The sequence below is a fragment of the Natator depressus genome, chromosome 1, assembly GCF_965152275.1.
Source record: "Natator depressus isolate rNatDep1 chromosome 1, rNatDep2.hap1, whole genome shotgun sequence".
In the NCBI taxonomy this organism is placed as follows: Eukaryota; Metazoa; Chordata; order Testudines; family Cheloniidae; genus Natator; species Natator depressus.
The window spans coordinates 107,537,113-107,681,291 of record NC_134234.1 but is presented as its reverse complement, the minus strand read 5'-3'; the positions used below and the strand labels follow the sequence as shown (position 1 = coordinate 107,681,291).

The 144,179-nt window shown below is 43.3% G+C and overlaps 2 protein-coding genes and 1 long non-coding RNA gene across 4 annotated transcripts in view; 1 reads left to right on the top strand and 2 right to left on the bottom strand.

The window, feature by feature from the left end:
• Nucleotides 1-2,241, bottom strand: part of ARHGEF7 (Rho guanine nucleotide exchange factor 7) — a 189,298-nt gene extending 187,057 nt beyond the window's left edge. Inside the window, exon 1 of one of the 2 annotated variants that reach the window (XM_074963778.1) lies at nt 1,580-2,241. In XM_074963778.1, coding sequence (XP_074819879.1) covers nt 1,580-1,744 — 165 coding nt within the window. In that variant the 5' untranslated portion in view covers nt 1,745-2,241. The remainder of the gene's footprint in view (nt 1-1,579) is intronic. The other variant, XM_074963783.1, reaches the window with a different exon arrangement.
• A 71,128-nt stretch (nt 2,242-73,369) lies between these two features.
• LOC141993912 (uncharacterized) lies at nt 73,370-82,140 on the bottom strand. Its single transcript, XR_012640964.1, has 3 exons — nt 81,748-82,140; nt 75,797-75,888; nt 73,370-74,024 (listed from the first exon to the last, which is right to left on the bottom strand). It is a non-coding gene; the product is annotated as an uncharacterized LOC141993912 (long non-coding RNA).
• Nucleotides 81,745-135,227, top strand: ANKRD10 (ankyrin repeat domain 10). The gene is made up of 6 exons (XM_074963746.1): nt 81,745-82,017; nt 89,857-90,009; nt 96,982-97,073; nt 114,670-114,890; nt 129,073-129,168; nt 132,058-135,227. The coding sequence occupies exons 1-6, from the start codon at nt 81,817-81,819 to the stop codon at nt 132,522-132,524; spliced, it is 1,230 nt and encodes a 409-aa protein (XP_074819847.1). The 5' UTR covers nt 81,745-81,816; the 3' UTR covers nt 132,525-135,227.
• The last annotated feature ends 8,952 nt before the right edge of the window (nt 135,228-144,179 follow it).

Below are 144,179 nucleotides of genomic sequence, written 5' to 3'. Positions count from 1 at the left end.
TTTGTATTTTCCACACAACACAAACCAAAACTGTAATGCCATTTTCATGTCACTCTGAAAAAAGTACGATCTTCTGAGTGATAGGTAAACAATAAAAGGCCCAACCAATACAAAAACAAACAGTCCTCATGAAAACTATTTCTAGTATTTAAAACCATTCCTCTACTGTTTACTGAGACTGGGTCACGTTGCATCCTGTGCTGTTTGAAACATTTTTAGTATTCCAGATGTTATATGGACTGGTTTTGGAATGTCCTGAAGGAAGACTGAAACGGACACATTGGATTCTGTATACATTTCTCCTTCACATACAGCTAGGATTTTAATATGAAGAGGCATTTTCTCCCCTATAAAATAATCTCACAAAAATTGTGAAACGCAAAAAACCCAAAAACCTATGTACCCAGCTCACCATTTGAACACACTGCTTGTTGTCTCATCCACTCTCCCTGCTTATATTCACCTCTACTTAGGCCCCAATCCTGCCGTTGGGTGGATCCCTGTGCCTGCACAGAACCACTGGGGCTCCATTCAGGTGCACCCACAGAAATGAAATCAGGGCTTCTAACCGTAAATTACGCAGGACAAGGACTCTCTTCACAGCACCTCGCACACTGATGGTACTCCAGAACCAATAATGATGACCACGGTGTATATTTAATACACTCTGCTTTATTATTTTCCTAAATAACCTCATGTCACGTGGTTCCTGCAGGAGGATGCCTGATTGGGAAATTGTTTTTATCTGGCCATTTTAATAAACCAGTACTGAGACTAACACATTACAGCCACATACAAATAACCTCATTCCTATCCACTGGGCAGAATCTCCTCTTCTCCCGCCCACGGGGGTGTGGGTGTGATTCCACAGCGCTGGACTAGCCCAGGCTCCTGTCCCTTTAAAAGTGACCTACGAGAGTCCAGCCTTCCTGCAAACTCTGTGCCTGCCTGCGGCCCCGCCTCTGCCCCAGCCCCGGGCAATGGCGCCTTCGCAGCGCTCCTGGCGGGAGGAGGTTGCCCTGCGGCTGGCTGGGGGAGGCGGCCGCATGCAGGGGGAAAGGCCGCCCGTTCCCTCCGGCGCTGCCCGTGCTCTCAAGGGTGGGGTGAGGGGGGATCACTGCAACAAAGGAAAGCGCCTACATCTAGTCCCGGCTCGGTTCGCTCCCCGGCCGGGGAGAGGGGAACCAGGGCGGGGACGTGTCTTCTCGGGTTCCTCAGCCCATGTGGCCGCGTGCAGGAAGCACCGCGCGCTCTCGGCTGCGGCGCTTAAGCTTTGCCCCCACCCCACCCCACCCCAGCCGGGCGCCCCCTTCCTCCCCACGGAGCGGGCGGCGGTAGCGTCAGAGGCCGGGTCCGCACCTTCGGCTTGTGCAGGCAGCGGCTCAGCTGCCGGGGGAGCCGGGCTGCATCGGACACCCTGCAGGGTGGATGCATTATTCAGCACACGGTGCATTCCGAGCTGCGGGAGCCGAGCTCCTGTGGGACTGTGCATGGGGTGGGTGTGGGTGTGTTCTCGGGTCCAAACACACGCCAAGGCTGGGTGGGGGTGGGATTCAGGGGCACAGGAGCATGCACTTACTTTATCTATGGTGCCCGGGAGCAGGCGGTCCAGCAGCCGGCACAGCACCACCCCGTCTTTCAGAGACGACTGCAAAAACCCCTCGGGGTCCGAGATGGTCTTTTTGGGCGACTCCAGCACGCCCAGGGTGATCAGCCATGTAACGGTCTGCTCCGCCGAGTTCATGGCTGCTGCCGCCGCCGCCGCCGCCGGCGCGCGGAGGGTAAATCCCAGGGAGCGGAGGGGGGGAGCAATCGCGCGCCGGAGGAGGCTGTATTTGGCCTGCGGGCCCCCCCGCTAGGATCCCCCACCCCGGGCTTGGGGGTTTCACATTGGAGCAGCAGAGGCCGGGGCCGCCGCTCCCTCCTCCCTCGCCATGGAGCTGCTGCAGATGACGACTCGCTTTGCCAGATCCAGTGGGTCCAGTTTCGCTCGCTCTCTCCCGTGCGCGTTGGCAGCTTGTCCACTGCCTTTTCATTACACACACATGAACCTGCAGCGCCTCCTCCCCCCGCCGCGGCGGCTGCCTCCGCATGACATCACTGACAGCCGGCGGAGAAGAAAAGACGCCAGGCCCCTTCTCGGCACGCAGACTTGCGGCGGAGCCCGCGCCCCTCCAGCGGGCACGGCTCGCGCGGGGCCCGGCGGCTGCAGCAGGCGGCTCTCCCCTTCGCAGCGCGCGCCGCTTGCTGGCCCCTAGGCGGGGAGCTGCTGTCTCCCAGAGCGTGGCATCTGCCGCACACGGGATGCAAATGCCAACGTTGGAGCTATTGTATAAATGCATAAACGTGGGGATGTGTGTTCCCATACATATACATATTTATACACATCCCCAGTAACCACGGTCAGATTTAGGAGACCATTTAAATCCCCCCCTCCTCCCCTATATACATGGTGGCTAATATTAGTAATCTTTATCCTTTTTCACCTAGAGGTAAAGTGGATATTTGATCTTCAAATCGTGGCATCCTTCAGGATTTTTTTTTTTGGGCGGGGGGAGGGTTGGCGTTCAAATAAGTATGTGTGCCATGTACTCTTTTACTACCCAGCAAGCCAACAGTTGCTGAGTGAACATTTTAATTCAGTGTGTCACCAGATGGATCCTAAACAGTGCAGAATGGACTCATAAATCTATCAGGAATAGGTTTACTCATTATTCTGCTTGACCTTGGTAACGTTAACAACGATCTAACGTTGAACAAACAGTTTACGTTGCATGTGCCCTCTAGTGGAGGGTTGGTTGATGCCACTTGATTGCAATCAGTGACTTCGCCATGTAAAAGAGAACAGATGTATAAATAATGGTTTTGCATCATTCGATATTTCCAAGTGAAAGTGTTTTACTACTATTACATTTGAAGCAGTCACCGCCAGTGTTGCTTCTGGAGCCATACAGGCACTAAAAGAAAAAGAAACCTCCTGAAACAGCTTAACAAAGACTTCCACAAGAAAACTGCAGTTTTTTGAAGGAGAAGAATTGGTTAGACCAAGTCAGGCCTGGTCTACACTAAAATGTTAGGTAGAAGGAAGACACCTTAAGTATGTTAATGTATGTGTCTACACTACTGGGTCCTTTACAGCAACCTAAGTCGCCTCTAATGTCGACTTCTGTAATCCAGTTCTGTGAGAGGCGTAGCATTTAATTCACTTTTCATGGGTCTACTGCAAGGTAGTGCAGACGCAGTTTCAGTGATGTGCTGGGAAGGGCTCTATGTGCACCCTTATTAACATTCGACCACCAAACAGAAAAGCGGATTGGGATGCTGTCTCTACTTTTGATAAAGCTGACCCATTCTGAACAATTGTCAAGTCCCTTTACAGAGCTGACATCCCTGGATTTCATAAAAATATTCCTGAGGAGTAGACTTTTTGTCTTTGGAATGTACCAAATTGTAACTGGTTGCAAAAATTACCAGGGGAGAATACCCCTAAACTCCCCTGCAAAGCTACACACATCTCTGTATTTCAAATTACACAAGTTTAACGTAGTGTACAGCATAAGCATTTTATTTTATATACAATTTTAATTTGGCATCTTTTGCAAGAACAAAGGAAAACACTTATAAAAATACAGTTGGCTGTGGTCAAATTGTTTTTGTTTAAACAGGAAAAAAGTCAATAGATTCGTCAGTCCCTCATTGTCCTCTCTGCAAGTACGCTCATGTGTGTTTTATCAAATGTATGTTTTATCAAAGGCTAAAGGGGAACATTTTTATGGGAATCCCTGGCCAACTGATCCCATTTGGACATTTTACTCATTTGCTTACAGTTTATATGAGCAATGAAGCCAATTATTAAAACAATGTATGGTGACTGAAGTGCTAGCTTCCCTGGCTATGTTCATTTCCAGGCATCATGTCTACAGTCTGCCATATGTTTCACTGGTTTACTTTCTGTGACTTTCCACAATTATAATTTATGGTAGTAGTTGCTAAGCCAGTGTAAAGTATTTACAAATATTTTGAAAATGAACCTGTACAAAATGATTTATAATGTATTTGTGCCTTTTTCCCCATTTACTTCAGTTAAACTACTTCTATCAGTGAAATTATTCAAATTATTCTAGACAAGACCCTATCGAGGAACTTAAGGTTAACATTTTTCAGTGTCCACACTAGGTGCAAAGTTATGTTCAGAGTTTGATAGCTAACATATTTTCAAACACAGTCTGTTTTCCTAGCCTAGACAAGGCCCCTGTGGTTGCAGGATTGGCTCCATCATTAGTGGCCCATCACACTTTGCTATATGTTGCTGCTAAGATCATTTTATATGCACACGGGAAACATAGCAACTGCTGAAGGGCCATCTAGTCCAATATCCTGTCGCTGATAGTGGGCAGCACCAGGTGCTTCAGAGGAAGGTGCAAGCAATCTTGCATGAGGCAGACCTAGGATAGTCTGCCCCCCTCAAAATCCTTTATAGTTAGAGATTGTCAAACTCAAAAACATGAGGTTTAATAACTTTTCCAAAATGTACGCTAGCATTACACTTTTGCTTTTCTACTTACTCCTTCAACATACCATTTAACAGCAGCTAAATAACAAATATCTGTACAAAAAAACCCAGAAGAATATTGGAACATTTGCTATTTTTTGCTATTTTTTTGGAATAACCTAACCTTTGTAAACATATGCAGAGCCTGAAAAAATGATTGGGGCATTCACTCTCTTAGGGAAAGTGTAGGAAGCATTCTAAGGAGAGAGTTATAGCACATGTGCTAGCTTAGGAAATCTTAAAACTTCTGTGCTCTACACGAGAAAACTATTTGGATACCTACAGGAAATCCCAGTCTTAAAAACATCCTGGTCTCTTCCTGACTAAGGGAGAGAGAAATACGTAATCCAGATTTGTTGGATATCTGGCCGTTTTTACAGCATTGCATTTGGAGTGAAATATTAGCTAAAGAAGCATCAGTTGACATAATTTATTTGGACTTTCAAAAAGCTTTTGACAAAATCCCTTACAAGAGGTTATTAAGGAAACCAGCTGGTTTGGGGATGATAGGTAAAGTACTGTCGTGGATTAGAAACTTGCTGAGAGACAGAAAACAGAGAGCAGGAAATAAATGGTCAATTCTCAACATGACAGCAGGTTAGCAGTGGGGGTTCCCAATATGCCGCACTAGGACCGTTGTTGTTTCATAGATCAGTTATCCAAAAAAAGAGTCATTGAATCATATGGTTGGAAGGGACCTCAGGAGATCATCTAATCCAACCCCCTGCTTGAAGCAGGACCAATCCCCAGTTTTTGCCCCAGATCCCTAAATGACCCCCTCAAGGATTGAGCTCACAACCCTGGGTTTAGCAGGCCAATGCTCAAACCACTGAGCTGTTCCTCCCCCCATACAGTCAGGTGGCAAACTGTGTCTCTTCTAAAAAGAAAAGGAGTACTTGTGGCACCTTAGAGACTAACCAATTTATTTGAGCATAAGTTTTCGTGAGCTACAGCACTTTGTTTTATGTTCTAGCCCACCCCCATTCATTTTTCTTTTCTTCTTTGTTTTCTCTTGTGACAATTTTTTTGATTTTCAGTTCTGACCCCCATCCTGTTTATCACTGAAGAAGACAGTGAGATGTTTTGACCAGTTATACTTCTCTCTGTTCTTCTGTGCCTAACAGACGTGGGAACTTGGAAGGGAGCAGACTAAAGGTCAATCCAGAATCATGGTGACAGTCAGTAGTTTGCAGTCTTGGAATCATATTGGATCAATGGCTGTTTTAGGAAACCCGTGGGCAATGTGTTTTTTCCTTCTGTAGGTTTAACCTAGAGACTGACTGTTTCTTTCTGACCCTCCCCGCAATGATCAACACTTATGTATTGCAACGCAGAGCTAATTATTGCCATGTGTCCTACCTAAAGCTACCTTCAAAAAGAGCCTTGACGCTTTAATTTGTGCAGGATCCGGCCTGTCCCCTTAAGTGGAGTAAGCCACCATTGGCACTAATACCCGTGCTCCTTGTTGCTCACTGACCACCTGCTAGCTTCTGAGTGCAGTTGAAGCTGTTGGTTATAATCTATAACTCTTAAAACCAGTGTCTTCCTACCTGGGGAGCAAATCCCCACTATCAGGGAGGTGCCAGGTGAGGTTAGGAGGGGAGAAAGTGGGACAGAGGAACAGTGGAATGGGGGAAAACCATCTGGCCATAGATCCACCCTGCTCCCACTGGAAATGTGCTTCTGCTGCTTCCTTCTCAGCTCCCACAATAGTCCTTTTCACAGTTGGAGGAGCAGCTAAGGTACAGGGCTGCAGTCACAGGCAGCAGCCAGGCAGCTGAAGCTTCTCTTCTGAACCACTCAGCTCAACAGGGGTGGTGTCAATAGGTGATCCCTAGCCCATCCTGAGCAGCACATAATTTTCTAGTGAGTTAGTGAACTAGGGAGGGGGGGAAAGAAAGAAGCAAATAATAAGAAAGAGCAATAAAATAAAAAATAGAATGGAAAAATAAGAGACAAGCTGAACAAGAAAACAGAATTATTTATCCAGGAAGTGCCAAGCTGCTGGACACACTAATAAAGAAGGGAATGACTGCAAAGAGCTTGCATTCTAAAACAAAAGGATAAAATTAAAGAGATGGCAGCCACTGTGCTGGTGCAACGGGCCACTTGAAGGGGAGCTTTTTAGCTGCCAATTCACCCGAAGAGAGTCTCAAAAGGGAAAAACTGGTGTTTAGGAACCACTGCCCTAAATTCTAGGGTTTTGTACCTCAAGTTTTGATTGTGGTACACATCATATAGGTTAGGGTTCGTGTGGACACTCCGCACATAATTGTTCCAGGCTACAGACATTTGTTCTTTACCATTGACGGACCACTTTTCTGAACATTTTCCAGTACAGTGTGGACCCCACAACTGAACGCAGTCTTACAATAACAGCCTCATTAATGCCATGTACAGTGGTTATAACGCCTCCCTACTTCAACTTAATGTTTGCTTATAAATTCAAGGATTACATTTGCTGCCTTTGGCCCTCATGTTGCACTGGGAGCTTATGCTCAGTTGGTTATTGGCCAGGATCTCTAGTCCTTTTCTGAGTCTGTGTCAGAGCAGGTGCCTACCTCAGCTACTGAAGGGGTTTGCCCACACTATGTCTAAGAGGTTTAGGGAGCTTCTGTATCCCCGATTGTTCCTGGCATTCCAGATAGCTTAACAGTCAAAACGTGTTGTTAAATTGTTTTTTATTTCATAACGTTATTGTGATCACTTCTTTCAGATACAGACCTTGCCACAGTCGTCCATTTTTTTCTAACTTCTGTCCTGGATTACTGCTATGTTCTTTAGGACCTACCCTTCAAGAGCACTCAGAAGTTTCTGAGGGTCCAGGATATGGCTGCCTACATGCTTGGCAATGTTGATCACAGGATGTTTTTTTACATCAGTTCAACAACTGAACTGACTTTATCTTTTCGTCCAGGTTCAATTCAAGGTAATGATGTTGATCCATTATGTTCTTTATTAAAATTGATTTCTAATAACCAGTGTTCATTCAAGACATATTTCTATACTGAGCAGAATTTGATCTGTGTTTACCAGGAACAAAAAGTCGAGTAGAACAAGTGTTCTGTGTGATGAAAAGTTTGAAAAGTGAACTGAGTGCAGACACAATCAAGGCTGTTGTTTCACTCAAAGTGAATATTAATTACACTTGTTCAGTGCTTCATGATAAAGTCATTCAGAGAATTACATTAATGGGAAAAAATCCTGCACTCTGAAAAATATGCATATGTTGTGTCAGAACTTAGCCATAATGACACCAGCACGTTTTAAAAAATGAGTACTTTTGTATGAGTATTTTGTGGACACTCGTGAATCACAATTATCCTCGTTTGGGTTTTGAAAATAAGGTCATTGGCTGCGTGAAGCAAGGTCCTGCACTCAATTTGATGGTATTCCTTGTCTGTCCACTTGGTGTTTGTCTGTCTGCTATGATGATAACTTTTGAATGCTGCATCTGATCAGTTCCAAAATTTCAGGGACTGGTCTGGGCATCAGTGGGCAGTACCTAACTGATGCTGGTGAAAATTGGAAAACAAAAAAAGGGGGAATGGGGCACACACACAGAGTCCCTTCCATCTGGTTAGCAGTTAGTAATTATCTATAGATCAAAGAACCGGTTGATGGTAGCCATTCACACCTTCCATCTTAACCATACCCCCCACCTCAGTTCTGCCCATCCACACAATACAATTTAAAAGGTAGACACCCTGAATAAATTATCTCCCAGACAGAAAGAAAAGAAATAAAAATGTGATGGAATGGGGACACACAGAGCCCCTGGCATGGAGGGAAGAATAGAGGACGGTGGTGGGACATATTACCACCCCAGTCATGAAGGAGTTAAAGCAGGGGTCGGCAGCCTTCAGCACATGGCCCATCAGGGTAATCCGCTGGCGGGCCGCGAGACATTATGTTTATGTTGACCGTTCACAGGCACAGACCCCCGCAGCTCCCGGTGGCTGTGGTTCACTGTTCCCGGCCAATGGAAGCTGCGGGAAGCAGCGGCCAGCACATCCCTGCAGCCCACGTCACTTTCTGCCGCTCCCTTTGGTTGGGAACAGCAAACTGCAGCCACTGGGAGCTGCGGAGGGTCGTTGCTGCAAATGATCAATGTAAACAAAATGTCTCGTGGCCCACCAGTGGATTACCCTGATGGGCTGCATGCCGAAGGTTGCTGACCCCTGGTCAAAAGTATACATGGGTTAAAAAAAGAATTAGATAAGCTCATGAAAGATAGGTACATCAGTGACTATTAGCCAAGATCATTGGGTGTCCCTAAACATCTGACTGCTGGAAGCTGGGACTGGACAACAGGGGATGGATCATGTGATAAATGCCGTCTTCTGTTCATTCCCTCTGAAATGTCTGACACTGGCCACAGCTGGGAGACAGGATGCTGGGCTAGATGGACCATTGGTCTGACCCCAGTATAACTATTCTTACGTTAAAGAGCTCCTCTGGGCACAAACAGACCCAGCCCGGTGCAACCTGTGAGGCCTCTCAAACCTGGAGAAGGACAGCTCCTTAAAGGGGAGTGTCCAACCCCCTACAAGGGAGCAGGAGGCAGGAGGCAGAGCTAGACCTCCCTGGCCTCACAGAACAGGGCTGCCTACCAGGAAAATGGCTGAAGAGCCTCTGCCACCTGACCTGCTGGAGAAATAACAGCAGAGGTGAAAGTAAGCCGGTACTGTCCAGTACAGCATACCGGCAAGAGCCAATACAGAGCCGACCATACCAGCAGGGGGCAGCTTCTCCAGGCCAGCAATTTAAAAGGGCCCAGGGCCCTGGGAGTGGCCGGAGCCCCTGGCCCTTTAAATCGCTGCCAGAGCCCTGCGGCTATAGCCCTGGGGTCGCAACGGTGGCCAGGAGCCCCGGGCCCTTTAAATCACCCCCAGAACCCCGGGGCTCCTGGCCGCCACGAACACTACTATGGGGCTCCGGTGGTGATTTAAAGGTCCCAGGGCTCCTGACCACAGCTAACCCAGCCAGAGCCCCAGGCCCCTTAAATCGCTGCCGGAGCCCCTGGGTAGCAGTGGTGATTTGAAGGGCCCAGGGCTCTGGCAGCGATTTAAAGGGCCCAGGGATTTAAAGACCCCATCCCTTCTGCCCCTTCCACCTGAGCCCCCCTCACACCTTGCTCAGGACCCCAGCCCTGTGTACCGGTAAGTCCCTTAAATTACTTTCACACCTTAATAACAGGATTGTCTTCACTTTGTTTTCCCTTTTGTGTTTAGAACACAGGGTGCTCAGCCTGGATCCTTTGGGCCTAGACCTTTTTACAGAGACTACGGACCTCTTACCTTACCTTGTGGGGAACTGCTGGGTGAGTCTAGACAGTTTTGTGGGCTGCAGTGTTGTTTGGTCAACACTTACCATTTTTGATTGTTTTGTGCCTCTTTTATGTTTGCCACCCGCCAAAGGCTTACAACAAGAGGACTATACTCTGCACTCTAAGCTGGCTCTACAGCAATGCCTACAGCCAGCGAAGGATGTCTGTGAGGAGACAGATATCCACCCTCACCCCCTGGGGTTGAACTAGACAAGGCAACCTATGACAGGGACCCTGGTATAGGAGAAGGGGGAATTGGGGTCACACAGCGCCTCTAGTATGGGGGGATGATAATGAAATGGGGGAAGAGGACAGGGGCACACACAGAGTGCTTAGCATGTGGCAGAAGGGGGAATAGGGAGCACACAGAACCTCTGCCAGGGAGGGGAAAATGAGGAACCCATCTATGGGGGGAGTACACAGAACCGCTGGCATGAGAGAGGAGATGGGGGTTGCAGAAATAAAGGGGGATGGGAGGGTGGCACACAGGGAGTTTATGTTGGGAATGGAGGAATGCAGGGAGCCTGTGGTGTGCAATGAGCTTCTTCAAATGTAACAAAGTGTGCAACACCCTAGTCAATGTGTTTATGGTGCAGTCTCTGTTCTCAGGCTTTTGCCTGTGATTGTGGATGGGTGGGAGGAGGGTTAATAGTATATTTGACAGGAATGTGGGGGTGTTTTGAATTGTCAGTGAGATTTCGAAAGGGTTTTTTATTTAAAAAAATGTATCTGTGCTCAATGACTGTGATATTTGGCATGTTTTACAAATTACAAAGGTGGAATGGGCCCCATCCTCACTCTCCCCATATCCCATAGCAACAGTTGTAATCTGCTGGGTCATTCTTGCTGTCAGCTCTTGGGCTTGCATTCTCCAGGCCTGACAGCAGGACATTCTCAGGGGAGAGCCTGTGCAGTTGGAACCTGCTCCCTTTGGCAGTCGGCCAGGCACCATACTTGGCAAGCATTAGGGCCCACTGTAATATATCTTTGTTTAGTCAAGCTTTCATCTGATCTCTGGACTATTTTTGAAGCAGACCACGTGAGCGTATGGAGTCTCTATTTTTAGTGCTACAGAATAATTTGACAACTTTGTATTTATTTTTAATACACACAAGGTACTCAAGTGTTAAGGTGATAGAAACAGTTTACAGATTAGTCAATAAATATCACCATTTACCTTGGGATGAGTGTTTCGTGGATCACCACAAGTGCCTATGTTTAGACTATAGTCCTGTGTATCATCACTTAAGACCCACTTTTGCCACCTTTCCTCACATTCAGTAGCACCTTACTCCACAAGTACTGCTATTGAAATGAACTGAAAGCAGAGTAAGCGACACCTGTGCAAATCATGATTCATATCAGCCTTGCCTATCTACAGCACAGGTTTGCATTGCTCCTGCTATGCTAGCAGCTGGCCAGCAATGGCTGCTGTCAGGACAAATCCCCAGTGTAGATAAGGCCTGAGAAAGGATCACATCCATGGTTCCCAAGAAGACTAAAAAAAACAGTTAAAGGTGGTCTGAAGTCAGTAAGAGTTTGTGTGACCAATGATGATTGGTCAGATCAGCCCTGCATCTTTATTTCCTTCATCTTTTCCTCCCTCTGTTTTCACAGCCTTGCTAGCAACAACTGTCCATTTTGCTTCTCTTTAAATTCACTCAGTTAAAATGAAGAAACATGCACTGCTAAAGTAAGCAAACACATTGGGTACCTTGTACATTGGGTACCTTAAAAAAAGTCCTTACAAAGGCCTTGAGCCAATAACCCTACATGTTGTAGAAAGGCCAAAGAGAGCTTACTTCACAATCGTTAACAAAGGAGAAGCATGAGGGTTATTAAACATGTTGAATTTCCACACAGGACCCACACACAGTGACCCACCATCGGTGCTTCTGTCATTGTCATGCAACAGAGATGATTCATAGGGCCTGATTCTCATCTTACGCTGGCATAAGTCAAGAGTAACTCCGCTGAAGTAAATGTAATTACACCAGTGGAAAATAATGCATGTGAGCAGGGAATTAACTCTTCAGCGTTCAGTGACCCTTAAGCCTCACACTTCCATCAAAGCACTGGGGTAGTATAGTTCATTTTTAAACACACTAGGCAGTATTATAAAGTCTTACAAGAACTGTGGTTGGCTCAAAAATGTTCATCTCCTTTTTCTATGTTTATCTAGGATTGTTTCTTTGGACAATTGTGTGTGGGTTTTTGTTTTGCTTTTATGTAAAGTGCACTTTAAAAGACAACCCTGCAGCCACAGCTTCCAAGTCTTTTGGTAGGTTTCCAGAAGTCATACTCCAGCTCCTTATGTGTAACACCTATGAAATGGAAATGCATTCTGCAGTTATAATGAGAAAGTCTACTTTAAAATGAGGCAAAATAGGTTTTATCGGGCTAGCTTTGAATTCAGGAGTTCCCAAACACTGCAGCCCTATGAATCTTCAACACGCTACAGGTGCATACACAACCAGGATTAACTGGTGTGATGACAAAGTGAATTCATGAATCCTTTTATATTTAGGTATCTTTCAATTTGGTCTCTGGCCATCCCCCCCAGTAATCTCTGTCTGATCAGTGCAACATACCATTATAATGGCTTCATAAGAAGGTTACCTATAGGCACTGTAAGATTCCTACTTTACTGGTAGAAATAGATTTGGAAACCAGAGGCTTTCCCAGTCATACTGTCTAGCTTTCTCTTAATTATTTGCATAGTCAATTCAATAGCATCAAGACAACAGATACTGTAACTGTTCGGTTTAGCAGTGACAAACCATTTAAATTACGTACCAAGTACTTTGGTCAGAAATCATCAAGTGATCCATCCCCAACAGGTCCACATGAACTGGTGCTTAACTTGAGTTGACCGAACGTTTAGATGGAATCAAAAAAATGTTCAACATAACTTCAAATATCATGCTTTCTTCTCGAAACAAGAAGCTACACTGAATAGGACTCTTCAGAATGCTGCTTCCAATACCCCAGCTACAGAGTGGAAAGCAGGAACACAAAGCTCATTTTTTCCAGGGTCATTTTGTTTTGTTTATACAGAACCTTTAAATCAAAGTATCTACATTTTGGGTTGCTGGAAGTGGTTGTAAATGACTTAGGGGGCTGAGGGACCCTAAACCAGCTAGAATTTCAGTTTGGACAAATTCTCCAAGTCTTCTGAATTTTCAAAGTTTACACCTCACCATCCTTCCCCTAACAACCCTCACCAATCCCCTTCACAGCCATCTGAGACATTGCTGGGCTCACTGCAATGCTGTGACACAAGTTCTACTTGCCTAACCAGAGAGTAAAGATAACATAACCCCCCTGTTGGCATTCAGTACCCCAGCCCTATGGTCATGAAAATAACCCAAATTGCTCCCCACACATCCACCCATGTAGAGAACATGGATCGAAACAGCATCTAGATACCTGCCCTCAGCTCCCCCACCCAACACCTCTGATGGCTGCAACTCCCCCAACCACACAGCCATCCCTCCTTCCCACAACTCCTGTCTTTCCCTTATGCCATCCCATTTCCTGTGCCACTCCCTGCCTCCAGCTACCTTCCCCTCATTACTTTCCTGACTCTCCTGCTTAACCCCTGGTCCCATGGCTCCGGCCTCTCCCCTGCAATCATCTTCTGGCTCCCCAGCTCTCGCCTCTTACCTCAGCCCCTACCTCCAGCCCCTTGGCTCCCCAAGGTCATCTCCTGTCCAGGGCTCCTGGCTCCACCCCATCCCCCATCAGCTCCTGGCTCCTCAGCCCTCTTTCCACTGACTCCCTGAAGCCAACTCCCACCTTTCAGCCCCCCAGAACCACCTCTTATGCTTCTGCCACTCAAACAGCTCATGTCCCCCTCACTCCAGCCCTTCCCAGTCCCACTCCCTGGTTCTAGCCTCCCCCATCAGCCCCTGGCTCCCCAGAGCCTCCCATGCCCCTTCCCCAGCTCCCCATCTCATCCCCCCCAGGCTCCCAAACCCACCCACCTCCAGAGAGCCCCCATGTGCCCCTCCCCAACCACCCCTGGATCCCCAGAACCTCCCCTCACATCCCCCCATCCCCCTCCCTATCGCCCCCTGGGCTCCCCAACCCCCTGCCTCCAGAGAACTGCCTATGTCCCCCACCCCCAGCTCCCCACAAAATGGGTATAAATGGTAAAGCAGAATAACCTGTACCAATTTGATAATCACCAGGTGTGCAAGACATGTTCAGAGGCAAAAAGGGTGTTGTAGGAAAAGAAACCTGACCCCTCTCTTACTTTATCTTGCATTCTCATATTAGTTGCTTTTCCAGCTGTACAGCCTTTCCACTATTCAACATGTAAGTTACATTTGTTTTCTATACCCACTGCTTGTCCAATTTGGGTAAGCTATGCTGTTTTATCATTTATAACTGTCTTCTAACAAACTTGCATTTGGCATGCAAGTTCCAACAACGTTTACATCAACACTAAATTGGGTCACGAGAGAAAGACAGAGGCAAGGCCTAAGTGTGGGCCTCGTACTTTGCTGCCTGACATAACTACACAGAAGTCCCTAACTGCTGCCTTGCTGAACTGCTTTGGCTTGAGTGTTACTGTTTAATGCCACTGTGAAGAAACAGCACCACCAAAGCAACTTGATTTACTTATTTAACCTTGAGAAAGTGTCTGAGGATACACAGGGATAAGAGACCCGCAGCATAGCCACGGCTGGCCCTGGTCGGCTGATGGGGGCTCAGGCTGTGGGGCTAAAAATTACTGTGTAGACATTTGGGCTTGGGCTTGGGCTTGCAGGGTACCAGAGCTCACGCTCCAGCCCCAGCCTGAAAGTCTGGACAGCGATTTTTCAGCCCCAGAGTCCAAGCCCCCTGAGCCTGAGTCAGCTGACCCAGGGCAGTCATGCATTTTTTATCCTTATATTGTCATAAGGTGACCATATTTCCCAAAGGGAAAACGGGACACGGCTCAGGACTGGCCCAAGCCCTTTTCCCCTCTCCACAGGGCTGGCCTGAGCCGTTCACCCGAGCTCTCCAGGCGGGGCTGGCCCAAGCCGCTTGCCTGCCCCCTGTATGAGGCTGGCGCTGGCACCGCTGCTCGCTCAAACCCTGCCTTCCCCATGACCGAGCCTTTCTTCCTCCCCTGTCGGGGCTGACATTGCTGCTTGCCACCCCCACCCAGCACATTCCTCCCCACCCCACTTTTTTGACAAAAGTGGGCATTTGTCTCACTTGCTCTTGCCAACTGATCAAGTTGGCAAGACCAAACAGGACAAATGCCCACTTTTGCCAAAAAAGTCAGGACAGCAGGGACAGGGCTTAAAAAAGGGACTGTCCTGGCCAAAACGGGACGTCTGGTCACCCTCTGTATTGACGTACCCTTAGGGTATATCTACGTTGCAGCTGGGAGTGAGCCTCCCAGCCTAGACAGACAGATGCCTGCTAGCACACTAAAAATAGCTGTGTGGATGTTGTGGCACCAGCAGAAGCTTGGTCTAGCCTAGTGGTTCTCAAACTTTTGTACTGGTGACCCCTTTCAACACAGCAAGACTCTGAATGCGACCCCCCCCCTTATAAATTAAAAACACTTTTATATATTTAACACCATTATAAATGCTGGAGGCAAAGCAGGGTTTGGGGTGGAGGCTGAGAGCTCGTGACCCCCCCTCCCTCTAATAACCTCGCGAACCCCTGAGGGGTCCCGACCCCCAGTTTGAGAACCCCTGGTCTAGCCGCCTGAGCTCAGATCTGGGATTAGGGTAGGCGTGAGCTCGGGCAGCTAGACCAAGCCTCCGCTGGTGCTGCAACATCCACACCACTATTTTTAGCACACTACCTTGAGCCCCACGAGAACAAATCTGTCTACCCAGGCTGGGAAGCTTGCTCCCAGCTGCAGTGTAGACATAGTGATCAGGACAATGCACTGCAAATGGTACCAAAAAATCCCTGTACAAATTGAGAACAATTCCTGCAAAATCAAACACCCCTTGTACAATTTCCTCATGATTTTCATAGAATATCAGGGTTGGAAGGAACCTCAGGAGGTCATCTAGTCCAAGCAGGGCCAAATGCCCCATTTTTGGCCCAGATTCCTAAATGGTCCCCTTGAGGGTTGAACTCACAATCCTGGATTTAGCAGGCCAATGCACAAACCACTGAGCTATCCCTCCCCCCATTTTTTCCTCTTCTAGATCATACTATTAGCCAGACCAACTTCTACCCCAGTGATCAATATATACTTCTTTCTTAGCATCATTACAGTCAGTATGTAAATCTGTGTCTACGGTTCAGGCACTTCTGGAAAACTGCATTATTAAATGAAAGTAGCTGACATGCGAAATAAATCTTGAGGTCATCTCTCAGGCAAAACTCCCATTTAAATCAGTAGGAGTTTTGCATGAGAGAATAGTGACTAAACATTCAGACACAACTTCAGGGTCTGCCCTTTTATTTCAACAAGAAACTAACAGCTTTTTTATTTCCTTATCAGATTTCTAGTTTTTACTCTTAGCCATATATTGACACTCATAGGTGCTAGAGCTAGAGGTGTGGCTTGAAGTGGTTTCCATTCTGTACAGGGTTTACTGTTTGGTTCAATGGCTCTCAGCATTGTCACCATAAATATGGTTCCAGCCCCCCTGTTGGCATGACAGCTGTTCAAGAGAGGTTGCTAGTGGTAGTGGTAGTGTCTTGGGTTAGCGTGGAGAAAAGTGTATTCATCCCCTCAATGGCTGAACTACTTTAGCTCAGAGTTAAAAAGTAAGTCTCTTTGGCAGAGACCATATATCGTATACTTCATCAGAAAAGGTGAGAGTTCCAGAAAGTTATGAGCAACTGGAAAAAGTGGATTATAAAGGAAACTCACAGGCACCTTTAACAACATCTGTTGCCACATCTGTTTCTCACTCCAGTTAGATACAGGGCCTATTTTTTTTATTTTTTGGAATATACACAGACAAATTCAGTTTCCTCTTTGCTTGAACATACTGTGTTCTTCTTATCATATCCCTTTAGAGCCTGTGCGGAAGTAATAAAGTATATCTCTGCTTCCAAAGATATGTCTCGTGTAATCAGGAGTAATTCACTGAGTGGAATTACATCAGTTTTACATCAGTAAAGTGAGAAAACAGTCATGCTCATGGAGTGTTGGCCAACTTTTTCAGGGATCATCTCTCAAAATCTGCACATTCATAGCATTCTTCAAGTAAGAATGTCTCTCCTCCTCCACCACAGCAGTGTCCCGCCTCCTTCTGTTGGCCCCTGTAGCGGGCTGTTCCAACAATTGAATTGGGGGTGGGGATCCACTGCTGTGGAGGCATAGATCCTCCATACAGATGGCCTGGCTTCCTACGGGACTCACATCCCATTCTACAGGACACTAGCCCTCCTTTCACCCCATGGAGCAAAATGAAGGGAACCTTGTTGAGGTTTTTCCCCTAGACCCCTCCTGTGGGTGTAATCGCAGGAGAGGATGATCTGGTCCCTGCGAGTGATGCTCTGCGCCTTTCCGGATTTTGCCTATTGAGGTCAATAAGGGTTTATCTTCAAAGAGACACTGCACAAATTTAAAATAGGGTTGGGCATCTGACCAGTCCAAAATAATTGGCCAATTGACCAGTCAAATATTGGTCAAATAATTTAAAGCACTAACTTATTAGAATAGTAACAACAGTAACACTACAGAGCAAGACTTTATGGTCTCCAATTGACTTAGCCATGGGCCTGGTCTACACTACAAAGTTGGGTTGATGTAAGTTGTCTTGCGTCAACCTAGTTGTGCACGTGTTTACACTGAAATTGTCTCCAGACAACACAAGCACACTGTTACAGCAAGGCAGTAACCCCACCTGCCCAAGCAGCTTTGAGCCAGGGTTGATCTACTGAGATTGACACCATGGGCGGCAGGTAGTATAGGCAGGGAAAGGCTGTGCCTCCCCAAACAGCCTTGCATGACCCTGCCCATGCTCAGCCCCAAAACCCCCTCCTGACTGCTTCCAGTTCCCGTCCTGCTCTTCTGTGGCCGAGAGGCTGGGGCAGGTAGGTTGGGGCCAGTGCGAACAAGGCCTGGGGCTGGGGGCACTGGGGCTGGGGGTACTGGGGCTGGGACCATGCCATGCCACCTGTCCATCCGCCCAGTGCTGGGGGCACTGGGACCACGCTACCCGTCCAGCACTCCAGGGCTGGGAGCACTCCGGGGCTAGGGCTGGTCTAGCCACACCACCCGCCTGGCGCTCTGGGGCTAGGGCCACTTCGGCCGTGCCGCCTGCCCAGTGCTCCGGGACCAGCGGCTGCATGGGGGGTGGGTGTGCTCCAGTGTGGGGGCGGGAGGGGAGGAGAAAGAAGGAGAGGGGCAAGGCCTCTGGCTGAGGGGGAGGAGCTGGGAGCTAACGACACTTTCACCTACTGCCCATGGTTGACGCAGCGCAAGTGTCAAAACTCTGTGACCTGTGTTCACACTAACAGTCCTCCAGCAGCTGTCCAACAATGTCTGCTCAGGTCACAAATATGAACTCCATTGCCCAGAGGTCACAGAGATTCGAAGCCACCCCTCTCTTTAGAATCCCCACATATTTTTGAAATACCTTTTCTGGATTGTCCAGCTTAGTGAGCACACCTAGCATTTCTCCACTGTTTTGAGCAACTGCCAAACCAATCATGCCCGCTCCGCACACTAGATGCCCTCCAGCCTGTGGGAAGCTCCTGGGCCTGTGGAAAGAAGAGGCTGTGTGAGGCTTGTTCTGTGAACCAGCTGTAGAAATGTGGACATCTGTGAAAAAATTGTACGGGGATGCAGGTGAAGCAGTAAGACAGGGATCAGCAGCTGTGCCATGTGAAAGTGAAGGAACTGTGGCAGGCATACCACAAGGCCAGGGAGGCCTACAAGAGATCTCATGCTGAGCCCCAGACCTGCTGTTTTTACCAAGAGATGCATGCCATACCTGGTGGAGATCCCACCACCACCCTGCAGCTCCAGTACCTTTGAGGAGCCTGAGACACAGACCCCTGCAAGCCAGTGATGCATCAGACCATGAACAGAGAGCCTCGAGAGCGAATGTGGCAAACAGTATGGAGAAAGGCCCAGGAATCCCAGCAGGAAAAGGAGGGGGATATGCACCAGGACATAATGGGGTTTCTCAGCCAGTAAACATAAATGCTTCAGATTCTTGTTGACCTACAGGTCCAACTATCATGGGCTTGTCTCCCTTTTCAGTCAATGGAGAACTCCATTTTAGCACTTCCTTACGCCCCCAATATTCCATTTGGCATTATGGCTGCATCCCTACTCATAACACTCTATACGGGGGATAGTAAGGACAACCACAGCTTCATATTCATTGACCTGTGAGAGCTACGGTTGGTGTATATGTAGCCAAAATGGACAGGAATGTTTTCTACTGTTCTAATTTTAAAGTTCTGTTAATTTATTTGAGAAGTTTGTATTGTATTTGCTCTTTAATTGCACATTAATGTTTTGCACTGCTTTCAGTACACAATACATTGCTAGTTTTGAAAATAAATTCATCTGTATCGCCATCATAACATACACTTCAGAGTGCCCAGCACTACTCGAAGTACCCACTACTTGTACTTCTACACGACCACAGAACTCAGAGGTTCAGTGAAAAACTTATAAATATACTGCAAGCACTGCATAATTCATAGGTGCATTAAAAGACAAAGACAGTGTGATATTCATAAATGTACACCAAGCACTACACACTTCCTAAGAGTCCCAAAAACTGCAGGGCCAGGTAGCACTCCACACCACACTGCTGTGCTCTTTCAAGGCCTCCCTCAGCCACACAGCTCCCTGCTGAGCGCTTCTAACGCCCCTTGAATCTCTGGCTGTTCAAACTCAGCAGACTGCCGCTCCACTTCCATCCCAGTGGAACTTCCCCCACCTGTTCATCTCACATATCTTATACATGACGCAACAGACAGCTATAACTAGGGCTGTCAATTAATCACAGTTAACTCATGCGATTAACTCAAAAAAATTAATTGCAATTAAAAAAATTAATTGTGTTTAATCACACTGTTAAACAATAGAATACCAATTGAAATTTATTAAATATTTTGGATATTTTTCTACATTTTCAAATATATCAATTTCAATTACAACACAGAATACAACGTGCACACTGCTCATTTTATATTACTTTTGATTACAAATATTTGCACTGTAAAATGATAAACAAAAGTAATAGTATTTTTCAATTCACCTCATACTAGTACTGTAGTGCAATCTCTTTATTGTGAAAGTGCAAATTACAAATGTAGGTTTTTTTGGTTACATAACTGCACTCAAAAACAAAACAATGTAAAACTGTAGAACCTACAAGTCCACTCAGTCCTACTTCTTGTTCAGCCAATCGCTAAGAGAAACAAGTTGTTTACATTTACGGGAGATAATGCTGCCCATTTCTTATTTACAATGTCACCTGAAAGTGAGAACAGCCGGTTTCGTGGCACTGTTGTAGCTGGCATCACAAGATATTTATGTGCCAGATGCGTTAAAGATTCATATGCCTCTTCATGCTTTGGCCATAGTTCCAGAGGACATGCTTCCATGCTGATGACACTTGTTAAAAAAAATAATGCGTTAATTAAATTTGTGACTGAACTCCTTGAGGAAGAATTGTATGTCTCCTGCTCTGTTTTACCCGCATTCTGCTATATATTTCATGTTATAGCAGTCTCGGATGATTATCCAGCACATGTTGTTTGTTTTAAGAATACTTTCACTGCAAATTTGACAAAATGCAAAGAAGATACCAATGAGAAACTTCTAAAGATAGCTACAGCACTCAACCCAAAGTTTAAGAATCTGAAGTGCCTTCCAAAATCTGAGAGGGACGAGGTGTGGAGCATGTTTTCAGAAGTCTTAAAAGAGCAACACTCCGATGCAGAAACTGCAGAAGCTGAACCACCAAAAAAGAAAATCAACCTTCTGCTGGTGGCATCTGACTCAGCCAATGAAAATGAGCATGCGTCAGTCTGCACTGCTTTGGATCATTATCAAGCAGAATCCGTCATCAGCATGGACGCATGTCCTCTGGAATGGTGGTTGAAGCATGAAGGGACATATGAATCTTTAGCGCATCTGGCATGTAAATATCTTGTGATGCTGGCTACCACAATGCCATACAAATGCTTGTTCTCACTTTCAGGTGACATTGTAATCAAGAAGTGGGCAGCATTATCTCCTGCAAATGTAAAAAAACTTGTTTGTCTGAGCGATTGGCTGAACAAGAAGTAGGACTGAGTGCACTTGTAGGCTCTAAAGTTTTACATTGTTTTATTTTTGAATGCAGTTATTTTGTACATAATTCTACTTTTGTAAGTTCAACTTTCATGATTAAGAGATTGCACTACAGTACTTGTATTAGGTGAATTGAAAAATACTATTTCTTTTGTTTTTTATAGTGCAAATATTTGTAATAAAAAATAATAATATGAAGTGAGCACTATACACTTTGCATTCTGTGTTGTAATTGAAATCAATATATTTGAAAATGTAGAAAACATCCAAAAATATTTAAATAAATGGTATTCAGTTAGTGTTTAACAGCATAATTAATCGTGATTAATTTTTTTAATCGGGCAATTAATTGTGATTAATTTTTTTAATCGCTTGACAGCCCTAGCTATAACCATTGGAATATTGTTCTTATTGAGATCCAGTCTTGTGAGTAAACAGCGCCAGCATCTCTTCAACCTACCAAATGCACATTCAACTGTCATTCTGCACCTGCTGAGTTGGTAGTTGAAATCTTTTCTTGGTGCTGTCATGGTGGACAGCATATGGCTTCATGAGCCAGAGGAGCAAGGGGTAGGCTGGGTCCCCCAGGATCAATATTGGCATTTCAATTTCGCCAATGGTAATTGGCCAGCCGATGCAGCTTTCTGAACAGCCCTGTGTTCTTAAAGATGCTCCTTCCCTTACTAGCCATCACTAATACTATTGAACCATCCCCAGTGATCCACCAATCCTTGCATAACCATAGAAAAGTAGTTTTTTTCTATTGATGTACTCTGTGGCAAGGTGGGCTGGTGACAAAATAGGGATATGTTTTCCATCTGTCACTCCATTGCAGTTTGGGAACCCCATTGCTGAAAATCCATCCACTATTTCCTGCACTTTGCTGAGAGTCATAGTCCTGTGTAGCAGGATATGATTAATGGCCCTACACATTTGCATGACAATAGCCCCCACTGTGGATTTTTCAACTCCAAAAGGATTGCCCACTGACCAGAAGCAACCCAGTGCTGCAAGTTTAAACAGTGACGTCGCCATTGTCTTCTCCTTTGTCATTGTAGCACTTGTTCTGGTGTCCATGCACTAGATGATTCAGGTGAGCTTGGCACACAGCTCCAGGAAGGTGGCCTTTTTCATCCGAAAGTTCTGCAGCCACTACTCATTGTCCCAAACCCGTTATTGCTCGTTTCTCAGGCCCAGGATCAGCACTCCACGGTCTGCAACTGCTCCATTAATGCCAACAGCAACTTGGAATTGCTTTTCACTATGTCTCTCAACAACCTGTCCTCAAAAAATCATCATGCCTCCCCTGGCTGCAGTTTTTCCTGCAGCTCTGCAAATACTGGAGGATCATTCATGCTGTGTTTGCAACTTTCATTAAAATAGTGCCAGGCTTTGCAGGCTCCATGCTTCTGTCAGAGATGGTGAACAGCGAAAAGTGCTAAGCAGGTTTGTGGGATTTTTTTTTAAAAGTGAAAAAATTATGGGATATAGGTGGCATTATGGGATGAAGAAAGTTGCATGATGGGAATTGGAGCCCTTGCACCCAGTCACTCCTTTGTGGCTCTTTTCCACCAAAATTTCCCAAAAGACAATGAGTGCACCATATGGTGGCGAATGGCACACTGGGATACCTCCCCATGGTGAAATGCACTGCGCATCAACACAGGCAGTCCCAGTGAGTACGCACAGTGCCAACACAAGCAGCCAAGTATGCACACAAATGAGCAATACAATAACTGTGGTGGCTTTACGTAACTTGTGCAACTTTCGCACCCTCGAGGCCAAGATGGAGTCTGCTCTGTAGGCAGCTCTGGCCAAGAGAAGGCACGTGCAGGAATGCAGCAGGGAAAGTCCCTTCCACCCCAAAAGCACCTGTTCCAAACCCCCCAGAGTGAACACACACACACACTGGAAGAGTACAATGAATATAGGAAAGGGAAATATTTATTTACAGAGGGATGAAAGGAGAAAAACAACAGGGGGAAATATAGGTGGAGTGGTAAAACAGGGTTGCATTCAACACAAGGCCCCACAGGCCCAGTGGTACCACAGTCTGGAAGGGCAGACACCGAGCAATGTGTCTGCACACAGAGTTCAGGAGTCCTGGGCAAAGTTCCAATCTGGCAGTGAGTCTTGGGTGCTCCTGGTCATCTTCGGCGCCAGTAAACTTTCCCCAACAAACCCCTCCGGTGCCCTCTTCTGCCCTTCTCTGCAAAGCCACACAGAGTGACCACGTCCCCACTTAACTAGCTAACGGTGTCCTTCCTTATTCCCAATGCAAAGTCACAAGCCCCGGTACTCATGGCCCCATGCAGCTCTGGGCAGCAGTGAAACTGGGTCCAGCTCCGGCCTGTCCTTCTCGAGGGATTCCTCCCTGGCACAGTGCTCCTCCTGGCTCCTGTCCTGGGGTGCCCCTATTGGCCACTCTGTCCCTCCCAGGCTTCAGGCAGGTTCTTGGCTCCTTCACTCTCTGAGAACCTGCTGGCTGCCGCCCTTCTGTCTGGAGCTTCAGACACACACATCCTCTCGCTCTCTGCTCCCCCCACCAGCATTTCCTCCTTCCAGAACTATCAGCCCTTCCCCGCTCAGGAAAAAGATTTAAAGGGGCCATGCTCTTTAAACCAAAGGGGTTACACTTGCATCACCCCACGTTTATGGCGTGGACATAGCCTCACATTTTTCTGAGTTAAAATAATTCAGTTAAGTACCCTTGTTTTTTTGTAATTAGGCACAAATATCTCAACTGAAATGAAGTTCTAAAGCAGTGAAAGGATCATTATTCTGATTACCTACTTAGCAATGTTGGGTAGCATTTAAACGTGAACATTATTCAAGACTGAACAGCTGCAAAACAAAAATGAAGTTAAACAGAAATAAAACAAACACATAATAACTATAAAAGCAAAAGGTCGTTTTAAAATGCATTTATGCTAGGTAGCCAACAGGCCAACTCTTGAAGCAGCTTAATGGCTGTGCATCAGTTTGTGTTGGGGAAATAAGTTGAATGACTGTGAACCCTCCTCTCCCTCCCCACTCCATTCTGACTTCATTTCTGTATGTTTGTCTAATCGGTTTAGACCGTAAACTCTGTGGCAGGGACTGTGTCTTCTAACCATATACATTGATGGCCTGGTATACAAATCAAGATATACATACGTACAATGTTTGTTCAAGAATATTTCAGCCAGGCAAGATAGTCAGCTTCCAATTAGTTCATCATTTTGTCAACCGGTGGCATCAGCATGTAGAAAAATGAGTGATCAAGACATTTAAATAGGCTTGCTAACAAATGGCACTGTGACGCAATGAAAAAGGTAGGTGACCACCTACATCAGGGCATTCTTGCTGGAAAAATTGCCTGGTTATATAATAGATGGCCAATTTATAGTATTTGACCAGTGAACTGACTGGCTTTGCAAGCCCAGTTTAAAGTCACAAGTTTAAACTGGTACCGCTTTGTGTTTGGACCAGACCTAAGACTTCTATCAGACTAAAAACTAAGACCCAGACCCACAAAGGTATTTGGGCCTAAGAGATCACATCAGGATCTAGGCCTGGTCTACACTATGCAGTTTTGTTGGCAAAAGCCAGCTTTTGGTGACAAAACAGTGGAGGTGTACACTCTACAAAGCTACTTTTGTCAGCAAAACTCTCCTGTTTTGCTGACAAAATAAAACCACAAGAGGCATAAAGCTTTTTGCGGCAAAGTTAAAGCAACAAAGTGTCAGTGTAGAAACTGCGGTTCCTTCGTTATGTTGCCATAACTGGTCTTCCCCAGTATCTCATAATGCCCACCATGACCACTCTGCTCACTGTTGTGAACTCAACTATCCAGCTACCCAGGCACGAGCTCCTTCCCTTTCAAAGCTCCATGAAGTTCTGACAGCTGAGCATGTCACTCCACTCTGACGGCAAAGAGCAAATAATTAACGTGGAAATCCTGCTCTCTCTTGCAATGAGAAACCCACATCATGTGATGCTGTACCTGCCCCATGAGGAACTGCAAACCCTTCCCAAAGCAGCCTGCAGCCAATTGCACAGTGGGATAGCTACCCACAGTGCACTGCTCTCTGTGTTGATGCAAGAGCTGCTAGTGTGGATGTACTCTGCAGCCACAAGGAGCATAGTGTGGACATGCAACAGTGGTTTAATTAAAGCATCATAAACTCTGCCTACCAAACTCTGTAGTGGAGACATGGCTTTAGCCTATGGTCTTTAAGCTAACACCCCAGTTTCTTTAAAGGTGTAGCAGGAATCATATCAGTGTGGCTCTGTCACAATATGACTTCAGATATGCTTATTTAAGCATGCAGTGAAAGTTGTGCAGTGTATCTGACTTGTAAATAATGTGACAGGGTCGGACCAGATGGCTACAGCAGAGTAATAGAAGGCAGATATATTAGCCCCATGCTAAGTAGGTCCCTTTTCCCTGGGTAAGGTAACAGGGAAGGTTACAGAACAATCAGGAACCTTCTGGAGACAATTAAGACAGACTGATTAGAACACCTGCAGCCAATCAAGAAGCTGCTAGAATCAATTAAGGCAGGCTAATCAGGGCACCTGGGTTTTAAAAAGGAGCTCACTTCAGTTTGTGGTGTGCGTGTGAGGAGCTGGGAGCAAGAGGCACTAGGAGCTGAGAGTGAGAACGCGGACTGTTGGAGGACTGAGGTGTACAAGCATTATTGGACACCAGGAGGAAGGTCCTATGGCGAGGATAAAGAAGGTGTTGGGAGGAGGCCATGGGGAAGTAGCCCAGGGAGTTGTAGCTGTCATGCAGCTATTACAGGAGCCACTGTAGACAGCTGCAATCCACAGGGCCCTGGGCTGGAGTAGAGGGCGGGCCCAGGTTCCCCCCAAATCCTCCCAACTCCTGGTCAGACACAGGAGGAGTCGACCTGGACTGTGGGTTCAGAAAAACGGCCAAGCTGAGGGCTGCCGTGAAGCTCCAAGGTGAGCAAATCCGCCAATAAGCGCAAGACCCACCAAGGTAGAGGAGGAACTTTGTCACAATAACTATTGCTCAATCCTTCAGTTCTTTCTCAGGCAAAGTCCCTATTAAACTCAATGGAATTTTTGCCAGCATAACAACTGTCAGAGTAGACCTTAATTAGTAATGTATTCAGTATTATTAAATATTAAGGACCAGATTTCCATATTCTTACCGACATGGAGGAGTGCCTTACTCATCAAGAAGACCCTCGGAAGTCAGTGGGATTACTCAAGGAGTAGGTACTACTCTATGCAAGTAATAGTATCAGAATCTGATCTCAAGAGATTAATATTTTCCATTTTTTATGTATCCTTGTAACTTAAAAAACACAAGGCTGTTTTGAAAGTGTACTCCAGGGCTGTTATGCAGAGCTGTACTTCAGAACAAATGTTTAAAGCAAAATAACCACAGGGAGACGCTCTTCCGCCAACATAACTCTGTCCACACTGGCGCTTAGGCCCGTGTAACTTACGTTGCTCAGGGGGGTTGGGGGGGCTTATTCACACCTCTGAGCGACATAAATTATACCAACATAAGTGCTAGTGTAGACATAGCCTAAGGAACTTTTGAAGAGTTCAATATTTTTGTGTTCAAATACACTTCTCCCATTATGTTCGAGAGCATTGGTATGTAGTCCCAGGAAGAGCACAGGCGTTTTACAGAGGTCATTCTTCCACTGATTTAAATAGAAATAGCTTCTTTTTTTGAAAAAAAAAAAAATTATAGAGTCAGCCCCCTTAAGCCTCAAACCTTAAACATTTTGTAAGCTGAAAATTAGTTAAAACAAACAAACAACCCCCCCCCATGCATCTCACAGCCCATTTCACCTTAGTTAAAATGGTACATATCGCTGTGGCACAGATACTTAACTGTGCATGTCATAGCGGCCTGTATGTACAGTACGAGAAATGTTTTTTTCTGAAAGTTCAGACCTGAAAATAAGATGACTGTCAAGAAATGTTAATTTTCAGACTCACCAACACTGACTGTGCCCTTTAGTCATAAGTCTAAGGAAAAAAGGAGACTGTGTGCTACACCATATTTCCTGTAACATATGTTTATGATTAAGGCGTTTAACTAACACAGGATGTGCTCAGATGAAGAGGAAGCTGCTCCTCCGAAGCAGCCAGTTGTGCTCCCAAAATCAAGCATAAATGAGTTTGCCAACGAGGAGCTTGTCATTAAGTCTGAATTCTTAACCCAGGCAGAGAGATATTAATATGTTGCCAGTAGGAGTGCAGCACTCCTTCACCTAGCCAAATAATCTGAATATACCACAAATTTTAAAAAAGCCCTGCATATATAAAGAGGAAAATATCTCTGCAGCATGTTATTCCTTTGAAGTTTTGAATACTAAGCAGTTGTGCTGATGGATTGATTTCCTGGTAATTAAAGACTAGCCCTCTGATTGTTTTAAAAACATAGGAAGTGTGCAGCATTGGCAGGAAAAGGAGTGAAGGAGAAGCCGATACTGAGAAGGGTCTATCTGAAAGTATTCAACAAGTTCTGAACTGTAAACAAGAATACAGATGCCTTGTTGTGGGGAGGGAATATGTGACATATTCTGCTGAAAATCCATAAGGGCGGCCTACAGCAAGAGACAGAATAAAGCACCAGACTTTTAGAAGTTGGGCAGCAATTTTAGGTCAGCTTCATTACTCCATTTCTGCCCAGTGCACTTGGTACATGAAGCAAAACACAGGCCAGAACTAAGGTTGCCAGATGTTCAGTTTTCGACCAGAACACCCGGTCAAAAAGGGACCCAGGCGTCTCCGGTCAGCGGTGCTGACTGGGCTCTTAAAAGTCCAGTTGGTGCAGGGCTGGCAGGCTCCCTACCTGGTTCCGCGCATCTCCCAGGAAGTGGCCGGCATGTCTTTCCGGCTCCTGGGTGTAGAAGCGGCCACAGAGGCTCCATGAGCTCCCCCCACCCCAAGCACCGGCTCTGCAGCTCCCATTGGCCCTAGGAACCAGAGGGACATGTCACTGCTTCTCGGAGCAGTCTGAGGTAAGCACCACCCAGGGCCTACACCCCTCACCCCCTCCTGCACCCCAACTCCCTGCCCCAGCCCATAGCCCCCTTCTGCACCCAAACTCCCTCCTGGAGTCTACACCCCACACCCGCTCCAGCACCCCAATCCACTGCCCCAGCCCTGAGCCCCCTCCCACACTCTGAACCCCTCAGCCCCAGCCTGGAGCCCCCACCTACACCCCAAACCTCTCATCCCTGGCCTCACCCCAGAGCCTGCACTTCCCTCCGGAGCCCTCACCCCCAACACCTCAACCCCCTGCCCTAGCCCAGGGCCCCCTCCCTCACTCTGAACCCCTCATTTCTGGCCCCACCCCACAGCCCTCACCCCCAGCAGTGATTTATGCATCATGGTGATTCTAAATAGAGGCATGAAGTTTTTAAAGTTCAAAATGAAAGACGATTAAGAAGAGTAAAATATATTAGAACCTCAGAATTACAAATACCAGAGGTACGAACTGACTGGTCAACAACACACCTCATTTGAAACCGGAACTACACATTCATGCAGCAGCAGAGGGGGGGGGAAAGGAAATACAGCACAGTACTGAGTTAAACGTAAACTACTAAAAAAAAAAAGGAAAGTTTAAATTTTTTTTTACAAGATAAGAAAACTGTTTCTGTGCTTGTCATTTAAATTAAGATGGTTAAAAGCAGCATTTTTCTTCTGCATGGTAAAGTGTCAAAGCGGTTCTAAGTCAATGGTCCGTTGTAAACTTTTGAAGGAACAACCATAATGTTTTGTTCAGAGTTACGAACATTTCAGAGTTACCAACAACCTCCAATCCTGAGGTGTTTGTAACTCTGAGGTTCTACTGTATGTGGGTTACAGAACCTATTTGATAAAACGAGGGGAAAGTGATACAATACAAAGAGGGAACAAGAGAGGATCACATAGATGAAGAAAATTTTTTCAATGTCATCTGTGGGGGGAGGAGGGAGCTGCAGCTGAATCTAAAATACAGACAAAAAGGAATTACAGATATCAAATGTCAGAGGCCAATGGTTTTAGAAAGAAAAGCTAATCTTTTCTGTTATTTAAGTCAATTCACAGTAGTCACTTTGACACACGCTCAAACAAAGTGCGGAAAAGAGGCCTCAGATTTTATTTGTGTCAATGCTGGATCAGCAGATGAGACAGCAGACAATTACCAGAGGTTGCTATAACCAAAGACATGGTGTGTGTTTTGCAGAACATCAGACTAGGTAATCATAACTCTCACTTCTGGCCTTAAAAATCTATGAATTGCACACAACCTCTGGTTAAAAGAAAAGGAGTACTTGTGGCACCTTAGAGACTAACCAATTTATTTGAGCATAAGCTTTCATGAGCTACAGCTCACTTCATCTTTTTTTTCCACTCCATACGGCTAAATGCAGTGCCTTGCATAATGACAGGTTTCAGAGTAATAGCCGTGTTAGTCTGTATTCGCAAAAAGAAAAGGAGTACTTGTGGCACCTTAGAGACTAACCAATTTATTTGAGCATAAACTTTCGTGAGCTACAGCTGCTGTGATTATGTGATTATGTAACCTTCGGGTGGGCTAGAGTTTACTTCACTGCCCTTCCTCTAAGTGCCATAAAACAACTCCCATAGAAAAGCACAGGAGACCCAGAATTCAGTCACTGAGGATTTTCAGCAAGGATTGCACAGGGTCAACCTCTCCACCATCAAGTCCAAAAGCAATTAACTTAATTCTTAAGTACCAACTTTATGAAATCTTATAATTGTCAAGAAACATAATTAATAACAACAACAACTTAATTTTTGCAACATAACATGGCTACTTTATAACATACATTATTTTCACAGGTTTAGTCTGTATCAGCAAAAACATCAGGAGTCACAAAGTTCAGGCACCAGGTTTGCCGTGATGGTATGGGGGATGCTATTCCTGATGGCTTGTAGTCCATCTTTGTGTGGAATGTTGGTGTAGAGGGCTTCTACATCCATAGTGGCTAGGATGGTGTTTTCTGGAAGATCACCAAAGGATTGTAGTTTCTTCAGGAAGTCAGTGGTGTCTCGAAGATAGCTGGGAGTGCTGGTAGCATAGGGCCTGAGGAGAGAGTCTACATAGCCAGACAATCCTGCTGTCAGGGTGCCAATGCCTGAGATGATGGGGCGTCCAGGATTCCCAGGTTTATGGATTTTGGGTAGCAGGTAGAATACCCCTGGTTGGAGGTCTAGGGGTGTGTCAGTGTAGATTTGTTCCTGTGCTTCTTTAGGGAGTTTCTTGAGCAGATGGTGTAGTTTCTTTTGGTAATCCTCAGTGGGATCAGAGGGTAATGGCCTGTAGAATGTGGTGTCAGAGAGTTGTCCAGCAGCCTCTTGTTCATATTCCGACCTATTCATGATGACTACAGCACCTCCTTTGGCAGCCTTTTTTATTATGATGTCAGAGTTGCTCCTGAGGCTGTGGATGGCGTTGTGTTCTGCACAGCTGAGGTTATGGGGCAAGTGATGCTGCTTTTCCACAATTTCAGCTTGTGCACGTCAACAGAAGTACTCTATGTAGAAGTCCAGTCTGTTGTTTTGACCTTCAGGAGGAGTCCACACAGAATCCTTATTTCTGTAGTGTTGGTAGGAAGCTTCCTGTGTGTTAGTGTGCTGTTCAGTGGTGTGTTGGAAATATTCCTTGAGTCAGAGACGTCGGAAGTAGGATTCTAGGTCACTGCAGAACTTTGTGACTTTGTCCTCACCCACAACTATTTCAGATTTGGGGACAATTTATACCTTCAAGTCAACAGGACTGCTATGGGTACTCGCATGGCCCCACAGTATGCCAACATTTTTATGGCTGACTTAGAACAACGCTTCCTCAGCTCTCGTCCCCTCACACCCCTACTCTACTTGTGCTACATTGATGACATCTTCATCATCTGGACCCATGGAAAGGAGGCCCTCAAGGAATTCCATCAAGATTTCAACGATTTCCACCATACCATCAACCTCAGCCTGGAGCAGCCCACACAAGAGGTCCACTTCCGAGACACTACAGTGCCAAGAAGCGATAGTCACATAAACACCACCCTATACCAGAAAGCTACTGACTGCTATACTTACCTACATGCCTCCATCTTTCATCCAGACCACATCACACAATCCATTGTCTATAGCCAAGCTCTAAGATACAACTGCATTTGCTCCAACCCCTCAGACAGAGACAAACACCTACAGGATCTCTATCAAGTGTTCTTAAATCTACAATACCCACCTGCTGACGTGAAGAAACAGATTGACAGAGCCAGAAGAATACCCAGAAGTCACATACTACAGGACAGGCCCAACAAAAAAAGTAAGAGAACGCCACTAGCTGTCACCTTCAGCCCCCAACTAAAACCTCTCCAGCGCCTCATCAAGGATCTACAACCTATCCTGAAGGATGATCCTTCACTCTCACAGACCTTGGGAGACAGGCCAGTCCTCACTTACAGACAGCTCCCCTAACCTGAAGCAAATACTCACCAGCAACTACACACCACACAACCAAAACACCAACCCAGAAACCAAACCCTGCTACAAACCCCGGTGCCAACTCTGTCCACATATCTATTCAAGGGACACCATCATAGGACCTAACCACATCAGCCACACCATCAAGGACTCGTTCACCTGCACATCTACCAATGTGATATATGCCATCAAGTGCCAGCAATGCCCCTCTGCCATGTACATTGGCCAAACCGCACAGTCTCTACGCAAAAGAATAAATGGACACAAATGTGATATCAGGAATCATAACATTCAAAAACCAGTAGGAGAACACTTCAGTCTCTCTGGTCACTCAATAACAGACCTAAAAGTGGCAATTCTTCAACAAAAAAACTTCAAAAACAGACTCCAATGTGAAGCTGCAGAACTGGAATTAATTTGCAAACTGGATACCATCAGATTAGGCCTGAATAGAGACTGGGAGTGGTTGGGTCATTAGAAAACCTAAACTTAATTTCCCCAATACTAATTTCTCCCTACTGTTAATCACACCTTCTTGTCAACTGTCTGTAATGGGCCACTCTCTTACCACTGCAAAAGTTATTTTTCCTCCCTTGGTATCCTGCTGTTAATTGCTTTAACTCATTAGACTGACCTCACACTTGGTAAAGCAACCTCCCATCCTTTCATGTATTTATACCTGCTCCTGTATTTTCACTCCATGCATCTGATGAAGTGGGTTCTAGCCCACGAAAGCTTATGCCCAAATAAATTTGTTAGTCTCTAAGGTGCCACAAGGACTCCTCATTATTTTCACAGTTATACATAAACATAAAGCAAACAAATTAAATCTAAACAGGTCAGTTCCCACAAAAACATATTGTGAAGTAACTCAGAGGTCCCCAAAGCTTAGGAGGAGTTCACTCGAGTCTCAGTTACAGTCTTTGATCACCAAAATCTATATAGTCTGCTGAGTCAAAAGCACTGCAACAACATCTTCCCTCCACTTGCTTATAGAAATCCATGCAGACTCTTTCGCCTCCTCTGCTGAAATCACTCAGTTAGCTAACTAATTAACCAACCACTCAGTTAAGTCTATAGATTTAAAAAACCCTGCTGCAAAATGGCCTTTCTTAGTCTCTTTTGCTCCAATGCACAGGACAGAATGGGACCCAGTGGTATTTTCTATTGCAATGTGCAATTCGATTAAACATCACTAGTGTATGCTGGGTGCATCTTTATGCCATACTGAGCTCAATGAGAGTTTTGCCTAAATAAGGACTGGATTTATCCCACAGGGATTCTTTTTCTTCTGTCTCCCAACAATCACTTTTCCGGTCCTTCCCCATAGGCCCCGTGCAAGGAGAGGAGCAAGATGAGTTAGTCTGAAGCCCCAAATCCTGGCAGCTGACTCCCGCGGGGCCGAAGCTGTGAGACCCCACTCCCCACAGTGCAGAAGCCCCTAGCCCCACCACACCGCCATAGGGCAAAAGGCCCAAGCCCCCTCCTCCCCCTAGTATGGTAGACAGAGAATGGGGGGCAACTTCAAAAGAGTCACATGCTGTTTGCGAGCCAGTTTGCATGCCCCTGGAAGTTAACCCCAATTGCACATCAAGTGCCAGGAAATGCTCCTGTTCTCTGTCACACATTCATTGGAGTTTTGCTGAAATAAGGCCTTATCTACCCCAGGATTTTAGCCACTGGCATAGCTGCATGAGTGCAAGCCCCTAGAGAAGACATTATTTACACCCATAGAGTGCAATTTTCCCCACTGGACAAACACTAGGGGTTTGCAACAGTGTATCCATATTGATGGCTAAAACCCAATGTAGACATGGCCCAGCTATCTTCACTCTCTTTTCTGCAGAAAACGGAAACGGCCTTTGTTATCTCAGCTTTCTTGGCTTCAATACATTCTAGCATACTTCTGTCTCTGACTGAGACACTTAGCAAAGCACAGAAGAGAAGGAGCTGTATAAGTACTAAAAAGTGATTTTGGGAGCTAGCCAAGAGTGAAGTAATAATAAAAAATAATAAACTAAAAATATATTTATACAGCTGCCTTTATAAAATGGCCCCAGGTAACTAGCAGTTCAGACACAAAAGCTGCCTCTAACATACACTCCACTTCATTTTTTTATTTAAAAATTAAAACAGATTCATTTCCTCAAATATCAAGAAACTTATCTCAACTTTGTTGTATAAACATTAAAAAGCACAAGCCCCACACAAATGAGTTATATTTAAGACCAGCCAACAAATTCACAGACTGACCAGAGTACTACACAATTAGGTACCCTAGGTACAATAGGCCAGTGGTCCCCAAACTGTGGGGTGCACCTCCCAGCAGAGCATGGAGGAACATTCAGGGGGGCGCGGTGGAGCACAGGCCAGTCCCCCACAGGGAGTGGGGAGGAAGCACTACCCCAGCCCTCTTCTGCCCCCAGCTCTGCTCTGGACCCAGCTCCCAGACAGGGTTCCACTTCCAGCCCCACCCCCCAGCTACGGCCCCGGCCTCCCAGCTCCTGGCCCAGCTGTGGCTCCACACCTGTCCACAGCCCCGGCTGCCAGCCTGGCTGCGGCTCAGCTCCCAGCCCCAGTCTTGCCCCTAGCCTCCAACCCCGACCACGGCCCAGCCACGGCTCTGCTCCTGGCCCAGCCCAGCTCCCAGCCACAGATCCATCCCCAGCTGTGGCCCCGGCCTCAGTCCCTGGATCCCAGCTCAACCATGACTTCAGCTCCAGCCTCAGTCCCCGGCCCCAACCATGGCCCTACTCCCAGTCACAGCCCCGACCCCGACCATGGCCCCGGTCCTGACTCCCAAACATCACTGGGTGCGTGTGTATGTGTGTGGACAGAAATAAGGAGGGGTGCAAAGTAAAAAGTTTGGGGATCACTGCAATAGGAGTTCTAGTTGCAGCATATCAGCTTCAGTCTCTTAGCCCTGTCTGTAAACTCAGGCAATAGTGGTGTACACTCAATGATAATCTCTCCTAGATATCACAAATCCGTTGGTCTGTCTTTCTCTTGGTAATCTGAGAGTATTATAAAGACAGTAAAAAAAGACAAAAACAAAATGCTTGCAGGATAAATCTAAAATGTGAGTAATATCCCAGGATATTATCTTCTTCTGGCACCTGTGTCCCATTCCGATACCAGCATTACCCATCTGCCCAAGAGCAGCAGATTCCAGTGACTTGCAGGTTAGCTTCCCAGTGCAAGAGAAATCAATGATGTGGATGTGACATTATATCCCATATTCATCATAATAATATTATTGATATGATTATGGCATAATTATGATGCTGTAGTGGGGCACTTGCCCCACTTTCGCAGACAAGGGGTTAATAGCAGCCCTTGGCGCGGCTGAGCATAACCCAGCCAATCAGAGAAGGGCAGAAAGGCAGCCAATCAGGGCCAGGCTGGGCCCAATATAAAGGCTGCAAAGCAGCAGACATCAGTCTCTCCCTGACCAGCAAGGGAGAAGGACTGGCTCTTAGGAATAGCACCTTAGATAGAGCAGTGCTGGGCAGGCTCAGGGGAGCAGAGGGAAAACTCTAGCCTGATACTTGCTGGGCTGAGGCCCCTGAAAGAAAGGGCTGAGAAGGGGCAAGGGCCAAAGGGGAAGTGGGCCAGGGAGCATGAGCAGTAGAGGGGAGAGAAGTGGGTCAGGATATGGCTGCAGCCAGAGGGTCCCTGGGCTGGGACTTAGAGTAGTGGGTGGGTGGGCCTAGGTCTGCCCCTTACACTGTACCTGGCTGTGGAGGAGCGTGGCCTGATACAGACTGTGGCTTTCCCTGAGGCAAGGGGCTAGACTTTGGGGCTGCAGTTGGCCATGAAGGCAGGTGCAGACTGAGGACTGTGTATACCCCCCCTGGAAGGGGAGAGCTCCAAGTGGAGCATAGCTGGAGGGCTGTGTCCAGAAGAGGCTGCCGCAAGCCAGGGAGCAATGTGGGTCCCAGACAGCAGAGTAGACAATGGGTGGGATGCTACCCACAGAGAATTCCTGGAGCAACCAGCAGGAGGTGCTGTGGTGGTGAGTTTGCAACCTGTTACAGATCCCTTTTGTACAAGATGGATCATGTAAGGTGTCATTGGAAAAGTTATGATTTGCTGAATATGATTATCCTATTTGTATGCATATCATTATTTATCTGAAGTTATAAATATGGACTATGAATCTGTATTTCAAATGGGCTTACTCTGGAAAACACCCACAGCCAGTCTTTCAGGTACAACTGTGAAGAAGCCAGACAGTGTTAATGGTTCATCAAAAACAATGGGCTGTGGAATAGCTTAGCCTTCCTGTACCTCTTTCGGCCAGCATGTAAGTAATGGTGGCTGTGACTCTGCAAGGGCATGTGACCAGACCACATGACTCTGAACTTCATCTTGGGTACCTGTATTTTCCCACAGACTGGTCTGGGAACCAAGTTTGAAACAAAGGGTTCCTGCCATGTGGAAAAGCTGTATAAGGCAGGGAGTTCTTCACTCCTGCACAACTCAACACCTGAAAGATGTTCTGGAAGAAAAGGACTTGGAACAGGGGTGGGGAGCCCAAGCTGCAAGCAAGTGCAGCTTGGGCCTCAAATCTGCAAGCCTGCTTGTATCATCAGTCAGGGTGAGAAATTCATATCCTGTCTTTCTAGTATCTAAACTTAATAAATAAACAAAACCGCAAACTAGATAATCTGCTTTGATCTGTTTGCTGTCACTTAAAATCTATCTTTTGTAGTTAAACTTATGTTTTAATCTAAACCAGTGTGCCTTTGAAATGTCTAGGGAAAATCAAGAAAATCTCAGCTTGGTTTAACAAAGTGTATTGTGCATGTTCCTTTCCACGTTGAGGGAGAGGCGAACTGAGTAACAAATTCATACTGGTTGGGATTTTGACCAGGGCAGGATGGTACAGCTCTGGGGTCTCCGGCTGGGGGTTATTTTGGCTGCAGCCTCTCTATTGTTGGTTCATGCAGTGGCTGGCCAAAGCCTGCATGCAACTGCAGCTGGGTGTGTCCCTGCCTGAATGTATGCTGGTGGGAGTGTAGGAGTGGGAGTGGGTCACAGCAGTATAGTGCTGAGAGAACCCAGCCTGGTGAGTCAGAGGTACCCCAGTTCCAGGTGGCACCCTGGGAGGACACCCATCACAGTGGAGTCTGGGTAAATTTTTTTATTTGCACATACACCAGTCCTGAAGCAGAGCTGGTCAAACAGCTTGCAGGTGATCCCTTCTTTCAGGAGTGGCAGCCTAGTGCCTGGTTCCCAGGGAGCAACTCTGCCTCAAGAATTGGTACCAATCAGACCCAGGCAGACAGCAAACTCCTTGGCTTGCTCCCACAGCTCCTTTTCCAAGGGCCACCTCTTCTGCATAGAGCTTTGCACAACTAAAATTACTAACAACAAAATGGCATGTCTGTCCAAGACTGAACACTTGCACACTAAGGAAAACAACTTGGAAGACTGTTAACAGTGACACCTACTATCAAATAGTCATACATAATTGACCAGAAAGAGGCAAATGCCCAAAACAATTCTAGGATATATCAATAACATTCCATTCTTAATAGGATTTAACTTTACAGATATTTGACTTGAATATCTCAGTTAAAACTGACAGCAATAAACAAGACTCAATAAATCTATGTAATCGGTATAACAGTGAATCCAAAATATAGAAGTCAAAACACCAAAATGAACAGCCAAATCCTGCTTCACTACAGCTACTTTGCAATGCCTGCACCAACTGCCTCCCACCCCCAGCATAAGGAGAAGGAGGGGCATGTGTGAGATGAAGAGGATGTGCAGCAGAGCAGAGATCCATTATAGCAGGTCCTCCACTGGTGTAAGGTCCCTGAGGGACCTTGCACCAGTGACATAGGTTAGGGTTGCCCAAGTGTAGCCCTAAACTGCATGGGGACTGGGCAGCCTCAACCGGCTCCCTGTGGTTCCCTTGCCACTCCATCTGAGTACCACTTGGATGTAGTGGAGAATCAAGCCCTGAAGGTCTAACCCAAAAAAACCTACAAAAAAGTAAAATCCCAAAATGGAATCCAGTGGCACCAATCTCTGGCACAGAAAGGATCCAAACCAGTTTAACCTAATTCCAGACAATACCACAAAACAGGTTAACTATTAAATGCTACTAAAGGCCAAAGAAACCAAGTTTTAAAAAACAAAACAACCTCCTTTCCCCATCGGATGTATTTAAACAAATATCTTTAAGATCTCAGGTTAGAAATTAACCCTTTGAACTGTGTCCAGTTGGCCTTTCCCTAGTCTCCAACTGCGTGCACACACACACTGTTTGCACATACAAAAGCCTTTTTGCACACAAACTTCTGCACACACTTATTTCCATGTGCACAATTAGAGACTTTTTTAATTGCCAGCTGATGAATCATTGCATAAAAGCACTGAAATATGAATGATGAATTCCTTAAGAATATCCCTGCTTATATATAGTTTAGTTTAAAGGTGAAGTGGTATGTTGTACAGCAACAGTAATTGTGATAGCTAGGCACCAAAATGCAGTAAATTGAGAGTAGCAATAGAATCAAAGCCAAAGTGCGCTCCACTCCTGCTCTCCTAGATTTCAGTCATGTGGTTTTTTGTCTGGCATCTTTATTTTCCCTCTCTTTCACTGCTCTCCCTTCATAATCTTTTTCCTCAGTGTCCATTCCTTCTGTGTCCCTCATCCTGTGTTCTTCTTAGGTTCTCTTATTGCAAGTAGGCTTCTGTGTGGGGAAAAAGTTCTCCAAACCAGAGATTTGACCATATCTATATGGAAGATGTCTATTCCTGCTGCCACCTCTGTCCCTTAGCTTGATCTCATTCTTGACTGAGAGGGATACAGAATGTTGGCAGAGGATAGATACTAATGAAGTACGGTCTTTGCCACTTCTAGTGGGTGGTGTGTTGTGTATGTGTGGTTTTTTGGGGTTATTTTGGATTAGGGATGGGGCAGTCATTATTAGTTTTCCAGCAAATAGATTGAATACTAACCAGTAAGGCTGTGGGAAATTTTTCTGTAAAACCTTCGGGGGGAGGAATAGGGTTGTTTTTTCTTTTAGCAAAAATTTTCTATCTTTTTTTAAAGAATCTGGTTTTCTGATTTATCAGAAAGCAAAACCACCGAAGCCAAATGTTTTGGTTCTTGATATTTTTGACCATAAATTTTCAGTTTTTGATAGCCATATCAAATGTTCTTTGGGGGGAATTCGAAGCTGTTCTACTGGACGATCTATCACACACTTGAGAGGTGTGGACAGATTTCTGTTTTCAGAGAAGGCATTCCTGACTTTGGTCACTCATGTTTTTGATATGTTTTTCCCCACCCATGATGGTTGTCAGGGCTCTAACTCATGGCAGTGTGTCGGGATATCAAGTGTTGGTGTCTGAGATTGGTCTAAATCTTAAGAGGTTGAGTGGCCCCTGCTTTTTGCCAGTTGGGTATTTTTTGTCCCTAAGACTTTCTTACCCACACAATTCCCAGCTCTGGAGTTTCCGCTGAAGGTGGGCAGCTTTAGTTTCAGAGCAGCTCACCAGTCATTGTCATTAGAATATAATGTGGAATCAGCATATCCTGTAGTGGGCCACCCTTCAGTTTCTTGAAATGTACTAACCAGCTGCAGGGTCCCTGAAAGGAACATTTCATGTCACTTCAGCTCCTCTCCAGGCAGACTGTCCATCAGTAGAGTCTGCACCATAAAAGCTGATGCAGATGCTGAATTAATCTGTCCATAATTGCCATCTCAATCAGTGGTGGATGTAAGATTGGCAGATGGATTCTGTAGCATAACGAAAGGATGTGAAGCCAAAGAAGTGGGAATGGGGGCAGCTACTGCAGTTTACAAAGAGAAAGCCCTTGTGACTGCGGGATGCATGTTACACACCCAGACACGAAACCTTAATTTGATTCCTCTTTAAGGACCTACAATGCCAAGATAAAGTAACATAATCAACAGAAGTCGAAGCAGTGCAAAAGCATGTTTAACATCTAGTTGCAGATAATGGAAAAACACTCAACAGCAATATTGATAAACGAACCTATAAACCACTTGAATGATTTTACAAAGTCACTGCACAGCTAAACCATCTGACAACATGCAGTTGTTTGGGTCACTCAGACATTTAACCCTTGTGTCCTTCAAAGGAGTAATATGAACTAATTACTAAACATTATCCAAAAGCATTAGCACTGTGATCCAGAGATTAACTATTCATTTTAACACAGTGAAGAGTCCTCACGTTTTCATGTGACATTCTAGAAGTACAAATACAGATTTTTTTACCTGGGGAGACACATGGTTCAAGTTTAGGGATTTGAAGTAGAATGTTAATCATAATTCATGTCACAGCTGTAATTCCTGTTCTCCATGCAATTTCCATGGTCATGTGTGATAGTAAAATGGTGCAATATATTTAGCATAAATTCAAGTTGGAACCCCTTCCTGAAGGGAGCACTGAAATTACAAAGTTGCTGGGTTAAGAAACAGTTCAGGATTTTTAGTTACATTTTTTGTTTCAAGTTTTGCTCCTCAGAATGAATTAATAACATACCACATTCCATTTTCCACTCCCTTCTCAAGACACATTTCTTCCATAAAGCCTTCCAAAAATAACCACTACAAGATTTCAAAACCAACTTGAAGTAATAACAGTACCTCCATGTGTTTGCACTAATTTGTCTTTGTCTGAATTAGATTATAATACTTAAGAGCCAGGAAGAGTGTCTCCTCATGTCTGTATAACTCCACGCCCACTCTCAGCAGGCAACAAGAATTAAGATATAGTTCGTGAGGAACAACAGGTAAACAAATATGTATTGCTTATATACATGTCATACCTGCTATTGATAGTCAAGCACTCAAATCATAAATCAAGCTTCCAAAATCATGAGATTTAAAATACTTATTTGGGATTTTGAGCCACTAGGTCACATTTTCAAGCTTTTCTCTGCAACCATGAAACTTACTACCCTTTTTTTTAATGAAAGTTGGGATTCCCTTGTAATCACTTTACATCAGCTGGGACCTTTAGAGGGAAAACTAGATATTGCAAGTCTTCCATAAAATCACAAGAATTGGCAACACTCCATTATATTACAAATGGAGTAGAGGTGAAACTACCAGATTGATGGCAGTGAAAACTGAAGTCCTGTATCTGTGTCCAGATATAGGACAGAGCTAGCTTTCCTGTGCCACCTTGCCAATGAGTGTCAATTCTAATCTACAATAGGCCGCCTCTGTGGGTGAGTTCACTCGCTATACCCGTTAAATAATTTATCCTCCACAGAGACACTGCCAACAACCAACTGCAGAGGTGGTGGCTTTTATTATGTGTTAAACTATTGCCTACCCTAAGCCTTCAAAAATCATGAGTCAACCCCCCTGCCCCCAGTCAGGATATTGGTTTAAAAATAAGTGTTGAGGGGATGGGTGTTTGCCTTCTGGTTGTTTAGACTTTCCTGTCCAGATATTCAAGCTGTCTTCTGCAATCCTTTTAATGATGGCTGAGAGTTTCACACAATCACATGATTCCAGGTGCTGAGGCTTTACGAAAAATGCCAGATATCATAGCAAAAGTACTGCCAATGTTCATGCTTACCCTGGCTACCACGAACATGGACTGAGACCAAACTAATGCACGCAGGCCACAAAACGGTCATCAGATGGCAACTTGTGCTGGCCTCCTCTGACCTGCTCTGGTTCTCACCCATTCTGCCTAGTACCAAGAGGCAAGGCTCCATGTACCATGCAGCACATTGTATATGCTAAGCCCTCCATCAAAGCCCTACATTTATGTGGCATTTCTGCAGTAAGTATGCAGCATTCATATGAACATGACAATAGGAACTGAATAATTACAATATTGATTTATTAGCAGTGATTCTTTCATTAACTGAAGGCCTACAAAATCATTTGATTAACTGTAAGCTTCTCATTTGGAAGAGCAGAGAAGGCAGCAGCAGAGGGTAAAGCAGTGTCCTGAGGGGAGCAGTGGAGGCTTACAGGAGGAAGCACCTGGTGTCTGGGTTCCAAGCTCTGCAGAAGTGGAGTTCTCCACTTCTATTCTGTGCCAGTCAGCAACTGTGGGATGACAACTGTCTTCTCCTGCAAGACTCCCCCGATCCTTCCCAAGGTATGTAAACCCCTTCTGATCCTCATGCCACTATATGCTTCCTGGTCCTTCACACACTTTGCCAGCCTCTGCTCCTCTTCCCCACCTGTGGTGCACCTAAAATGGTATGTGGGCAAGTTGCAAAGCTATAAAATGGTAGGAAAACTGATGGCTTTTAAGATGTATGCAGTACAGATTTATGTGACATCCTGGCCAAAAAAAAGGTAAATTATGTAGCTGTGAGTGTAAGCACATAAGTACATGGTGCACAGGGCCTTGCCTAAAAGTGGGGGAACGCATAACCTCTTACTACTGCCCTCTATCTAGTCTCCCTACCCTCCTTAAGCGTAAGCATTTTACTGTGAAAGCTGTCTCTCAATGTTCTGCCTGCATATTGACTAGATCTACTGAAGTCAAATGGTTGTCTTCTGTTTACAGAAAACTCCCATGAGCTCCGACATTCACTCTGAATGACGTGGAAATTTCCTGCTTCCTTAAGAGTAAGTCCCACCTCCCCACCCCCCTTTTTGCTGCTCAGAGCAGTTTTCCAAAACTATACCCTTCTCTTGTAACCATTCAGTGTGTCCTTGAAAATGCAGTAAACACTATTCAGGGAATAATTTAATATCACCCTTCAAAATATCTTAGTTGATCCTGTTTGTCATCAGAAATTTTGCAGCTTGCATGTATCTATATCATCTGAGAGTTGCTATACTGGCACCTATTGGCAATGATAGATAAGGCAACTTACTAAGTGATTAAGTTCTTGCGTTTGTTTCTACTATTGCCTGGTGTCAGAAGGAAAACAAATTTGCTAGAAGTAGTTTACATTCAGAACTGTAAAATCTCAAGATACCCACTTAACAAGAATGGACTCTACATTAGCACTGTCTTTGGAATTTCCAGACTTCTAAAGGTTGATCAAAATGGGTTCAATTTTTTTCCAAATACTTTATGAATACGACAAACTGAATAAAATAGAATATTAATTGGCTACACAAAATGAGAGAAGGTTGGTTTGAAGACATTTGGCCAAATACTATTCTCAGTCAGGTGGATACTGAAACAAAAATAGAAAATTAATTTGTGGGGTGTTTTTGCAACTCTGAGCTCCCTTTCTGAGAATATTCTAGCAAACAAGTTTGCTGGCTTGGACATTCATAGTGGGGGAGGGGGGAAAGGGAATTTTAAGAAAATATATTTTCAGAAAGCTTTTAAAGCACAAGTGAACATTTGCACTGGACAAAGGCTTGTCTACATGAACAGTTAGTACATAACAAGCCAGGGTGTAAATCTACAGTGCATTCATGTGGCACCCACTAACTGCATGTGGACTCTGCTGCTTCTGTACACTATCAGTTCCTAGTATGCTTTGATCTACTCCGCTTTGAAATGGATCCACACAGTTAGTGTATGGCATGCTAGTGCCCTGTAGATTTACACCCCAGCTTGCCATGTACTGACTGGTCATGTAGACAAATCCTGAGAATCTCAGTCTGTGACGCTGTCTATCCTGGTGCCCGCTCAGGACAGGGCTGTAGGCTAGCTCGTTCATATACTAATAGAAATCAAAGGAGTGTTGTTAGAGAGCTTATTCCTTCACTCTCCCACTTCCCTGGTCCTTCTCGCATGAACAGAGAGCAACAATACCCGAAGTCCGAAGGTGCAAACAATTCGATGTTTATTGGGGTGAACTTCTAGCAAGCTTAAATACAAGTTCCTTTTTCCTTATTTTCGAATCCCAACTTACTTCCTGTTTGCCCCTAATTTATATAGTAATATTCTTAGCTATACCTTAACCAATCATTCTACTGAAATTTTACTAACCAATCCTAACATATTGTAACATGATTAGCTAACCAATTATATCCCACCACCTTAATTAGATTACACCCAGCAAAATTAATTATACAGCAGACAGAAGCAATCACAGAACCAGACAGAGATTATACAGACAAACAATAGCAAAGTGGGAACTATAATGACAAAACAATACAGAAGTGAGGATTTCACATCCCAGCTATTGATAAGTGAGTTCTTGCCAGACAGGATGCTATCAAACTAAGTTTCCTTTTACATTTTCTAGGCACTTCCCTTTCTCTGGAGGTGATAGGCACTATCAGGACAGGATTGTATTCCTAACAGCCCAATAGCACCTTCTTTCAATGTGACTAGTTTGGAACGTGAGGATGTGACTGTTTGCTTCCTGGCTTATGGCTGCCTCTGCTGCTTAGCCAAAGGCCTTAGCCTAAGAACAGGGCCTCAAACAGTCACAGTAAGAGAAGGCTCTTACACCAGCAGACAGTGATTTTGATTCTTTCTTTTATACCTCTAGAACTAGCCAAGTGATAAGAATACCCCTAAATTCTTAAAGTACAGGCTTTTGCAGACAGGCCTGAATATCTATATCCTAACAAGTGTCAAAAGGTTAGTATAATCAGGCCAATTCACTTGTGTTTAGTTCAAAGGAAAGTTTAATGATATTGTCTTCACTTACCTATAACCTGTTGATTGCTATCACATTCTATGTACATCCCTGTAACTAGCTAACCCTAGTCAAATGAGTGTGTTAAAATGAGAATGTACTTGATGTGTAAACTTCATGACAACTAATGAAGGAATGTTTGCTTTTACATTGTGTATACCCTTGAATTAAGTTACCCATCTAAGGCAACTGGAGCCTTGGAAATGTAAAAGTGTTAACTTCAGAGCAAGGGCTATTGTGTTCAACGATGGGAATTCAGACTCAGTCTGCATTTCCTCCTCATCCACATCAAAGGAAAAAGCACCTGCCTAGAGAGACTGTCAGCTTGTCTGCTGGAGAAGAAGATTATAAACATGGAATCAAAGAATAGTCCTGAATCTCTGACTGTTTAGACCTTACAGGGAAGATACTAGATGAGAAGTTGAGATCCCCAGAAACATCTGGGCTCCCTGAAAAGACTTTTGGGAAACTAGCAGTTTATTACATCAACTGCTATAATTTTGGACTTATAAACTTTGACTCATCTGTTAAAGCAGATAAAATCTTTTTTTTCTTAGCTAGTAAACCTCTTGTTTACTATAGATCAGATGTCAGCATTGTCTTTGGTGTGAGATCCAAAGCACCAATTGATCTGGAGTAAGCAACTGATCCTTTTGGGTTGGGAATAACCTGCTGTGATGTGACTTTTTTTTGGCTTATGTAACCATTATCATGAAGTCCAGTTTGTCTGGCTGGCAGGATAGGCTGGAGTGCCTAAAGGGATTGTCTGTGACTACATGGTAAGAGTAATGTAGTGATCCAAGAGTTTGCGTTTGTTACTGGTTTGGTGAAATCTAACTATAGAACACACCACCAGTTTGGGGTGTCTACCCTGTTTTCTGACAGTCTGATCTGAGAGTGGCACTCACTGTTCATTGTGAGCCACTCTAGACAGCATGACACTCATCCAGGCCCAACCCCGGAAACACATGTGAATAACTTTACTTACATATGTAGTCCCAAAGAAGTCAAATTGACTTATGTTTAAGTGTTTTGCAGGGTCCTGAGCCAGAAAACAGAAATTATATGATGTGACTAATCAAATGTCCTCTTAAGTTTCAAATTCAAAATAAACTGCCCACAAATAACTTACAAATGCAAATTTTATTAATAGAAATCATATGGTGAACTGTGGGGGAAAAAATCCAAGTTAGTCACAGGTATTTCACAAACAAAGACAGGCATTCATGGAGGGCCAGATTCTCTGGTCCACTGAGGCCAGTTTGCAACATATAACTGTGGCAAAGGGGTCTAAATAAGCTAAGAGATAAGGGAATTATCCACAAACTTACAAAGGGGAAATCCCCAGGAGTGGAACCCTGACAGCTGTGCTGCCTCTGGCACTAGTCATCCCACTATGACTACAAAAGTGGAAGGGGGGGGCGGGGGCTATAGAGAGATCCCTAATGCCTGATTCTCCCATAGTGTAAGATCTATGGAAGAATTTACTCTAACTTATAAAGATCAGGGATCTGCAACTGGCTCCCTGCAGCCACCGTACCTCCTCATGTCTGAGCTGTGCTTGACTGTAGGGGAGAATCAGGACCTAGATTGGTGAATAATTTTGTAATTAATAACTTATCTCCTTAATGGAGCCGCTCTAGATTTTCACCATTGTAGCTAAGACCAGAATTTGACCAAATTTGTAGCATTCATGGCTGTGAAATTAAATCATGTCACGCACTTATCTTTTCCCAAAGCATGCCATAAATTTAGTAAAACATACACAATTTGATGTCATCCCATGCCCCAAAGCAAACATACAATATAACCTCTTTAAAAACAAACATGCCATAAAATGCTGCAATCCCTATTCTGGAACCTAACCTCTTGGGGGCAATACACATGTCCTGATGGAGAATAGTACAGGAGTTGCATGATATTTGATCTAGTCATAGTGCAATGTTTTTGGAAACTAGTGTATATGAACATTAAATATTCTCTGGGACCCTTGTCTTTCACTTTTTACTACAGATTATTTTAACAGAAACATCCGGCTACTATGGGAAAGTGGCTTGGGATTGTGGGTTAAGCAAACTATCCCTGGGGCCACTAGCCCCAACAACATCCTACCCAGTTGCCAAAGTTTTGTCTCCACTTTCTCTTCCCCCCGCACCCTCCCCCTCCAAAACAAAAAACCCTTCTACAATGCAGTTATGTTTTTCAGCACAGAATTTGGAAGCATATTGAAAATTAGGGGCAACATAAAATTAATAATACAATCAGTACCAGGTTTCAGAGTAACAGCCGTGTTAGTCTGTATTCGCAAAAAGAAAAGGAGTATTTGTGGCACCTTAGAGACTAACCAATTTATTTGAGCATGAGCTTTCGTGAGCTACAGCTCACTTCATCGGATGCATACTGTGGAAACTGCAGAAGACATTATATACACAGAGACCATGAAACAATACCTCCTCCCACCCCACTCTCCTGCTGGTAATAGCTTATCTAAAGTGATCATCAAGTTGGGCATATTCCTTGTGTCTAATTTCCATATTTAATTCAGTAAAAACCTAATTTTTAAAAAATATCTGAAATTGCTGCAGCAGCATTTCTAATTTGCTACACGGAGTGTCACATCAGCCAGGTGTCTTGCTGAAGAATCTGGGTCAAGCTTGCCATGAAGTTTGTGGGGCCTATAAGGGGCAGAGACTATGCCTTCTTTCTTATTAACATACAGCCAGCTTACTACTTTTGAACCTAAGAGCTATTTGAGCTATGTCTGCATAGTGGACTTTTCAATTTATTTTTGTGGCAAAAATTGTCTTTCTTCCTCTTGCCTAAGTTTGTGGGTGGTTGTATGTACAATTTTTGAATGACTAGACTCACTGCCACATTATTATTTGTGGAAATTGAATTGATTCATTAATAGTTATAAGGCAATGTTTGATACATGTCATTACATGTAGAGATGAAAACTCTCTTGTTTTCTTATTCAGTATGTAAGAATCGAAATTTAACTCTATCGTTGAGTATAGTGGTGGAGGGCCGTAGGCTGCATGCGGCCTGTCAGGGTAAGCTGCTGGTGGGCGACAGTTTGTTTACATTGACTGTCCACAGGCGTGGCTGCCCGCAGCTCCCAGTGGCTGCTGTTCGCTGTTCCCAGCCAATGGGAACTGAAACCCGCAGCTCTAATTGGCCGGGAACAGCAAACCGTGGCCACTGGGGGCTGTGGGTGGCCATGCCTGAGGACAGTCAATGTAAATAAACTGTCTGGTGGCCTGCAGGTTGCCCACCACTACTCTAGACAGACATTTTAAAATAAACATTATTGATAGCAGCGCATAGATCATTGTGTAACCGTTGATTCCCTGTGTATAAAACACAATTTCCTGGTCTTAAGGGACAAATCACACAGTCCTGACTCAGATAAAGCTCCCATTGATTTCTTTGGGAGCTTTGCCTAGTACAGACTTCAGGATTTGAACCTAAAGGCACAATTCAAAACAGAAAAGAACGTGGTCACAGCAGCTGGATTGCTTCATACAACCTCTGAGTTTTCATACATTTCTTAAAGGAGAAAGGAATATTGGATTATCTGGGAGGTTGGTCCAGCCGTACAAGGTTTTGTGAAAGAAGCCTGTGACAGGAAGACAGTGGTCAGGAGAGACTCTTGAGCAGAGGATATAGTGATGGAGATCAGGGCAGAGATGTAGGCAGGAGAGATGCTACCGAGTGTTCTGGGTATTAGAATAAGGAGCTTAAACCAAATATAGAAGCAAGTATAGTCCCTGCATCACTGTAATGTTCTAGGATGTAATCCAGGCCGGTGTGGGGTTGTTACCTCTTATCCTGTAACTCTGAGTGCCTCATGATGCTTTGCCACTGTAACTCTCTGCCAGGGACACTTACAGTCAGCAACATGTATGCAGCTCACATCCTGCGTGATGCAGCTCACGGCTCCTACTGGCCCCGGTTCACTACTCCAGGCCAATGGGGGCTGCAGGAAGCAGCAGCCAGTACGTCCCTGGGCTCGCTGCCGCTTCCAGCAGCCCCCGTTGGCCTAGAGCTGTGAACTGTGGCCACTGGGAGCCGCGATCGGCCAAACCGGCGCATGCGGTAGGTAAACAAACAGGCCCGGCCCGCCAGGGGCTTTCCCTGCACAAGCGGCAGAACAAGTTTGGGAACCACTTCTCTATTCCATTTTATATTCTGTTCTGTCCCAGTTCTTAAACTGTACCCATCCCTATGCTATATGCTGAGCAAGTCCTCTGATGTAACTTAGGCTGCTCTATTTTACACCATCTGCCAGTAGCCCTGGGGAGCCATTATGGCAGGTGAGAATCCATGAGTGTATGGAAACCCTAGCTATGCTCCTTCACAGCTACACCCTCCACAGCAGTATCCAGGAGTTGGTGGGAATGGGGGCGTAGGAGCCACTCTGCTGGCTCTAGATTACCAGAGGAATCCCAACACTGGGGTGATCTTCCAATAGACAACTACAATGGCCCAAAGTCCAGAATTTACAACTGGTGAAGTGCAAATAGGCTGCGCTGCGCTGCGCCCTAGGACGTGGGCCAGTGCATACAATATAGATCTTGGCTGATCCTTTTAATTTGGCCTTTGTTTAGTTCTTCCCCGTGCCCCAAATGAGGAGATTGTCTATATCAGATTAAATCCCTGTGGCTCCCCAGTGAATTTCTGAGTACTTATTCCTACAAAGTAAGAGCTTTTACCGTGAAGTTAAGGGTTTAAATAACCTTTTTTTTCCCCACCCAAACCCCACAAACTTTAGAACTCTTCCACTTGCCAAACTAACCCCAAATATTTGAAATTATGTAAACGCATTGTTTATGGTCACCCAAATGACCTGTACTTCAATTGAGCTATTAGCCCTCAATGAATTTGACCCGAGAATGTTACCAGAAAACCCAAACCCCGACATGAACTGGTTCCCTTTCTAGCAGTCTCAACAAAGAGATCAAGAACTGGCTGAGTATGGAGACTCCTGCCACAAAGATTCCAGTTTAGTTCTGGATCAAGATAGAGACATACTGACAAGGCAGCAAGGTGAAGATTGCACTGCTGCTAGTGTCCTTGCTGTACCTGTTAACAGAGGGCTTTAGACTCCAAGGATGTCAGTCAAACTGGCAACTTTCACAAGCACTAAAAGAAGTTTGAAACTAAATTTTAAAAAAGGCAGAAATGTCTTAGCTAGACAGTGACATAAGGAACAAATATACTACAGCTGATAGTTGTTTAGGCTAAGGCCTGTGAAACTGTAGTACTGTACTACAATTAGCATAAACTGCATTAGACAAAGAAAAATCCACTGAAAACCACTGTTAAATGTCAAATTACATTGCTAACATTTCACTAAACTTTACTGGGGGAAAGAAATAATCTGTTCTGTCCCTTCCTCCATTCATATAACCATATGGGGCATAGCTATTTGGAAATCTTTCAATTACCATTTTGCATATGGCACCAAATTTCCATGCCATCTTGAGCCAAACTTCTCTCCTATATGTATTTTGTGTGTGCACATAGCATTACGGTGAGAAAAATCAAAGTGCACACATACAAAATGGTTGTAGTTTTTATTTTTTGTTTAAACAGATCATTATTTTAATAGCAATAGCATACTCTGTGGTGACTGGAATTTACAGGATGCTTTCAGAGTTACTATGATGGACAGAAAAAAGAGCATAAGGGCTTTCAGTGAAAACACTAAATTGTGCAATTAATCCCTTCACATAGAAAGAACTTGCAGAAATTTCAAGAATATATTTTTAAACATCAAGTGATCATTTTAATATCTGAAGCAGCTGAAGACATTAGACATTAAGCATCTTGCCTCAACATATTAGACAGCGTCTTTCATGTCCTGCCTTAATGCTTAAAATATCACAGTGCATTCCTTTGGAGTTATGTAATTATTGTATGTTGATATAAATAATGGCTGTGGTTTAAGCCTCCCTGTAAAAATGTTCTATGTAGCTTTTAAAGTCTACTCTTGTAAACAATTTAGGAACGGAAGCAACAAAATTAAATCAAATATATTTTCTTCAAAATGTCAGCTTTAGTTTCAGAAGAAATATATTCAAATATGAGAACAGTTTGTACATTAGAATTAATGGCTTTGATAAAATAATGTCAATACTAATATGAGAGCAGGCGTGGCACTAACTGATGTTGTAAAGAACACATAGAAGTTTCCAGTCTAATTTCCAGCTACACTGTAAACTCCTGCTCTTGTCACTTAAAATGTTTGCTTTTAGGGCTTGCATTTTGCACAGGTACTCTCTGCTCAAAGGTGAACTGCTTCAGAAAGCAGAACGAAAACAGCTGCACACTGAAAAATGTAGTGAAGGTTCGGATGGCATGAGGCTAGGCCTCCATGTTAATAGACCACAATGTGTTTTCAGCTGAATCAGGCAGTGATCCATTCTCAGTCCACGTACCCAAAGCTACCGTTTTTGCATGAACTTGTCTACTGAAGAGAACCAGATGAATTCAGTCAGGCATGGTACAAAGTACAGTATCTTAAATAATTCCCTTAATAAAACATGTTGAACCAGATTCTGATCTCCATTAGTCTGGTGTAAAGCTGTTACGATTCCATAGGTTTTAGTGGGGTTTGTGATAAGGTGTTCACCCCACACCAGAAAGGAAGGTGTTAAAAGCAGCCTGGGAGGCTGCGCAAGGAGCAGCCCATTGGAGAAAGGCTGCACACAGCAGCCAATCAGGACCCAGCGGACTTACAAAAAGGAACTGCAGGGCCAGAGAGTCAGTTGCTGCAGGGAGCCCAAGGAGAGAGAACTGTTTTCCCCTGGGCTGCAGGAAGGGTAGCACCTTGGACAGAGCAGTTACTGGTAGGGACCAGGGGAACGGGAGGCTGCTATCTACAGAGTCGCTGGGTCGGGACCCAGAGCAGTGGGTGGGCCTGGGTCCCCCCACCACCACTTGCCACTGGGGAAGTGGCTGGACTGTTGAACTGGGATACTCCCCCCAGAAGTAGGGAAACATGGATGGTGACACAGCCAGAGGGCTGAGTCATGAGAAGGACACTGCAGTTCCTGGGCTGAGACAGGTCTGCAGGCAAAGAAGGTCACAGGAGAGGCACCACCAAGAGGGGGTGCACTGGCTGAGAGAGTTAATCCCTGAGAAAACCAGAAGGAGGTGCTGAGCTGGTTAGTGAACTCTGTCATGGGGTTATTGAAGATTTATACCAGTGTAATGAGATCAGAGTTTGTCCCTCTGCACTGGAGAGAGCTTGAGGAGGTAAGACCAGTGAAAAACAAGATGGTGGATGTGAAGAGTTGAAGCTAGTGCATATGCTTTTAAAGTTTATCTTGTCTAGTTTAATTGTATCTGCTGGGCATTGTAAAAAATAAATATCATGCTGCTCCAGATGAAATCTAAGTCTACTTACATAGAAGGAGCAGCAAATGAAAGCCTAGAAGCCAGTGGAAATGATGGAGCGGGCTAACGTTCATTAGTGCATGAATTCACAAGAAATGTCACTGATTAATATTGATCAGGCTCTGCCCCCATATACACTCCCTATGGGTATTACATCTCAGGGCTTTTCTGAGTGAAAAGTGAGTTCACATTTCCCCACAGATTCGGGGAATGTCTCATTTGTCTGTAGCAAAGGATAATAGTTTTAGAGAACAAATAGTTTACCATAAAATAGAAGCAAAAGGTTTCATTCAAGCAAATTAGACATTAACTTAATGCACTAAAGTGGAAAAAGGGGCAGGGAGAGAGAGTCTGCTGTTCCAAAAAATTTCCAAAAGACAGTCTTCATCCAGATTCTCTAATTTAAATATTTCCTAATCCACTTCAAAATGTTGTCCTGGTACATTTGAATAAAACTGTAACCTGTGGAGGTAGGGCTATTGTAATCTTGGTCAGTGGGAGTTTCCAGGTCAGAATTAGGTTTTATGGGCCAGAGCTTCAGCCAGTGTAAATCACAATAGCTCCATTTACTTCAGTGGAACTATGTTGATTTACACCAACTGAGAATCTGGCCCTATACGTTTTGTTCCTGACATCAATGGGGGGCTGTGTCTGAAATCTATCCAGGTTTATAAAATTGCCATCACCAGATTATCAGAGGGAAGTGAAACCAGGATGTGCTAAGAAATTAGAAGAAAAAAATTATGAGATTAAATGTCTTTTTTAAGACAGTTTTTAAATGATAATTGTTTTTAAAGAGTTGATGGGAGGCAGAGTAGTACAACGTTTTACAACTGTACTCTCATGAAAACAGACTACATTCAGACTGTATCCTAGCAATTTCTCTGCTTTTCAAATTTCTCATGTGACACAGCTTCTTTCCAAGAAGGACTGAAATTCCCAACATTTCTTGATGATTTAGTTCTTAATAGCAAAGAATCTGCAAAATTAATCAATCTCTGTTACAGCCGATAAATGTGGAAAATTGCATTGAAATCAATGCAATGACAACAGTGGAAGTACCAAGATATTTCAGATCAGAAACTGGCACTTTTGAGTCTTACTCACATACGTATAGATACAGGCCATACTATAATCTCACTGGGGCCTTCTTTCTTTTTGGGGGGAGGGATAGCTCAGTGGTTTGCGCATTGGCCTGCTAAACCTAGCGTTGTGAGTTCAATCCTTGAGGGGGCCATTTAGGGATCTGGGGAGTTGGGGACTGGTCCTGCTTTGAGCAGAGGGTTGAACTAGATAACCTCCTGAGGTCCCTTCCAACCCTGATATTCTATGATTCTATGATAATCCTTAGACTACAGCATTGGTGTCTTTGAAGAGCACTAGATTCACAGAACCTGGTTTTCTTAAAGGAGCTATTGATGAGATATGAGGTATGGAAATGGGAATAGCTCATATGAAACTGTTATAACTCTTATTCATTAGTTTTGATCATTTATTTTTCAGAGACCTGTGCATTTAAAAATGTTTTCCTCTGTAAGCAGTATAACCTTTTGTACCTACATATAACCTATATTTTAGTCTTTATGCTCTACCCATATGCCTAGTATACACGACTATCACACCAGACCCACTTTTTGGGAAAGGATCTCTTCATTCTCTCACTTTTATGAGAGCTCAGTGGGAAACAGTTTTCCCATCCCATGAGAATTTTTGAAAGAATTTTCCCATCTCGAATTGGGACAAAGTCAGAATCTTGAAAACTTTTGAGAACTAAAAATCTGACTTTTTTTTTTATAGGGTCAGTTGAAACATTTCATGTTGATTTTGACCTTTAAATTTGTTTTAAAAAAATAAAACTAAAATTTTGAAACAAAGATGTTAATTTAAAGTTTCAAATTAAACATCAGAACTTTTCATTTCAGAAACGTTGAAACAAGACATTTTGAAAATTTAAAATCTTTTTTTAAAAAAAATTCAAAATGGGAAATTCATCAAAAGTTTCTACCAAAAGTTTCACTTTTAACAAATCGGCATTTTCTGTTGAAAAAATATTTTGTCAAAAAATTTCTGATCAGCTCTACTTTTTATCCGGTGCCTCCAACCTGTCTTGTTTTTATATTCAAGTAATCCCCTAGTCTTAATAATAATTCATTGCTAGTAATTTAACAACAGTCTTAATTAGTTACATAGTTAACAGATTTAAAGAGCATCTTAACTCAGGTCAGTCTATCACTCCCTGTGGTTCTCAACCTATTTACCATTGTGGGCCGCATATGTAGCTTTCTGTGTGTAACTGTCCTATATGTTCAAATCATCATCATATCTTTAGCTATAAAGTCATTGCAATGGACAGAAAACCATCCAAGAGAAATCAGACTTGACCTAATTTAGCATTATTTAAAGATGTTATCACTTTAAAATCATGACTAAGGACTAGCTGATACATAAAACTTGAATTGGTTCAACCTTAACTACAGCTTTCCAAGATCAACAGACTTTAAAAAAACAAAAGAATTCCCAAAAAAAACCCTAACAAAAAAACCCCCAAACCCCCCACATTTTCTTTGCAATAGAAACTACCACAAGATGGTTCCTGTCATATAGCCTTTCTCCAGAACAAAAATGTATCTTGATGATGCAGACTGACTTAACCTTTGCTCACTCACACCAACATTTACAGACAAACTTGAGAAATGTGGACCACAACCATTGTGAGATGTATGTTACTAGAGGTACTTCATCAAACAACTCTGAAGGAAGAATCACACAATCCCTTAGAAAGATAAGGCCCAATAAGAAGTGTCATACTGGAGGAACTGAAAACCCCTCAAACAACTTAATACATTTGGACATGTCAAAAGGTTGGAGGGCATCAGTAATGGCATGAATTAGGTCACTTAACCTTTTATCGTTTTTTGTTTGTAGGAAATGTTCATGTCCTTTTCTTTTTTTAAATATCTTCCCTTTCTCAAGAAAGATTGTTGGATTATTACCTTCAGATCTCTCTATAATGAATCAAGTTGCATGTTTTGTTGCTGTTTCATATTCAAATAAATGTGTTACACAAATGTCCTGCTTTAACATTCCATCTAAACAGTAAACAAAATATATAAACAGTAACTTTATACCTGATCCTTAATATGTGAATGCTTATTTGCTGTCTTTTTAAGTTAAGTATGATTAGTTACATAGCTCCCCTAACAGTAGCTGTGCGTTCCAATCAGATGAGTCAAAATGTGCATTATACAGTACCTCATGTCTCCTTTTTAATGTCTGCTTAAAAAAAACCTACAATTTCCATTGGCTCATGGGAAATGCATGCACATTAAATCTCGAAGGATTCCAAAGCACTGTGCAAATAGTATATACAGGAGTCATTTCACCCATCACTGAAGTGCAGCCAGCTGTGGGGTGGAACACGACAAATATTTAATACTACACAGCAATTTATGACAGAAAGTGACAATGACTACATAGATTCACATATCTAGTGAATTTTCAGGAGGAATTCAGGGACTACTCAAACTTGAAATTGGACAGGACCCTATGTATATATCCCTTCTTTCACTAATAGGATCTTTAGTGAACACGTGGTCAGGACCTCTGATTTACATTCCATCTAGAAGGTAAAGATAAATGGGAACATGAATTTGGCATTACTGTATTTCAGTAGGGGTCTATCACAGTGGCCCCTACAAACTGATCTAGGGTTGCCAACTGTCTAATTGCAGAAAACTGAACACCCTTGCCCTGCCCCTTCTCCGAGGCCCCAGGGGATTAGGTGTTTGGGGTGCAGGAGGGGGCTCTGGGCTGGGGCCGAGGGCTTTGGAGTGCGGGAGGGGGCTCAGGGCTGGGACAGGGGGTTGGGGGGTGGGAGGGGGTTCGGGCCGCAGGCTTTGGGCACTGCTGATCTCCTGGCCAATGGGAGCTGTGGAGCCGTCACTCGGGGTGGGGGCAGCGTGCAAATAACCCCTGGCCACCCCTCCACCTAGGAGCCAAAGGAACATGCCAAACACTTCCCACAAGCTGCATGGAGTCAGGCATGGAGCCTACCTGCCCCGCTGCAGCCAACTGGACTTTTTGCGGCCCAGTCAGCTGTGCTGACCGGAGTTGCCAGGGTCCCTTTTCGACCAGGCATTCCTGTCCAGGGATGCCTGGCAACCCTAAGCTGATCTGAGTTAGAAACATTGCTCTTAGCAGTGCCTCGTTCATTGTTGTGGTGATTCAGGCCTGATCCAGGGACAAATGGTGACAGTATTGATTCGTTACAGAGATTGCTTTATACCATAATGCCGGCATTGTGTCTCTCAGGTAAAACTAATCCCCAGTCTAGCCAGGTAACGTGGGAGGGGGAAAGAAATGTGACCTGTCAAAAAGCAGCACAATAAAACAGACTCCCTCTTACTGTCTAGGCCCTGGATTCTCGTTCATAGCTGAGCATGGGCCAACTGAATCACAGGTGTTAACTAGATGAATGGAGGCAGAATTTACAAGCCTGATAGATGAGGGGATGGGTCACTCTTCCCAAACTCATAAAAGATGGCACTTTAAGAACTGTAGTGTACACATCTATTTTTATTTATTATACACCTAATCAACTGACTTGCTAAATAGTGGGGATTTTTAAAGGCTTTTTCATGCAACAGTAAACATTTTTCTAATAAAACCTAGGGTTGTCTTGTAACCCAGCCCTAGTTTATTCAATAGTTAGACGTTCTGCAATCATCACTCCACATGAGGCAGTCAGGCATGGGAAAAGATGCGGGCAGGAGTTGGCTCTGGCTTACAACATGCAGCTGCTCTTGCTACTTTTCTGCAAGAGAGCAATACATCAGTAATTATCTGAATGTCAGACAGATTCCCTGCTTTCCTTGCCAGACAAAACTATGAGAACTGAGGACTGGGAAGGAGGATAAAGGGCTTTCAGTTTGCTGCTTTTCCATTCCCTCCTTCTTTTCTATGTGTGCAGCTACTCTTACTTTTAATTTACTGGTCTTTGTGCCATGAGTGGCCTGAACAAACAATCGCACTTTGCCTTAGGACTCCACTGTTAATGCTTCTGTGTGAACTAAATTAACCATTTGATTATTTCTAGTAGTTTATCTGTTTTCATCATAACTTTTATGCATAGGGCCCTACCAAATTCATGGCCATGAAAAATGCATCATGGACTGTGAAATCTGGTCCCCCCCCAAAATGAAATCTGGTCTTGTGTCCTTTTACCCTATACTATACAGATTTCACGGGGGTGACCAGAGTTTCTCAAATTGGGAGTCCTGACTCAAAAGGGAGTTGCAGGGTTGTTTTTGGGGGTGGTCACATTATTGCCACCGTTACTTCTGTGCTGACTTCAGAGCTGGCCAGCCGGAAAGCGGTGGCCCTTAGCCGGGTGACCACTTCTGATGGCAGCGCCCCATCAGCAGCAGCGCAGAAATACCAGGCCATCCTTACTTCTGCACTGCTGCTGGCTGTGGGTCTGCCTTCAGAGCTGGGCTCCCGGCCAGCAGCTGCTGCTCTCCAGCTGCCCAGCTCTGAAGGCAGCAGCGCTGCCACTAGCAGAGCAGAAGTAAGGGTGGCACTACCGCAACCGCCCCTACAATAACCTTGTGATCCCCTCACAACTCCTCTTTGGGTCAGGACCCCTACAATTACAATACCATGAAATTTCAGATTTAAATAACTGAAATCATGAAATATACAATTTTTAAAATCCTATGACTGTGAAATTGACCAAAATGGACCATGAATTTGGTAGGGCCCTATTTATGCATAAATTAGTGAAGTACAGTGTTTTGAGCTACATGTTTATTTCCTATTCTATTTTAGGATGATTCACAAAAACAGTTTTAACTTCAGCAAAGAAGCTTTTTGAGTTAAGGGAATACTACATAAAAACCCCCATGAAAACCAGAGTATATACTAAGTGATACAGTAAACCACCCTCTCTTGTGGTTCAAAGTGTTTCCAGAGAGAGGTATTAGCCCTAATCTTTGAACTAGTCTCTGAAGTTGGTGAGTCAAACTCTACACTAGAAACATTTCTGGAGAGTTTCCAACTGTTGCTAACACCACTTCCTGGTATCTAAAGGAAAGCAAAAAGAAAAGGAGTACTTGTGGCACCTTAGAGACTAACCAATTTATTTGACCATAAGCTTTCGTGAACTACAGCTCACTTCATCGGATGCATACTGTTGAAAATACAGAAGATGTTTTTATACACACAGACCATGAAAAAATGGGTGTTTATCACTACAAAAGGTTTTCTCTCCCCCCACCCCACTCTCCTGCTGGTAATAGCTTATCTAAAGTGATCACTCTCCTTACAATGTGTATGATAATCAAGGTGGGCCATTTCCAGCACAAATCAGGGTTTAACAAGAACGTCTGAGGAACAGTGGGGAGAGGGGGAAGGAATAAACAAGGGGAAATAGGTTACTTTTTATAATGAATCAACCATTCCCAGTCTCTATTCAAGCCTAAGTTAATTGTATCAAATTTGCAAATTAATTCCAATTCAGCAGTCTCTCGTTGGAGTCTGTTTTCGAAGTTTTTTTTGTTGAAGGATAGTCACTTTGAGATCAGAAATCGAGTGACCAGAGAGATTGAAGTGTTCTCCGACTGGTTTATGAATGTTATAATTCTTGACATCTGATTTGTGTCCATTTATTCTTTTATGTAGAGACTGTCCAGTTTGCCCAATGTACATGGCAGAGGGGCATTGCTGGCACATGATGGCATATATCACATTGGTAGATGTGCAGGTGAACGAGCCTCTGATAGTGTGGCTGATGTTATTAGGCCCTGTGATGGTGTCCCCTGAATAGATATGTGGGCACAGTTGGCAACGGGCTTTGTTGCAAGGATAGGTTCCTAGGTTAGTGGTTCTGTTGTGTGGTATGTGGTTGCTGGTGAGTATTTCACTTCAGGTTGGGGGGGCTGTCTGTAGGCAAGGACTGGCCTGTCTCCCAAGATTTGTGAGAGTGTTGGGTCGTCCTTCAGGATAGGTTGTAGATCCTTGATAATTCGTTGGAGGGGTTTTAGTTGGGTGCTGAAGGTGACGGCTAGTGGCGTTCTGTTATTTTCTTTGTTAGGTCGGTCCTGTAGTAGGTGACTTCTGGGAACTCTTCTGGCTCTATCAATCTGTTTCTTCACTTCCGCAGGTGGGTACTGTAGTTGTAAGAATGCTTGATAGAGATCTTGTAGGTGTTCGTCTCTGTCTGAGGGGTTGGAGCAAATGCGGTTTATCGCAGAGCTTGGCTGTAGACAATGGATCATGTGGTGTGGTCAGGGTGAAAGCTGGAGGCATGTAGGTAGGAATAGCAGTCAGTAGGTTTTCGGTATAGGGTGGTGTTTATGTGACCATCGTTTATTAGCACTGTAGTGTCCAGGAAGTGGATCTCTTGTGTGGACTGGACCAGGCTGAGGTTGATGGTGGGATGGAAATTGTTGAAATCATGGTGGAATTCCTCAAGGGCTTCTTTTCCATGGGTCCAGATGATGAAGATGTCATCAATATAGCGCAAGTAGAGTAGGGGCGTTAGGGGACGAGAGCTGAGGAAGCGTTGTTCTAAGTCAGCCATAAAAATGTTGGCATACTGTGGGGCCAAGCAGGTACCCATAGCAGTGCTGCTGATTTGAAGGTATACATTGTCCCCAAATGTAAAATAGTTATGGGTAAGGACAAAGTCACAAAGTTCAGCCACCAGGTTAGCCGTGACATTATCAGGGATAGTGTTCTTGACGGCTTGTAGTCCATCTTTGTGTGGAATGTTGGTGTAGAGGGCTTCTACATCCATAGTGGCCAGGATGGTGTTATCAGGAAGATCACCGATGGATTGTAGTTTCCTCAGGAAGTCAGTGGTGTCTCGAAGGTAGCTGGGAATGCTGGTAGCGTAGGGCCTGAGGAGGGAGTCTACATAGCCAGACAATCCTGCTGTCAGGGTGCCAATGCCTGAGATAATGGGGCGCCCAGGATTTCCAGGTTTATGGATCTTGGGTAGTAGATAGAATATCCCAGGTCGGGGTTCCAGGGGTGAGTCTGTGCGGATTTGATCTTGTGCTTTTTCAGGGAGTTTCTTGAGCAAATGCTGTAGTTTCTTTTGGTAACTCTCAGCGGGATCAGAGGGTAATGGCTTGTAGAAAGTGGTGTTGGAGAGCTGCCGAGCAGCCTCTTTTTCATATTCCGACCTATGCATGATGACAACAGCACCTCCTTTGTCAGCCTTTTTGATTATGATGTCAGAGTTGTTTCTGAGGCTGTGGATGGCATTGTGTTCTGCACGGCTGAGGTTGTGGGGCAAGTGATGCTGCTTTTCCACAATTTCAGCCCATGCACGTCGGCGGAAGCACTCTATGTAGAAGTCCAGTCTGCTGTCTCGACCTTCAGGAGGAGTCCACCTAGAATCCTTCTTTTTGTATTGTTGGTAGGGAGGTCTCTGTGGATTAGTATGTTGTTCAGAGGTGTGTTGGAAATATTCCTTGAGTCGGAGACGTCAAAAATAGGATTCTAGGTCACCACAGAACTGTATCATGTTCGTGGGGGTGGAGGGGCAGAAGGAGAGGCCCCGAGATAGGACAGCTGCTTCTGCTGGGTTAAGAGTATAGTTGGATAGGTTAACAATATTGCTGGGTGAGTTGAGGGAACCATTGCTGTGGCCCCTTGTGGCATGTAGTAGTTTAGAAAGTTTAGTGTCCTTTTTCTTTTGTAGAGAAGCAAAGTGTGTGTTGTAAATGGAAAGCAGTGTTTCTAAGGCAGTTCTTTGATGGTATCAACAAAATAGTGGACGATGGAGGTTGATTGACCTAGTTTATCTGGACTTTAACAAATCCTTTATCAGAGTCCCTCCCAAGATGCTAATAGGGAAACTACAGTAAGCAGGCATGGAGTTGGGAGGTAAAGGTACTGTGATGGAGTAAGAACTGGCTAACAAAGACTATGAATAAGTAGTCAATTTTCAAAATAGAACAAAGGTAACCAGAGTTGCTACTGGATCCATACTACGACTTGACTATAATGTATTTATTATGATCTAGGAAAGGAAGCAAAATTTGCAGATGACAAAATGATTTAAGAAATTTAAGACTCGATAAAACATGAGGAACTCCAGAAACTTAGGTGAATAGGCAACATGAGAGCCGATAACTCAGCAACAACCAATTCAAGGTAACATGCGTTGGAAGGAATAATTTAAACTATTTATACATATGGCTAGGTTTTAACATAATTGTAACTCTCAGCAAAAAGACCTAGGCGGCATTGCAGAAAGAGGAGAGGTTTTTCACAATCTGTGTTCTGGCACAGTAAAAAAAACAGACACATAATGTTCGTACATACAAAAAATTGGGCATAGAATTATACAGGTAAATCACACTACTATCTCACCTGCAGAATTGTGTTTTTTCCCATTTTTTTTTAAAACCAAACTTTTATTTCCCCTTTCTGAGGTTACATTTGTTAGACTCTGTTAGGGACACAACACAAGTCATCTGTCTCCAGAGTCACAGACTCTATTCTTCCTCAATAGCTAACCAATATATAATAAATCAAGGGAAAGCAAATGCAATTAAAAGAAAACTAACCACCATCATTACTACTGTCCATAAATTCTTCTGTTCCTTCTTCATCCTTCTTAGAGGGCATCTGTAGCGAGGAGGTGTGGCCTCCTTCAGAGAGTGACAGGGAGGGACCACAACATGCCCACTGGTGGGCAGAACAAGGAGAGCCATGTTCGCCCTGCCGGAAGCGGAAGGGTGGAACAGGAAGCTTAAGCACAAAAAGCAGACCCTACAGCTCAGTTGGTGCTGCCAAGGGTGACAGACACATCCCACCAGCTGCTGGAACCTCTAGAGGAACCCCACTGTGCTGAGGACTGGCCAGATCTCCTTGGGCTGCTGGCCAACCGAGATAATGAGGAGCTTTTGGGGCTGCTGCCTGGGGACTGGCCAGAGCTTCCCAAAAAGATGGAGGACCTCCATGTTATAGAGGTTAGTCTGTATTTGCAAAAAGAAAAGTGGCACCTTAGAGACTAACCAATTGTGGCACCTTAGAGACTAACCAATTTATTTGAGCATAAGCTTTCGTGAGCTACAGCGCACTTCATAGAGGTATCAAAACCCGGGTATGTAGGAAGTAGCCATGGGGAACTAGACAACTGTCTGGGTAAGAGCTGGCCTGATTCTAGGTCAGTGTGTTGCTGGCAGATCCCCGCTGACCCAGTGGTGGACCGCTCTGCCACTGTTAGGGCCCTGGGCTGGCATGCGATGGAGTCAGGTCGGCCCGTGTCCTCCTACCCTCTGATACCCCACCCCTGCGGTGGCAGCCTCCCCATATTAGGCCAGCAGGCCCGTGCTAGTTTACTGTCTGCCAAGCTATGACCCTAGCCTCTGCTGGTGCTCACCCTTACCTGAGCCCCTAAACTGTGCTGGTGCTCACCCTTATCTGGATTTATAGACTGCTTATCTACTTTGCCCTGACTTCAGGCCAGAGCCTACTCACTGTTTGCCCTACCACCCTGACTGAAAACCTGGGGCTCATAGACTGCCATTCTGTGCTGCCCAGCTGGAAGGTGCAGCTAATTTCCCCCTTTTGAGCTCACCTTTAGAGGGATGTGGCAGCGAGGAGGCGTGGCCTCCCTCAGAGAGTGACAGAGAGGGACGGCCACACAGCCTACAGCATACTATGGGAGTTAGGCACCACAATACCTTTGAGGATCTGGACTCTTAATACTGTTATAGCCCCCAGCACAGTAACAAAGTCAACCTGCTCTGACTGATTCAGATTGAGGCACAGCTCTGTCTCATTTTCACAATTGGTGGAGTTTTCCCTTAAAGAAACAATAGAAGCAGAATTCTGGAGCAGAGAAGGTTCACCCTTGAAACACCAGCCACCAGCAGATCTGGTTACTACATTTTACACACACACGTAACTGTGACCTACTGAATCAGTGAGATTGATTCTACTTGATCATGAAAAATCAGGAATACATTCTGTTGTGTATATAACACAATATGTATTTATAGCATTCATTGAATCTTTTTATCTTTTTGATTTTTTTAATAAATTAAATACTAAAACATATGATGAAGCTCATGCAAGCCAGGAAATTCAAACCAAAAGGCTGATGCTGTTATTAAATTATATATTGTGTCTTTTTTTTGTCATACAAGGGTGTCGATTTCAGGTTAGCCTTCACTTTTAATTTCCTTCTTTATAACATATAATGCACGCAGACTAAATTAATAATTATACGTGGTTATTTGTCTGGGAAACCAAATATATAATATAGAAAGAAGCCTGACCACAGAATGTGGATCCATTTCCAAGACCTCTGAACTATGGAATGGAAAGACTTCTGTGTGAAAAGAATGGGACTGTTCAGACAAGAAAGGAGACTATTAAAATGGACTATATACAGATACACAAAACAACAAATGGTACAGAAAAGGTAAATCAGGAACTCCTGTTCACCCTTTTGCATAATACAAAAAGGCAACACAGTTAAAATAAAATACTTTTCTACATAGTGCATAATTAGCCAATGGAATTCATTGCCACATCACTGAGACTATAAGCAAAGCAGGATTAAAAAAGGATTTCAATTTATTTTGATGCCATTGTTCTGGATAATGAGAACATCCAGTTACGTCAGACAGGAAAACTGTAAGAATAAAAAGAAGGAATATAAATCCTCTTGCTCCAGGTCATAAGCTAACCATTAACTGGTGGTAGTTAGAATGAACCTTCCTCTGGAGAGGTTAGTCCATAATTGTCCACCTGCAAGTAGTTGGTATTAGCTACTGTCTAAGCTAAAAAAAGGAAGAATGGCCAGAGGCTAGAATACTAGCCTACTTCTTAGAAGTCCTAAGTTCAGTTCCTTGCTCTGCCATAGATTTCCTGCATGCCCTTGGGCAAGTTATTTAGGCCCAAATCCTCAAAGTTATTTAAGCCCCTAACTCCCATTGATTTCAATGGAAATTAGATGCTTAAATACTGGTGAGACTCCAGGTGTTAGTCTCTCTGGCCCAGATCCTCAAAAGTATTTAGGCATCTAACTCCCTGATTCCAATGGGAGTTAGGTATTCAAATTCCTCTGGGCCGCAGGTCCCTATGTGTAAAATGGGGATAATAGCACTTCCCTACCTCACAAGGGTATTGAGAAGATAAATACATTAAAGATTGTGAGGTGCTCAGCTACTACAGTAATGAGGGACATGTATGTACCATACATACAGAGGATACTGAAATTAGATGGACCACTTGCCTGAACAAGTATGGCAATTTCTATGTTCCACTGAAGAGATAAAAGACACTTTAATAGAATCATAGAAATGTAGGGCTTGAGAGGTCACCTAGTCCAGTGCCCCACACTGAGACAGGACCAAATATACATAGACCATCACTAGCATATGTTTCTCTACCCTATTCGTAAAAACCTAAAGTCCAACTGGATATGAGGTTTTAGTTTAGACTCATTCTTATTATGACCAAAATTGCTTCTAATATTTGCTGCACATTATTATAGCTATAAATGTAAACAGTATTGAAAAGGTTTTATTTGATTACTTGTCAGTGATGAGCCCAATAATGTACAAGACACCAATAATGACAGTTCTCCCCTTACAGTTTCCAGGGTAAGGCAGGACTATCTTTTAATAATATTCTTCATTTTCTGAAGGCCTCTTATGACTTTGTTTATTTGCCAAGATCAATACAGTATTTTGACAGCACAATGAGAATCAGTGTTTTGGCTTTTTTAAAATTAATCTAAATCTGTTTTCTCCATTCTTGAGCAATCCCTGTGATATGTTAAGCACATATTGTCAGTTGAAGCTGCTGCTTACGCTGAACCAGTACCCTGGAAAACACCATCTCCCCTCAAAAAGAAAAGGAGGACTTGTGGCATCTTAGAGACTAACCAATTTATTTGAGCATAAGCTTTCATGAGCTACAGCTCACTTCATCGGATGCATACTGTGGAAAATACAGATCTTTTTATACACACAAACCATGAAAAAAATGGGTGTTTACCACTACAAAAGGTTTTCTCTCCCCCCACCCCACTCTCCTGCTGGTAATTGCTTATCTAAAGTGATTACTCTCCTTACAATGTGTATGATAATCAAGTTGGGCCATTTCCAGCACAAATCCAGGTTTTTTTTTCTGGATTTGTGCTGGAAATGGCCCAAAGTGGTGCCACTTGGGTGCCACAAGTACTCCTTTTCTTTTTGCGAATACAGACTAACACGGCTGTTACTCTGAAACCTGTCATCTCCCCTCAGTTACTTTCAGTATCTAATCAGATTCATGGAAGTTGTAATCCAGAAATAACCTTCTTGGTAAGGTGATCAGATAGCAAATGTGAAGTCAGGACAGGGGATGGGAGGTAATAGGAACTATGTAAGACAAAGCGCTGAATATCGGGACTGTCCCTATAAAATTGGGATATCTGGTCACCCTACTTCTTGGTGTTGGAACCTTTCCAGAGGGAGTAAATTTCCTCAATACCACTGATGTCTCAGGGAGAATTTGAAAACATCTCCATTAAGCAATAGTTCTATATATCAATTTATTTCTGTTTTCCCTTTATCACTAAGATTATTTCCATGCAAAGAGGAATTTTGAGGTGGAGAATGTGTGTGAGGATGTGACTTTCTCAGCTTATTTACTATGGTCAGTTTTCAGGATTGTGTTTTGTTTTATTCTGGTTTGTACCTGAGCTTTATCTTTGGGAATTTGAGGGATACAGTAACAAGATCTGGCAAAGCTAATCCAAGTCAACCTCACATATCTCCAAAAAGGATGTATCTTTTAGTATTAAATTATCTAGCACAGTGTTTCTCAACCTTTTTGATACCGGGGACCAGCTTGCTGCCTTTCTGAACTGTGTCAGGGAGATCTCAGGGACCAGCAACAGTCCACAGACTGGTCACTGAGAAACTCTGATCTAGCATGAGAGGGGGTATCTCTTGTTAGGAACATGTGACCTCCAGAAGAGGTAAGCGGAATGTCCGGGTTCCAGTAACACAGACACAGGTAACCAACCGCTTTCATGTTCTCTCCACAGGTACCATTGCGGAGAGTGGACCAGATGATATGTCTGGGGGGAGAAAGCAGAAGGAGACTCCGCTGGTTGGAAGGCATGAGATGCGATGTCCTGAGGTTGGGGGTTCCACGACCACCACTCCCAAGAGGAGAAGGCGGGTGGTGGTGGTCGGGGACTCTCTCCTTCGGGGGACTGAGTCATCTATCTGCCGCCCTGACCGGGAAAACCGAGAAGTCTGCTGCTTGCCAGGGGCTAAGATTCGCGATGTGACGGAGAGACTGCCGAGACTCATCAAGCCCTCGGATCGCTACCCCTTCCTGCTTCTCCACGTGGGCACCAATGATACTGCCAAGAATGACCTTGAGCGGATCACTGCGGACTACGTGGCTCTGGGAAGAAGGATAAAGGAGTTGGAGGCGCAAGTGGTCTTCTCATCCATCCTCCCCGTGGAAGGAAAAGGCCTGGGTAGGGACCGTCGAATCGTGGAAGTCAACGAATGGCTACGCAGGTGGTGTCGGAGAGAAGGCTTTGGATTCTTTGACCATGGGATGGTGTTCCATGAAGGAGGAGTGCTGGGCAGAGATGGGCTCCATCTTACGAAGAGAGGGAAGAGCATCTTTGCCAGCAGGCTGGCTAACCTAGTGAGGAGGGCTTTAAACTAGGTTCACCGGGGGAAGGAGACCAAAGCCCTGAGGTAAGTGGGAAAGCGGGATACCGGGAGGAAGCACAGGCAGGAATGTCTGTGAGGGGAGGGCTCCTGCCTCATACTGGGAATGAGGGGCGATCAACAGGTTATCTCAAGTGCTTATATACAAATGCACAAAGCCTTGGAAACAAGCAGGGAGAACTGGAGGTCCTGGTGATGTCAAGGAACTATGACGTGATTGGAATAACAGAGACTTGGTGGGATAGCTCACATGACTGGAGTACAGTCATGGATGGTTATAAACTGTTCAGGAAGGACAGGCAGGGCAGAAAAGGTGGGGGAGTAGCACTGTATGTAAGGGAGCAGTATGACTGCTCAGAGCTCCGGTACGAAACTGTGGAAAAACCTGAGTCTCTCTGGATTAAGTTTAGAATTGTGAGCAACAAGAGTGATGTAGTGGTGGGAGTCTGCTATAGACCACCGGACCAGGGGGATGAGGTGGATGAGGCTTTCTTCCGGCAACTCACGGAAGCTACTAGATCGCATGCCCTGATTCTCATGGGTGACTTTAATTTTCCTGATATCTGCTGGGAGAGCAATACAGCGGTGCATAGACAATCCAGGAAGTTTTTGGAAAGCGTAGGGGACAATTTTCTGGCGCAAGTGCTAGGGGAGCCAACTAGGGGGGGCGCTTTTCTTGACCTGCTGCTCACAAACCGGGTAGAATTAGTGGGGGAAGCAAAAGTGGATGGGAATCTGGGAGGCAGTGACCATGAGTTGGTTGAGTTCAGGATCCTGACGCAGGGAAGAAAGGTAAGCAGCAGGATACGGACCCTGGACTTCAGGAAAGCAGACTTCGACTCCCTCAGGGAACGGATGGGTAGGATCCCCTGGGGGACTATCATGAAGGGGAAGGGAGTCCAGGAGAGCTGGCTGTATTTCAAGGAATCCCTGTTGAGGTTACAGGGACAAACCATCCCGATGAGTCGAAAGAATAGTAAACATGGCAAGCGACCAGCTTGGCTTAATGGTGAAATCCTAGCGGATCTTAAACATAAAAAAGAAGCTTACAAGAAGTGGAAGGTTGGACATATGACCAGGGAAGAGTATAAAAATATTGCTCGGGCATGTAGGAAAGATATAAGGAGGGCCAAATCGCACCTGGAGCTGCAGCTAGCAAGAGATGTCAAGAGTAACAAGAAGGGTTTCTTCAGGTATGTTGGCAACAAGAAGAAAGCCAAGGAAAGTGTGGGCCCCTTACTGAATGAGGGAGGCAACCTAGTGACAGAGGATGTGGAAAAAGCTAATGTACTCAATGCTTTTTTTGCCTCTGTTTTCACTAACAAGGTCAGCTCCCAGACTGCGCTGGGCATCACAGAATGGGGAAGAGATGGCCAGCCCTCTGTGGAGATAGAGGTGGTTAGGGACTATTTAGAAAAGCTGGACGTGCACAAGTCCATGGGGCCGGACGAGTTACATCCGAGAGTGCTGAAGGAATTGGCGGCTGTGATTGCAGAGCCCTTGGCCATTATCTTTGAAAACTCGTGGCGAACGGGGGAAGTCCCGGATGACTGGAAAAAGGCTAATGTAGTGCCAATCTTTAAAAAAGGGAAGAAGGAGGATCCTGGGAACTACAGGCCAGTCAGCCTCACCTCAGTCCCTGGAAAAATCATGGAGCAGGTCCTCAAAGAATCAATCCTGAAGCACTTACATGAGAGGAAAGTGATCAGGAACAGTCAGCATGGATTCACCAAGGGAAGGTCATGCCTGACTAATCTAATCGCCTTTTATGATGAGATTACTGGTTCTGTGGATGAAGGGAAAGCAGTGGATGTATTGTTTCTTGACTTTAGCAAAGCTTTTGACACTGTCTCCCACAGTATTCTTGTCAGCAAGTTAAGGAAGTATGGGCTAGATGAATGCACTATAAGGTGGGTAGAAAGCTGGCTAGATTGTCGGGCTCAACGGGTAGTGATCAATGGCTCCATGTCTAGTTGGCAGCGGGTGTCAAGTGGAGTGCCCCAGGGGTCGGTCCTGGGGCCGGTTTTGTTCAATATCTTCATAAATGATCTGGAGGATGGTGTGGATTGCACTCTCAGCAAATTTGCAGATGATACTAAACTGGGAGGAGTGGTAGATACGCTGGAGGGGAGGGATAGGATACAGAAGGACCTAGACAAATTGGAGGATTGGGCCAAAAGAAATCTGATGAGGTTCAATAAGGATAAGTGCAGGGTCCTGCACTTAGGATGGAAGAATCCAATGCACCGCTACAGACTAGGGACCGAATGGCTAGGCAGCAGTTCTGCGGAAAAGGACCTAGGGGTGACAGTGGACGAGAAGCTGGATATGAGTCAACAGTGTGCCCTTGTTGCCAAGAAGGCCAATGGCATTTTGGGATGTATAAGTAGGGGCATAGCGAGCAGATCGAGGGACGTGATCGTTCCCCTCTATTCGACACTGGTGAGGCCTCATCTGGAGTACTGTGTCCAGTTTTGGGCCCCACACTACAAGAAGGATGTGGATAAATTGGAGAGAGTCCAGCGAAGGGCAACAAAAATGATTAGGGGTCTAGAGCACATGACTTATGAGGAGAGGCTGAGGGAGCTGGGATTGTTTAGTCTGCAGAAGAGAAGAATGAGGGGGGATTTGATAGCTGCTTTCAACTACCTGAATGGGGGTTCCAAACAGGATGGCTCTAGACTGTTCTCAATGGTAGCAGATGACAGAACAAGGAGTAATGGTCTCAAGTTGCAGTGGGGGCGGTTTAGGTTGGATATTAGGAAAAACTTTTTCACTAAGAGGGTGGTGAAACACTGGAATGCGTTACCTAGGGAGGTGGTAGAATCTCCTTCCTTAGAGGTTTTTAAGGTCAGGCTTGACAAAGCCCTGGCTGGGATGATTTAACTGGGAATTGGTCCTGCTTCGAGCAGGGGGTTGGACTAGATGACCTTCTGGGGTCCCTTCCAACCCTGATATTCTATGATTCTATGATTCTATGAATTGGATGAGCACTAATAGGTGCGCAGAGGGCAGTATGATGGATAGTCTAAGGCAGGGGTTCCCAAACTTGGTTCGCAGCTTGTTCAGGGTAAGCCCCTGGCGGGCCGCGAGATGCTTTGTTTACCTGAGCGTCCGCAGGTACGGCCGCTCCCAGATCCCAGTGGCCGCGGTTCGCTGCTCCCGGCCAATGGTAGCTGCAGGAAGCGGCAGCTCCCATTGGCTGGGAGTAGCTCCCATTGGCTGGGAATGGCGAACAGCAGCCAGAGCGGCATACCTGCGGACGCTCAGGTAAACAAAGTCTCGCAGCTTGCCAGGGGCTTACCCTGAACAAGCCGTGAACCAAGTTTGGGAACCCCTGGTTTAAGGGTAAATATGCTGCTGCTAATTTCCTTCTGCTCAGGAGGTACATAGGTCAACATGAAAGGAAGGTTCCATGGCAATTGGCCGCTGAAGCAGGGTGTGTTGTGGGATCTTAGGGAGCAGTGTGGAGGCTATAGTGAGTTGGTTAAATGCTTGTCTGACTAATGATGCACAGAGAATGCCACCAAAGACTTTTCAGGACAAATGTTTATGTAGCTCAGCACTCCAGAGACCCCATAAGGGGGGCAACAATTATATGATGAACATTAGTGCCTTGCAGTATTACTATCATGAGCATCAGTGTAATGGACTTCAGGTGCAGTCCAGCTGAGAAACCTAGCCAATACAGAATGGAGGCATGAAGTGCCCGAGCTAAAATTCTATAACGCACCATGGCACCATTTCAGAATTGAAATTCTGCAGGTTTTGGCTGACACTTTTCAGATTTTGAGTGTTTATCTTTTTGAAAAGTTGAAATTTTCTGTAGAAATCAGTTGGTTTTCACAAAAAATGTTGTTTGGTTGACAACCCAATTTTTCACTGAAAAACAGTTTTGATGGGAAATTGTTTGACCAGCCCTATTCCTGATTTGTTTAGAGATAAGAGTCATACATTGTCTGAGAAATCAGGATCTCTTATCAGATCCACAAGCTAGTTCACACTCTTTGATGCGGGAAGGAAATCTAAAAATAAGATGCTTGGCTCTGCCAGTACTTTTGAAAATAGTTGCTTCTATATTAAGAAACTTTAGGCTGCTAACCCCAGAAAGACAAAGAAAGTTCTGGTCCACTTGGTATGTAATTACTAAAATATTTATACTTGTATAAACAAATTACAGAACACCAGCAATGTTTAGATCTGCTATTTCAGGCAGCTACAGGTCAAAAGAAAATTGTTTTGTCAACACATCCTTTGTAGGTTAATAAAAGCTGCAATTATCTAAAACACTCCTCAACCTAAAAATAGTATTAAAGGATATTAATAGAGATCTAGTCTTTTTCCAAAGTTTAAAAATCTAAAGCAGTTGTTAGATCTTTTGGCTGAAGCTAAATACAATTCATCACTAATTTATCTGAGTGACATTAAGATATGGTTCTAGTCTTAAAGGTGACTGCCCCTTGTGTATAAAGCAACAAACATCAATCACAAAAGTTTCTAAAAGTTTCTGTGGAATCAATGAATCTAAGACAGTGGTCTGGATTCTAGTCCTTTTTCACATAAATGTTGTGTATTATTTATATTTTATTGGGTATCGACAGAATTGTTCACTAGGTTCCAGTGACTTACATCAGTGTAAATCCATTGTCAGCAGTGGGGTTACACTGGTGTCAAGTGTAGGATTTCAGCCGTCTTTTTACTAGTGGTGATAATGCGTGACAAGGGAAGAATACAGCTACTGTTCCGATTCCAGGTCCAGACCCCCAGTCCTGCAGACATTTATGCAGAGGAATAATCCCACTCATTTCAGTTGGAATAAAATTATTTACTTCCATAATTGTCTGCAGGACCAGGGCTTAATGAATTTCTTTAGTTTGTCAAATTTGTTTTTGTATTCTTTTAGGAGATGGTTTAAACACCATCTTCCTGGCTCCTCTGAGTCCATTGCTTGCTGCCTGTGCCGAACTGTGTTGTTGACAAGAATGAATAGTTTTGTATTTACTCCTTCTTATAATACTTACTCCTTTTCATAATACAAGAACAAGGGGCCACCAAATGAAATTAATAGGTAGCAGGTTTAAAATAAACACAAGACAGTATTTTTTCACGCAATGCACTGTCAACCTCTAGAACTCCTTGCCAGAGGGTGTTGTGAAGGCCAATATGATAACAGGGTTCAAAAGGGAGCTATATAGATTCATGGAAGATGGGTTCATCAATGGCGATTAGCCAGGATGAGCAGGAATGGTGTCCCTAGCCTCTGTTTGCCAAAAGCTGGGATTGGGTGACCAGGCATGGATCACTTGATAACCTGTCTGTTCATTCCCTTCGGGACACCTGCCATTGGCCACTGTCAGAGGACAGGATACTGGGCTTGATGGACCTTTGGTCTGACCCAGTATGGCCGTTCTTATGTTCTTAGATTATGGGAACTGTAACTCTAAATTTTCTATTTGTGACTTTCAAAATAATCTAGAAGATTGCTCTATTGACTTTCAAATCACTTAGGCACTTTTGAGAATCCTATCCTACAATCCTAGATTCAATGTAGTATTAATTAGTATAATTTTTAAGAAAGCTAAATGTTAACATTTTTTTCTTTTTAATAGCAACCATTCTCCCCTGAGGAGGACCTGAAGTACCACTGCTCAAAATGTGAAAGTGCAAGCAGCACACTTTGTCTAGACTAGGAGGGGTCCCTAAGTGGGAATTATTATTAAGGTACTGTGCATTACAGCATTTTCCTCTGGGAAAAGAAAGAATATTTGCTAAAAGTTAGCATCTCTCCTCTGGGGCAGCAGGAAGAGAATATTGCTGTGTTTGTGTTCCTCTAAGCATGAAGGTATAGTACCCCATTAGCAGAAGAGAATGCATTGTTTTCTTCACATTGAGGGAGAGACGGACCAAGTATTAAACCCATATGCTGGCCAGATTTGACCAGGGCAGGACTGTACTACTCTGGGATCCCAGGCTGGGAAACTGGTGGTTAGAGAGTCTGCCCTTCATGCAACTGCGCTTGGTGTGTCCCTACCTGTATGAATGCTGGTGAAAGTGCAGGCTGGAGGGCTTTGCAGCTTATCACGGCAGTGCAGTGTGAGAGGGAGCCCAGGCTGGTAAGTCAGGGGGCTCAGTGGTATCCCAGTTCCAGGTGGCACCCCGAAGGAAACCCGTCACACCCACCACCCAGTCCTGTCTACACTAAACTCCCACAGGTGGAGCTGCACCTATAGAGAATTACAGGTCCCCTTGCTGCCAGTGTAGGCAAGCACAGTGCAGTTGCATTAGTGGAAAACTATAGGTCTCCTTTTTACACTGTGGTCAAGGCCTGACAATTTAGGCTAAAATCCAGGTGCCTCATTAGTTTATTAACTCCTCAGGGCAGGTATTGTCTCAGACTCTGTTTGTATGGTGGCCAGTACAATGTAGCTTTGTTCCTTATGGGAGACTATGGCAATACATAAAATAGCTAGCGTTGTTTCTCAGTGTGCTGCAGTTGCCTCCCTGCTGGGGCTGCCACCGCCTAGGGAACACCCCATGCTGCGATCCTGCTTCCCCCGTACCCCCGCCCATTCCCATATCCCCTTCTCTTCCCCATCCCCTTGAGTGCTGAGCAATTCCTTAGCTGAAAGCCTTCCCCTGCACAACTGATTTAAGTGTCTTTCTGCAGCTGGGTGTGTCCCTACCTGTGTGTGAGCTAGAGGAGGCTTGAGGGCCTGGCTTAGCAGGACAGGGTGAGGGAGTCCAGGCTGGTGGAACAGGTGGGCTCAGTGGTACCCCAGTACATCAGGTGGCACCCCGGAAGGGGGGGCAACCCATCACAGACATATTCCAGGAGGTTTCATTACATAACATAATAGTTAAGGACTGGGCTATGTTGAAACTCATTTACTGTGGAGTGAGCAGTTTGTCCCCAGCGGAAAATAAGGACCAGCATGTGTGTCAGATTTTTCATGTGCATGCAAAGTTCATGCTCATGGTATAAATAAACAATATGGAAAATTACCAGTTGTATTGTGAATCTTATTTTTAAAAGTGTGATAGGGTATAGGCTACTTCATTTTTAATGCTTGTTTAAATGTTTTGTGTGTGTTTAATTTTATTTAAAAATAACCAAAGGAAAACAGTATCATCATCATCGTCATGTTCCTATTATGCCTCTGCCGTTTAGGGCAATGATGAAGCTCCTCTACTCCTGTCTGTTTCTGACAAGTCTTTCAGTGGTTCCCCGGCTGTGCCCCAGGTTTTTCAGCTCGGCTTCCATAGCTCTTCGCCGTGTTGTATTCACTTGCCTTCAGGTGTCCATCTTATTGCTACTCTGGTGATGGAATCAGTTTCCATCCTAAGCACATGACCGATCCATCTCCATGCCTCCTGGCAATGATGGTGCTCAGATCCTCTTGGCTGCACTGTGTCCATAGATCTTGGTTTGAGATTGTTCTAGGCCAAAAGATCGACTGGGTAATGCGGCGTACAACAGAAGACATGCCAAGAGGCATTAAATGGACACTCTTCTCATCCCTTGAAGACCTGGACTTCGCAGATGATGTAGCTCTCCTATCACGTACCCAACACCATATACAAGAAAAAACAACTTGACTCAACCACAATAAGACAGATATCATGACCTTTAATATTGCCTCACCATCACCAGTACGGATAGAGGATTATGTTCTCACCAATGTAGAAACATTCACATACTTGGGCAGCACCATCAGCCAGGATGGTGGAACAAGCCAGGACATCTGGAAAAAAAAATCAATAAAGCCAGGAACACCTTCAGGAGCTTAAATACCATCTGGAAATCATCAAAATACAACACCAAAACAAAACTCAAGATTTATCAGAGCTGCGAAAATAGTATACCATCACCAAATGACTGATACAGCCAAAAGGCATTCATTAGACTTAATAAATAAACACATTTTATTTCATTTAACTTATATAAGTTGGTTCTCCTGTAGTTGAATGCCTTTGCTCATGTTTTTTTTTTCTTCTTAAACCTGTAATTTCTTGTTGCTTTCAGCAAATCTGGAGACTTTCTGACATTCATAAATGTCATCACAAGACATACTTCAGTGTACCTATACCTAGCTTTGCTTTCACAATACGTTCACTTAATCAGTTCCTTTCTTTCCTCCCAAGCTGAGTCAGTAACCTGCATACTGCAAAAGGATTTTTATTTGAGACTGGAATTGAAAGCATGAAAGATACAAGTTTAAAAATGTGTGGTATTTTTTTGAAAACTTCCAGCATCTTTGTTCAGCTTTTTGCTCCTTTGAAATTATTTTTCTAATTTGCTGTAAAATGCTGTAATCATCATATAGCTTATCAAAATCAATCTCAAGGTTAAGAACTTCAGCCCGCTTCTCAGTATCAAACCATTCCACTTCATTGTCCAGTAAGAGCACTGACATGTTTGGAAACAGATGTCTTGAAATCATACCATTTCTAAAGATATGCACTGCATCTTGACAATCCCTTATCTGCTTCCTCCTCAGATTTTCACCTGTTCTATAGAGATTGCGCAAAATAGCCTGCACTGATGGTCCTCTTTCCTTCTCTTTAGTTTAGAATGACAGTCTAATTCTATACAATTGGTATTGTTGCATTCTAGCTTTTTGAGTGCTTCAAAAATACTCCCATCAGGTTATGTAGGAAGTAAATTTAACAAAGAGAGATTCCTGATCATCCTCACTGAATGCTTCCCAAATAATCTTGGCATAATTTTCCCCCTCTGAAATAAATATGCTTTTAATACAGAGTGGATTGATTTTAAATCAAGGCAATTTAAATCAGCTATTTAAACCAACACATGGATTTAAAAGCCTTGATTTAAATAATTGATTTTAATAAATATTTCCTATTTTATTTCAGTTATTTTATAAAGAAAGGTGCATTCTCATTGGTTGATATAACTATTACGACATATTGATTTACAACTAAAAAGAACCTTTACACTAAATTTGGTGCATCTTTTTGCTACTGTGACATTACCTAGAGTACAATCTGGACTGTTGAACAGCTGTGTCCCCTCAGTACTCCAACCTGGGGAACCTTTTACACTGCTTTAGTGTGGGAGCAGCCACTCCTGACCTGTTCACTCAGAGCCTCCAGCATGTAAATTACTCCCAGCTATATCGTAAGAGTGATACAGTTAGCCATGCCTGAATTATATTACAGAGCAACATCATCAAATTCCAAGTCCCAGACTTGTCCCCAGAAATGTGTGTCTTGTACTGCCCAGTACCCTCATGGACAATACAAACTCATAGAAAGTCCGTTGTTTCATTAACAGAAAATGATATGCACAAATCTTGTTATCCCAAATGAAGTTTCCCAAACACACACTGGTGTAGGTAAAACAAGTTATTAACTACAGAAATTTAGATTTTAAGTGATTACAAATAATGAGGCATAAAAGTCAGAATTGGTTACAAAGAAATAAAAGGTAAAACACAAACTAATGCCTAACTTAACAAACTAAGTGAATTTAAAGCAAAAGGATTTATCTTACCACATGCTTACAGCAGTCTAGTTGGATTCTTGTCAGCCAGGACCCCACCCCCAGTTCAATGATGCTTCCTTTTCTTTCAAGTGGTGTTGATGCTGTGAGTAGAGAAGAGGGGAGAGAGGTGATTTGGGGCTTCTGTTACTCATTTTTATCTTTTTCCTCTTCTTTGAGAATCATCTCCAGCTGGGGTTCAGGAGACAAAGTCTGGGGACAGGAATTTTCATGGATTCAGCATATTTATTTTTGATTTAAATATTTTAAGAAACTATAATAAATTTAGGCCTTAACAAATTTTGTATTAAATTCAGATTTCATTATAAACAGGCTTATTTTTAAAATAACAAGTAAATCTTATTTAAATAAAAAAACCCTGATTTAAAAAAATAAATTCAAAAACATCCTGTATTTTTATCCGCGCTGCTTCAATGCAGGCCAGTGTGGTAGGACTCATTCCATTGCAGGCAGAAGGACAGATACCTCATTGGAACATTACGAAGAAGTTTCTTATACGCATAAGAACTACCATATTGGGTCAGATCAATAGTCCATCTAGCCTAGTATCCTATCTCCCAGAGTGGCCAATACCAGAGATCCAGGGCAGGGCAGTTTTGTAGCGATCTACCCAGTCTTCGCCTCCTGGTGTCTGGCAATCTGAGGTTTAGGGTTGCCCAGAGCATGGGGTTGATCTCTAATCAGCTGGACTAATAGGCATTGATGGACCTATCCTCCATGAACTTATCTGGTTCTTTTTTGAACCCAGTTATGCTTTTGGCCTTCACAACATCCCATGGCAATGAGTTCCACAGGTTAATTGTGCATTTTGTGTGAAAAAGTAGTTCCTCTTGTTTATATTAAACCTGCTGCCTATTCATTTATTTAGGTGTCCTCTAGTTTTTGTATTGTGGGAAAGGGTAAAAACACTTTTTCCCCCACACTAGTCAAGGTTTTATAGACCTCTATCATATACCCCCAATCATCTCCTTTCTAAGAACAGCCCTAATCCTTTTTAGTCTGTCCTCTTATGGATGCCATTCCATAGCCTTGATCATCTTTGTTGCCTTTTTCTGAACCTTTTCCAGTTCCAGTATATCCTTTTTGAGATAAGGCAGCCATAATTGGCACACCATGAACTTATATAGTTGGCATTATGATATTTTCTGTCTTATTTTCTATCCCTTTCATAATAGTTCCTAACATTGTTAGCCTTTTGGACCATTGATGTATATTGACCTGACATTTTCAGAAAACTATCCACAATCACTCCAAGATCTCTTCCTTGAGTGGTAATTTAGAACCCATCATTATATACGTATAGTTGGGATTATTTTTTCCAACATTTATTACTTGGAAGTTATCAATGTTGAATTTCATCTGCCATTTTGTTGTCCAGTCACTCAGTTTTTATGAGATTCCTTTGTAACTCTTCACAGTGTGCTTTATACTTAATTATCTTGAATAATTTTGTATCATCTGCAAACTTTGCTACTTCATTGTTAACTCCCTTTTCCAGATCACAAATGAATATGTAGACTGCACTTGTCCCAGAACAGATACTTAGGGGACCCCACTCCACTGTGAAAGCTTACTATTTATTGCTACTCTTTCTGTCCTACCTTTTAACAAGTTATTGATCCATAAGAGGACCTTCCCTGTTGTCCCATAACTGCTTACTTAAAAGCCTGTGGTGAGGGAACTTGTCAAACGCTTTCTGAAAAAAAAGCACACTATATTATTCCTGGGAGAATACTGTGCACGCGCATAATTAATGAGCTGTGCATATTTTTAATTTTTTGTAGGGAAAAAAGCTTCTGCCAAAATGTTGCTGCAGTTCCAGCCTTTGCTCACCAGAGGACGCTGTGGTGCAAGAACAGCAGCCGCTCCCAACAGAAAATAACTTCTGCAGTTCTGCTTTTGTCCACCAGAGGGCGCTATGGAGATAGACCAAAGCAGCAGCTCCCAGCCAGCGAGGCAAGGAGCCTGCTTTCTTCACACCTGTAAGGCCAGGTCAGGAGAGAGGGGCTATGGGGAGAACGACAGGGTGGGGTGCTGGGGGGGAGGGGTCAGAAAGGGGAGGACAGACTGGAGAAGGGGCTGAATGGGAGTGGAGGCACAGAGCCACAGGGGGGAGGGAGGTGCAGGGCCACATGGTGATGGCAAAGGGGGTGCAGAGCTACGAGTAGGGGAGTGGCTGGGTGGGGGCACAGAGACACATGGGGATGGGGAGGAGGTACAGAGCCATATGGGGAGGGGAGTGTAGCACACATGGGGACAGGGGCAGATGTGCCTGACTGAATGGGAGAGGCTAGGGGTCAGCTGGGGTCTGCATGGGGGAAGCTCCCTAACAATCCTTCCTCACTCCCCTAAAACACCTGTTCCATACTTTTCCCACCCATACCCAACAACCCTCCAAGTTCACACCCAGACTCCTTCCCAGCAATTTACTTCCCTCTCCCTCAGCTCCTCCGTTACCCCTGACTCCCCCAAGCCTTTGCACTGCTTCTGCAGGGTGTGGGAAATATGGTTCTGTGTTGTAGTTTAAATGAATTATTACTCAGTGTTCTGTATTAATATGTCTAGTAAGGAATCTATTTGTCAAACATTTCCTGAATCTTTTTTGTTGTCTGTATTGTTACAGACATACTTGCTGACAGGTATTTTGAAACAAACGACCAAAAATAATTGAAACTGGTGTGATTATATTGTGTTATTTTGACAAATAAAATATGCAGAATTTTGCAGAATTTTAAAATATTGTGCACAGAATTCCCCCAGGAGTAACTGTATCGACTGCATCACCCTTCTCCACATGCTTGTTGACATACTCAAAGAATTTTAATAGATTGGTGAGGCATGATTTTCCCTCACAAAAGTCATGTTTTCCCAACAAATTGTGTTTATCTTTGTGTCTGATAATTCAGTTGCTTGTTATAGTTTCTACCAATTTGACTGGTACTGACATTAGGCACACCAGCCTGTAATTGCCAGGATAGGCTGTGGAACCCTTTTAAAAAGTTAGCTTTCATGCCATTTTTAACAGTTATGAATTACATTGCACTTGCATCCAATCTGAACCATTCTGTCATTCATTTGTTTTAGCTTCTGGTAAACTGACTTGTTTTTTCCAAAGTCAGAGATGTTATTAGCTACACAAGACCACACACACTTTATATAAGGTCACTTTCTTCTATGTTTGAAATACCTACAACAATAGCATTACTTGTCTCCTCGTTACCGTGGTAAAAATCAAGTAAGCCATTTTTAAATCCCTTCCATCTTTGAAAAATAACCAACAGAAATCAGGAAACATTTATTTCCCCTATTGGAGGGATCTGTTCTGACTGCGGAGAAAAATGTGCTAATTTGAGATCATTAACTAAAAGTTGCTTCAATTTCAGTGCCACTCTTAGGAATTCTAGGTGCTTTTGTAGGTTCAGAAGACTTGGGTTTGTTGTACCAATAAATTAAAAACCAGCAGGATCTTATTAAAGGGAAAAAGGCAAAATACCACATTTATTGTGAATACAGAAAGAATCATAGTAAGCAGTTAGTTACAGCTGTAACATTCCATTCAATCTCATCTTTATTCACTCATTCATTCATACTCACACACACAGGTTCTGCAAGGTTGTTATCATAGTAAGCAGTTAGTTATAGCTATAACATTCCATTCAATCTCATATTTATTCACACATTCACACACACTCACACACACACACACAGAGGTTCTGCAAGGTTGTCATCATAGTTACCAGCCTTAGAGTTGCTCATGCCAAGCCACTGGCCAGGTGGCCTGGACATGAGGAGGGAGCAGGGCCTTGTCAGATGCTCATCTGATGCTCCTGGAAGTTGGTTTGCAGAATCAGACCCCAAAGTTCTCACTTTTTAGAGTCTCTTTTTATAGGAATTTCTTCCTAGGCCAGTCTGTGGGAATTGCTTCATCATGCTGTTGCTGAATCAATCAGCAGATGGCACATTCCTGACGGCTCCGTGCTGCTAGATGTTATCTTGTTCTTTGGTTCTCCCATTCTTGAGGCTGTTGGGTGGATTCCAGTCTGCCCTCCGGGGGTCCTCTGGTTATTTCCACTTGACGCCTTCTTCAGCCGATGGACACTGGATTCTTAGGCTGGCACCTCCCTGATCATTCAGTTATTATCCACACCAAGCATCCATCCACATACATCCTCTCTCTCTATTTTAATCACAATTGTTAATACAACAAAAGGGCGGGGAGTCTCTGGGTGCTGTGTCTGTTGTTAGAGTATTGCTTTGAGTCTCTCTCTGTGAATTGCTTTGAGAACAGACTCTGTCTTAGAATGTACTAACGCAATTAGCAGCTTGCAAGTTTCACATACAGAGGGAGAGAAACAGTACCAAAAACCAAGAGACCTCTTAATTAGTAATACCCTGGAATTTAAACTATGGGGAATCAAACTCATTTGTGATTTTAATACAGAACTTCTTTAATATGATCCAACAGGTTGGTGGCTGTTTTTGTTTTTTTGCACAATTTCTGAATCTGATAGACGTTTTGGAAGCCATTTGTTGCGCCAATCTTGATTAAAATAAATGATTAATCACGTCATGGTAAATTTCTTGTATTTCTGCTGCTGTCACTAGACTTTCCTGAAGAGTGTCCTCTTTGATTTTTAAAAAAAGAGTTCATTTCTGATTTTTCACAGCATCTTTGTGTTTTAAACATTCCACATGAATGGCAAGAGCTCTTCTCTTTTCATATTTAATTGAAAATGTTTGATGACACAAAGTACATTAAGCCATAAATTCATCAGTTTTGCAAAGGCAATTTTTATACCCAGGATCCTTTAAACTGATGAGTGGTGTAAGTACAATATCTTGGAACCAGGATGTTTTGAAGAGCTGCAACCACCATATCATCCATTTTGAAAAATGGATCTGTTCCTTTTGAAAGTGCAAAATTCTGTTCTTGCTCAGGATCCAGAATTATGTTTGGTTGCTGTGAGAGAGCATTGATTTTATGGTAGCTACATAATGTAAGTTGCAGCAGCAGTACAACTGGATGGAGGAGAGATGGCAAGTGTACATTTTCTCACCACTTCAAACACCAGCTGGACTATAAATAGCCTTGGCAGAATTCAATTTTTTTAATAATTTCAACCATTTATTTTTAAGCTTTTTTCTATTTAACAACGTAACTGTTCACAGCTGTGGGAAATGGGAAGATCCGACAATGGAACCAATGGCAGTGGATACTGAGATTCAAAAAGTTAGAACTTTATGACTCAAAAACACAAATTCTCAATATCACATCAATTGATACAAATTAAACAGCCTTAAAGCTAATTGTGATAAGGTCTCCGGCAGCATTTTTCTTACTGTGCCTAGCATAGATGCTGGAACTAGCGCTGCTCCCGCACCCTAGGGCTTGAAGTGGTTTCCATTATATACAGGATTTACAGTTCGCTTCAGTAGCTCTTGGCACACCCCTTGCCTAGATGTAAAGTTGCATTATGGACGGATATATTTGGTTTGGGTGACAAAAATCGACTCCCCAGAAACGCCTGACGCTAAGGCGAGGCTGCCCATGATCAGTCTGAGGCACCGTTGCACGCCCGCCCTGGAGCGGCCCCTGTGACGCTTCTCTGGGCTGCTCGTTGCAGCCCCTAGCTTAGTCCCCCCGACTCCCTGATCGGCGAGGCCCGGCGCGGGGCCGGGCGGGGTGGCCGGAGCGCGCGGGATCGGACTATTGCCATCACAGGGCCAACGCTTCGATGCTGCGCGCGCTCCCTCCGGCTCCCGGTCAAGCTCGCGGGCAAAGCGGCACCAACGGCTGGCGGCCTGCAGGCGGTGACAGGGGGAGGGGCCGCAGGCACACTCAGCGCGCGCGCGGCCCCAGTCCAACCGCTCCCCTCCCCGCCGCCCCGCGCGCTGGCCGCTCCGCCCACGCCGCTCGGGGAGGAGCCACGCGCCCGCCCCACCTGGTTCTTTGTGCTCGGAGTCAGTCGGGACTCGGCAGCAGCCTCGAGCCTCCGTCGCCCTCTGTCACCATGTCGCTGGGAGTCGGCCCGGAGGCGGGATTCTCCAGCGAGGAGCTGCTGACCCTGCGCTTCCCCCTGCACCGCGCCTGCCGCGACGGGGACCTGCCCAGCCTGTGCGCGCTGCTGCAGGGCTCGCCCCGCTCCGACCTGGCCGTCGAGGACTCCTTCTACGGCTGGACGCCCATCCACTGGGCCGCGCACTTCGGCAAGGTGCGGCCCGGCCCGGGGAGGGGGCGCTGCCCCGCGGGACCCCAGGCTCGCACGGCGCCATCTTGCCGTGCTCGCTGCCGCGGGTGGACGGCCCGGGAACCGCCACCCGGCTCAGCGGGAGTCTCGGTGCCGGCCCCACCCCCCAGGGAGCGCGAGGAGCGGGCTGTGGGGGGCGCTCCTGTCGGCCCCGCGCTGGGGGGGACGTGGGACGGGTCGGGCTCTCGTGGGGGCCTGTCCACGTCCCGGGAGAGAGCCGGGGCCGCCTCGGCATCGGGCCCGGAGGAGGGGCGGCGACTCGGGCCCCGGCAGCCGGCGCTTGCTGATGGGACGAGGAAGCGCCGCAGCTCATCGGGCCCGGTGCCCCGAATGGGCCCGGCCGGCCCCTGGGGCGCTCGCCGCCCCCTCCCCGGCGCTTTATTGACAGGGACAGATCCGTGGCCCCCGGCCAAGCTTTCGAAAGGTGCCGGGGTCACTGGCAGCGGCTGCGGGAGCCAATGGGGAGGAGGAGGGGGCAGGTGCTCCTCCCCCAGCGCGCGGGGGCGGGGCGGGCTATTGAGTTACCTGAGGCCCCACATTTTCGTCCTCCTCCCCCCCCGGTCCAGTAACGGTCCTTCTTGCGCGCGCAGGCTCCACCTGGAGACTTGGCTCTGTTTTGGTGCCCGTGTTGTGACGACCGGCGTGTGCGTTGGGAAGGAGGCGATCGCTGGGCGGAGCGCGGCCCGGGGGCCCTGCGTGTGAGCGGCGCGGGGGGATCTGTGCCCTGGCGGCTCCCTCGCTGCCGTGCCTGGGAGGTGAAAGGACGCGCTGGGTCGCGCCACAGCCGTTGTATCGGGTCTGGGTCCCCGGAGACAGTTGTGCATTATAACTGCGGGCAGGACGTGGCCCCGTGTGACGGAAGTGTGGTGGCCCCAAAACATCTGACCGTTAACTCCCTTATTTTCCCCAGTCCCTGAAAATGGTTCTTTCCCCTCATCTTTTGTGACTTTTCTGTCTGTAAGCCTCATTCCGGCACTTTCCTTTCTTGTATTATGGGGGGCAGGGCAGCCGCTTGTGCCTTTAACCATTGCTTTTTATATCAGGCTTTATAAGGTTCTTAAAGGAACGTGTAGAGGGAACAGTCAGGCCTGCAAGCTAATGCTAGATAGGGTAAGCAAAATGCCCCGTGGCCAGACGTCTTTCTTTAATGAAAATACTAAAGGGAATGCAGAAGATTTGTTTGTATACAGTTTTGCATACAGATAGGATACATGAAAACATAACTAATATTTTAGTGCTCTTAGATTGCTGCACTTTTGGCAGTGTCACAAGTCAGAGCAATTAGCTCAATTAAAAGAGGCTAAGCCTTTGAGGTGAGAGGCAAGAGGGCAAGCCAACAAAGAGGATAAGCAGGGCACGGGTAAATTAAGGTGCCTCAATTCAGTTCTCCAAGGTTAGGGGCAGAGCTGGGTCATTAAACCTCAGTGAATTCCTTTGCTGTAGCAGAGCCTGGCTGTATCTGGGTTTATGAAGAGCTTCTGTACACATTGATGTAGTATATTTCAATTACAAACCTTTGCTTATATTTGTGCTAGGGGAAAATACAATATTTTAAATAGACATTTATCAGGTAATTAGTTCCAGGTACTTTTGTACCAGATCACAAATTTGGGAACATCTTTTATTAGATAAACATAAATACAGCGTGTTGCTGAGAAATGAAAACAGCCACTTCCATTGAACTTATGCACACACTTTTTTTCCTGCTCTTATGTTTTCTTGAGTGGAGCTTATTCTAGTTCAAAATTATCATAACTGGAGGTGAAATTAATTGCATTTCTAAACATATTGTGGATTTTAAAAATATTTGTTTATAAAAAAATTAATTACTGGACCTGACTCTCCTCCCTATTCTAGCCCATTTCTGCTGCTCTAGAAGAGCAAAGAGGCCATAAATGTGACAGATCTTCCCATCCCAGCTACCGATTCTCTTGGCATGGGTCAGTCACCTAGTGGTGTGAATCCAGGTCCTAGGCTACCCTCATCCCCATGTAGGGGATGTAGCTGAAACATTATTGTGCTCTGGTCATCCCTGACCGGTGGAGTACTCCTTATGGGTGCCAAAGCCATCAGGCAAACCTTAGACCAGCGTTCTTATGTATGTTGGGACTTGTGTAGAACAATTCCCAGGATTGTAGAGCCCCAGCTTGCTCCTTTGTAGACATCCACTCCCTCCTGCACCAAGCAGGTACTGGGTACAGAAGGGACTCTGCCTCACTATCTCCATAGATCATTTTAAAAAAAAAAAAAGTAGATGTTTTGACTAATATCAGTAAACAAGAACTGTTATCTTGGTGACTGCCCCCACAAGGAAGCAAACTGAAATGGCTAGCTTTGTTAGAAAGAGACTAAATTTTTTGGGGGGGTTGGGGAGGTAAGGAAGGGATGAACCAGGATCAATATTTGTAAATGGAAAAGGGCAAAGGTAGTAGGAAGAGAAATGTCGTATTCTAGTTTCTAAGAAAGTATTACAAATAGAGAACAGTTCTAAAACAAAAAACAGTAAGAAAACATATGATTAATTGTAATAGCAGGTAACTGTGCCCTGGTATTCATAAGGTCTGAGGGCTCATTTGCCAGTATGGACCTCCACTGGTAGGATTTGGTGTTTGAAATATGTTCATGAATATAAACCACAGTCAATCCCAAGCTGCTCCTTTTTACCTTGGATACCTCTGGAGCAGTCACTGTTTTCTGTGTATTCCCTGAAAACTGAGATATGCTTGTCTCCTGGGACACTAAGGGATTCCTGCAAAATCAGCTACATCCAAATTAGAAAAGGAGTACTTGTGGCACCTTAGAGACTAACAAATTTATTTGAGCATAAGCTTTCGTGAACTACAGCTCACTTCATCGGATGCATCCGATGAAGTGAGCTGTAGCTCACGAAAGCTTATGCTCAAATAAATTTTTAGTCTCTAAGGTGCCACAAGTACTCCTTTTCTTTTTGCAAATACAGACTAACACGGCTGCTACTCTAAAATACATCCAAATTAGTTAGTATTCAAGAAAATATTGTCTAGTTCATTTATATAGTGCCTTGAATTATGCTGGGTGTTGTACAGAGCTGTAAGATAGGTCAGTATATAAAAGAATATATGATCTAAATAGCCAGCATCCAGACAAGGGAATTGAGGGCAGGAATACAGCACCAAGATAGTGGTGGGTTTTTGTTTTGTTTTGTTTTTTTTAAAATGCTTTCCTTCTATATTTATGTGGTGGTTTCGTTTTTTGTTTGTTTGTTTTTTTTTTAAATCCTTGACTAATTGGCCATATTTTTTCCATGACCATATCAGCTTGCCTCTTACTTTTGTAATACTTGGTTGTTTGTGATCCTTGACTACTGTTGTTGGACTATTTTACTTGTATATAATGTAAGGTAAGTAAATTCTATTCCTCTTTGGGCTGCAACTTAAAAAAAAAATAGGTAATCCAGTATCCCCCTTCCCCATCTTCTAAGTGTAAATCCCTGGAATCCTCCCCATCTTCCTCTGATTAACCCTGATTCCCAATCCCCATTGTAGCTATATCATGAACTTGAAAAATATTCTTTTTTTCTTCTTTTTTTTTATTATTAAAGAAACCAAAAAGATGATGACCAAAACCAGTGCTCAGTGTTCGAGTCCATGGGACAAGAATAAGGGATTCTGGCCTCTTCCTTACTAGCAGCTACTTCCATTTTCTGATGGAGTTGGGACTCCGAGAAGCAGGTCTCTCAGTCCATGAGGCAGAAGGCCACATGTTCTGACTTTTAATGAAGTGCAGCAACTCATCCTCTCTATTATTAGATTTCTTAAAATTAGAGAAGAAGTTTAATTAAAAAAAAAAAAAAAAGAACCATTTTAAAAATAACCTTGTTTAGTTACAGGCGTTGAAACCATGTTAGTGTGGGTTACAAATCAACCTTAAATGCTAGAAGAAGGGCACTGGTTCTGCGGTTGCATTGCTTTTCTCTGGAGTTGACAGACTGTGACCTACGTGTAGCTCACAATAAGTGGTCATTAAGGTTTCCCTGCCTCTCTTCAGGCCAGTAATCTGGATTTATATGACAAAAAAAGAAAAATCCTTTGCTCTTGGCAGAGTGAAAGATTAACACTTTCACTGGAACCTTTAGATAGCTTAGTCTTTGTTGTAAAATCTCCTAAATTGCTAATGCTGGTTCAACTTCGCCTTTGTTTGTAATGGTGGTGGATGGGCCGCTGGCTGTAACTGATGTCTTAAACAAATTATTTACCCCTGCTTGATTATGGTAACCCATCAACAACATTGGGGGCCTTGGTATGTAAACACCAGTGGAGGCTAACCAGTGTTGGTAATGGTGGTCAAATTTTGCAGAGTTCACACCACTACTACAACTGTATCTCTATTACAGCATCTTTAAGTTCGTTACCCCTTGATATAACTCTTAATATTACTGCAGTTGTTTTAGCATCTATTTATTTCTTTTCAAAGAATACCTTCTCCCATGTTGAATGTTAGGGTTTGTGGGAGGTAGGCTCATTAGCACTGTACTTCTTTGCTCACCCCAAGATATTTTTATTCGTCGATTCCAAGGCCAGAAGGAACCATTGTGATCTTCTAGCCTGACCTCCCATAAAACACAGATCATAGAACTTCCCCAAATAATTCCTAGAGCATATGTTTTAGAAAAACATCCATTCCTGATTTAAAAATTTATCAGTGATGGAGAATCCACCACAACCTTTGGTAAATTGTTCCAATGATTAATTACCCTCACTTAAAAATGTATATGTTATTTCCACTATGAATTTATTTAGCTTCAACTTCCAGCCATTGGATCGTGTTATACCCTTCTCTGCTAGAGTGAGAGTCCATTATTAAATATTTGCTCCTCATGTAGATACTTATAGACTATAATCAGTTTTCCCCTAAACCTTCTCCTTGTTAAGCTAAATAGATTGAGCTGTTTGATTGTTAAGCTAAATAGATTGAGCTGTTTGTCTGTCATTATAAGGCATGTTTTCTAATCCTTAATCATTCTCATGGCTCTTCTCTGAACCCTCTCTGTTGCATGGTGAGTTACTATATTTCCTTTATACCCAATCTTAAATCCACTGAGAGTTTTTAATGCATTTTATTTCCTGTATGCTGTTTATACATCCTGTTTTCTCAGCAGAGAAGTACAGTTAGTAATCAAAGTTCTCTTAAAACTAAATCTATAAATTCGTAAATTACAGATTGAATTTTAACTTTTTTATTAAACTGGTAGGGACAGTCGCTAATGCCACAACACATTTGCCCAATTACAGTTGAAGTTTAGAAAATATATGTAGTGATCATGTATTTGTTAAAATTTTCAAACCAAGATGCCTGATTTTAGTCATTTGACTTGAAAACTTTGATCTGCATGCTCTTTACTCTTTAGAGTAAAATTAAGCGTACTACAGTGACGCCTAGTATTAAACAAATGTATGTTTGTACATAAACTAATTTCCTAGCGATTCCTGTTCCTGAAGGCCAAAAGTTGGTGCTATTGCGTGACACAATTTTCCAACCACTTTTCTCTAAGCCATTACCTTTGCAATTCTGCTACCCCTTACTAATCTGACATCTTTTCAAAGCATTCTCATAATTATTTTAATGTTGAAATATTAAAAATTTCAGCATAGTATGATATGAGATTGAATGTCAGAATACAGTAACTCCTCACTTAATGTTGTAGTTATGTTCCTGAAAAATGGAACTTTATGCAAAACGATGTTAAGCGAATCCAGTTTCCCCATAAAAATTAATGTAAATGGGGGGGGGGGAGGGTTAGGTTCCAGTGAAATTTTTTTCACCAGACAAAAGACATTATATACATGCACAGTATAAGTTTTAAACACAGTTTAATATTGTACACAGCAATGAATGATTGTGAAGCTTGGTTGAAGTGGTGGAGTAAGAGGGTGGAATATTTCCCCAGGAATGCCTTGCTGCTAAACGATGAACTAGCACTCGGCTGAGCCCTCAAGGGTTAATACACTGCTGTTAATGTAGCCTCACACTCTACAAGCATGGACTGAGGCAGGAGGGAGGAAACGCAATAGATGCAGGGCAGTAGCTGCAAACCCTTCCCTGCAAAAACTGAACATGATGATGAGCCCATGCTATCCAGCTGGAGCATACCGATCCCTCCTCCTGACAGCATATGCACGGCTGTAAAGGTGCTGACTTTCCAGAGTGCTGGGGGGTGCGTGCATGAGTGAGCGAGAGAGAGAGATGCATTGCCCCTTTAAGTACTCTGATCCCACTTCAAGTATGTTGCCCTTTTAAGCAGATCAGACAGGAAGCAACCGCTTCTAGCAAGCTCCCTTCCTTCTGTCCCCTGAGCCCTGTCCCCCTCCTCTGCTTGGTAGAGAGGGGTATGGGGGAGAGGAAGGAGCAGGGGGACATCCTGATATCAGCACCCCTGTCCCCCACCACCCTCTGGGCAGAGGGCAGGATCCAAGGCAGAGGGAAGGATCAGCATGGCAGTGGGGGGAGGGCCACCTGAACTGCTGCTGGGCAGTTGCCAAGCCACATACCTTACAGGGAACTTAGGGGAGCTGATGGGGGGGGCTGCTGCCCCCCCCCGGTTCTAATCCCCACAAGGAGGGGCTGTTCTTTCAGAGAATCCTGGAAGCAGTGGACAAAGCAGGCAGCTGCCAAACTTTGTTATAAGGGAGCATTGCACAACTTTAAACGAGCTTGTTCCCTAATAGATCAGCAATGTGACAACGTTAAGTGAGGAGTTACTATAAAGAGAAACTGCCAAAGTGATCATATTTGAAAAGACAACCAAAAAACCCAAACAGATCCTTTTGCTATGTTACCACTGACTGCACTACAGAAATTTTAAATGGAAAGAATTGTAATGCACATACTCTTCAGTGTTTGTGTTACTTTTGTCATTGAACTCAGCAAGGGCACTGAAAAGTTAAGTATTTTACTTTCTTTTTAGAGTTTGGGTTTCCAAAGCTGCAGGGAAATATTAAAGTAGAATTTTTAGATGTAATTATTGCATACTCTTCATGCTCCCTTCCTTTTAAACTTTCCTGAAAACATTTAAGTTCACGGTAGGTTTTGTTTATTCAATAAACTAAAGTTCTAGCAAATGCTACTTGACCGTGTCTGTTTAAAGTCGCATTCACAACTTTCCAGATCAGAAACTTAGCACCTTTTCTGACAGAAGCAAACATTATATAAATCCCTACTATAATCATTTCTAAAGTATCCGTTTTTTCCTTATCAAATTAATGGTGTTGGGTTTGTTAAAGATTTTTGGGCAAGAATTAAATTTCTCTTGGCTACTTCTTTAGTGACTGAGCCCTGGTCTACACTGGGGGAAGAGGGGGAGGAATCGATCTAAGTTATGCAACTTCAGCTATGTGAATAACGTAGCTGAAGTCGATGTACTTAGGTCGACTTACTGTGGTGTCTTCACCGTGGTGAGTCAACTGCTGCCGCTCCCCCATCGACTCCGCCTGTGCCTCTCGCGATGGTGGAGTACAGGAGTCAACGGGGGAGCGCTCAGGTTTGATTTATCACATCTAGACTAGATGCGATAAATCAATCCCTGCTGGATCGATCGCTGCCTGCTGATCCAGCGGGTAGTGTAGACATACCCTGAGAAACCTGGAAGAGGTGGTGAAGGCCCAGTTTATTATTTTGTTAGTCATGTTGTTCAGCCTGCTTCCACTAATGGTCAATTTAAACTGATATTGTTCCACTTTCTCCTTTAATTTAATCAGTGATCTATAAAGTATCAGGGTATATTTGATGGGTAATATTTCTGAATTATTTTCCCCTTGTCTATTTAAGCTGGAGTGTCTAATGCAATTAGTGAGAGCTGGCGCTACTGTAAATGCCTGTACAACACGTTTTGCCCAAACACCAGCCCATATTGCTGCTTTTGGAGGACATCCTCAGTGCCTGATCTGGTTGGTTCAAGCAGGGGCCAACATAAACAAGCAGGTATGGATTAATGTTGGGTTTGATATTTGTTTAGTTTTTTAAAAAATACTCACATAGGTCTGGATCCACAAAGGGACTTGTGCTGAGTGTTGCAGTGCCTAACTTCTAGGCACCTAAAAAGTCACAGGAACAGTGTTGCAATCCACAAAGCCTGAGTTAGGTGCCCAAACCTGGTACACAATGAATGGGGAGAGGATAGGCATCTTAGAATGTGATTCCCAAAAGCTAGCTGGCTAGGCGAGGAGCAACCTAAACTAGCCAGTGGCAGATGTGGATGGGAGAGGTTTCTTAAGCTCTACCCTTTTAATGGAGATAGTAACCTACATCCAGGCTGCAGAGAGGTGCCTAGCTCTGCTAGGAACCCACCATGGGAGGGTGGAGAGAGAGACTCTAAAGCCTCATGGTTAGTGCATCACTTAGGTGGGAGATCCAGGTTCCAGCCCCACTGCTCCAGTGACTCAGCCAAAGCTTCAACAGCAGAGATTGAAGTAGTCTCACATTGTAATATCCCATAGCTCTGGAGTTAAGCACGCTGCTTAGAAGTAGGAGACACCTATTCAAATCCTTTCTCCCCATCATGCAGAGTGGGGAATTGAACTTGGTTCTCCCACATCCCATGTTGAGTGCTCCAATCATTGGGCTGAATGTTATAACGTGAGTGGATTTTGAATGATACCACACACCTACTGGATTGGGCCCCAAACACAAAATAGGCATTCACTTGTCTTTCCTCTTGCCAGTTTGTGGATTGCTCTTGGGCTTAGGTGGGAGTGAGGTAGCAGTGCTCTTTCCCATGGGCAGAATCATAGGCACCTAAGAAATATTTATGCTGAAAACTTAGGCACTGAGTGAGTTCAGGTGCCTACAGGATTAGGCAGCAGCTGAGCAGGAGTTTTATGGGTTGCAATGAGGCCTGAAAACGGGACTGAAGAATCTAAGTACCTTTGTGGCTCTGGGCCATAGTCCTTAATGAAGGATAGTTCGGAAAAAGTTTTAATTATTTGTATCTCATGCATTAACTGTAGAAAGCATAAGTGTCTTATAAAATGAGATTTATAAAGAAATTGTAATGACAGTTGTAGTAAATGTGTTTTAACTCAACTGAAGATTTGAATAACCCATTTTTCTGCTCCAAGATTTGAGGTGTGGCTGCTGTTTTCAGTAAAACTGTCTTTATCAAGTTGCTGTGGTATTAGCAGCATGACCACAATTCTGTTGTTACAGTGCATCTCTTAAACAGATAAGAATGTAAAAAATACAACTGTAAGTCAAGCCACCATATCTAATTAAATAATGGAAACCACTAGTCAATGCAACATGATTCAATCAAAATTCTAACTGGTATTAATAGGAGCTGACTGAGATTATTTTAGGATGTACTTGTTTTCATAATATTTCTCTTCTGAGGCTAAAGGTCTTATAAAATTCAACAAGTGACTTCTTTAAACTGTTTTTAAAAGACACACATTTTTCAGCATCATAATATGAGTGGTTGAATAGATTTTATCTGAGCTACTTAATCTTCATTACTGTATTGTGAGGCCAGACTAAGATTTATTTGTGGGTGGAGGATGGATTAGTATAATAGGCAATGAAATTGTGTGGGTGACTTTTGTACTCTGGAACTTTCTTAACAGTAATAGAGACAAGCAGTAATAATTACAGATTTGTACTGTTGTGACTTTGCAAAAAATGTGGTTATTAATGCACAGCAAGCATGACCATAAATCCCTTCAGTGCTGAACAATGTGCCATATATATTCTAGCACAGTGGTTCTCAAATTGTGAGTCAGGACTCCAAAGTGGATCACAACTCTATTTTAATGGGGTCGCCAGGGCTGGCTTAGACTTGCTGGGGCCCAAGGCTGAAGCCCAACCCCCACCACCTGAAGCCTAAGGGTTTCAGCCCTGCGTGTTGGGACTCAGACTACAGGTCCCAGGGTCAGTGGGGCTCGGGTGTGCTCAGGCTTCAGTCCCCACTCCTGGGGTCATGGTGCAATGAAGTTTGAAAACCCCTGTTCTAGCAGCAGTGAAAACATTTATTATAATGCTGTGGAGTGGCAATTAATATAAACAGATATATAGATTTAAAAAAAGAAATCTACAGTGGTGGATCAGAAATTTTACAGTTGCCTAGGTAATATTTCACTTTAAAATAAATAGATAAAGGGGTTACTTTCACTCTGTTTATGCTGTACAATATTTACTATAAAACAAATAGGATGTGCAATATTTTCAAGTTAACTCCACTGTAGTAACGTTAACTTCTAATGTAATTTTTTTAAAAGAAAAAGTTGCACAATTAAAATACAACTTTCATTTTTAGATTTTATGTGACAATTTTAATATCCAAATGGTCTCGATTGTTAAGATGAATGGGATAGGAGAGCATTTACTGAGGTCACATTTTACTGTGTCTTAATAGAGGCTTGCATGAGGGAAAGAGGTTAGATTTTTGCTTGAGGAAGGACTGTGCTATGATTGTTTCAATGAGACATGAACAACTTCCCACACAAAAGTTACCCCATCATCAACGTCTGGAGCTGTTGTTCAGAAAGGTGCATTTTTGTTGCCACAAAAGGGGCTTAATTAGTATCTGCTATAATTGAGCATCCTCAAACTAAGAACTGAATTTCCAGATTTATAGCTTTATTATCCAACTAGCTTCTTTGCTTGTCTCAGTATAGTGTGATGAGCCTTCCCTTGTAGTAACAACAGATTCATAGAAAGGGTCTGGATGAGAAGTGCTTTTCTTGCCATTGAACTGTACTCTGTGCAGCATATTGGCCACTGGAAAAGAGAGATTGGTTCTTCCTGTTGACCCATTCTATCTGGTAATCTATCCAGAGTATTGTACCTAATAAAAGGAGTAATTTTGGAGGTAGGGAGAATTCATTAATTTTCCCATAAATTTGATCTCAGATGTGCTTCCAAAAGAATAAAATTTACTTGCTAGTTTTCAAAATTCAGGTTTTTTTTTTAAATTCGGGAATGGGGAATAACTTTTTTCAATGGTAAGTGGGTTGTGTTTTCCAGTCTGATGTAAATATCAACATGCTTGAGTTTTTTCCTCATAATCTAACAAAACAAACCAGTCATCTTCTAGTTAAAAATAATTGTAAATAATTTCATCGCTCTGGAAGAGTGTTTCAAAAGTACACCTCTACCCCGATATAATGCAACCTGATATAACGTGGGTTCGCATACAATGTGGTAAAAGCTCTGACACGCTGCTCTGAGCAGCGTGTTAAGCAGGCCAGGGCCGAGGGGTTGGATAAGGGGCAGAGGGTCTCGGGGGCAGTCAGGGGCTCTTCCTCCCCTCCCCCTCCCCCGCACAAGGTCTGGGAGGCAGGAGCTGGGGGCGAGGGGGGGCACTTTTGGGGGCCCCGCAGTCCCAGAGTGGCCCGGGGAATTAGCGGGGGGCCGGGAGCAGCCCGCTTCGCTGCCCCAGCCCTGTTGCTCAGGGGAGGGGGCTTGGAGGAAGGGATCCCCCTCCCCCCACATTCACTGGCAGTGGCAGAAGCGGAGCAGCCCGGCCCCAGCCCGCTCCACTCCGCCAGCTCCCAGCTGTGGTGCTCCGCTTCCCGCCGCAGGTGAGTGCAGGACCTTTCCCCAACCCCCCTGAGCGACACGACTGGGGCTGGGGCAAGGAAAGCGGAGGCGGCTAGGGTCGCGTCGCTCTGCTTTCCGCTGCCGGTGAGTACGGGGGGGCGTCCTTTCCCCAACCTCCCTGCACTCACTGGTGGTGGGAAGCGGAAGCTCCTCCTCCCCCCCCCCCCCGCCCCCACTCACCCGCAGTGGGAAGCGGAGTGCCACGGCTGGGAGCTGGTGGAGTGGAGCGGGCTGGGGCCAAGTTGCTCCGCTTCCTGCTGCTGCCGATGAGTGCCGGGCGGGGCGGGGCATGTGGATAGGGGTCAGAACAGTTGGGCGACAGGGAGCAGGGGGGTTGGGTAGGGGGTGGGGCCTGGGGGTGATTAGGGACGGGGGTCTCTGGAGGGGGCAGTCAGGGAACAAGGAACGGGGGGGGCAGAGCAAGTTCGATATTACGCAGTCTCACCTATAACACTTTGAGATTTTTTGTCTCCCGAGGACCATGTTATATCGGGGTAGAGGTGTAGCAAGTGAATAGTAGTTCTAATTTAAATTTTGCCACCTTAAGTACAGGATTTCCTATTAAACAAATGCTGTAAATAAGCACAATGATCATATTTTCTGTAGTTCCCTTAATCCACTAAATGTCTGTAATTAGAGTGGCATTACCACCCCACTCCATGGTCTCATGGGTGTTGGAGGGATTTTTTTCTGGGACAGCAGGGGAAAAAAACTCCTTGAGCCATCTAAGGAGCACACCTCTGTCTTCTCCTCTTAATAAGACATTCAGCCCTCTCATGGCCTATAAGGGGACTCTGGGCTGAATGGTAGGTCATAAGGCAGTAGCAAAGCCTATTGGCTCCTGTGCACTTAAGGGTTTATAACAGCAGTTCTCAAACTTTTGTACTGGTGACCCCTTTCACACAGCAAGCCTCTGAGTGCAATCCCCCCTTATCTAAAAAAGTGTTTTTAATTTATTTAACACTACCATAAATGCTGGAGGTGAAGCGAGATTTGAGCTGGAGGCTGACAGCTCGTGACCCCCCCACCCCCCGCCGCTGCCATGTAATAACCTCACAACCCCCTGAGGGGTCCCGACCGCTGGTTTGAGAACTCCTGGTTTATAAGCTTCTTACCAGCCCTGGGTGCTATTCTGCAGTGGAAGAAAAGCTCCCCACCTCCACTTCTTGGGATGAGAGTTGGACCAGGTCTCTTGGGATTTGCTGTGGAAGTCATGTTAGTTATGTCTTAAAGAAAATTCCTTCCTTTTCATTTCTGCCAGATTTGCCTGAGCAGGTCAGTGTGGAGTTTTTTGCCTTCCTCTCAGCAGCCCAGGGAGCTGGTGGGTTGGTTATGTTGTAAAATTCATTTTTGTTCCAGGTTGGCAGGTGCTTACTGCAGGTAAGCATGCAGTGGGGGGGCGTGTCTAGTTTCCTGATAAATCAGAATTGGAAGCAGATTAGGAGATGGGAAATGAGATGGGGGCCTCATTGTACTGATCATTAAGAGCTCCTTTTTCCCTACTCCCTTGACCCTCAGATGAGAGAGGGCAATGGGCTCTCGGCACCAGTGCTGGTTAATGATGTTGGAGGCTGATGATAGCCCTCCAGTGGGTGTGGAACGGATTACACTCGGGTTGGTGGCCTGCACTGGACAAGTTATTGCTGGATAGTAGCCTAGCTCAACCACATTCTTGGTGTCTTGTCTGTTTTTCTGCATTGTCTGGGACAATCGCTGTGTAGCAGATAGAACAGAGTTTTTATCGGTGTAACTGACCAGTTTTCCTGCTTTTCTAATCAGTAACATATATTTTATTTCATTGGTTGTGAAAATGATGCAAAGCAGCAAGCTGAAAACATAAGCTGAAATCCTGTTCTGACCAATACCTCTGTCAGCTCTTGTTTTCTCCTTGATCTTTTGGCCACTCCTTCTGTCTCTGTCTGATGGGGACACAACTCACGGAGATAGGACATCTTTGTCTGTGCCCTTGCCCAAGACTGAGGGGGATGGAGGTTCCAGAGAAACTTTGTCCTTCAGCACCTCTTCTTTTAGAAGTTATAGGATTGTCTTCTCTTTGAAAAGGTCGGTGTGACACTATGCATATAACAGTAACCTTAACAAAAAGATTTACTTAAAATGGAGAATGGAATTAAAACAAGCCATGCTTAATGTCAGCTGAGCACGGATGTGACCCTTGTAAAATTATCCTTTCCATGAAACAAACTATTGACAGACCCTGAATCAGGGATATAAAACATACATCCCACAATCCGGAACTAACCTGCAAGCTGTCTCTGTGTGGCCCACAAGGCATAACCAGAATGTGCAGAATCTTGGTTTTCATTTTTTAAAAAATCTAGTTCTCACAGCTGCAGAGATAAGGTTCCAAACGTGAACAGAATGTAACCGATTCAGTGATGTCTGTCTTATTCTGCAGATACCCTGAATCAATGACTAAGAGCTGTGAACCCCCATATCCTTTATTAATTGCATTGGATCATCAATTCTAAAATCCAGTGATGATCCTTATCAGTTAAATAGTTAATTCTGACATTTATCATCTTAACAGATAGAATGGTGGGTAGGAATGAAGCACCTGGGGTAGGAATTGGGAGTTGCTGCGGTGCAGGACATGCAGAGAGAACAAGAGACTTGCAAAGATTGGGAAGGGGAAAAGAAACACAGGGCAGGAATAGTGATGGCTTTAAGGGAAGCATGTTTTCTCACTGAGCGATGACTGCAACAGTACAGCACTGAAAAACCAACTGAACATTTACTTCAAGCCCACATTCTCCTCATGATCTCTGGGTACTTTTACTGATGTCAGTGGGAGATCCATGGCACATTGTGGGAAGCATGTAGTTCTGAATTCATAGTGAGCCCATGGATCGTAATCGCACACAGAATTCAGCCCTCTCCTACAAATGAAACTGACACCCCGGCTGTAGATTGCCTGTCAAACCTGTAAAGGCTTTTTGGGCAGGGAGAGGAGGGAGAATTGCATGAAAGAGAATTTGTATTTTTGCTGGGCTGTTTATATAGCAACAATTACAAAGGGGCTCCAATCCTGATTTGGATCTCTGAGCACTACTGTAATACTAATGGATGATGATAGCCTCAAAGAAGGATCATTCCATAATCACATGATATTAGTTTCCATATGAGGCATCCAAAATAGAGAAACCCAGAAAAACCTTTACAATACTATTAAAGTAGTGGTCACATTCACAAATGGATACTGGCTACCTTTACTAATCCATTTCTTTAATTCATGTCAGGAAAAAGCCACTGAATGTTTAGAAATAATGTAATTTTTATTTTATTTTATTTTATTTTATTTTGGAGCAGTTATACCTGACAAAATGTGCTCTGTCTTTGCAGGATTATGTTGGTGAAACCCCTATTCATAAAGCAGCACGTTCTGGTAGTATGGATTCCTTAAGTGCCCTTGTAGCTCATGGAGCTCAAATAGAGTAAGTGAGGTTTTTTGCTTGGTTGTTGTGTGTCTAACTAACTAACATAGGATAGCAAACATAGATACTAATAAAACTGGAAAAAAATCAGAACAGCAAACATCTTATTAAGAAAATTTCAGTTAGACATGTCCATTTATTATAAACCTTAAGGTTTTTAACATGTCTTGTAATAAAAAATATTGCACTTGTAGTGATATCAATCAGTGCAATATATGAAACAGAGTGTATATTTAAGTTATTAAAACCATATTTATCACACCTCTGTAAAATGCCCCAAAATTTTACATCTTGTCTGTTATGTAGTTATCTATTACAACACTTTATACATCATATTAATGAATAAATTTACAAAAGAGCTAGAGCAGAGTTATTTGCCAAAAAAACTTTCACTTAGCTATTAGTGTAATAATTTTTGTTAGTATATATTGTGTATTTGCACTGTTAACTTTTTTCTTTAAAGGTTTATATACTGCAAAAACATTCAGAAAATTTCACAAACTTTTGCAACTTACAGCATGGACAAAATGGATGCAGTTTTCACCTAGACATGTTGAGTATAAGCTCTACGGCTTATAATACTGTAAATACTTTAGCACTTTGTTTATAATTAGAACTAGCTTTATTATTTAATGATAATTAGTGTGTTTTGTATTTTAACCTGCAATGTGAATCTCTGAGTTATAAGTGAAATAAGAATCTGAGTTAATTTCTTGTTTAACCCTTTGGTTTCCATCTTATTGTTTTTTGTAATGCTGCATCAGTGAAATCTGCCTTAATTAGTTTTTTGTTACAGTACTATATAGTGTCCAGAAAGCATAATTTACAGGTTAATAATATTAAACACAACTATCTTGCTAGTATAATGGTGTTCAATTAAAAATTGTTATGCGAACTCTGAGTAGAATCTTGACATGTTACTTGAGATCAAATTTAACTTTATAAATCCCCGTTTTGCACTGAATACATCTGAAAGTGAATGCTTGAGGCAAACTGGAATTAAAATTTACTGTGGAATTGAGGAAACCTTAATTATCATCATCAATTAGTATCAAAGTAACAGCCGTGTTAGTCTGTATTCGCAAAAAGAAAAGGAGTACTTGTGGCACCTTAGAGACTAACCAATTTATTTGAGCATAAGCTTTCGTGAGCTACAGCTCACTTCATCGGATGCATACTGGCAGTTTCCACAGTATGCATCCGATGAAGTGAGCTGTAGCTCACGAAAGCTTATGCTCAAATAAATTGGTTAGTCTCTAAGGTGCCACAAGTACTCCTCATCAATTAGTATGTGACCAGTTGATTTTGAAATTGGCTGAAAGGATCATGTTAAGTGGTATAGAACTTTATAATAAAGTACTTGAAATAAATAAGATTCTAGAAGTAAAATAAACTAATGGTTAGCACTAATAGGGTTTTCCTTATGCAAGCAGTACAATTAAGAAAGACTGCTCTAAATTTAAATCATTGCATTAATCTTTCCTGATATTGACATGTTGTTGTGCTTTGTAGGCAAAATATTGTTATAAACTTTTGTAGAGGGTATCTAACTTTGGCCAAAACTATTGTTGGTCTTTCTAATGTAATCTAAAGTGCAACAGAAATAGTGCAGATTTATGACAATTTTATGTAATAGATTACCAATTTTGTCTATTTGGTATTTCAATATTTATACAGTGCCTTCAGTGTTCCATGGGGCTTTATAGACAAGTAAAGTAACAGGCCCTGCCCTGAGGGGATTATTGTCTAAGGCCTCAGTTTTTCAATCTGATTTGCTTCTGTGGACTGTTAGTCTGCATGGACCCTAAGTGAATGCAGTAGGACTCTGTGTAAGCCCACATGTCTCTGTTTGTAGATCAGTTTGCAGGATCAATACCTTAATTTGATTCATCAGTTTCATATGGAGTGAAATCCTGGGCCCAGTGAACTCAATGAGAGTTTTGCCATTAACTTCAGTGGGGCCAGGATTTCACCTGTAGTTTTTCAAATTTAAATGCCTAAAATTAAGCCCCATCCATATTTAAACATCTGAAACGGGTATTGATTTTTAAGCATCCAGGTTTGAATCTGGACCCACAGTTAATAGTCTTGTTGATTATGTAATAAAATGCAGAGTACCTTAAGTATTAAATTTTTATTCTTATCTATTCTGTGTCTTAAAGAAAAAAAATGGACTCTTCCCACTAGCTATACTAATTAATTCAACCATGGATATAGTAAATGAAATGATTGACTATATGGATGAAAAGAAGTTTTATTTTTAAATACAGAATTATACACATTGAATCAAATACACTGATGATGTAAAGCAATTATAATGTCTTTGATTTTAGTTAACTGTGCCCACAGGTACTGGTGGTGAACTTGGCCCTTGGTTCATAGTAATTTGCACTTCTTATTCTGTTTTCTATAAATAAATTCTTGTTTATTTCTTTATACAGTGTTTTTGTTACTAAAAACTGTAGTTGCATGAAGATGCAGAGAATACAACTATGACTGCAGATAGGCAAATATAAAGACACCTGATGTAAACAGGTATACAATGTATGCTGAATTTCACATCATTTACTTGTGTTGTATGGGAAGTAACACAAGGATACTAAGATTCCATTGTTTCACTATGGACTTACTACTAGTAGTAGTATAATATTTTCATCAGGGTATCTCTTATTAAAGCCTGATATTCGAAATCGTGCTCTTTTAAAATTGAGTACAAAAGCTAACTTGGGCTACCACAATGTTTGATAAGTTTTTACAGTATTCGTGTTACTCATTAAGTTAAATTGGAAACTAACTAATATTGACCGTATTTAATTTTATCCTTGTTGGACAGATGATGATAACTTTAGTTTGAATAAATTTACTTTCTTGAAGTTCTTCAAGTTTACTTTATTTCCAGTTTGGTAGTTCACCACTCCTATAAAATAAATACTATATGTTGCAGTCTAAACTGGACTAAGATTTGTATTATTTCCCTAATTGATGAAAGAAAATATGGGTCTCCATTCCTGTGTAAATTTTTAATTGTAAAACAATATTAAATGTACCCCATTGAAAATAGTTTGCCTTTTTTTGGTGGTATTTGCCTTCTCATATTAGCTGAATCATACTCTGTGCACAGGATGTCCTACATCCATAGAAATGATTGCTTCTAACTATGGTTTTCATGGATTCTTGAAGAGGGGGAAGCAGGTGGTCACAATGTCCTCATATGAGTGAAGAGGTTTGCTGTGTAACTGACTTATTAATATGGATAATGCCTTTTAAAGTAATCCATAATTGCTGGATTTTTATTAAAATGGCATAATAGCACAATTTATATATTTGTCAAAATTATGCACATTAAAAATAATGATGAAACAAGTATTCACAAAACTCTACAAAGAAAAGACTTCTTGGTGCCAGGTTTTCTTTTGACCTTTTAATATATCTTTTTCCAGACCCAAATTATTTTATAACTTCTAAAAATACACTTTTATAACATTTCACTCATTTTAAAAAGATACCCAAATATAAATGCTGAACACGCATTGATGGATAAATGGGAAAGAAATACACATCAGTATATCTGCTGTTATTAATGACCGTGATCATTTAAAACGGTTTCTGGCACTTTGCATCTGTGCATCATATCACACATTTCTGATCACATCATTCTTTTTCCTGTTTGTATGAACAGTTCAGGCTTCTGCAACTGCCATTTGAGCAGCCACGCTGTACTACTTCAATGACTCAGTCTTGAGTTGGATTGATGGAAGAGACCCCCTCCCCCCCCCCGGCCAATGGCCAATTGTTGATCCATCTGAATCCTGCTATGGTGGCGAGAGAACTCTTGACTTGAGATCATGGGGTAGTTTGATATGTGTTCATTCAGATGAACACGCTAAATCTTGCTATGGGCAGTTGTTTTGCTTAAATTGATAAAAAGGAAGAAATTCCACATGTTCTTTCTATACTGTGTTCTTGAAATATTCAGATATATTGTTCAGGGTTCTTGAATACCAAAATACAAGTGAAAGCTTCATTTGTTTGAGGAAGAGTTCTGTAAAATATTGTAGAAAAATAGTTTGTCATGCTGTCAAGCTGTCAAAGCCTGGTAGTGATGCGCCGGTACCATTGTCTATGGCCATTAGAGAAAAGTTACAGAGGAAAAAGTGTTTTCCTTCCTGGTTTGTGATAACTTAATTTGGTCTCCAAGGGAAGATATCGAAGTACTGAGGTAGACATGTAAATGGCCAAAGTCAAAATGAGACCAGTGGCATTTGAAACTGTGAAATCAGTAGTACATCTGCTTCTGTTGGGTGAATGACCTACATCACGATGATACTTTATGCATTCAGCTCTAGCTGACACAAAGATTTCAGCTACTTTCTCACCAGAACTGTTGCCTGATCTATTGATTATGTATTAATTCCCAGTTAGCATTCTGTGGTTTGCCAGGGCTCAGCCTTGAGCTTGAAAAGAGTTCTCAATATGACGAGAGCCCTGATGTGTACAGGAAAAATACTTACTTACACTTAGGAAGGGCCTTTTGACTTTGTAATATTTTTATCAATACAGTTAGCAAGATCTCTACCTACTTTACTGGGTTGGAGTGTTTGTGATAATTCAGAATGGTCAAGACTTCTGGCATCAAAGCATTCATATACTCACTCCATCCTTTGCAGAGAAACCCAAAGTGTCAGTCATTATCTTTCTTAATGTGTTATGCTGATGCCCGCTGTGCTTTAGTTCCTTTTCCTTAGTTGAATTTCCACACCCTTCTTCTAAGGTGTCCTGTTTTATAATAGGCTAACTTGTTCATTTCCCCTCATTAATAGTCACCATAATAACTTGTGGCGAGCATGTTGTTGACACTCTTTGTCTGCAAAATTCCAAAAACACACTAACCAGTTTTAACTTGTACATTGCTGATATTTAGGAATTATATATTGCAATGTGATACACATATTTGATGCAGCATTCTATCTTATGACAACTTCTGATCTGGGGTCAGTTACTAGATATAAATGTTACTTGCTTATATCAGGTATTTCTTTAGGCCTATGGCCTTGTCTGTCTAAACTAAATATTTTAGAGGCCTGTAGGCCCTTTGTTATAACATAATTAATGCTTCTATTACGTATATAGGGTTTCAAGTATGTGAAGTTGTTTATTCTTGGTCTCTTAGACTCCTGGAGTTCCGTAGCATATGCCCACAGTTGCATTTTTTAACATTTTTTTTCATTACCCAAATAATTTAACTACTATGCGTTCATTGTTGAATGGGAGCTTGCTATCATTAAGTATTCTTGTTGTGAAATGCTTCTCTTACATCACTTCTTCTCCAGTAGAGTATACCTGGCAATACTGGCACTCAGTATAGAAGAATTATCCTAGTGGTTTTGTTATGCCCAAATACTTCTAATTCTTATTGCTTATTTTCCATATTACTGTCATTTAAATGCTTCTTAGCACAGTGTTTCGTATTTATGGTAAACCACTACACAGACCTTTGCAAACTTTAGACCATCTTGTAGGTACCTCCTTTCCAAATTCAATTCCTCACCTTCCCTGTGGCATCTGTACCTCTGGGTTACTTAAAGTGATTTAGGACATTATCAAGAAGATGGAATCGAAATTAAACTGTTTTGTTACACAGATCTTGTTAGGGTCAATTTTAAAGAGGTTTTGAAAATACCAAAACCTTAAGCCTGACTGTGTATTCAGTAGAGAGACCAGACCACCAGGTTAATGTGCTCTTGGAGGCCTCTTTTGGTAAGTGGGGGCTGTTTCATTTTGGAGTAATGGGTGCTTTAAGCTTGGAAGCTTCCTTACATCACAGTCCATTAGGCTGGAGAGTCACACACATGGATAGCTGTAGTCAAGTCAGAAACTGAATGTGATTGGGCTTAGCCTCCTTGCCAGCCAAAAGTGACAGAGGACCTTTTTTCACAGCTGTAGTTATTTGGGTATTCAGTAATAGCAAAAAGTCCAGGAAAAAACTTGCCTTCAGATTCTATTAAGATAAGAATTGGGTGTCTTTTCTGGTAGCGGCATGCTCTTAAATATGAGGTAGGACAGCCATAGTTATCAGTATTATCAGATACAAATGAGAGATGCTGCCATTTGAGAGAGCATGCTTAAAGTCCATAGAGCAGTGGTTCTCAAACTGAGTCAGGCCCCCAAAGTGGGTCCCAACCCCATTTTAATGGGGTCGCCAGGGCTGGAGTTAGACTTGCTGGGGACCGAGTCCCACCGCCGGGGGCCAAGGCCAAAGCCCAAGGGCTTCAGCCCTGGGTGGCTAGGCTCAGGTTACAGGCCCCCGTCCTGGGGCTGAAACCCTTGGGCTTCGGTTTTGATTCCCCACCACCCGCCCCACTTGCTTGGATCGTATAGTAATTTTTGTTGTCAGAAAGGTGTTATGGTGCAATGAAGTTTGAGAACCCCTGCCATAGAGGAAAGGAAGTCCTCCATCCAAGCAACAACAGAAATCTTTTTCCATGCCCCTGCCTGGAACTCCACTGGAAAGGATATAGTATATTGGCATAAGCCTCATTGAATTGTTAACTGGTTTCTCATAAACTTCTTGATTCTTTTGCTTAGAAAAGGGAGTTTAGATGCTGCTGTGTGGTAATTTGCTACATTTTTTTTTTCCTCAAGTGAGGTTTAAGTACTTGCTCAATTGATTACTTGAAAGTACAGATAATAGGTTTTTGTCTTCAAAGAATATTGTTGATCATGGCTCTGGCTTCTTGGAGTGTTTTTAGGATTCCTTGTTGTGGAAATGGACTCCAAGATGGAACATATTGGGCTTGTTCTCAACATGCAGTTCTTCTTTAGATAGACTAATCCAGATGTAGGGGAACTTTTCTGTAAAATAAGTTGATAGTTACAACAGAAAGTGCTGGTTTCTGGAATCCAGTGGAGAGACCTCAGGATGACCAAGAGAATAGTGATTTGAAAATGTTCATTAGGGCGTTATTTTAGCAGCTGCTGTGGTGGGGAAATACACTGTTGGCCACAAAAATCAGGTTCTGACTAGCTGTTTGTAGGCCTGTGACAATAAGAGAAGGGGTAGAATTTGCTGTATTTGTTCTGCTGATACCCTCTGCCTGAGTGTATGATTTTAAACTCGTACCATATTTCACTGCAGCCTCTGTTGCTTTAATCTCTACAGGTAGTTTTTGCCAGGTTTGGTTTTGTCATATTTTTGTCTGCAGTTCTAATTTTGGCTTTCTCAACAGATCTGATAATGACTGAACTTACTCCAAAGAAACAACTGGCAAAGAAAAACATGAAACAGTCCCACAAACACAGAAATTTTAAGTTTAATTGGTGAAAAAAGGCTCTGAAAAACCTTTTGTGTCTGTGACTTCACTATAGCTTGTGTCTGTGACTTACATAAAAGCCTGACAGATGCTTTATCTCTGACAAAAGCATATCTGCCAACTGCCTAGAAGTACGTCACTGGCCACTGTTTTGAGAACCATTGCTTTAGTATATTAATACTCATATTTTAGAAGTTTGGTTTTTTTCTGTCTTGTTTTATGTATGGTAGTGTGTGGCAGAGCTTGGGGGTTTTTTGGTTTAGTTTTCTTTGAGTTTGTCATGAGAGAGTTCTTGCTCATCTAAATCTTGCTCATAAACCTTGCCAGTTTTGAACCCAGAAGGTCTTTTGTCAGATTAACTGTACATAATCACATCCAGTCATCTTGTTGCAGAAAGTATTCCAGTGCTCTCTGAATCTAAAAATCTTTCACCGCTAGTGGAAACTAGTGGATCTATCATTTGGTCTGTAATTAACTGCCATTTGTCCAATTTTGCATTGTATGTCTATTTCTTCACTTTCACTTGACATTTAAGAAAAGTTTCTCTAAGAAGATGACCTACATCAATCATATCATTTGTTCTACTTCATGTCCTCAATTTTTATGTTAAATACTCCCCTCAAGTATAACTTGTTTTCATATAGGTTATTGTCCAAGGGGGTTCCCACACCACATGATTCAGGCTTTCTGACATGAGAAATTTTCTTGGTTAAACTGTCTCTCTGTATTTTGCCGTTGGTCTTCTCTGTGTATATTGAGCAGTGTTGAGGTGATTGTTGTTGAAAACCATGCACAGCCTGTCCTTTTGTGGCATGTAAAAGCTCTGCTTCTTTTGCAGCAGCATTTTTACTATTAAGCTTCTCAGGTTTGTGTGTTGTCTTGATTTTTGAAAACTATTTGGTTGGTGGTCTTTCCTGATAGGGTTTGAGACTTCAAATACAACTTTCTTGCCTTTTGATAGATACAAACAAACACACACCCCTTGCAATTTCTACTTTGATGACACCTCCTTAACACACTTCCATTATAGAAATAAGTCTTAACTTGAATTTCTAATCTGTGTCTAGTCACTAAGTAGCTGCAGCAATAATATTTACTCTCTTCTGACTTGCTAATGTAGATCATCCAGTTTGACCTTGGTACATATATTTGACATAGCAGAAATGGCGGTACTTCATCAGTTGCATTTGTAACAAGTGGGTATTCTGTTGGAGCCTGGGTTTCTCTTTTACTCTATAACTTCTAGTATTCTCCTGTGAATGTTCCTTGGGGTCAATCTGGCAAAGTACTGTGGTGATGCTGTAAAGCATTGTTGAGCATTGCTGTTGACAATCTGGGAAGTCTCTGTGATCTTTTTCTTTTTTAGCGGAGAAAATCTTTTCCGTTATGGTGCAGTGCTTAGGTGAACAGGTTACCACTTTGAAAACTATTGTAGTCCCTTTTATCTGGTCTTTGAACAGTGTTTAGGAAACACTTATTGTGTAATACAGCATATGTGGAAAATCTGTCAATTACTGCTGAATGTTACAGCTCCATGGTTCCCAAGCTACCATGGCCCTGACATAGATTAATGTATGAGAATTGCCTTAGTAGAATGGCACTCCACTCCTCCTCCTAACACACTCTGTGTGGAGATGTAAGGGGAGACTGAGAATCTGGCCAATGATTTAAAAAATTTTAAAATAATTTTCATTAAAATTCAACCTTCATTATACCATGACACTGGATGTGAAATGAAAACTTGGCACCAACTTCTCATGTCTGGGTGTAGAAGCCCAGTATGTATTTCCACCAAAACATTTCACAACTTCTCCAGCAAATCTCAACTGCCATTAATTAAGAGTGTTTTTCCTTTTCTACTATCACTATCTGAAGAACATGCATTTTAAAAAATTATTTTGCAACTTCTGTACTTGGACACCAAAGGGTTAAAACATTTTAAGTTTAGTATTTTAAATATTTTGCTTTAGAAACTTTAGACTAGTATACTGATGTCTGTAGGAAAAGATTTTTCTCACTGTGGACATATTAGTGTTCTGATCCTTTTTTAATCCTTGTCTCTGCTAACTTTTGTATAAGCATAGTACTAATTCATTTGAGATACAGCATATTAAATTTAAAGTAACTGAAGCCATGAGTTGATCAGTAGTTTTTAGCCCATACTATTTAAATTTCGTCAAAGAACTTCACAATTAAATTGGCTTCAGCATGAAAGTAGTAATGTTTAAAAGCCAGAAAGGCTCTGTGTCTCATTGTTAAGGTGGTCACATGGTGATGGCTTAAACACAATGACTAACGTGCTACTGCACTCTATGTATGTTAATGTAACTTTTAATCTTAATGTTGCCTGCAAATATGTGATCCCTTATGATATAAGTTTCCTGTTTATGCACCATTGCCCGTTTAAATCAAACAGAAGATTCTGAAACTGTAAAAACTACACATGTCAATGTTTTACAGCTACGTAATTCGAATTGACTTGATTTTTTCAAGTAATCCTAGAAAGGGGGAGCATTCCATATAGAAACTGCTGAAACTGCCACAGGTGCTTCTCCGAAAACCTTACAGTTGTGGCATTGAATGTTCAGTATCGCTTCCTTTCTGCACACAAGGCATACTGTTGAGGTATTTGTTGCGGTGATTGGTTTTAATGCTAATCTAGGAATTCAGATATAGAATCTATAGATTTGCATGCTTTTGCTTACCCTAATTTACAATATCTACATTTTTATTTGTAAACTAACAATAAGTAAATTGAGATCAGTATTTTTTAACAGAAGTATTACATTGATATACAAAAACTGTGGTTTATTTTCTAGATTGTCACATGGCATTAACAAAGAATAGGTGATGTGATAATCACTCTTTAAAATGGTAGTTTCAGGGAATTTTATATATATATTTTTTTTATATTAAAAAGTTGGATTATTTTTTGTAGCAAATACTTGCTCTATTTTCTAAAGGATGTGACATTATAAGTGGAAGATTCCTTGAGGTACATCTTTTAAGACTTCTTACAACTATTAAACTCACTCTTTTCCCCAAGACAGCAAAAATCTGGTCACTTGCAGGAAAGAATTTGATCACACGTTTCTTTTTAGTAAATTCAGTTGCAGCATGAAGCTCTTCAAAAAGTAAAGTGTTTTTACTGTAGGAGAAAAATGGAAACTCAAAACATGAGTGAAAACCACAAACCTCTTTCATACCAAGAGACGTTATAGTTCTGAAGATACCTCGTGTTGCATGAAGCAAAATGATCAGGTGAAAGGGAAGAACTCTGTTGCTGAATGTTGTCCGTAACTCTTCAGGAGAAGGTATACAAATAAATGTATTTCTCAAGTCAGAGGATTTAAGCATTTAAATTCAAAAACATGCACAGTTTATGTATAAAATTCCTGTGTTGCCAAATAGCTCAAGAAATGTAAAATGTAAACAAGCAAACATGGCAGTCATCCAGTTTTATTCATGTTTAGACTATACCTCTCATGTAATTAAATTTCTCGTTTGGTTTCTCCATCTTGTATAGCCTCTTTCTGAGAGTTCTCTCTCCATTGTATTCATCCTTACTTTCCAGAGCAAAATGGAAATATCTGTCTTTACATTAATCCAAGACTTTTGGAGTAAAGTCTTCGGGGAAAATCAATGTCAAACTTGAAACATTTCCACAAGAAAGAACCTAAATGTTGCTCATCTGTTTGCAGGAATTAAGGAGTTGCTTTTAAATAGACGCCAGACATAACTGTTCTTTAAATACAGAGTGACTTGACCTTCTGATTTAATAAAGAGGCACATCTAAAGTTAACTAAAAGTTCCTTGTCATATTTGCCAGTTCAGCTCTATGCGTCTCTCAGTAGGGTAGATGGGCCAAAAAGGAATCAGAACGTTCATGTCATTAGAGCTGCCTTTGTAGTGAAGTTTCCATTCTGCTCCTAAAGATGGACTGAGCTCCTTCAGAGAAGTCCTCCATTTCTTGGATAGAAAAAGGGTTGTGTGGATTTGTTTTGTTTTTTGTGTGTGAATAATTAGGCCAGTCTTGGAAAGTTCTTACCTAGAGCAAGTAAACCTTTTGATACGCAACTTAATGAAGACATTTTTATCATACATAATACAGTAAAAGTTTGAGGAATATAACTTATGATTGGGCTGGCCAAGTTACAGTAGTTTTTCAAGGCTAAATTAGTCCCAGTCTTTCTGCTTCGCTATTCTTCTCTCTCTTCTCCCCCCCCCCCCCCCCCCCGGGTTACTTCTTGTTTGGATCCCTTCTAAGGAAAGTGTTTTGTGTTGTTTCTCATCCTCCTCAAAACTTTGTCAGTTGGGTAACAAGTTGCTCTGAAGGGAAAGCATGCCCCTGTCTACAAGCCTAAGTTCATAGAATCAGACAAATATAGGACTGGAAAGGACCTTGAGAGGTCATCTAGTCCAACCCCCTGGCCTGGGGCAGGACCAAGTAAACCTAAACTGTCCCTTAGAAACCCCAGTGACAGGGGTTCCATAACCTCCCTTGGAAGCCTGTTCCAATGCTTAACTATCCATGTATTTAGAAAGTTTTTCCTAGTATCTAACCTAAATGTCTTTTGCTGCAGATTAAGCTCATTACTATTTTTTCCACCTTCAGTGAGCATGGTTAACAATTGGTCACTATTTTCTTTATAACAGTCCTTAACATATTTGAAGAGTGTTATCAGGTTTCCCCTCAATCTTCTTTAGTCCAAACTTAACATGCCTAGTTTTCTTAGCCTTCATCATTTTTGATGCTCGCCTCTGGACTCTCTCCGCATCTTCCCTAAAGAGTGATTCCCACAACTGAACACAGTACTCTAGCTGAGTAGACAGGGACAGTTACATCCTGTGTCCTACATATGACACTTCTGTTAATACACTCCAGAATATTTTTTTTTCAACTACATCACACTGTTGACTCTTATTCAATTTGTGATCCATTATAACCCCCAGATCTTTTTCAGCAGTATTACTGTCTAGCCAGTTAGTCCCCCACGTTGTAGTTGAGCATTTGATTTTTTTTGTTTTTTCCTTCTTTAAAAATAGTATTTTGTACTTGTCTTTATTGAATTTCATCTTGTCGATTTCAAGTCAGTTCTCCAGTTTGTCAAGCTTGTTTTGAATTCTAATTCTGGCCTCTAAAGTGCTTGCAACCCTTCCCATCTGTAGATTTCATAAGCAAACTCCTCATTCCATTATCCAAATCATTAATGAAGATATCACATAGTGATGGACCCCTGCTGGACTCCGTCAGATACATTTTCCCAGTCTGACAGTGAACCATTGATAACTACTCTGGGTATGGTCTTTCAACCAGTTGTGTACCCACTTTATAGTAATTTCATCTAGACCACATTTCTCTAGTTGGTTTATGAAACTCTCATGTGGGATTGTGTCAAAAGCCATATTAAAACCAAGATATCAGATCAATAGCTACACCCCCATCCTCTAGGCCAGTAGCTTTGTCAAAAGCAAATTGGATTGGTTTGGCATGATTTGTTCTTGACTAATTCACGTTGGCTATTACTTATCCTTTTATCATCTAGGTGCTTAAAAATTGATGTTTAATCATTTTGTTCCAATATTTTTCCAGGTATTGAAGTTAGGCTTGACAGGTCTATAATTCATCAGGTCCTCTTTATTCACCTTTTTTAAAGGTAGGTACTATGTTTGCCCTTTTCCAGTAGCCTGAGATCTGACTCCCCGATCTTCCATGAGCTCTCAAAGGTCCTATTTTGACTTATATTGGTTCCCTCTTGTTGCTAATATTAATTATGTTGAGTGTCTGGTCACCATTAATCTTTTTAGCAAAGACTGAAGCAAAATAAGCATTAAACAGCTTAGCCTTCTTAATGTCATCTGTTGTTAGTTCTTTTTCCCCATCAAGTAGTGGACTTACACTTTTCTTTGTTTCTCACTTGCTCCTAATGTATTTATAGAATCTTCTCTTACTGATTTTTTGTGTCTGTTCCTGGATGTAACTCCTTTTGTGCCTTTCTGATTGTGCATGTACATGCTTGCTATTATTTTTTACTCCTCCTTAGAAATTTGTCCATGTTTCCACTTTCTGTAGGATTCCTTTCATTTTTCAGGTAGTTAAAGAGCTCCTGGTTGGAGCAATATTGGCTTCTTACTATTCTTCTTATCTTTTCTTTGCATCAGGATAGTTTGCTGTTGTGCTTCTGATATTGTCTCTGAGAAACCACTAGCTCTCCTGAGCTTTTTCCCCGCCTTAGATTGTTTTCCTATGGGACCTAACCTACCAGTTATCTGAATTTTAGTCTGCTCTTTTTTTAAAATCCATTGTCCTAATTCTGCTCTTGCCACTCCTTCCTTTCCTTAGAATTGTGAAAGCTGTCATTTCATGATCACTTTTTCCCAAACTGCCTTCCGACTTCAGATTTGTAACTAATTCCTTCTTGTTAATCTGAATCAATTCTAAAGGGCTGTCCCCCTGGTTGGTTACTTCAGCTTGTGAAACAAGAAGTTGGCCCCAGTATATTCCAAGAATTTATTTGGCATTTTGTGTTTTGCTGCATTACTTTTCCAACAGGTGTCTACATGATTAAATCCCCCCCTTATTATCTTTGAATATTTCTGTAGTTTGTTCTACAAGTTTAGTTCATCCTCTTTACAGCCTTTTGAGACACTTGTCAGATTGGATTCCATATTCTGTGTTGTAAAATTATAAGTACAACAGTCCCATCACACTGCCATCACTAGCAGGAATCTTTAACCAATGCCTTTGGGCTCTTTTGAAAGAGATGTCAGAGCCCAAGGTTCAGGCCTATCCGGGTTTGGTCAGAGCCATGTCTAAAATTTGGTTTCAGAGTGTTCTGTAGTGTTCTAAAAATTTGGGACAGTAGATCAGGGGAAACCTGAAGTCTGATAGAACTCCCTTCCCTGTTGTCCATAGATTGGCATGTATTCTTAAAATTTCTTTGTCCTTCAGGGTTTGATCCATTAAGTCAGGGATGGTGTCCCTAGCCTCTGCTTGTCAGAAGGTGGGAATGGGTGGTTACCTGTTCTGTTGATTCCCTCTCTGGCACCTGGCATTGGCCACTGTCGGAAGATAGGATACTGGGCTAGATGGACCTTTGGTCTGACCCCATATGGCCATTGTTATGTTCTTAAGGCCTTGTTAGAATCGGTGGTGTTTATGAAGATTTACTGCTTTTTCAAGTAGGTATGAGAGTGTGAAGTAGTCTCTTCATCAGTTGACCAGGCACCTCTGATTGCATCATGGCCGAGAATGAGTCACTTTAGAGAAATAATCTACCTTGTATTCCTTAGTACTAGCCTCCAGTAAGTCTTCTAGTTGGAAACAGTTTAGCCTCTTTTCTGTTTTTCAGTGAACCCTGGTATACAGTCACATTCCACAATCTTGGATTTGCCTTCTATTTCCCAGTCATCTATACTAATTCAGAAATTGATACTGGTCATTTAGTTACTGTTCAGTGGTAAGAGGCACAGTCCACCTCACTTAATAGTTAAAAGGAGTATTCAGCTTGCCACTCTACCCCTCTTTCCCTTCCTGTTAGAGGAAGCATAGAACTCTGATTGACTCTCATCTGGAAATGTCTTTTGGAGACTTTAATATAGGAGCTCGGATCATAATGACTTGAGAAGCAAGTTGTAGCCAGACCCTTGGACACACAGTGTAAGGAAAGGTATAAAGTGTAAGGAAAGGCAGGGTATGCCGCAGTGAGTCACTCCCATCCCTCTACAGGATCTGGACATAGTTAGTGTTTTATGTTCATGTTAGCACAAGTGATGGGCAGAGCTAGCTACCAACATCTCTGAAAATCTGCAGCACCACTGGCTAGCCACGGAAGAGAATACCTACTGCAGCCTCTGAAGGGGTATAGAAAGAGGATGTGCTTGCTCCCAAGGTGGTATAGACCAGGTCGGCACCAGCCCCCATCCAAGCCAGTGCTTTTAAAGGTACAGTGGAGCTCTTAGTTTTTTTAATATGTAGTCATGCTCTGACTCAGGGCCTTTAGAAGATTCTGTGAGAATATTGCGATTCATTGTCTACCGAGATTCCTTTCAGTGGTGGATGGCAGCAGCTTTCACCAGTCTTTTCCATTACATTGCTTGGAAAACCCATTTGCTTGCTTGATGAAGGTTAATTTTGCACCTGTAAGGTGTGTGACCTCTATCCAAATCCTATAACTATAATAATCCCTATGGTTCTTTCCTGTCTGTTCCATGCAGATTGCTAATTGAGTATTTTAAGTCTTTCCATCAGTTAGCTTCCATTAGTATTTCAGAGTGCTGTGGCTTCTTTGTCACTTTGTGCTCTTGTCAACAAACTTCCCTTCTAGATATGTCTAAGAAAAGATACCCAAACTTGGTAGGCCTGTTTAGGTTTATTTTTGACTAGGTTTTTTTATTCTTTGATGGTCTCTTTTGGATTCTTGGAACCCCCTCAGTCAATTCCAGTTTCTGTCCACTTCTTTCTTCCCATTACTAGCCTCCTTAAGTAGGGAATTCCCATTTGCTTTATTTAGTTAAGATCTGACTGGAAGTTTTCAACACCCCACCCCTCCACCCCCCAATGTATTTATGAGCTCTTTGGTGCAGCTACCGGATTTTTGTTGTTGTTGTTTTTTTTTTATAGTACCTAGCACATCAGGGCCCCTAGGTGCTACTGCAATACTACTACTAGTAGTAGTCTGATAGCTCTTTCATAGAAGGCAAAGTGCCTGGACCTTCAAGTTAGGGAGAAACCATTCTTTAAAAAAAAAAAAAAAAAAAAATTCTGACTAGTTCTGTCTTCACTTTCTCTTCTCCCCCATTAATTTAAATAGTTTGGGAATTAGTAACTTAACACCTCTTTCAGGAAAATGAAAGTAGTTGTGCCCTTCTGCAGTCCTGCCATGTGGTGTTAAAGGCCTAAGCATTTTAATTTATACATCTTCCACCTGGATAGTCTTTCTTGCCCCCTCCACCACTTTGGGAAATGCTGGTGTAGCTCTTCTTACCATTTTACCCTCCTTTCTTTACTGCTTAGAGCAGTGAAATAGTTTAATAACGTTTTTAAATGTCAACATTGTTATTTAGCATTATTTAACATTATTCTACGTATGTCACATTGGTATAATTTAGAGCCTGTCTATAACTTGCTCAGTTCCTTTGTTTTCATGTATTTGGCAAGAGCAATTTATTATACTTCACGGGAATTTCAACAAAGGAGCCAGTTCAATGGATTGGCTATGTTAATCTCTTAAATTATCCCTCTGTTGGTCCCTCTGCTTATTTTCAGGAACTTAAAGTAATAAGCTTCTTGCCCAAACTACGAAATCTAAGAAGTAAAGATCCAGTTTTCTGGCTGGGAAGTTTTGTTTCACAGTGTATCTAGTTAGGAAAGATTCATCAGCATTCTCTGTTCCTCCCTCTAATTCTGCTGCTGCCAACTCCCTTTGTCTACACTTTTTTGTAGCAACATTTTCTTATTACACTTTAATGTTCATATTTCTAAAGACAGGCTTACTGTTGTCAGAGGCCATTCATGTAAATGCTTATCAGTGGGGAAGGGCAAAGGGAGAACTCTTTCAAATTGAAACTTTCGTCTGTAACTGTGGATGTCCTAGCTGGCTTTATTTAATTCATAATCCTTGCTAAATTAGAAAATTCAATGCCAGTGTTCCATCTTGGACCAATCTTGAGCCAAATAACAGAAGAAGTCCCCAGCATTTATAATGTCACACACTTTGAAATAAGAAACAAGAGCAAAAAACAAATCCTAAGGAAAGCCTAACTAAGCATAGCTTTTATATTTTATTGTTAGGAAGATGAGTGATGTTAATTATTGTTGTCTTAGATACCGGAATGCCATGGACAATTGCTAAGTCATGTTAAGTTTGTTTTAAGGGTGGTTTTTACTCAAGATAAAGAAATAGATTGTCAAAATAAGCTGCAGAAGGTGATAGATTTCAAGATTTAGATTTAGGAGTCTGAAGTCTGTGTAAAGGTCAGATGCTTCAGACTGTAATTTAGAAATTAAGCATTTTGAGATGTTTAAATAGGAAGATGCTTTTTTAAAGGCACATAGTATATTGATTTTATTGAAAAGTATATTGTCTCCCAAATTTTGCTTAGAAGCCAGATATGTGCAAAGAGCTAAGTTAGTTTTATAACTAAGATTGATAAATAATTCCTTAATGGAAATTTGCTAAGTTCTTTCTCTCTCATCACCTGCAGATAGTTAGTCAGTAAGAGCAGCAGCAGCAGTCAAGGTGGGTTGATGAATGAGTGTAATTCAGTTTCTTTGTATTGTGCAGCTTGAGAAATGCCAGTGGACTGACAGCAGCAGATCTTGCACATACCCAGGGTTTCCAAGAGTGTGCCCAGTTTCTCTTGAACCTCCAGAACTGTCACCTGAACCGTTTCTTTAGCAATGGCACGTTAAATGGAGGTCCCAATCCAGTCAATGGTGGGACAAGTCGAAAGAGATCCTTTGAAGATGTGGATTCTGCTGGAGTAAAGAAAGCTAGGATTGAAGGTGAGACTTCAGAGGTAAAAGTGGGAGGGGCAATATCACTGACTGTGAGAATAAGAGAAGGTACTCCGGGCTCGAAAGTTTATTTTTGACATCCCTAAAAAGGGATACATGAATCAAATATGAATAAAACAATTATGAAAACAAGACTGGTGGCCTCCTTAAAGAATTACCTTTGAACGTTCCCACTCTTAGCGAGTACATGCCTCACTTCTGCAAGTCCCAGAGCTAAATGGACAGGAAGTAACTTGGAAGGAATGTGTGCACTCTCTTCTGACTCAGATGTTGATTCATAAAAGGACTTTTGGCGTCTTTCTGTCATAAAGAATATATAGTCATAGAAATATAGGGCTAGAATGGACTTGTAGAAGTCATCAGATCCAGACCCCTGTGCTGATGCAGAACCTAGTAAATGTAGACCATCCCTGACTGATGTTTGTCTAACCTGTTCTTAAAAACCTCTAATGATGTGGGTTCCACAACCTCCCTTGGAAGTCTATTCCAGTGCTTAACTAACCTTGGAATCAAAGATTTTTTTTTTTCCCCCCCTCCTAATATCTAACGTATATCTCCCTTGGAGCAGATTAAGCCCATTATTACTTATCCTACCCCAGTGGACATGGAGAACAATTGATCACCATCTTCTTTATAACAACCCTTAACATATTTGAACACTATTATCAGGTTAACCCAGTATTTTAACATTTACTCATGGATCAAGTTTTCTAAATCTTTTTATCATTTTGTTGCTCTCATCTGGACAGTTTCTAATTTTGTCTACATCATTTTCCTAAAGCGTGACATCTAGAATTGGACATAGCCTCACCAGTGCCAGTAGAGCAGGACATCTGCCTCGCTTGTCTTACAATGCGGGAGGTAATTGTCCAGTCCTGCTTGGCACTGGTGAGGCCTTAGGTGGAATACTGTGTCCAATTCATAACCATCAATCTATAACCAGCATTTGTTTGTTCTTCAACTGTTTGCCATTGCCTAGTTCTTGCTTAATATAATATATGTAATGTTGACTGCCTTCTCAATAGGAGTTGTGTGCTTAGCCATAAGGCCTTCTTAAAGTACCCAGAATATAAATAGCTGCCCTCACAAACAATCCCACTGTTTTTCTGTCTGCCGTATGCCGTAGTTGGGAACATTTTCCTTTCCCTTCAGCATTATGCAGTACTTCCCAAAAAATCCTACATAAATAGTTTAATGGTTTGTTAGACAAGGTTTTCCACCGGCAAAACCCTGTGGAAGGTACTGGCCAGATTTGGCTGCACTCCAAAAACATATTAAGGTCCTAAGGCTTCTCCATGACTGCCACCATTCTCTGTAATGGCCTGGAGATGCATGCTTTCGTCATCAAAATTGGGGTTAAGTAGGGATGTGTTATTGCCCCAACTGTGTTCTCCATCTATTTAGCAGTCATTTTGGCCCTCTTTAAAGGCCGCCTCCCTAGTACAGTTGACATTCAATACAGAATGGATGGGCGACTTTTTAATCTTCGAAGTCTCCACTTGAAGTCTAAAGTCCTCAGGGCATCTATTACTGATCTTCAGTGTGCTGATGACTGTGCCATCCTTGCACACGCTGAGAATTACCTTCAGTCCACACTGGATTTTTTTGCACAAGCTTACTGAAGCCTGGGACTCTCACTCAATATTGAGAAGACTAAAGTGCTCCATCAGCCTGCTTCAGGCCTTGCACACAATCCACCACAAATCACCATCGAGGGACAAACTTTGGAGACAGTCGAGCACTTCAGCTACCTCGGTAGCCAACTTTCTCAAAATGCAAAAATTGACAGTAAGATCCAGCACAGGATCCAGTTTGCAAGTGCGTCCTTTGGGAAATTGCTCCGACGTGTTTTCATGGACCGTGACCTACGGCAGGATACCAAGGTCTATAAGACTATTGTTATTCCTACACTCCTTTTATGGTTGCGAAACCTGGGTGACCTATCGACAGCACCTCAAGAGTCTGGAGAGGTACCACCAACGATACCTCCGAAAGATCCTCACATCAAGTGGGAGGATTGCTGCATTAACGCCAACATCATCACTGAAGCCAGTGTCACCAGCGTTGAAGCAATGATCCTCATGCTCCAACTCCACTGGGCTGGACATTGTGTCTCAAAACAAGACCTCTGCTTTTAACTTGCTCATTGTCAGAGATCCCGTGGTCAGAGGAAATGCTACAAGGACACACTGAAAGTGTATCTGAAGAAAACTGATGTGGACATCACAAGCTGGGAGGAGCAAGTCACCACCCAACCTCCATCAGGCAGTGGTCCACTTCAAGGAGAAGCGCCTTGCCCTCAACACTGCAGAGAGAGAAGGAAAAAGAAAGGCAGGCAGCTGACCCACCAGGAAATCTCTGTACCTACTGTGGGCATATCTGTGGTTCCAGGATCAGACTCCTGAGTCATCTCAGGACCCATCTGTAAATCCATGGTAGAGATCATCCTCGAATAGCGGCATTGCTGATGATGAGACAAGGTTTTGTTTATTTTCAGAAGTCACAGATATTAGTGATTCAGCAGGGTTCCTTTTGTAGCATTACAGAAAAGCAGAGATTCACAAGATGTGATTCTTTCCCTTTCAAATGACTGAACTGGGCATGAGCAATGTCTTTATGTACTTGAAAGAAGATAGTTTTGCAAAAATCCTGGAACACCTGCTGGCCCTTCTTTAAAAGAGCACCAAAAGACAAGCCAGACCAGCAAGTGGTATTCCAAAATTACTTCCTTCAGCCCTGAAGTTGCAAAAGCCTTTGCAAAAAATCTTTTTGGCATGAGTGGTGTGTCTGTGAAACCCACTTCTGCACCATATTTTCCTAGATTCTCAGACAGAGAAGTCAGTCTGTGCAGAAGATAGCCTTGTAGGAACCCTTCAAGAAGTTTCAGAGGCTGCAGTATCTGAGATTTTGGTGGAAACTAGGGGTAGCACTTCTCTGGGTTCTGTTGGCTTCAAAAATTGCTCTGCGCTAAGGTGAGGCTCCAAGAGGTTCAGCCAGACCTTGTTGCAGTTGGCCTTCCCAGATCTTAGTTGTCCTGAAGGAGAGAACTTCCTTGTATCTGGGCCATTTGGTTTAGTCTCCTGCACTAAGGCACTCATTTGATACATCCAGCATGATCTCCAAGAAATGCCTCTAAAGGTGTCAAAGAAGAGGGCTTTCTGAAGATTCTGCACCATCCTCTGTGCCCAGCTGTGATTATTCCTTATTGGGGTTGCTAGCTTTTGATTGCCCTACCATTGTTGCCAAGGTAGTTTTGCTGCTAATTTTTATGAATACTGTGTGTGCTTCAGTTTCCCCTATATGCTGCATGGATAACTAGGTGGTTGGGAAAAGGCTGTTTACTCTTGGGCAGGCGTGTGAATAGCGCCTGGCTCTGTCGGGTTTGGGGCCTACGTCAATGGATGGTCTGTGAAGACAATGGCAAATCCAATCACCAAGACTTTTGGTACCTAGCAGCTAATGACCATGAATGGTCCACTGCCTCTGGAGGAAGCTAACCGTATTTGACCAGCTGGACAACAACTGACTGAGGAGGGGCCTAGTAGAACTGGCCTGGGAACTTGAACAAAGAGGATGGAGAGAGAGAGAGCAGGAGCCAAGGGTGGACACTGCTTTGCTGGGCTTTGGGTAACCAGAGTGGAGCATGCTCTAAATTTTGTTTTCTTTACGCTAACCAAGGACTTTCTATGCTATGTTCCAGACATCTAATAAACCCTGCTGTTCTTGCAGTGCCTGCCAAGTCACTACAAATGCTGACTGTGGGGGTGCATTACCCCCTTTGGGTGTACAAATCTCTCTGAGGTGTCCAACTCAGGTGGCCTCACTGAAGAGAGCTCATGGTGTGAAGCAGGGGTTTTGGAGGTTCTGAGGTTCAGTTCAAGGAGACAGGGAAACCAAATGTCTTACCCTAGTGAAAGAGTGAGATCCTAAGGAGGTCTGGCACCCTGAGGGGGGTCCTCCCTGGACTGTTCTAGAGCACTGGACCTTTGGCTCCATGACCGGTGGTAGCAGAGGATGGCTTCTGAATGCACCAAGAGGATGGTTGGTTGCTGAATGCACCAGGAGTATGTTGCAGTACGTGACTAGCAGCAATAAAACAAAGGTAGTCAAAGGAAATAGCCAGAAAATGGTGTATTACCATCTTCCTAAGAAGGACATTGCAAACCTGTGCATAGAGAGAGTATTAGGCGTTGGAAGCTGATTGCATGGCTGGAGAAGAATGATCAGTGTAAGAGGCAGGTTCCAGCCCCAGATGTGTGTCCAAGAGGGTCCAGGGACAGCACCAGAGAGAGCAGCCAGGGCAGCAGCAGGGTGTCCACAAGACCCAGTTCCACCATCCAGCCCAGGGGTCTTCATGGGGAGCAAGGTCATAAACAGATTTGAAGCAATGGGAGTTGGAGCTGAGAGCGAAGTTGCTGGAAAACTGGAAGAAGCAATGAAAGCATGAATGGGAGATGAAGAAGCAGAGGAGCAAGAGGACCCACATAGGGGTAAGTGAGGAGAGGCCATGGGATGCCAAGTCCACAAGGAATCTAGATACCAAATTGCTGCCCCAGTTTAAGGAGGCAGGGATGTAGATGCCTACCCCACTGCCTTTGAAAAGGCTTGTAATTTGAACCAGGTCAACCCTGTGGACTGGCTTCGCTGTCTCACCCCCTTACTCGGTCCCAGCCCATATAGGCTTACAGCCAGATGGATGGAATTGATATTGAGGACTATGAACTATTCAAAAAAGCTTTGCTGCTCAAGTTTGAATGGACTCCTGAGGCATTTAGGAAAAGGTTTCAGAGTGTGCAAAAGACTTAGAATGTGACTTACTTGGAAGCCACCATCCTGATGGGAGAGTATTTTGACAGATGGGGTAAGAATGCAGGGGTCACCATGCTAGAGGGTTTGTATATCCTAATTGGGTTGGAGCAAGGCTATGAGATGTGTTCTGATAGGTTGACAATATGATTAGTGAACAGGAAGCCCAAGGATTTGCACAGTGCGAGTCAATTGGCAGATGAAGAGGTCCTCCCAGGGACTATTCCAGAGCTGTTCCAGAGCACTGGACTTTGTGGATCTGTGATAATAGTGCATCCTTAATGCACTAGTTCTAGAGAAGGCAGGTGCTAAAGTTTTATGAGTTGGTGATGTGAAGGGTTGGAATTAAGAAGACTGACTTCTGCTCCTTGCTTAGTTCCCATTTCCTTAGGAAAGCCAGATTCTGGCACAGGGGTGGCAAAGATCCCCTTTGTCTCAGACACTGCTGAGAGATCTTTAACTTCAGTAGTGTCTTTAGGAAGACAGGTATAGTTTAGGAATTCAGTATTTCCTCTGAGACTTAGACATAGATTTTGGATCTCTGTTGTAGGTGTATGGACCTCCTTAATCCAAAAACAAATGAGATCCTGGAGAAGCTGAAAGTGACTAAATCAACTGCTTCAGGCCTCAGCCATCTATTTATGGCTATTTATGGGTCAGTTCTGCATAGAAATTCAAACTAGAAAGTGTCTTACGCCTTTCAGAGTGGATAGATGAAGGAACTTCACTTCTGCTTCAGGCAGCATTGTTGCCAAGCAGCAATTTGAAGATGAGAGAGATGACCCTGTTCCAGGCTTTAAGGAAACAGATCCTTCTATGTGCCTCCCTTTTTGAGACCGTTTGTCCTTAGGGGTTTTTTTCTTTGACATAGTAAACCATTTTCTTGGGCTGATGGAACCAGGAAATTTATCAGACGGGGGTCTGACTTTCAGTTCCGGGTTGTGTGTGTGTGTCTGTCTCTCTGTCACATACACACACAGTCTCTCTTTTCTCTTCAACGATCCCTCTCATAAGAAACTTATAGGACAAGGTTTTGGCTTTAGTAAAATTTATGAGAAAAGAAAATGTCAGACCCTTACAGGAGAAAGGGATTTTATTCCCAGTATTCTTCCTTTCATAAAAGGAAGAGTGACCTGCAAACTATTCTAGACTTTCCCAAAAACAAATGCCCAAGGGAAAATCAGATTCCACATGGTTTCTTCTGGGGAACATAACCCCTTTTTGGTCCTGCATTGGTTTGGGTCCCTTGTTTACTTGCTTACTTACGCAACTTGATATGGTGAAAGCACAGATAGTACCACAAGTTCATGATGTACAATGATCATTACCAATAGATGCACTATCCTTTGGGAGAGTGGCATCTCCTAAGGTGTTCACCAAGTCCTTGGTTGTGATCATAACTCACATGCATCATCAGGGCTTACAGACTTTCCATACCTAGATGACTGGCTTATAGGAATTTCATTTTAACATGGGTTAAGTTACGCCCTAGAGAAGTGTTCCGTCTTCAAGACTCTCTTGGTCTGAGTAAAGAAAAAAATCAGACCTTATTCCAGTTAAGATTTTTACTTTCATAATATCTACCCTAAATTTCACAAGGGATTTAGCTTTGTCTACCTCGAGGCAAGTTGACAGAACTTACTAAGGCAGTTTTCTGAAGAAGTTGGGCTCCGTTGCAGTCTGCAGACTTGTCACCCTGTTTGCATGTCTGCAGATGAAACCATTACAAGGGTGGGTTAAATAAAGTGTACAAAACAAGTACAAGCTGTTCAGGTTTGTTAATTTGTCCTCCTAAATTGCTGATATATTCTCTGGAGGTGTCAACCACCGAGATTCTATCAGGCAGACAAGATGGTTCTTGGACCTCACCCAACATTTCTGACAAAGGTTGGACCTCTGTGTGGTGTTTGGAGAGAAATCCAAGGTCAAGACATCTCTATTCAAAAGTGTCTAAATGACTTAAGTGATGCATCCAGTCCTGTTAAGAATTAGGTAATGATGTTCTGCTGGAGCACCCTAGAGAATACTCTTCAACAAGCCGTGTCTATATTGTAGCCATGTCAGAAGTCTTTTGGCGCTTGGTTTGCCACTGCATAAATCACAATTCTTCGAGTGCTTGCTCGTGTCCATTCCATATTAAGTGCGTGTGCGCGCCACATGTACTGGTGCCGGAATTTTTTCTGTTAGCCGTATCTGTAGGGGACCTGGAGTGGTGCCCACATGGTGCAATATAAGGGACGCTGCCGGCTCCCCTACCCTCAGTTCCTTCTTGCCGCCAGTGATGGTGCTGGAACTTCTGCTGCTGCTTCGGCTAGCTTTCACTTAGTTCAGTGTGTCTCACGAACATTTCTTTGTAAAATAATTGTATATAGTTTAGTATTTACCCTTAGTATTAGTTCTAGTTAGTTGCTCCCGGATGGGACTCCACCTAGGGACGGGGCATGCCCCGATACCCAGACTTTAAACCAGGCGATGGTTGTAAGTGGCCCATGCCCATCAACGACCCACACTTTAGCTGTTTAAGGTGTCTAGGAGAAGGACACATAAGCACTCCTGATGGAGTTAGCGCTGACCCCGGCACCAGAGCAGAGGTCCGACTCAGCCACAAGCACCACAGTGTTGGTACAGAGCACCCTGCTGGTGCTGTCTATGAACTGGCACTGCTTCCCCCCACCCCTGGCAAAGAAGCCCAAGAGGTCCACAAGGGGAAGATCTCCCACTTCCTGTAAGGAAAAGAAGAGGGCTGGAGGAGAGCCAAGACCCGTGTGGGGCGGCTCGACGCCTCCATCTGGGAGTCGTCCTATCTCATATCAAGCGGTCAAGCCCCTCCTCTACTGTGCCTGTCACATCGGACAGTGATAAGGGCCTCCATCAAGTTGAAGTCCCGTCGATGCCCGAGGCCCTGCAGGCAGCGCAGGAGATCCTGATGCTACTGGTGCCGCCCACACCAGCTCTCGCGGTAACCAAGCTGAGAGGTAAACCCATCTTGGGACCATTCGGAGTGTCCCCGCCTCAGCAGCGCTGCTCCCCATCACAGGGGACATCCCGCCAGCGCTTTGCTGCATGGAACTGTCATGCCTCAGACTTTGGGAGGCAGGCTCAGAGAAGCCCTCTTTGGTCTCTGGACCCTTGGCACTGACAGTGGGATTCGAGGCGTGGCTCGCTGGTAACCTGGCGCAGACCTGTGGAGGCACACATCTCCCAGTATGAGTGTAGAGATCAACCCATCGGGTTTCCAGTGTCTCAGCACCGGTCCTGTGATTGATTGGAGGAACAGGGTCACTGGTCACCCGCCCAATGGCACCCATCACTAAGACACGAATCCCTTTTGATCAGGGATATTCTATCGACAACTGGACCGCTCCAACTCCTGGTCCCACTCTAGATCTTGCTACAGGTCAAGCAGCGTGAAGTGTAGATCTACCGACGCAGATCTGCCAAACAACGAAGATCTCTGGGGTCCCGCAGGAGGAACTCATCCCGATCGGACAGGTCACCGTCGAGGCACTGCGGTGAGGAGGGCCACTGAGCCAGCCAGTCATGGTCATTCCACAGCATCCGTTCTGTTTACAATTCCAGTGCTGATCAGGAGTCCCTGGTAGCAGGACAGGCCCCGGCACCAGTGGTACCATCGACCTCAGAGGCACCGCAACCGACCCCATGGCTTCCGGGCTAATGGCTGGCAGTGTGGTACCCCTGGAATCCATGGGGGTTCACCCAGTCTTCCTAGGCCGCCCGATCAGTGGTGGGGGCCTCAGATAGGACATCGGCCGCAGCATCCCACCTTCCTCCGGAGGTGGAGGCTCCACAGGGGAAGACCGGCCCCAGGCCCATGAGGACCTAGGGGAGCAGCCAGTTGGACTACCAAGGGATGTGTTTGGAGCTCTCAGTGCTAGCTTTGTCCTCCTCATTGCCAGACGCTTTTATGGGTCCCCCTCACCCAGTTCTGCAAGATGTCACGGCTCATCAGGAGCTTTTGAAGAGGGTTCGCCTCTGCCCTGGGGCTCCAGGCAGAGGAACTTGAGGAGCCGTCAGACTCACTGTTCAACATCCTTTGCTCTACAGCACCCGCTAGAGTGGTTTTACCCCTACACAAGGGGGTATCAAAAATAATTAATGCCCTATGACAAACCCTCTCCTCCCTGTCACCCATCTCAAAAAGGGCTGAGTGCAAATATTTTGTGCCAGCTAAAGGCCATGAGTATCTCTATACCCACCTGGCCCCAAACTCCCTTGTAGTTGAGGCTGTTAAAACAAAGGGAGAGGCAGGGGCAACCTGGGGGTATGCCCAAGAATAAAGACTCAGAGACTGGATCTGTTTGGGCGAAAAATTTGTCTTCCAGCCTTTAGTTGAGAATGGCCAAACTCCAAGCCCTCCTTGGCCACTATGACTACAATATGTGGCAGTCTATGTCCAAATTCGAAGTCTCACTACGCGAAGGGTCCAAGAAGGAATTCCGGGCCATCATCAAAGAGGGCACGGCCGCAACGAGAGCGGCCCTCCAAGCAGCCTCAGAAGCAGCAGACTTCATGGCTCATCTCCATGTAAAGGGCGTCGTGGCTGCTCCTCTCGGGTCTGTCAATGGAGGCTCAGCAATCGATGCAGGACCTCCCCTTTGACGGCCAGGCCCTGTTTGTAGAACAGACGGACGGTAACCTGCATGGCCTTAAGGACTCCTGCACTACCCTGAAAACTCTGGGGCTGTATGTTCCAGTCCAGCCCGTAAGTGGTTCAAACTGCAGCAATCTCAGGGCCAAGGGAGTCAAACCCACCAGGAGCCCCGCCCCATAAGAAAAGTATGGGCTACAAGCACAGCCTGAGCCACCCACCTCCTCCCTCGAGAGTGCGCTCGCGGGCGATGTGCCATACTTTTTATCCCGGATTCGTCTGTCCTGCTGTTTTCCAACTGCCTTTCTTTTTTTTGTTTCCACATGGACAACTATAACTTCAGACGGCTGGGTCCTCAATACTTTGGCAGAGGGTTATACCCTACAGTTTACTGCCACCCACCCCATTCCCCATACCTCTTCAGGGACCCTTCTCACGAGAGTCTCCTCGCACAGGAGGTAAAGGGGTTGTTACAACTGGGTGCGATGGAAGAAGTTCCTCTCAAGTACAGGAACAAGGGGTTCTTATATTCCCGGTACTTAATCCCAAAGACGAAGGGCGGTCTGCGGCCCATCCTGGACCTGATGGACCTCAACAAGTATCTAAAGAAGCTAAAGTTCTGCATGGTCTCCTTGACTTCTATCATCCCCTCCCTGGATCCAGGAGACTAGTATGCCACCCTCGAATTGAAGGATGCATACTTCCACATAGCAGTCTTTCAAGGTCACAGACACTTCCCCCAGTTTACTGTGCGGCCCCACCACTACCAGTTTGCAGTCCTCCCGTTGGGCCTGCTGACAAGCACCTAGGGTGTTTACAAAGTGCATGTTGGTGGTGCCTGCTTACCTCAGGTGTCCAGGCATCCAGATCTACCCATATCTTGACGACTGGATAGTCAAGGGCAACTCCAGGTCTCAGGTCCAAGAGGATGTCCTGGTGCTACAAGCCACATGCCACTCCCTGGGCCTACTGGTGAACAATAAAAAGTAGACGTTAGTTCCGGTGCAAAGGATAGAATTCATTGGAATGATACTGGACTTGACCTGCGCTAGAGCATTCCTGTTGCTAGAAAGATTCCAGATGTTGACAGACCTCATCGCGGAGGTCTCCACGTTCCCCCTGCCTACGGCCAGCGTTTGCCTGCGCCTGCTGGATCACATGGCAGCATGCGCCTACGTTGTCCATCATGCCAGGCTCTCAATGTGAGCTCTGCAGCAATGGCTGGTGACGATCCATTCCCAGTCCAGAGATCACCTGAACAAGATCATTACCATTCCCCCAAGGGTACTTGCCTCACTGCGATCGCATGACTGTCTTGGAGAGGGTTCCATTTGACACCCCCCATCACTCCATCGAGTTGGTATTGGACTCCTCAGACTTCGGCTGGGGCGCACACCTCCGTGACCTCCAGACCTAGGGTATGTGGTCCCTAGAGGAGATGACATTACACATAAATGTCAAAGAACTCAGGGCCGTCCGCTTGATATGTGGAGTCTTCCTACCTCACCTGTCAGACAAGGTGGTGAGAGTTCTGATGGACAACACGACCTCAATGTTCTACATCAATAGGCAAGGGGGAGCACGTTTGTTGACTCTCTGCCAAGAGGCACACTATCTTTGGGACTTCTGCATCAGCCATGAAATCCATCTGGAAGCTTGTCACCTCTCTGGCGTCAAGAACACACTAGCAGATCACCTTAGCAGGGACTTCTCTTACTGTGGTTGCTCCACCCCGAGGTAGCCTGCATGATCTTCTAGAGGTGGAGAACTCCCCAAGTGGACCTGTTAGCCACCAGACTAAACAGGAAATGCCACCGGTTTTGTTCGTGGGAAGGCCTGGGCAAGGACTCCCTCTCTGATGCCTTCCTCCTGTCGTGGTCAGGGAACACGATGTACCCGTTTCCTCTGATTCCTCTCATCAGCAAGGTCCTGGCAAAGATCAAGAGAGGCAAGGCACTATCTTAAACTACCTACTTCATCTGAGGAGCCTGGGCCTGGCACACTCTTCCATTAGTGTGCATCTCGCGGCCATCTCCGCTTTTCACCCACCGATCCAGGACCAGACTGTGTTTTCTCATGACGTAACGGTCAGATTCTTGAGAGGCCTCAAGAGACTCTTCCCGCAGGTGTGGACTCCTGTCCTGCAGTGGGATCTTAACTTGGTCCTCTCTAGGCTCACCTGCCCACCCCTTGAGCTGCTGGGTTCCTGCTCCCTTTCCCACTGTCTTGGAAGGTCGCGTTGCTGGTGGCGGTGACGTCGGCAAGATGGGTCTCTGAAATTAAAGCTGACCTCAGGACCTCCATACACGGTCTTCTACAAAGATAAGGTTCAGTTGCGGCTCCACCCTGCCTTCCTGCCAAAGGTTGTCTCCACCTTCCATATGAACCAGGACCTCTTCCTCACAGTATTCTGTCCCAAACCATGTAAGACCAGTGAGGAGAGGCGCCTTCGCTCCCTGGACGTCCGGAGGGCCTTGACTTTCTACTTAGAATGTACCAGGCCTTTCCGAAAATTGACTCAACTCTTCATCGCTACAGCAGATAGGATGAAGGATCACCCGGTGCCCTCGCAGAGGATTTCCAATTGGATTACCTCGTGCATAAGGACTTGTTACAACCTGGCGGGGGTTCCACCGCGACCGATTGTCAGAGCCCACTCGATAAGAGCTCAGGCATCTTCGGCAGCCTTCCTGGCACACATCTCTATCCAGGACATCTGTAGAGCTGCAACATGGTCCTCTGTTCACACGTTTACCTCTTATTATGCCATCACTCAGCAGGCCAGAGATGACACTGGGTTCGGCAGAGCTGTGTTGCGATCTACATTTCCATGAACTCTTACCCACCTCCAGGGGTACTGCTTTGGAGTCACCTAATGTGGAATGGACATGAGCAAGCACTTGAAGAAAAGACAGTAACTGGTGTTCTTTGAGATGTGTTGCTTATGTCCATTCCACAATCCACCCTCTTTCCCCACTGTCGGAGTTTCTGGCAAGAAGGAACTGAGGATGGGGGGAGCTGGCAGTGCCTCTTATACTGTGCCGTGCGGGTGCCGCTCCAGAGCCAGTCCCCTATGGATATTGCTGAGGGAAAAACTTCCAGCACTGTGTGCTCGCCACATGCACCACACTTAATATGGAATTGAGATGAACACCACATCTGGAAGAACACCAGTTATGGAAAAGGTAACTGTCTTTTCTCTCTACAATGTAGCAAGAACAGAGGCAGTTTGGGGAGCACAGTGCTTCTTCCACTGGCCAATTAGCAAGGCTCCATGAAGGTAAAGCCAGGAAGGAAAAAAGGGCATTGCTTATCTTACATAACTCCTGTTCTGTGACTGTATAGCCTCTATAGAGCGCCACACTGGGTCACCCTCTCTCCATCTACTGTTTTTGGAGCCCAGTTACATTTAGGTGTTCTGGAGGCAGAGGGAAACAGGGAGAGCATTGGTGAGGGAAAGCAACCTGTACTCTCTGGGGCAAGTAGGCTTGATGTCCTAGACTACAACTGTCACTACTGACTTCCAAAGATTCTCTGATAGTATGAAAATCCCCTTCTGAAAGGCTCTGACTCCTATATTGTGGCTCTGGAAGCAATACTGTTGAGAATAAGACGCTTGAGGTAAATTAAGCCAATCTTTCCCCTTGTACTCAAATGGCTAAGCTACATTAGTTTGACATACACGTTCCCTGCCTGTGCAAGGATGCAGCGGGTGCATGCATACGCATTAGTCATAATTACGCTCCAGAATGTAAACTTTTACTTAAAAGCAAAATTGTCTATAGACTTTATGGTTCCAAAGATAGCATTCAGAATCTGCATCCAATATAATGGTGTCTGATTCCGAGCTAGAAATGTTCTCTGAGAATTATGAATTGCTCTCTTTCATATCATTGTGCTAACTGAAGCCTAATGATGGGTAATTGAAATGTCAACGATTTCTCTTCACTTCACCAGAAAAATCAATCTAATGTACTTGAATGTGATGGGGTATCTAGTTTGTGTTGAGTCGTAGTCAGAGTTTAAGGCTAGAGGGAATGACCAGATCATCTAGTCTGATCTTCTGTATATGATGGGCATCAACACACACTAAAACTATCAACCAAAGTATTACAGCACACAGGAGACTAAAACTACTATGTTGCCACTGACAGAAAATAGGAGGAACTGAGTGTACATCAATGCCTGAGGTCCCTGCAATGGCAGGGAATTGATGAAGTGAGATAATCCTGGCAAGTGACCTGCGCTCCATTCTGCAGAAGGCAAAAAGACCAAAACCCAAAGGTCACTGCCAATCTGACCTGGGGGGAAATTTCTTGCCAGACCCACATATGGATCTGAACTCCATCTGTGGCCATCTCTGATGCTTCAGAGGAGGGTGACCAAAAAAAAAACCCACCCCAGGATACATTGGGGGCGAGAATCCTTTCTTGAGCCCTATGGGTGACCAGCTGAAGCCCTAAAGTATGAGCTTTAAAAACACAAGATATAAACTGGAAAGGATCCCCAGGGCTGCTAAGCCCTACCCCCTGCCAAATCATTAATTCTCCCACAGTTGGTCACTTCTGATCCAGAGTTCCATTCAAGCACCCCTCAGAATTCTTATTTTATGACCATACAATTAATCTTTCCATATAGCAGGTTTTTTCTCATTTTAATAATGAGAATATTTACACTTCAGTTTATTGGCTTGGCTACAAGTTTTCAAATGTGCTCTGGAAACTAAATCTAACTTTTTTTTTTTTTTTTAACCAGCTCATAGCTTTGATGGCTTAATACCAATGATGAATGGAGGAAATGAGGATGATGCTGACAATATGCACATTGATAAAGAGGTTGCTGTTGTATCAGGTGGGAGTGGACAGTTTCCTGTTAACTACAACAACATTCAAATGGTCGAAGACACCAAACAACAGGAGAGTGGTTCTGTTGGACCAAAAGAGATTGAAATTTACACAGTTTCTGCAATGCAAACTCCCTGTCGTTGCAAGAATCAATATGCATTTTATTTCTAATTTAAATATAAAACATCCTTTTATTTTTTGCACACTGTTGTCCAGAGTCTTGAAAACTATTGTATTACTGTAACAGCTATTATATTTGGGTTTTTAAGTAGATATCAAAGATTAGCTGTTTCATAGAACACACTGCAAGGGTATAAGGGAAACCTTATTGATAGATCTAATCTAAATAGAAGTTCACTATGGCTATTTCACTTTTATTAAAGGCTTACATTTCATGTGCCTTGTTTTTAGTTACTATGTTTGCAGCTTAAAGGAAAATTCGGAGGTATTTTAAATGATTGGTTTCATTGGTACCAAATAGACTTAATTGCCAATATTGTACAAGGAAAAGTATATCCTAATGGTTTATATAGTTCTTGAAACAGGGTGATACCTCTTAGCTAGTTTCAAACTTGCTCAACATATGCAAATAATAGTCCAAACCTAATGACTGTGTGTTCAACATTTGTTCAAACACAGCAATATGACTGTAGAAATCATATTGTGAACAGCTATTGCTTTTGTTTTATGTGGATAAAAGACTATTGATGCCAGGGGACTTTCATTGAGTTGCCATTTGGAACAATCTTGGAAACCACTCTTTGGATTTTGTATCAGTCTTCATGAAATCAGCCATATTGTTAGTAGTAGTGCATATTAGTACTTTAATTTTTTCAGGGGCCGCTTGATCAAGATGCTTTTTAATAACCCGAGAGTGTATATAGAGTTACGCTGTCTTAAGAAAAATTGTCTTGGGTCAGCTTGTCCATCCACTTGGTAGGTAAAGGGAGGAGTTACTATTTTAGTGTATTATTAAATTTTTAAATGAATATTCATGTCGTAAGTCATACTATTATAAAATGTTTCTGCTTGATACCATAGGTCGGATTCACCAAATTGTATTAAATGGACATTAAAATATGTAGGGATTTAAAAAAACAACAACCTTTTCATTAGTTTGAAAGTAGATGAAAAGCTCCAGTGATAGTTGCCAAATGTTTATATTTATTGAAAAGTAGTTGACTTTCTCTTTCATAAATATTGTGTATTGTTTTAGGTGCTTATTTTCAACAAATATAAAAATGTTGTAATTATCACTAGAACTATTCACAATATGCTTTTGAATATTCACTAACAAATGCCATTGTTAACTTTGTTAACAAAGCTAGCCTAAATTACCAATTTTAAAACAGGACTCTGCACTTTTTCCAGTTAATAAATATTTTATCAAATTTTTAATGTGCGTGTTCGTCACAATATTAGTAGGCATAGTGTGTTGACTTTTTTTTTTTTAACTTGACCTCCAACAGGATTCTGTGGCTAATAAGTTTAGTTAATGTGATTATTTTAAGCAGTGTAGGGATAAAGCAGGAAACTTCAGTTGCTGCACTTAGTGTCACAGATAATTCTCAGTTCATTCACATCCTTGGCATTGTGTGTTACTATATGTGAAATACCAATGTCATATTATATATATCCGTTTATATTTATGTGAAGAACCACAACTTTCCACTTCTTCAGTGTAAATCAGTGGTACTCATTACCTTTCCTTCAAACAAAGACCCCGTGTTTTAGAATTTGGCAATTTAGTAAGAGAATACTTAACTGCCCTGAGCTAGAAATAAAACAAATGATACTTTTCTGCACAAAGATTTATGCATTAATATGTACATAAATGTATGTGCATACGTTCAGAAAGACCTAGAAAACAAAATGTAAAATGCTCTAATATCAAAATACAGAGCTAGTTTCTAGGTTTGCCCTGCCTATCGTTAGACAGACGTGTACACACAACAGGTAATTTTAGGGCACACCCAGTAATCTATTTTTGTGCTAGTACTTTCAGTACCACTGCAAAAACATACATTTGAAACTTGACTGAAATTTAGTTTTACAGACGAGGTAATTAGTGTACTAATTACTAAAATTCAAATGAGAAATTTGCTTAAACCAGTCTATTTTTTGCATGCATATTTTTAGTATTTCTTGTTTTCTGTTAGTAATCTTATGGTCTTCTGTGCATTTTGCTGTTGTATGGCATTTTGCATGTGGATTGTACAGATGTTACAAATCTATTAAGAAAAAACATATTTTTCCCGCCTAATATATTCTCAAGTAAACCACTAGTTATACTGAAATTAATTATTCGATATACAACCTTAGGAGACATTTTATATTAGTTTCCCCATTGACACAAGCTTGTTCATATTGCCTGCTTCAACATGTACTGTTACCTGAGATCTGTCACTAAAGAGGAGGCAAGAAACATAATCACCACTGCTAAAAACTATTCCACTCAAATTTCAGTTCTTGCACATAGATTCTTTAGTTCCAGGTGGATTTTAAATTTGTCCTGTTTCCCAAAATACTGTTTGGAATGTTGTCTGCTTTGTTACTCTACACTTGTCACTTAATTTCTTTATTTTTCTAAAATTCACAGTGTCTTAGAAAGATTAGCATAGCTATATATATTTACATTTCTAATTTAGTTAGCAGTTATGTTTTTGAAATTAAAATTAGCTTTCAAATTTACTGGTCAAAGTCAGATTACATTACTTTTAAACCACCTATGTTGACATGGAATATAAAAATTAGGTTTGCACTCAAGTGTCTTTCCACTCCCACCCCCAAGTTTCCCTGCATAGGTTTTGAAAAACAAAGTGGAGTGCAGTGGAGACATTTTGATGTATTTCCATTGATTCTCAATTTTTGGTGACAGATGTATTTCTTAATGCAGATATGAATAGCAGTAGCTCCGTTTTGAATGCATTGACAAATGGATGTACCATCAATGGACATTTGGACTTCACCACCATAACACAGTTCAATGGAATGGATTCCAGGCATGAAGAATGTTTAACGTTAATACCTAATGGAATAACTTCTGGAGTAGCTTCTGCCAATAGGCACAGAATTCACACCTGTAATGGCACTGAAGAACCAGAAAAAGCCATGAATACTTCTGCCGATATGTGTGGTTCACTGCATCTAAATGGAAGCCCAAGTAGCTTTGTGTCTAATAGGCCCTCATGGGCTGAAGATCTTGGAGATACTTTGCACTATGGGCATTATCATGGTTTTGGGGATACTGCTGAAAGCATCCCTGAACTTAACAGTGTTGTTGAGCATTCCAATTCTGTTAAAGTTGAACAGAAATATGATAATACTGTCTTAGGCACAATGTATCTTTATCATGGTTCCTAAATCAACATCTTGTTTGTCAAATTCATATTGAAATTCCTAGCAAATGTTTGGGAGGGACAAAAAATCCTCACCTAGCATTAAATCTGAAAAATGCACCTATTACTATTTTTACACTTTGTTTATATAAAAAGAAAATCTTTCATTTGACAGTCTTATACTATAGTTCTAATTTGTTGCATGTATGAGGCTTATCTAGTGATGCAAGTAGGTGGTGTTACAATGAAATGTTTATTCTTTGCATTTTACTATAGAATGTTGTGGTTTTGTACTTGTTCATTTATTTGTTTTTTTTTTGTTTTTTTTTTTAATTTTATTTCCAAGCTAGTGAACACTATCTTTCCCCTTCTTAAGTGTTTTCCCTCTTATTAATATGATCAAACTGTATTGAATTTTGTGCAGAAAACAAGTTGTGTTTGTGTATCAATCTTGAAGTAAATATTTTCCTTTTTTGTATTTTCTGCTGAAGCTATGGTAGCAATATCAATGCCAGCTGTCACTATGCAAGGTTTGAAAAGTGTTGTTCTTAAAGGAGTTTCTCTGATTTACAAATTTGTACGTTTCTTTAATAGAATTGGCACGTCATCTTTTCGTTCTATGACAAATGAAATGTTAAAAATGCAAAGACAAAAGTTTGAAAAATGTTTCTATTTAGTGTAGCATAGGAATTCTTTTCTTCATTGTTAGGGCCCTTTGCATTATAGAAATGGAAAAGCAGATTACCTATGTTCAGTTGCAAGTGAGGGTGTGCTTCAGCATTGGTTCTGATTTATGGCTTTTTTTTATTTTGCTTCTCTACTTTACTTATGTGTTTGATATTTTACCATAGCTCACAGCCTGGATGCATGTTGGCACTGTTTTTGCTTTTTATGCAATTTAAAATTACTGCTACTTGTTATAGAAATAGTCAGGTCAAAATATTTGACTGATTTTGATATACTGTACATATATTTTGTTTGCTTTGTGTTTTTTACAACTGTTTTGAAAATCTAATGCCGTGTATATCTAGCCAGTTAAGATACTTTTAGGGCTTTGTTCACTGAAAATACATTGTATTTAAATCCTGTTACACAAGTAAAAATTCATACAAGTGCTCTGTATACACATTAATAATGTAAGATACTACTTTTGTGATTTGATAAAAGAATGGTGGGAGAATATATTAAACGAGAGAGAAACCCAGTAAGCTTTGAACTGTATCAATTTTTTTGTTTTGTTTAAAAGGGACGTTACAAATTGGATTTTAAAAAAATAACTCCATATTGTATCTGGATTTATTTTTAGAAGTGACACATTCATTGATTATATGAACAAGTGTTTAATAGATTTAAAGTCAAATCTCACTTACCTATTTAATCCTTCTTAACGCCTGTGTGGAATCTTTGTTTATTTTCATTATGTGGAATTATAAAAAAGAAGGTAAATAGGCTGGCAAGTCATCTTTGACTGAGTTTCTTTGTTCTTTTAAAGATACTAGTACATGTTTTCTACATTATGTGTAAAGACTATATCAGTCCTGAGTTCCAAAGAAAGATCAGAAATGTTACTTTTGTGTTTCACCCTGAAATTGTGTAGTACTTAGTTTTCCCTTAAACATTTCATTAGGAAAAAGTCTGAAAACTCAGTATTTTCTAATAGAACTTACAATATTGTTTCATATATCACCATTCCGATATAAAATACCACAAAGCAAATTAAAGTGTAGCGAGTTAGATACTAGTTGAGTTACAATGACAGTATAAGCAAATGGAGCAGTTGGCCAGAATAATGCAAGCACTTAACTTCTGGCGGCAGATGAGATGTGCAGTGGGACCTAAATCTCACCTGAAGCATGGTGCCTCTAGCATGCTATAATTTTGGTCAAACTAACACTTCAGACTTATTAACTTAAAGCTTGATTAAGACATTTTTTTCCAAGTGCTATTTTAGAGTTTTACATATGATTTTGTTTATACTCATTTGGACAAATCAAAGCCCTTAGTATTTATAGCAGTGTGCTGTCTGGATTTTCCTCCTCAGGTTACAACTAATCTTGCACACATGTTGCTTGGCCACATTTTATAGTTTTCAATGAGGTTTTATGTACCCAAGTGAAGTATAACTCAAGACTTAAATTTCCTGCCAGACAAGCTTTTAAGGAAATATATACTATATTCGGCTTTCATTCACTATTATTTAAACAGATTTCAGACACATTTTTCTTCAAAAATATTTGACTGAATAACTTGAGTATCTCTATCCTATCTGTGAAAAATTTTCTTCAAACCCCTCTTCTCATTCAAATGCTTATTGCTTCCAAGACTAAATTTCCAAAACTGAAACTAGAGGTTCTTGATTGCTGCTTGTTGTAAATTCTCAAGATGTCTTCTGAACATTTTTAGTTTATGGAAGGTCCACTGAAGTCCTCAAAGCAAAACAAGGTTGCAAGAGTGCAGTATGTGAGTTCAGAAGGAGATAGATGAGCAAACTTTGAGTTTATATACTGGAATTGAAAGTGAGAAATATAGGCTGTTACCATAGCCCTGTTTTCACTACTGTACAGAGGCTGAGAATTGGAGAAAGGTGGAGCATACTCCTGGTCTCACAGATTGAATACTGATATGAATAGTTAAAGGCTAATTGACTATTTTTAATTATTAGTCTCAAATTTGCTGTTTTGAATAGGAGGATGAATTTTGCTATCGTACATGTTTGTAACTCCATTGACTTTAATGGTATAATGAAAAGCAAGTGTAATAAAAGCTGCTTCTGGCAGAAAAAGTGTAGATGGATTTGAACTATATACAATCAAATGGCAAAAAACATTTACACGGTTAGTTTCCCAGCGACAGCTCATGTCCTTCCAGAATGTTGAGTTTAGCTTAACTTAAACTGAAAACCAAGAAATACACTGTTACAGTAAACGTGCACCCAATCTTGCTTCTGCCCCCATGGCGCCGGCAATACCCACTAGGAATTAGCTGCATGCACTGCAGCTGCATTCACAAGAATGTAGCTGGATTGAATGGTATATGCAATAGGTGGGACTAGTTTGTAGAAGTCTGTTTGTGAGCTGAGAAAGTGGAAATTAGTTTTCACATTACAGAGCTGTAATTTTATGAGGTGATTGGGGTTTGCTCCTACCCAATCAGTGTAAGGAAAGGGGAGGATGCGTACCCTAAAGATGGAACTAGTATGCATCATTTTATTGCAAGATTATGTAGGTTGTCTCAGGTTGGTGCTGAGGTAGTGCCAGGTATGGTCTCTCTGGCCTAAAGTTGGGGCTGGGGCAGGTAGGGTCCCCCCAGCCCACAGTTAGGTGTAGGGCAGATCGGGCACCTCATCCTAAAGTTAGGATTAGAAGTAGTTTTCCACCTTCTGGCCTGGGCTAGGATGAGGCAGGTAGGGTCCCCCTGGTCCAGAGTTAGGGATGGAGGTACCCCAGTATAGGATTGGGGTGAGACCAGAAAGTGTCTCAATGAGAATGAGGGCTTGGGTTAGAATTGGGCTGGAAAAGTGCCTCAGGCTTGGGTTACGTTGAAAGTCAGGTAGGGGCCCCCAGCCTAGGGTTTGGGCAGGAAGGGCACTATGTTCTAGGGTTAGGCGTTGGGAGTAGATAAACTTTCACAAGTGATGGTTTGGGCAGGTACAGTCCCCTAGGGTTAGGGTTGGAACAGGTAGGGCCTCCCACCCTAGGTTCAGCATTAAGGCTGAAAAAGTTTCTCAGGTTATGGCTGGGGTAGATAGTGCTCCCAGGGTTAGGGTTGGGGCAGGTAGGGACCCAAAGTCTACGCTTAGGTCTGGAGTAAGTAGGGTCTCAGGCCCAGCATTATGGTCAGGTGTCTCAGCATGGGGTTAGGCCTATATGGTCCCTATATACTTCATGGATCCCTGAAGGCAATTTATCTAGTGAACCAAAAAAGACCTCCTGCTCTTTAGAGGGAAAGGACCAGAAGAAATACATCTATCAACCGAGTCTGGGGGACAACAAATGAAAAAACATTAAATGGAAGTGAGGGTCATAGGTTTACAATCAGTGTTTCCGAGGGGGACACCAAGCCGAGATGCCTGGACAACGTCCACTGCTCCTCAAAGGTTCAGGGAGCTAGTGGATGCCACTCAGAGAAACACTTCCTAGAGACTTGAACAGACAAGTGCACAAAATCAACCCCCACAGTCTTGGTCACAGGTGAGCCCTCCATCCAATTCCTTCCTTCTGGATTGGATATATGGCCCATTAGCTGAAAGCCAGAAGGAGGTCGACAAGGAGGTTCTGCAACTTTGTGGGCCTATGGATAAGATGTGAATAAATAAAAAGGTGTGGGAAAAACTGAAGATAGAACCTCAACAAGACATTCTGGAAGAGGCAGAAAAGGGGCAGCACGCTGTCAATATGCATGTGCCAGGGTCTTCCTCTCAGCACAAGAAAAACAACTGTAATGGGAATCCAAAAACCATCAACAATAGGCCTCTGTTCATGGCTCTGTGAAGGGGCTGCCTAATTATATTCCTGACAGGCTGTGGCACCAATACAAGTTATCCCACGAAGACTTCTCACCTTCCATAGATGGCAACATGTCCCACCATTACGTACGGGGCTGGCTATGAGGGTGAAGAAATGAATAGCATGGAGCATGAGCTTGTATAGATGTTCCTGTGATGTGGCTTGGAATCAGGCCAGCCAGGTCTTACTGAGTTGGCTTATATGGGAAATTCAAAGCAGTAGGGGCCTCACCTGAAGCTTAGAAAGGCCAGAGGAAATGGGTGGGCAGGGAACACTAGAGGCTGGGAGCAGGGCTGCCTTTACCTCCTGTGGCACATGTGGGGTGGGCAACCCCATTTGCTGAATGAGGGTGTTGGGGTCCACCTACTCCTGCTGACAATAGTCCAGGAGGTCTCTGACTTTGGTCCTGACTGGTGTCACCAACCTCTGGTGCACTGAGGGGACCTCCAATACAAACTCCTTATGGTCAGCGAGGGAGACTAATAGGGTGACCAGACATCCCGATATTTAGCTGTTTGTCCCACCTCCTGGGACAGTTAGGACACCATTTGTCCCAATATTTGGCACAGGGCTGGACTGGTCACTGTAGCTCTCAGGCTCCCTACCTCGTTCTGTGCAGCTGCCAGGAAGTGGCTGGCGGGACCCTGAAGCCCCCAGGCGGAGGGGCAGCTGGGGGGGGGGGTCTCTGCGAGCTGTGCCCACCAGGCATGCTGGCTCCACAGCTCCCATTGCCGGGAACCGTGGCCAATGGGAGCTGCAGGGGCGGGGCCTGCAGGCACAAGCAGCGTGCAGAACCCCCTGGGCTGCCCCTGACCCTAGGAGCCAAAAGGACCTGCTGGCTGCTTCCCAGGAGCTGCACCAGGTAAGTGTCGCCCGGATCCCGCACCCGGCAGGTCCTTCTGGCTTCAAGGATCAGGGGCGGCCATGGGGCTCTGCACGCATGCTCAGCTCCTAGGCCAGTGGGAGCTACGGGAAGCAGTGGGACGCAGGGATGTGCTGGTCACCGGTTCCCGCAGCTCCCATTGGCCGGGAATGGTGAACCGTGGCCACTGGGAGCTGTGGGGGGCTGTGCCTAAGGACGGTCAACGTCAGCAAAATGTCTCACGGTCCGCAATCTGATTACCCTGATGGGCTGCATGCGGGCCGCAGGTTGCCCACCACTGCTCTATACCATTATCTATATCATTGATGAAGATATTGAATAGAACTGGACCCAGAACTTATCCCTGCGGGACTCCACTCACTATGCCCCTCCAGCATGACTGTGAACCACTGGTAACTACTCTCTGGGAATGGTTTTCCAACCAGATTTGCATCCACCTAATAATAGCTCCAGCTAGGTTGCATTTTCCTAGTTTGTTTATGAGAAGGTCATATGAGACAGTATCAAAAGCTTTACTAAAGTCAAGATATACCATGTCTACTGTTTCCCCCCATCCACAAGGCTTGTTACCCTGTCGAAGAAAGCTATAAGATTGGTTTGACATGATTTGTTCTTGACAAATCCATGCTGACTGTTACTTATCACCTTATTTTCTTCTAGATGTTTGCAAATTGATTGCTTAATTATTTGCTCTATTATCTTTCTGGGTACAAAAGTTAAGCCGACTGGTCTGTAAGTCCCCGGGTTGTCCTTATTTCCCTTTTTATAGATTGGCATTATATTTTCTCTTTTCCAGTCTTCTGGAATCTCTTCCCATCTTCCATGACTTTTCAAAGATAACTCCTAGTGGCTCAGATATCTCCTCAGTCAGTTCCTTGCGTATTCTAGGATGCATTTCATCAGGCCCTGGTGACTTGAAGACATCTAACTTGTCTAAGTAATTTTTAACTTGTTCTTTTCCTATTTTAGCCTCTGATCCCACCTCATTTTCACTGACATTCACTATGTTAGACTTCCAAACACCTCCAAACCTTCTTGGTGGAAATTGAAACAAAGAAGTCATTAAGCACCTCTGCCATTTCCACATTTTCTGTTGTTACTTCCCCCCCTCCTCCCCCAATTGAGTAATGGGCCTACCCTGTCCTTGGACTTCCTCTTGCTTCTAATGTATTTGTAGAATGTTTTCTTGTTACCCTTTATGTCTCTAGCAAGTTTGATCTCATTTTGTGCCTTGGCCTTTCTAATTTTGCCCCTACATACTTGTGTTATTGTTTATATCCATCCTTTATAATTTGACCTAGTTTCCACTTTTTGTAGGACTCTTTTTGGATTTTTAGATCATTGAAGATCTGGTTAAGCCAGGGTGGTCTCTTGCCACACTTCCTATCTTTCCTACGCAGTGGGATAGTTTGCTCTTGTGCCCTTAATAATGTCTCTTTGAAAAACTGCCAGTTGTCTTCAATTGTTTTTCCCCTTACACTTGCTTCCCATGGGATCTTACCTACCAACTCCCTGAGTTTGCTAAAGTCTGTTTTCTTGAAATCCATTGTCTTTATTTTGCTATTCTCCCTCCTACCATTCCTTAGAATCATGAACTCTATTATTTCATGATCACTTTCACCCAAGCTGCTCTCTATTTTCAAATTCTCAACCAGTTCCTCCCTATTTGTCAAAATCAAATCTAGAACAGTCTCTCCCCTAGTAGCTTTCTCCGCCTTCTGAAATAAAAAATTATCTCCAATACATTCCAAGAACTTGTTGGATAATCTGTACCCTGCTGTGTTATTTTCCCAAGAGATGTCTGAGTAGTTGAAGTCCCCCATCACCACCAAGTGCTGTGCTTTGGATGATTTTGTTAGTTGTTTAAAAAAAGCCTCATCCACTTCTTCCTGGTTAGGTGGTCTGTAGTAGACCCCTACCATGACATCACCCTTGTTTTTTACCCCTTTTATCCTTATCCAGAGACTTTCAACAAGTCTGTCTCCTATTTCCATCTCAACCTCAGTCCAAGTGTACTGTATACATTTTTAATATATAAGGCAACACCTCCTCCCTTTTTTCCCTGCCAGTCCTTCCTGAGCAAGCTGTACCCTCTATACCAATATTACAGTCATGTGTATTATCCCACCAAGTCTCTGTGATGCCAGCTATGTCCCAGTTGTATTTATTTACTAGCATTTTGAGTTCTTCCTGCTTATTCCCCATACTGCTCACATTAGTGTACAGACATCTAAACTACTGATTTGATCCCTCCCCCCAGTTCTGTCTTGTCTCTACTCTATCCCTGCTATAACAGCCCTTGCTCCCCCCAATTTCCGAACCTTCTCCCCGGTCTCCATGTTTTTGACTTACCTGGGGACTTTTGTCACCTGCCCCCTTTGAACCTAGTTTAAAGCCAGAGGTTAGCCAGTCTGTATCCAAATATGCTCTTCCCCTTCCTCGATAGGTGGACCCCATCTCTGCTTAGCAGTCCTTCTTCCTGGAACAGCGTCCCATGGCCAAGGAAGCTGAAGTCCTCCTGGCGACACCATCCTCCCAGCCAGGCATTCACCTCCAGGATGCATCTGTCTCTGCCTGGGCCCCTACCCTTGACCGAAAGGATCGAAGAGAACACCACCTGTGCTCCCAACTCCTTCACCCGTACTCCTAGAGCCTTGTAGTCACTTCTGGTCTGCTGAGGGTCATACCTCACAGTATCTTTAGTGCCCACATGGATGAGTAGCATAAGGTAGAAGTAAGAGCCCAGATGATCCTTGACAATCCCTCCGTAACATCTCTGATATAGGCCCTTGGCAGCAGCATACCTCCCCATGTCAGGGCAAAGAGAGTCACCAACCACTAGTACCCTGTTTCCCCCAGGGAGTGGTTGCTGTGATTTTCCCAGCCTTGGGGGTACATGGCTTCTCCTCCACCTTTGGGGGTGATTCCTCACCACTCATTGCCAGGGCAGCATATCGATTTTTCATCACCATGGTGGGTGGGTTGGGAGTAGCAGTGAAGCACTGCCTGCAGCCAGAAGTAACCAACAGCCAGTGTCCTCCCTGTGACAGAGCCATATCCTCCTCCCGCGGTGGTGTGACAGCAGTCCTCTGTAGTTAGATAGCTTCCTCAGCCTTGGATGTCCCTATATGAATACTCTTGAGGAATTCCTTGTGAGCACGGATACTCCTCAGCCTAGCCACTTCCTCCTGTAGCTCTCCTACAGGCTTCCTGAGAGATTCCACCAGCAGGCACCTTTCACACTAGATGGTCCCCCCAACCTGGCTTTCTGGGGGTGAGAAATGCAGGCCACAGTCTCTGCAAATCCACACCAGGATCTGGGTAGAGGCATCCCTGGTTAGGTTGTCTGTCTGGATACAGGTCCAGGTGGAGGAGACAGCAGCAGCATTGGCACTGGCAATGCGGCCCTTCCTAACCATAGCGATTATATTATGACTCCCTCTTTCAAACTCCCTCTCAAACTCCCCTGTTCGCAGTTCCCTGTTCGGTAATCTTGTTACCCTTCTGCCTCAACAAGAGAGAGATTTGCTGCTGCTAAACTGTGTGTCAGCTACCAGACATTCCAGTCTGTTAGCCAGTCCAATAAACAGTGTAAGGCAAGAAAAAGACTGGCAGAAGCCTGAGGAAATGCCTGACGTTCCTAGATCTTGAACCCTCTTGAAGAGGGTTCCTCAGCAGTATCCAGCCCCTGGACACATACAGAAAATACCAACTCCACTGTCTCCAAGGAGACAGTGTTGGCTCAGCAGACGATGCACACTTCGCATTAACAGAACAGTGCTGAGATGGATTTATAATAAAACAAGACTGAGTTTATTAATAAAGAACAGAGATGTAAGTGATACTAAGTAGAGACAATGGAAACAGAAAATGGTTATAAATAAAACAAAAGTATAGTCATATGTTCTAGTGTCTAAAACTTAACAAGTTACAATCCTTAAGATAAGTTTCTTACCCAAAGCTACTTCTCCCTGGCACCAGCCCACCTAGTTGGGGATCCACCACTCATCAAAGCACAGAGCCTGATCTTTTTGTTCTCTCAGGGATGGATAACAAAGAGATTCTCTCCCTCTCTTCCTATAGTCCAGTAAACCTTTGAAATGGATTCTTTTGAATCTCCAGATAAAGTTATTCTCCGTTGCTGTCTGTGCTCCAGGGGGCCGACGCCATGCTGCGTCCTCCTTCTCCTGACAACTGGTGTTTACTTCAGATGCAAATGAACTGCCCATTAACTCTGGCATCCCCCTGCTCAATTTACATTATAGACACAGGCAAAGAGGTGACGCAACAGGTCTTTGTCTAGGACAAACTTGTTTATCAAGTCTGCCCCCAAAACATATGTTAGGTACATATTTCAAGCACATGCACACACACATGACCTTTTACATGCCATCCAGCCATACATCACACAGTGCTATTAATGACCTATGTGTCACCAGTTTTCATTTGCTACTACACGCGATGCTCTTTACAGATAAATACTATGATGGCAATGTCTTAGGAGTAGGGAGTGTGTCAGACCTGGTAGGGGTTTACAAAACAAGGGGCTCTCTAAGGGGCTCTTACAGTCACACTTGCCTTAGTGCTTTTGGATGGGCCTGCAAAACAATGTTTTACCCTGTCCCAAATGTAACTATCTCCAGTCTGCCATGTTTGCACCAATAATGCACTGGGCCTGCCTCAGAATTCTGGAGACAGCTAATGAAAGGGATTGAACAGAATGGCTGACATCAGCTTGTGAAAACTGAGACTTTTTCCTCATGGCTGCATCTTATGCTCAAAAAACTCAACTTTCAAACAAACAAAACCTCTAACAAATACGGCTATGAAAACAACCTTTGGAATGTGAACTGAATTAAACTGATGGAGGGATGTCTGCCTGCATCTGCAGATAGCCTGAAACAATAGTGCTAAAAGAGGTGTGAACAGTAACTGTGTTAACTCGGAAGCCTAATTTAAAGTTAAATGTCAACATTTTAAACTATTTCATTGCTGATCATAACATGCAAGAAGAAGGACAATGGTTATATAATTAGAGACTCCATGGAGGGCAACACAGTGCTGTGTTCAACAGGCCTTGCCAAGACAGGGCCCCTGGTATCTTGCTGGGTATATCACAGCTGAGGCAAGTGCTGTAGGCACTTCAACTGCTAAGGCTCTGTCAGGGTTCCTTCCCCACTCTGAACTCTAGGGTACAGATGTGGGGACCCGCATGAAAGGCCCCCTAAGCTTATTCTTACCAGCTTAGGTTAAAAACTTCCCCAAGGTACAAACTTTGCCTTGTCCTTGAACGGTATGCTGCCACCACCAAGCGGTTTAAACAAAGAACAGGGAAAGAGCCCACTTGGAGACGTCTTCCCCCAAAATATTCCCCCAAGCCCTACACCCCCTTTCCTGGGGAGGCTTGAGAATAATATCCTCACCAATTGGTTACAAAATCATCAAAGACCCAAACCCCTGGATCTAGGAACAATGGAAAAATCAGTCAGGTTCTTAAAAGAAGGGTTTTATTTAAAAAAAAAGAAAAGTAAAAATCATCCCTGTAAAATCAGGTTGGAAAATACTTTACAGGGTATTCAGATTCAAAACAAAGAGGATCCCCCTCTGGGCAAAACCTTACAGTTACAGAAAACAGGAATAAACCTCCCTCTTAACACAGGGAAAATTCACATAAAACAAAAGATAATCCGCCTTGCCAGGTTTACCTATACTGGTTGCAATATTGGAGACTTGGATTAGGATGGGTTGGAGAAGATGGATTTCTGTCTGGCCTCTCTCAGTCCCAAGAGAAAACAACCACGTAAACAAGAGCACAAACAAAAGCCTTACCCCCCAAGATTTGAAAGTATCTTGTTCCCTTATAGGTCCTTTGGGTCAGGTGCCAGCCAGGTTAGCTGAGCTTCTTAACCCTTTACAGGTAACAGGATGTTGCCTCTGGCCAGGAGGGATTTCACAGCACTGTATACAGAAAGGTGGTTACCCTTCCCTTTATATTTATGACAGGCTCTACGGCCAAGATTTTATAAGATATTTAGAGTTGCTCTGCTCTACTTTGCAAGGCCTAAGTGACTTAGATTGCTAAATCCCATTTTCAAATGTGACTTAGGCCCGCAGGCCTGATGGGTTCCAACTGTCTTCAACACCATATCTGTCCAGGCCTCCAGAAACACTGCCCCTGTGACCCACTACCCTGAACACTCTCTCTCTCACACACACACCAGCCACCCCCATACCACCACCACCCAGGAAGAGACGAGCGGTAGCAAATTCATCTCAGCAGATTCATCATATT

What these genes read in the sequence shown, in the direction of transcription:
- ANKRD10 (XM_074963746.1), top strand. Translation starts at nt 81,817, where the DNA reads ATGTCGCTGGGAGTCGGCCCGGAGGCGGGATTCTCCAGCGAGGAGCTG. An exon ending in AAAGAAAGCTAGGATTGAAG is followed by an intron (nt 114,891 to 129,072) that starts GTGAGACTTCAG and finishes TTTTTTAACCAG; the next exon opens with CTCATAGCTTTGATGGCTTA. An exon ending in AGAGGTTGCTGTTGTATCAG is followed by an intron (nt 129,169 to 132,057) that starts GTGGGAGTGGAC and finishes TTCTTAATGCAG; the next exon opens with ATATGAATAGCAGTAGCTCC.